The following is a 106,195-nucleotide window of genomic DNA, read 5'->3' on the forward strand; positions in this document are numbered from 1 at the left end:
TCCCAGAGCAAAGTGCAGTCTCCGTGGAGGGGACCTGAACCGGCACAACGGTGGTTTTCCCAGATGTCAAACGATGATGTGTTAAAGATTCCCCCCAGCTCATTAGTCAAGGACGAGTCCGGGAGGCATTCCAGCAGGTTCCAGAGACACCTGGAAGAACCACGGCGGGGCCTGCAGTGGGGACGGCCGCAGACACAGCTGCATCAGCGGGCCCCGCTCGGCGCTATTCTCATGCGTGTTTACGAATAAGGGTGCTTCCGTATTACCCATTTTGCAACAGTTTACAGGATTGTTAAGTAGCTCGAAGACCGGGAGGCAGGGGTGACCTGGAAGGGCCCTCTGGAAGATGCCTGGTTTCCCAGGGGAAGGCTGCTCACAGGGGTTTCTGGGCAGCAGGATCCCAACCCGTCCAGGCCCTAAAGTACGCGCCCCCCCCCCCCCCACCGTGGTATGACACCAGCTGCCCACAGATATCAGGGGAGGGGTGAATTACTGGCTTGGGGGGTGGGGAGGAGGGAGCCCTCTCTCTGGGGCCCTGAGCATCTGATATTCTCTCCCATGGCTCTCATCTATCACGGAGGAAAAGTCCAGATCCCGTGGATGGCCTGCAAAGCCTCCATGGCCCACACCTTGCCGTCTCTTACCTCTTCTCACTCGCTGGCCGCCCCCCCCCCCCCCAGTACACTGAGCACCCCCCATCCTGCCGCAGGCGCCTGCCTCAGGGCCTTTGCACTTCCCATTATGTCCGTCCTCCACACCCTTCTGCCAGGTTGCCCTCAGCGAGTTCCTCCCCGATCGACCCTAAACCAACCACCCCGCTCACGGACCCCACCCCTGCACGCATACCTCCTCCCTTACTTATCTGTCTCCTTAGTACATGTGTGCACCTGACAGGCTATGTGTTGGGCTTATGTATTTGTTTATTGCCTCTCCCCCCCCAGGCGGGATGTTCGGGTTGTTTTCCATTTTCACATCCCCGGGGCCCCAACAGGGCACAGAATAAGCCCTTGAGTGAGCAGTCACACAGCAAATGTCGCTTGTTGCTAAAATGATCGCATTGCTCCTGCTAGTACTACGAATGCTAGTGGCTGTTAGTAATAAAAACATCAGGGCTATACCGTTCACCTTCCGCGTTGCTGCTGCCAAGGGCCCTCGAAGACAGAAATCGTGGAAATCGAGGGCGCCCTGTTCTCTGAGATGGGCGTTGTCTGCCACCTGGTGGTGATCTCTGGAACCGCAGGCCGTACAACAGGTTCCAAGAGGCCTTTCAGGCAGCCGTGCCCGCATTCGTTTATAAATCTGCACTGGCGTCTGCACTGGCGTCCCCGGCGAGGGTGCGAACTGGCACAACCCCCCCCCCCCCCCCGGAGGGAAATCTGGCAATACCTAACACAACTACGTGTGCACTGCCTTTTGACCCAGCAATCCCACGTCTGGGCATCTACGCCCAGCTAACCCTCCGACAACACAAAAATGCTTCCGTGAGCCAGGTTATTCATTACACCATTATTTGTCTTTGCAAACTATTGGAAACCACTTCCATGTCCACAGGGAGTGGCTGGACAGGCTACTCTCAGCTTTGGCACGCCCACCCAATGGAGTACTCTGCGGGTGGAAAAAAAGAATGAGGAAGGTCTCTGTGAACCACCACGGAGCCATATCCAGGGCTCGCTGTTAAACAAGAAAAGCAAAGCCCTGAAGCATATTGGTAACAAGGTATCCTTCCGTGAGAAAGAGGGGCTACAAGAAAACACACGTCTCTGTTCATTTGTGCAAGAGACATGCAGGAAGGGTAAACCGGGAACCGGAGAGGCTCCCGCCACGGGGGTCTGGGGGCTGTGACGGTCCGGGGCAGACCAGCACCTTCCAGCTGCCAGAGCCTGGTCGCTGAGTGCCGGTCTCCAATCCAAGGAACGAGGGCTCTTTGGAGAGGTGGTTGATCCCCCCGCCCCTCCCCGGCTGAGGCAGGGAAGAAACAAGATGATCCTGGAACGTCTTGGGTTTCCAGACAGTAAGAAACCGCTCAAAAGAGGATGGGGCTTGTTCAAAGTAGGACGGAGCCAACCTGGGGGCACTGGCAAAGTTTGAGCAAGAAAAGAAATACAAAAACACTGGAGTTTAGCGCGATGAAATAAGTACCTATGTGTCTATCCTGCTATAAACAAATAATCAAATAAGCGGGGGAGAAAACACAGGTCTTCCTTCCAGTAGAGCTCCAGTGAGAAACAGTAGAAGGAAAGAAGGAGATGGGCATCAGGCAAATACCGATTCCACGGAAATAATTCTTGCAGGAAACACCCACTGATCGGGGCTCACACTAGTGGGTGAAAGTTTGAAGGGCAGATTGGCATAGACACCATAGTATCCGCTAAGATATTTATTTATTTTGGGTGGAGAGGGACGGAGAGAGAGAGAGAGGGAGAGAAAATCTCAAGCAGGCTCCCCACTGTCATCCCAGGGCCCAACACAGGGCTCAAACCCACGCCCGTGAGATCATGACTTGAGCCGAAATCAAGAGTCAGACACTTAATTGACTGAGCTCCCCCCTCCCCGGTGCCCCACATTTATGGTGTTGTTGCCAAAAGCGCACAATCTTACTCCTATCCTGAGAAAACCAACACCGTTCAACCCAAATGGATATCCTACAAAACAGTTGATCGCCATTCTTTAAACTTGGCAAGGTCACGATAGATGAAGCTGTTCCACCTCGGAGGAGAACGAGGCAGATGGCTTGCATGCGTGGGCCGCTGGCCGGGATCCCAGAACAGAGAGAAATGAAATGAACTTCATAGTGAACAAACAGTATTGCACCCCTGTTATCATTTTTGGTTGTCACGATTCTCCCACGGTTACTAAGAGGCCAACGTCCTGGGAAACGGGGGGGAGGAGGGAACTTTCTGTGCTACTGTTGTCTGTAAATCTGAAGTGAGTTCCAAATAGATTTTTCGAAATCTGTGTGGAGTGCCCACGATGTGCCAAGCTCCGTTCTGACGCTGAGGACACCGCAGTAACCACAGCAGACAACCGTCCTTGTCCGCATGAAGCAGGACAAACAAGAAACGGGTCCGTAAAAAGCATAATGTCACGCAGTGGTGGTATTGCAGAGAGAATAAATGAAGTGGGCGATACGGCTGGAGAGGTAGGGGAGGTCAGCCGAGCGGTCAGTGGAGGCCTCCCCGAGCAGGTGACCCTCTGGGCAAAGACCAGAAGGATGAACATAGCAGCCAGCGCTGTGACATCTGGAGGAAAAACTTACCCCAGGGAGAGAAGCCATGTGCAAAGGACCTGAGGCAGAAATGGGCTTGGTGTGGCATAGCTGGGAGGAGACAGGTCAAAGGGCTCAGAGGCCGGTTGGCTGCCTCTGTAGGTTTCAGGGGAGGGCACATGTCCAGCAGATTTACGTGTAAGAGCCCAGCCTATAGCGGGGTGGACGGTTCCAGATCCTCAGCAGGACGTGGGCGCAGAGAATCGCGTGGAGGCAACTCAGGGCGTTATGCTGAGTGAACAAGCCGACCTCAGGGGCCACAGGCTGGACGGCTCCAGTCACGTGACATCTTCAAAACAACCAAGCCCTAGAGATGGAAATAGATCGGTGGTGGCCGGGGGCGGGATGGTGGGGCAGGCCGTTCTGGTGCCCTTGCAAGGAGGCCTCCCAAGCTGGGCCAGCCCTGGGTCTTGGCTGCGGGGGGGCTTCCTGCAAGCTGCACGTGGGACAAAGTGGCACAGAACTGTCCACACACGCGGTCCCGACGTCAGGCCCCTGGTTACACCCGCCGCAACCACCGGGGAAACCGGGTGAAGGGCACGAGGAGGGTTTCTGTTCTACCTTTCCAACTTCCTGGGAATCTGTCGTTATGTCAAAGTAAAATCTTCAGAGGATGACTGTGGGCCAAGCAGACGTGACGGGCGGGCAGGGAGAGGGTCGGTCCCCGAGCCAGCAGATTGGATCCTCTGGTGTCAGGGGACGGGACATTCGCGCGCCGGATCCTCTGGTCCCAGCTCTCCGATTCTGAGGCCGAGGCCGAGGTCTGACTGCGGGCATCAGAAACGGCAGGTGGAAAGATGCAAAACTTGTGCGCGCGTGCTGCGTTAACGCTCTCTTTCTGTGTAATTAATTGCTACCAACTCAGTGACTGAAAGCTTAACGCGCATTTATTACGGCACACTTTCTGCGAGTCAAGAGCGTGAGTTCAGGCAGCAGGCTTCTCTGCTCAGGGTGTCACCAGGCTGAACTCCCAGCGCCAGCTGGGGTCTCGTCCGACGCGGGGGGCCTCTCCCAGGCCACTGGTTGCTGCTAGAATCCGTGTGGCCGCGGTGTGGCCGCGAGAGCCCGAGGAGGGCGTCTTGGCGAGGACGGAGCCTCACGGGACACGCCGCGACCGTGGGGTGACCGCCCCGTCACAGTCCTGGCTCCCGTCCACGCTCGAGGGAGAGCCTGACCACACAAGCCCCTCTGGGTTCTGCCCGCCAGCCACGCCCAGGTCCCCAAGAAAGGCCTTGCGGTGACCATGCCAAGCAGGGCACTGGCTGTCCTCTCACTTCTTGGTTAGTGTCCCCGTGAAGTCCCCATCCCCTGCGCGGGAGCGGCCTCCCTCTCTGCGGCGGGGTCTGCCGTGGGGCTCGTACCTGCTGTCATCCCCTCCCTTGCAGGGACTTGGTTCTAACCAGTAGGTTACGTGGCTGCTCATTTCCTTGTGTCACGTGAGACTGGACGCTTCCTCCTCCTCCTGCTGGCCTTGAGGGAGCAAGCCACCGTGAGTCCCACAGCCACGACCCCTGGGGGGCGAGCCCCTCTGACCAGGGTGTCAGCGACACATGACCACGGTGAGTCGCCATTTACAGCTGGCCTGTCGACTCCTCTTTGCACACCCCAGAGCGTAGCGATGCTAGGATTTTATGCCGTAACAGCAGAATTCAGGGGCGCCCGGGTGGCTCAGTCGGTTGAGCGTCCGACTTCGGCTCAGGTCATGATCTCGCAGTTCATGAGTTCGAGCCCCGCGTCGGGCTCTGTGCGGACAGCTCGGAGCCTGGAGCCTGCTTCGGATTCTGTGTCTCCCTCTCTCTCTGCCCCTTCCCTGCTCATGCTCTGTCTCTCTCTCTCTCTCTCAATAATAAATAAACATTAAAAAAAATTTTTTTTAAGAAAAAAAAAAACCCAGCAGAGTTCAGTAGCTTCCTTAAGGTCGAGTTCCTGAATCTACTCCATTTTTACATGAAAATATTGCATGGAAATGACTGGGCTAAGAAAATACTGCTGTCTAGGCAAAACCGTGGGCTGCAAAGCTCTGTATGAGACTAGGCAAAGACTCAGAGGCGCTATTTTGTAGAAATTGCTGAATCCAAATGCAGAGCAGATTTTGCTCTAATTTATATCCTCGGCCAACTTGCTATCTATAAGGAATTGCGATGTTTTGCCTTTTCTTACGGTCCCCATCTCTAATGGCTAGCGACCTGGACACAACTACAATAAATAGGATTTATAAAATTACATTTTTGGGGGTGCCTGGGTGGCTCAGTTCGTTAAGTGTCCGACTCTGGCTCAGGTCATGATCTCACAGTTCGTGAGTTCCAGCCCCACATCGGGCTCTGTGTTGACAGCTCAGAGTCTGGAGGCTGCTTCAGAGTCTGTATCTCCCTCTCTCTCTCTCTCTGCCCCTCCTCAGCTCATGCTCTCTCTTTTGTTCTCAAAAATAAATAAACATTAAAATGACATTTTTGCCTATCAGACAAATGTGGGATGTTTGTGAGGGTTACAGGTGACTATATCTACTCCTCTTGAACACTCTTCCTGGTTCTTAACATGTAAATAAGATTAGAATAAACTAGGGGTTGGCAAACTTCCTATAAAGGGCCGGTCAGTAAACATTTTCAGCTTTGTGGGTCATAGGGTTTCCGTTGCAATGATTCAACACTGCCATTGAGCACAAAACCAGCCATAGGCGATATGGAAATGAACAGGTGTTGCTGTGTGCCAATAAAAGTTACAAACGGAAATTTGAATTTCGTGTAACCTTCATGTCATGAAATATTACTCATCTTTTTTTCCATCATTTAAAAATATAAAAACCAAGAGCGCCTGGGGGGCTCAGTCGGTTGAGCGTCTGACTCTCGATTTCAGCTCACGTCATGATCCCAGGGTTGTGGGATCGAGCCCCACATCTGGATCTGCCCCGAGCGTGGAGTCTGCTTGAGGTTCTCTCCCTCTCCCTCTGCCCTTCTCCCCAGTTGAGTGCGTGCACTCTCTCTCCAAAAATTAAAAAATTAAAAAATTAAAAAAATAAAAAAATATGAAAGCCAGGGGCACCTTGGTGGCTGAGTCGTCGGTTAAGCTCAGGTCTTGATCTCAGCATTGTGAGTTCAAGCCCCACACTGGGCTCCATGCTTGTGTGAAAAAATGAAACAAAACAGAACCCCCCCAAAAAGAAAGCTGCTTAATAAATAAATAAATAGATAAATAAATGCCATTATTAGCTCATGGGTAGTATGGAAACAGGCAGCAGGCTCGATTTGGCCTGTGAGCCATGGTTCGTTGACCCCTGGCTTTTTAGATTACCTCCACAGTCTGTGCCATATTGAGATCACAGGTTAAAACCCAGATGTTTTTTGCTTATCTGAATGTCCTCAGTGTGCCACAAAAGTAACTCATATAGTCCCAGTTGCTTGAAAAACTCAGACTACTGGAGTCATCCCAGCTCCTTCCATTTCTCCCCATCCTGTTAGGTCAAGACGAGAAAAGTGTCAGGGATGACAAGACGGGAAGAGATGGGCGGGCGGCTTTTGTCTGAGGTCTGACTCCCACACACACGGGGACAGAGCCTGAAGACTTTGCCCCAACGATGGGGATTCACTGATGGAGATTCAGGACTCCTCTGTCAGGCACACATTAATTTGGACCGAACTAGGAATACGGAATCTCCATGGTCTTCCCCAGCTAGCTTCTCTCTCCTGGGCTGCACCTGCACATCTATAAAACTACGCGCTGACCTAGATTAGGGGGTCAGTAAGCTAATTGAACAGCCTCGGGTACGTGTAGTTTCCATTAGCTACCCTAACATGCGAAAATATCCCTATTTTTAATAAGTATTATAGGTTTTTTTTTTACACTTATCAAGTTTTGAGAGACAGAGTGAGACAGCAAAAGTTGGGGAGGGGCAGAGAGAGGGAGACCCAGAATCCGAAGCAGGCTCCAGGCTCCAAACTGTCAGCACAGAACCCGACGCAGGGCTCGAACTCACAAACTGTGAGATTGTGACCTGAGCCAAAGTCGGACACTTAACCCACTGAGCCACCCAGGTGCTCCTAATAAGTATTATAAACATTCATATCAACTAATTTGGGAATCTCTGCTTAGCTGGTCTGTATTCAAATGACACTGAAAATATAGATCAATTCTCTGTTTTTCTTAATCCAATTAGACATATATAACTGCTAGTTTGGTAAAAGAAAAAGTCAATACGTGTAATCCATGAGATGGAATGAATAAAAAGACTTTTCTGGTGGTAAGAAAATCAAATGATTCTAGAATTCACCATTCCCTGACATATGCATGCACATACACACCTCCCCTTAATTCAATCACGTTCTCTTCTTTTTTAATGTCTGTTTATTCATTTATTTATTTAGAGGGAGATTGCGAGGGGTGGGGGTGGGGCGCAGAGAGGGAGGGAGAAAGAATCCCAAGCAGGTTCCCCGCTGTCAGCGCAGAGCCCGACGTGGGGCTCAAACCAAGGAACCGCGAGATCATGACCGGAGCCGAAATCGAGACTTGGGCTCGCAGCCGACTGAGCCCCCCCGGGCGCCCCTCCCGCACTGTCTTTTACACCCGTAACTAAAGTTGGACTTTGTAATAAATTAGGACGACAAAGATTGGCTCCGTCTTTCGCACAAACAGCTCCTGGAAAGACAGCAGCTCTGAAAACGGTATCGGCAGGTCATTCCACATTTCCCCCAAGCCCGTCATCCCATCGGGGTCCCAGCGACGCAGCCACACACGCCGGCCTCTGCCGCCACGTCGCCATGTTCTGCCTGCTCTCGAGGAGGCGAGGAGAGCAAAAACAACACAGGAACTGCTGTGGCCCCCGGTCTCACATTTATCCCCCCCCCCCCCAGTTTAAAAAAAAGAGAGGAGGGGGGCGCCTGGGGGGCTCAGTCAGTTGAGCGTCCAACTTCAGCTCAGGTCACGATCTCGCGGTCCGTGAGTTCGAGCCCTGCATCGGGATCTGTGCTGATGGCTCGGAGCCTGGAGCCTGCTTCGGATTCTGTGTCTCCCTCCCTCTCTGCCCCTCCCCCGTTCATGCTCTGTCTCTCTCTGTCTCAAAAATAAATAAACGTTAAAAAAAATTTTTTTTTTTTTAAAGAAAGGAGGGGGAAGGTGTCACATTCAAGAATATCCTTTTTCTTCAGAATAGTTTTATTAGTTTACATAGGGTCTGTCAACACTCAGCTTTTTCTCTCCTCCTCTGACACATAAATCCATTCATTCAGAGTCTTCTTCCCCCCATATCTCATAGATGGTGATGTTATTGTGAGGGTCCGCAGGCACCTCCAGGTTCTGAAGCTTGGAGTTACCTCCAGCTGCCATGGCGACTTTCAGGTTGCGCACCTTGGACACAAATTTCACAAGGTCCACCTCGAGCTGGGTTAAGGTATTGAACGCGTAGTCTTTGCTGGGGGAAGTATTTTGAGTCTTCTTCAGCGGAGAGCGAAATGAGCAGCCTCGAAGCCCAGAAGGATTCTGCTCCTGTCAAGAAAGATACGCAGGGTGAATGATACTGTTGACTTTGCTGGCTTCCACACGGTTCCAAGAGAGTCGGGCTGGCCTAAGTAAGGGTGGTTCCAGCATGGCACGCGAGGCCAGGGATTGGCGAACTGTGGCCCGATCTGTACCTCCTGTTGTTGTTGTTGTTGTTTTTGTTTTTAAATATATGAAATTTATTGTCAAACTGGTTTCCATACAACACCCAGCGCTCATCCCAACAGGTGCCCTCCTCATTACCCATCACCCCCCTCCCCTCCCTCCCACCCCCATCAGCCCTCAGTTTGTTCTCAGTTTTTAAGAGTCTCTTATGCTTTGGCTCTCTCTCCCACTCTAACCTCTCTCTCTCTCTTTTTTTTTCCTCCCGTTGTTTTTGTAAATAAAACTTTATTGGGACACAGTCTTGCCAATTTAGTGACACATTACACAAGGCTGCTTTCAGGCCAACGCGGCAGAGTTGAGGAGTTACGACGGGGACCGTACAGGTTCCGGAGCTGAAAACATCGACCAGCTGGCCCTTTCCAGAAAAGGGTTGCCAACCGCTGCTCTATCGGTCTGGACGCAGTGCCACGGAGTGTTGGGGCTGTCTAGCAGAGAACGTGCCGTGTTTCTGTCCTTTTCCCCGACTGACAGCTAGCTGTTCAGCCACTGTAGGAAGGAGCTGTTACTTCACACCTTTACCCCTTCACGACCGGCCTTGTCCTTTACTGGGGACAATGACGTCACCTGCCCCCAGTTCAGCAACTTGTAAGAAGTCAGACGCTAGGGAAATCAAGAATCAGGGAACGAACCCAGCGGTGAAGGTGTCTCTGAGAGTAACTTTGACCTGAAACACGCCAAGCTCCTGACTCTATCCTTACTTTGAAAAGACTCACTTGACAGGATATCAGGCCAAGCTTTCATTCGCCCCCATGAGCAGGAGGCCGTCCTCAATCGGTAGCCCATCCCCCCGGGGGTCTGGGGACTGCCAGCCTCCCTAAGGACACGTCAGGACATGGATGTGCCCACGTCTCGCAGGACCGTGAGGTGGGCGCCCCGCCTCCTGCTCGGTTCCGCCTCACGACCCGGAGCGGAACCTACTGGAACGCGCGCCTCTCCGGGGCGGACGCGTGTGAGACGGCATCGGTGCGATGGCAACCCTTCCCACCCTTTTACCTTAGTCTTCTCGCGATCCCCTCGAAACTTTAGTATCACATACAGCACGACGACAAAAAAAAGCCAGAGCCATTTTCTCCCAAGCCAGCCTTGGGCGTGCTCTGGGAGATTCTGCCTGATCCGGAAGTGCCCTCCGCAAGGCACCTTGCCCTGGGGTTCCTTGGCTTTCTCTCTCAGAGACGTGAACATGAAGGCACAGCCGCAGGAGAGGCACAGAGGCAAGAACAAGACCCATGTCAGCGTCCGCATGGTGAGCAGAGGCGGGGGAGGGAATAGCTCATGGTGGGTCTGTGTGCCTGCACCTGGAGACTGGGTGCCCAGGGCTGGGCCGTTGGTGATGTCACAGAGGCGGGGGCCGCCCTGGCCATTGTGACGGCTCCAGGCTAGGCCATGAGGAGGCTCGCAGCGGTTGCCCGGGAGTGAGGCCTGAAGGAGGCGGAGAACTTTCCGAGGCGGGGTCAAGAGCGAGAAGACGGGCAGCCGGGGGACGCCAGCTCCCTGCCAGAACATTCCTTCTGAGCCCGGGGCTCCACCGGGAGAGGCCCTCACCTGTTTCTGTCTCTTGCCTCTCGGATCCAGACGCAGTGGTGAGCAGGACAGACCCAGCACGTGCCCCTGTGGCACCGAGAGGCGACCGGGGAAGGTATTGAACCAGAGGCCACAAACTGGGGGCCGCTGATGTTGTTTCGTTTGGCCTCTGCGGCGTTTCTAGCAGTAAGTATTTGCCACTATTTAAATGTTGGGAGGGGCTCTGCTTTTAGAGCCGAGATTTCTGGCTCCCTTTGAAAACAGGGACGATCTGGGAACACGGGGCCGCTTGACGCTGGAGCCAGATGGTGGCCACACTCAGTCCCCGCACCCCTTGTCTCTGCCGCCCGCCGCCACTCGTGGATCACTGCTGAGTGCGCACCGCTTGGGTTAACCAAGAATATACAGTACTTCGTTCCACAGGTGATAAGAGCAGAGTACTTTCCGAGAACAGAACGAGGGGCGGTGCTGGGTTAGGTTAAGTGGGAAGGCTCTCCCGAAAAAGGAGGGGGTGGCCGGGTAAATGGGGGAGGGGACTGAGGACGCTGAGGTGACAAGGACCCAGCCCGTGTGACAATGGAAGCCATCAGGTTTTAAAATGACACGAACCCCCAAAATCTCGTGCAACGGAACACAAGGCTGGCACCTGTTCCCCCACGTCGTCGGACTCACAGACTCATTGCCTGGGAATTAAATGTTCTGAATGTCATCAAGGGATCCCCTGGGAACCCTCCCGGTGCCTCAAGCCGGGTTGAGCTCTGGGCAGTGACCGAGAGGTTTTGTCGGGGGAACCACGGGGGGACGACGGCGCCTACCTTCGCACAGCCCGCTGGAGAGGCGGGGGCCTTCCTGCAGAAGGCGGTCGGCGCTGGGCGGGCAGAGGTGCAAATCCAAAGGGCTGATTAGAAGGCGGGCAGTGAAGGGAATCCACTCCTCACGAGGGGCTCCTTGGGGGAGCGGCTGGCCGGTGTCTGGCCGTGTGCTAGAGGGTGTGCCCCGTGGCCCTCAGGGGCTCATCCTGGGAACAGACGCTCCGTCCTGTTCTCTCTTGAGCAGCTTCATGTGGCTCTCGTGGGAGAGTCACCCCCGTTGCTCAGTTACGGCGGCCGAGTGTTTGGGGTGGCCCCGTGTCTGCATGCACCCTGTGTTCTATGTCACCCCCCCAAAAAAATCTTACGGCGTGATGTAGTGAGGGGCAGAGAGACTTGATTTACACAGACGACACCGAACAACGGGAGTGCTCAGCAAGTTTTGTCCCAGGCGGTTTCTGATTTGAAAACGTTTATGGACATTTGATGACAGGAATCACACTGTTGGGGTTTGTATCCTGGTCAGAATCTAAAGCACTTTTCAGTAAAAGACAAGTAGAAGAGCAGGCAAGGTATGGGCATCTTTTGTTTTAAATATTTACTTATTTTGAGAGACCAAGTGTGAGCAGGAGAGGGTCAGAGAGAGAGAGACACGGAATCCGAAGCGGGCTCCAGGCTCCGAGCTGTCAGCACAGAGCCCGACGCGGGGCTCAAACCCACGAACCGCGAGATCGTGACCGGGGCCGAAGTCGGACGCTCAACCGACTGAGCCCCCCAGGTGCCCCCAGATCTTTGAGCCAAAATGCTCTTTGGGTCAAAGGGCAAGAATAGGTTCATGTTGTTAAGTGGTCGTTGTCTCGGCTCATTCTGGGGAGGCCCTAACTTTAGTTCTTGGCAATAAAAGAGCTAAGCAGCCTGGAGACTTCCCCTCCCATGGCCCTCCTGGCTACAAAAGTGGCGGTGGGGGGGGGGGCGGGGGCGGGAACCCCCTCTGCTCGGCTCCCACTGACTTGACCCCTCTGAGCTGACTTAAGCGCTTGGCAAGTACTGGCGGGAGACAAAGGACCTGACAGATGAGCTGTGCCCACCCGTGCGGTGCTGCGGGAAGGCACGCTGGTCACCGGCCCCTCTCTCGGGCCACTGAGCCCCGAAGATAAAGACCGTCAGGTGCTCAGCCCTTCGGGTGAGCGCTCAGGACCACGGTAGCCCCGAGCCAGCTGGGAGCCTGCTCTCTTCTTCAGCAGATCAGGCGTCCCGCCCAGGGGGACAAGGTTACACTGTCCCCCGCCTTAACCAGGGGCAGGTGCGGCTCCCTGGGCCTCTGAGGACTCGATGCCTTGCTAGACACTCAAGGAATCTCCAAAGCAAGCTCTTCTCTGGGGGCTGCGGGGCTCTCTCGGCGGGGCAGCCTCAGGGGACCGAGACTGCAGAGTATAGCAGAGGCCAGAGGCAGGTGGGGGGAGGCTGGGGCACCCCGGGGAGGGGGGTGGGGGGAGGGTGGGGGGGAGTGACCTGCAGAGCTGGGATGTGACCTTGATCGAGGGGAAGCAGGGCGGGCTGAGACGCTCAAGTTCTGATGCTGGGGACACCGTGACCGGGTCACCGGGAAAAACCGGACAAAGTAATCGCTGCAAAATAAAATTAAGGCTAAAATCAGGGGAATCGAAGTTGGCAGAAAAAATGGCTGTTAACATAAAATGGCTCGTGATGACTGAAGCTGTAATTAGTGACACCTGACTATGAAAAGACCAATGAATCAGGTTTTCTTCGTGAGATGAGAAAACTCCTTGTGATAAAAGAAATCTTAACCAAATAAGAAAGGTGCTGATTGTTAACAACAACAAAAGGAAAAAGGAGACAGGCAATAACTAAGAAATGGATCAACTGGGCTCCGTGGAACAGGGGCAGTGGGTAGAAGATGGGTAATGCAGGTTTGTTCTGGAGAAGTCCACAACAAAACCCGATGTTGATGGAATTCTGATGAAAATCCTTCTCTATTCACAGCATGGATGCCTCCTCGGGGGCTAAACTTCCCACCACGTAGAGGCAGAGAACTTGGGGACAGGACTCTCCCTCCCGGGGCCTCCCCCAGCTCGGTTTCCTTCCTTTTAATGGAAGCCAGGCCCTGGACCAGCTGCTAACCAACCAGCCAATCACGTCCATGCTCCAACCGGGGCCAGAAGGCCAGAAGGCCGTGTTGAGACCTGGATACTCACGGCTCATCTGCTGTCTCACGGGACGTTTCAATGACTGATGTCAACACAGCACAGGTAAAGGTAAAACACACCGGTTTTACGGAGAATTCCCTTCATCATCTGGGAGAAAAAAGGAATTCGTAGGACATGGGATTGCTCTGATCACCATCAATGGAAAGGCTGCAATTCCCTTACCAGAACATTACGGAGGACAGAAGACAGAAAACACAGACCGATGGAGGAAAGGCAGATGTGTTTCATTCTGGAGCGAAACATCAGGTGTCCTAACTCTCTTCTGTCTCGAAACCGATAAAGGAAGCTGCCCTGAACCTCGAGGGCCAAGGCCCTGCTCCCCTCTGCCGGCACGGACCAGTTCCCTCAACCACACCTGCGGCACAGTGCGTTTAAAACTCGCTCTTTCTCTGTAAAGGTCAGTTTCTCTTGGCCTGTTTAACTGTTGGCAGCAAAAGCATGAGAATTTTGGTCAAAATGAGCCACGCACACACCCATGAGGAATCGGGAGTCTTTAATGGTTTTTAGCATAGAAAGTGCAGCCCATGCGTCTTTCTGGGTGCTGGGGGGACAGGCGCATCTACAGGGGGAAGCGGGTGCCGGGCCTGCGGGAGGGGGCGGGCAGGTGCCGGCACGGCCACCCGGGGAACCCGCGCCCCTCGCTAGCAAGGGCGACCACGCCGGCTCCGAGGTCTGGGAGGGCGACTTCCCCACCGCGCACGCGCCGAGGGCCGGCAGAGCACAGGGGACAGCACCGCCCCCGCGGAGACCCAGCAGGGCCTGCGGGGCGCCTGGTGCGGTACGGGCTTCAGAAGCAGTAGGACGTGTGGGTGACCCAGTGGGCCGACTCCTCCTTGGAGCGCTTGGCGGAGCTGTGGGAAGTGAAGAGGGACTTGTAAGCTTCAGATTCTTCACTGTCGGCGATGGACCTCTTTGTGGCTCCGCACAGAGGCTTCCCGACTTTTCCGGAAGCGCTCCCGTTTGCTGCTGGAAGAACGAGAAGCCAGATTCGTTAGGGTCGGGACCACGGGTCACCCCCAGCACCACACTCTTACAGGAAACACGTCGGTCCGTCTCGGGAATGTGCCGCCACCTCCCCTGGATACAGTGGAAGCCGGCGTCCCAGTGCCCGCTCCTTAAAGTTGCTGGATTCACATGGATCCCGTGAAACCACACCAGTAACCGTCTGCTGCCTTCTCAGCTCTGGCCCCCGCCCCGTGAACGATGTAAACCAGATCGTCCTCCCAAGGGGGTGCTCTCCGCCTCCTTCAACGGGGGGCAGGAACGGGAGTCCCAAGAGGCTGGGTCACCTATGGCAGGCCAGGTGGCCGCTACGTGGAAGGTGGGGACTGGATCCGTCAACCGCTGTGGCCGCTACTCACAGCACAAGACTACACGTTCTGTTACCTGATAATCAATCTGTGTTTCTTTTTTTTTTTAACATTTTGTATTTATTTTTGAGAGACAGAGTGAGACAAAGTGAGAGTGGGGGAGGGGCAGAGAGAGAGGGAGACACAGGATCGGAAGCAGGCTCCAGGCTCTGAGCCGTCGGCACAGAGCCCGACGCGGGGCTCGAACCCACAGACCGTGAGATCATGACCTGAGCCGAAGTCAGATGCTCAACTGACTGAGCCACCCAGGCGCCCCAGAATTCTTTTTTTTATTTAAACATTTTTTTAAATGTTTATTTATTTTTGAGAGAAAGACAGAGCACGAGCAGGGGAGGGGCAGAGAGAGAGAGAGAGAGGGAAACACAGAATCCGAAGCAGGCTCCAGGCTCTGAGCTGTCAGCACAGAGCCCGACGCGGGGCTCAAACCCACCGTGAGATCGTGACCTGAGCCAAAGTCGGATGCTCAACTGACTGAGCCAGCCAGGCACCCCAATCTGTGTTTCTTCTTTTGTGAAATACGTTATCTTCTCTCAAAGGCAACGAGGAGAAACGCACTGCATTCCGGACTGTGTGCTAAATAGCCCTTTGACACTTGGCCAGGAGGCAGAAGGGCTGGCTCTGAATGCCACGCGGGATGCGCATAAAACCTGAGCCTTAAGGGGATCAGGAACATTCCTGCCCAACACCCTGAGTGCCAGGCCACGACCCGACCCAGTGTCCGCAGCAGGGTCCTGCTCTCTGTGCGGCCTCGGTAGCTTGATTCCACAGGCACACCCAGCAAGAAGACAACCGGCTCGCGTGCCCAGCCTCCCTCGGGCCGACCCTGGGGTAGAGGGGCTGTGTCTTCGCCTCTCGGAGGACTCAACGAACTACTCAGAAACGTGACTTCGGACGACCCTGAGCTTTCCAACTCACTCCAATAAAGACCGTGACATAACCAGCTGGCTTACCAGCTTTCTGAACAGCAACCTGTTGTCTCCACAGGACCCACCTGCACTTTTGGGAGCTGAGCTGGCTTTCTTCTCTCTAGAATCGAGGCTGGTTTCTTCGGGCTTCCCTGTCTTAATTTTTGATGGCCCTGGGGATTCTGTTAAAAAAGAACAGTCAGGCAAACAAAAACAAAAGCATATACTTTTTAAAGGAACAGCGCCACAGCCTTATTTTTGCTCGAATAAGGACCTTTTTAAGCGTCTTACCTTCACTGACATCTGGTTTTGAGACAGACTCTACCGCCTTGGGTTTCTTTGCTTTCTGTAAAAAGAAAGAGCAGACTGGAGCTGTGCTTGGATTCACTCTACTGCGGCGCTAGTGTGGCTGTGCCCCGGGACAGGCCGCTGCCGTGTGTGGAGGGCGGGTGCACGTTCTGAAGGAGACTCGAGACCACGGTAACTGTGTGTGTTTCCAGCCAGGCACTTCTGCGTCACTCGGGAATACACCTGGAGACGCCTGCCTAGCTCTGCATTTATATTCCAGAAACCACATTCTCAAAAGTCTCAGATGCCAGATTTCAGGGCTAACACCGTTTAAGGGTGACTACAAATAATACCAAAGTACAGATGGGAACATCAAGTCCCACCAGCAGAAACATGGACTGAATCGAACCCATTCCAGTAACTTCTTCAAAGTTGTCAAACCGCTTTCATATTTGTTTATTTAACTATAAAGACTTGAGGCTGGGGGCACCTGGCCGGCTCAGATGAAGACTGAGACTCTCGGTCTTGGGGTCTTGGGGTCTTGGGGTCATGGGTTGGAGCCCATGTTGGGTGTAGAGATTACTAAAGTAAATAAACTTAAAAAAAAAAAAAAACCAGCTTGAGGCTATACTAAAAGGCATGTTAGCCAAATCTCAACTCTGGATTACCCGTTAGATTTTTAGGCACCAAAATTCCATCACTCATAATAATTATACTGGTCAGCAAAAATTTTCAAAATGAAAATCACCATTCTAAAATCACACAGCCGTGTTAGAACTGAGTCACAGGAAGCACAAACAGAACTGTGTTTATCCACAGAGAATTAACTTAACACGCCATTTTCCAGAGTATCCTAAAGGTGGCACTGAAGACACACAACCCAATTACTTCAGAAGGCTCCCCTCAGTAGAAAACGTGGAAAAAGGACCTTCCTCGGGCACTGGCCTTGAACTTTTAATATATACGTGCAGAGGGACTTGTAATGCTGTACAAAATGTAAAAACTTCCTGTTCGTTTCACACGCTCAAAGCATGCATTCAAATCCGTGAAGGTAACACCTAGTCTTTAGAAAAAGACTGACAACTGCTGATTTTGAAGCCTTTCGTTCACAGCTGAGGTTTTATATAAAAAGCAAGAGAAGTTAGGACGTGCTCTATCTTGTTTTCAGCTGTGAGCATATTTGGGAAACATTCTGGTATCCTGGTAGCAGTATCTCAGAGGCATTCCCAGAAGCTGCGGTGAGTATTTTGCAGAGAGGGGTGTGCCGGCTCCACTGGGCTTTGAACACCTTGGCAGGAAGCCTGGGACAGGAGACGACTCGCTGAAGTGACATGGTTAACGACCATACAAACGCCGGAGCTTCCTCTGAAACACATGTTCTTCCCTTTTGTGCTTTTTAAAAACTGAGCTGGGTCAATGATAGCAACGAAGAAAACGAGCAGCTCCTTTCTGGAAATCGTCTAAAATGTCTCGAGCCTTCTGTGTTCTCTTTTTGTTCTCGTGATGACGAAATCCTAGTTAATTCAGAAAGCCAGTGCAGAATGCGTGCACTTACATGCCAGAGTTCCTTTCCCTTTTATGATTAAAACAACGACAACTCCGAAAAATCTCTATTACATCACTGGTAAATGCACGCCACACAGAGGGTTTCCCCCGTGATTTTATGCACTCAGGCTACTGCAACAAATTCTCTAATACTTCAAGCATTCCTTTGACTTAGTTCTAACTACAAAATTTCTCCCACATTTACCCTGAACCTCACTTAGTTTTTTATTATTTTTAACTTTTTAAATAAAAAATTTTTTTTGTTTCTTTTTTTTTTTTTGTAATCTCTCCACCCAGTGTGGGGCTTGAACTCATGACCCCAAGATCAAGAGTCGCACGCATGACCAACTGGGCCAGCCAAGTGTCCCCAACATTTTTTTGAAAGAATGAAAAATTTGCTATTCGCGAAAAGCCACAGGGATCATCCGCAAACACTTTAAGAAATAACAAAATTTACTGCTGGAGGCAGAATGGATGGCACATCGAAAGACTTCTTAGCCTATAAACTGTTTTCAGCCCGGTCGTTATGGCAGCTCATTAAGCAATGAATCCACTGCTTGTGGAATGTGATTTTAAGCCCAGGGTCACAAAACAGAGCCTTCACGTGGCACATCCACCCAGAGCTTCGGTCGCCGTGGTTGGGCACATGACGGGCCTCCGTCCCCACGAGCGGTGGTACCACACTCCCAGCCAGTCCCCCGGCACAGGGCGCAGGGAGGCCAGGGGGGCTCTAGTTGTGAGCAGGCTGCTGAGTTCCCTGCCACCCGGAAGTGCCTCGGCAGAGGGTGGGGATCGCAGGCTTCCGGGGTCGGGCCCCCCACCCACACCTCTGGGGGACCCCGGGACCTGCAAACCTGAGCAGCACGGACTCTCCAGAGGTGCTGGGGTGACGGTAACTTTCCGCTTCTATTTTACGAGCTTTGCACACCCAGCACGGACTCTTACCATCAGTGATGGCGCAGCGACCCTGGCGGCTGCAACCCCCTCGGGCATCACCTTGTTGGCCCTCTCCCCTCCTGACGACACCTGTCCTATGCAGGAGCTACCGCCACCCCCAGGTCACCGATGAAGAAGCTGAGTGCAGGAGAGCCGAACCGCCCTGCCCGCACCGCGAGCCCCGACGGGAGTCCTTCCAGAGCCCCGGCCCCCGTAGGTTGCGAAAGCCACCTAGATTGCGGCACACCCACCAGCAGCCGCCAGCAAGGCCGCTCGGTGGTTTGCAATTGGCCCCGAAGCCGAGGCGGCTGAAGCCTCCGGAAGGTGAGGGGCAGGCGCGAGGGCCGCATTACCTTCCCCAGCTTCGCCTTCTGCCGTCTCTCCTCCATCCTTCCCTTCAGCGTCTCCACATCCTCCTTGGTGCCATTGAGCACGATGACGTCGTCTTCCTGGAAGGCAGCCCCGCACTGGAGAGGGCAGGAAACAGGACATTCCGTCACCACGCGGAGGGCAGCTACCCCTGAGACCCTCACCCTTGCCCAACCACCGCTCTGCAAACCCCCGGCAAATTCCTGGAGTGTTCTGCCTGTATCTCAGCTTAGCCAGCTTTTGAGTCAAGCTCTGCTTTGCCAAGTTCTGCGTGTGGAGCTAGCGTGGCAGGCCCAGGGGGGCCGGCTCTGAAAGGGCCTGCCTGCAGGCCAGCCTCCCTCTAGTCTCTGGCGTCTGCGAATCTGGATTTCGGGAGGGCTCCCAGCATTTTCTGTGTCGGGCCACTTGCCACACAGGTCTCCCCACCGGACCTCTACGTCCTAGAGGGACCGGACCTCCAGGTGTGCAGGAGGAGGGCCCCGTACACAGCCCCTAGCACTTGGGGGCGTTCGGGAAAAGCCCGTGTAAGGAATCATCAGCCACATTTATGCAGCACCTGCTGGCTTGTCTCACGACGACTGACTTCACGAGAGCCTGTGATGTGCCGCTCGCCGCCGAACCCGGCCTGGACGGGAAGCGGCCCGCAGAGCTCCCCTTCCAGGCGGAGCCGAGGGCTGTGAACCCGACCTTGCGTCAGAATCTCCAGGCCTCATGGGACCCCGGGCCGGTGTCCGACTCGGGGTCTAGGGTGGGGCCCAGGAACCTGCATTTCTCATGTCTTCTCAGGTGATGCGGACGCTGCCTGTGGGGAACCCTGCTTTGGGCAGCCTGCTCTGGAGTCCGGGAACAGGGCCAGTGAGGGGAGTGGGCTCAGTCCCAGCAGGAAGCGGGGGCGGGGAGACCCGTCTGGGGGCACAGGCTGCTGCCCATTGTTATTGCCACAGGGGGTCTGCCTGGGGAGCCCGCCCTGCTCAGGGAAGGATCCTGGCCAGCGTCTGTTTGGTGGCGTCTTCCTCTTCGTGTGGGTCCCAGGCAGAGACACCGGTGGCTTCTCTGGGCCTCGGTTACCTCCTCCGCTAAATGGGGAGTAAAACGGGCTCCCGGCGCGGTCCCGGCTGGGGCAAGACTTCAGGGTGACCACGCAGGGGATTCAGCACAGGGCCGGGCACCCACCGGTCGACCAGCGTCGGCCGCCGCGGCCAGTGCGCGTCTTCCCGTGGGAGAGATGCCCGCACCAGCACAGGCCCTTCTCCGGGACACATGTCCGTGTCTCCAACGAGCCTCCCCGGGAGAAACCTCGCACGTGTGTGGCCGCATCTGCTTTGCTGGGGAAGGTGCCCTTTCGCGGAGGGGAGAGCACGGGCTCCTCCCGACTCTGCCTGAGTCTCTGTCCCCTACCGCCTGGCGACACAGCCTTACCGGACCGCCGTACGCGTGAGCCGTGAGCACGACTCAGGGGCTCCTGGAAAGCCTACCCTGCCCGGAACGGGAACCGTGACGGCCCCACGGCACCCAGAATCTCCTACAGAACACATTCTCAGCACGGGACAAGACACGAAGCCCTCTTCCTGAACGCTGCCGAGCCTTTCCCAGCTCCTCCCGACACACGGGAGCCGGCCAGCCCGTGCTGAGCCCTCAGCTGCTGCCCCAGCTCGGTCTTTACTGTGCTGCTCGCCTCCAAAACCACACAGGACCACAGCAGCTCCTTCCCTAGGGGCATCTGGGAGGTGCCACGACTGAAGAGACCCTCCTTTGGCCCACAAGGCGTGCCATCGAGGCCACAGGGAAGCCACACGAACGACACAAGGAGGTGCCGCCAGGGCACCGGGCTGGGACGGCCTCAAAGAACAGGAGCTTGCTTTTCGCCGTCAGTGCAGGGAGGCCTCCAGGCTCTGCAGGACGACCCCCGGGAAGCCCCAACACCGTGGGGGATTTGGGGAGAAGGTTCTCTTGGGGGGGGTCCCCTTCTTGGGTAGGAAATAAAAAGGGATCCTCAGGACCAGAATCAGGCGGCGGATAGGGCCCAGCGGTGTTGGGGCCACAGCGTCAAGAACCCTCCCGAGCGCACACAGGAGGCGAAAGGAGTCCCCATCTGTCCCGCTAGCCTTCCCCCTCCTCCTTCCCCCCTCCAGGCTTGGTGCACCTGCTTTCCACCGTTCCTCGGCAACCCCTTTCCTGGCGTGTTGGCAGTCAACCGTCTCTTTCCTCTACGTGTGACTGGTTGGTTGTCTAGATAGGACTGTGGACCCTGTGCTACATACGTTGTGGTGGGTTGTGCCCCGAGTTGTATCTTTAAAGTTGAATCAGCCACTAACAATAAAAAGTCGGGAGCCTTTCATACGAAACATCTTGCTCTCTCCCAAATTCAAAAGATCCATTAATACCAAACCCATGCTCTCAAGGCCTCAACTGCTGGGACCTGAGCAGGACTGTCCCCTAGAGCCTGGGCACGGGACCCTCCAACTGGCTACAGGTCCTGTCACTTGCTCTTGGGGCATGCCTGACCTTGGCAGGCTTCTGCCTGGCCCCACAAACTTGGGCGATTGGTCTACCCCTTGGGGACAAGTGAACCCAGGGCAGGAAGACTTCCATCCACAGTGGATGTGGCTGTGGCCGTGGCTGTTCTCTGTGGACTGAAGGGTCGAGGGAGGGTCACTTTTGAAAGGGAGGGGAGTTGCAAAGACATAGGTGGCTCAAAGGGACTGACCCTCTCTGCTTATAAAGTAACACACAGTGTAAGTAAAAAAACACCCATATTTTCCTGCAAATGCATTTTTCTATGTGTACAGTTACTACACAGCTGACATCATGCATTTTATTTTTTTTAAGTTTATTTCGAAAGAGAGAGAGAGAGAGAGAGAGAGAGAGAGAGTGCATGCGCAGAGGAGGGCCGGGGGGTGGGGGGGCAGAATCCCAAGTAGGCCCTGCCTTGTCAGTGCAGAGCCCAATGTGGGGCTCGAACTCATGAACTGTGGGATCATGACCCGAGCTGAAATCAAGAGTCAGACGCTTAACTGACTGAGCCACCCAGGCACCCCAATCATGTATTTATCTTAAATTTGCTTCCTTTTATCACTTATAACTTAGGTGTCCAAAAAATGGGGAAAATAGATAAATCATAATGCATTCTCAGAAAGGAGGAGCAGACAATTATTTTAGAGTCTCTGACAACGTAGAAAGTGGTTTATGCTGCAAGAAAAAGACTACAAATTGTGTAACCATATGACCTCCGGATATTACATTTTTTCTAAAGCACTGGGGGAAAAAAGCCAGTAGGAAAGTGCCGCGGAACAGAGGTAGAATGTCGGGTAATGTGCCGCTCTATCTGTGTGTTCAGAAGACGAAAACGGAAGCCGTTCCTCAGTCACTGTCCTTCCAAACGGCATTTGCACTGAGCGACCGATGGCGTGCGTCTCTGGCCCCGAAACCCCACTTGTGGGCCTCGCTTTGTCTCCATCACACAAGCCTGTCTCCCGTAGCAGCACTCTGGGGAGTGTAATAAATGAACGTGTGCCTGTGTGTGCGGACTGACTTTTAAAACAGTGCTTCCCTCTGTCACGCCTGACCGAGTAAATCGAGCTCAAGTGTCTGGACACGGGCCAGGGGAGAAGTAGCTACCGTGTACGATTCCCATCTCGGCGTCCCTGTTTTTGTTTAACGTTTATTTTTCATAGAGCGCAAGCTGGGGAGGGGCAGGGGCGGGGGCAGAGGATCTGAAGCGGGTTCTGTGCTGCCAGCAGAGACGTGGACGCGGGGCTCGAACTCACGAACTTCGAGACCATGACCCGGGTCGAAGCAGACGCCTAACTGAGCCACCCGGGTGCCTTGGCTTCACTCTTGTTGAGAGACCTGCCTGTCTGTGGTGAGCCTGAAGAGACAGCAGCGAGAGAGAGGAGCTCTGAAACCAGAGAAGGGAAAGGGCTTAAGGGCACCGGCATCCAGCAGCGGAGGACGGAGGCGGCACCGACGGCGGCGCGGTGGTACGGCCCCCCCGGAGGAGCCGGAGGACAGGGACGGGGCACAGGCTCGCCTGCGTCCCTGAACTCGGGCCCTCTGGAGAGCGGGGCTGAAACACCGGGATTGTTCCCAACGCTATTCAGGAAGCACCCAAGATTTTTAAGCGACTTTCATTCATCCCTTTAATGAAAAAGGATCGGATGACCAACTTTGGCCTCCTAGTTTTAAAAGCATTTATGGAATCTGACCCACGACTGCCAGGATTCCACCCGGCTTTCAGAACCCCAGCATCACCCTGCGGCCCTTCATCCGGACCAGGTGTTTGTGGCCGTGGTCTCCTGTTTTGTGAGGCAGCGATCCAGTCCTGAAGAAACACTCAGAGAAGCAAACGTGACTCTTTTTCAAGCTACCGGTCAGAATCAACAAGAACAAAATCCTCCAGGGACGAAAGGGTAACGAAACCTGCCAAGCAACTCTGTTCATGTGATTTAAGCGGGAGCCACGGGAGGAGAAGCAACGGACGGAAGAGAAAATCCAGGCTGGGCACGGACACCGCCAGCGTTTGTAGCCCGTGAACATGAGAACGGCTTTTGGTAAACGCTTCGTTAACTACACACAGATCACAAATGGCAGACGCTGAGCAGGTACGATTACTAAAATGTTTTTCCTTGCTTCCTCTGTGGTTTTTTAAAACAGAAATATTGCAATATCAGTAACATTTTTAGGGGCACCTGGCTGGCTCAGTCAGAGCATGCGACTCTTGATCTCAGAGTCATGAGTTCAAGCCCCACGTTGGGTGTGGAACTTAGTTAAAAAAAAAGGAGTACCGGGGCGCCTGGGGGCGCTCCGTCGGTGAAGCGTCCGACTTCGGCTCAGGTCATGATGTCACGGTTTATGGGTTCGAGCCCCACATCAGGCTGTGTGCTGACAGCTCAGAGCCTGGAGCCGCTTCTGATTCTGTGTCTCCCTCGCTTTCTGCCCCTCCCCTCCTTGTGCTCGGTCTCTGTCTCTCGAAAATAAATGAATGTTAAAAAGTATTGGTAATATTTTCATTTTTATTTTTTGAGAGAGTGTGCACACGAGCGAGCGGGGGAGAGGGTCAGAGGAGAGAGAGAGAGAAACCCAAGCAGGCTCTACGCTCACAGTGAGGAGCCCGACCCAGGGCTCGATCTCACAACTGTGAGATCATGACCTGAGCCAAAATCAAGAGCTGGACGCTCAACTGACTGAGTCCCCCAGGCGCCCCCAGTCATATTTGCAAATGCAGACGTAGCAGGCATCTTTTTCTCTCAAACAGTCCTTACTCTTCGTTTCAGCCCAAGACAGCAGAAGTGGGGTCTTTTCAAGGATGCGATTAGAGTTTTAAATTTAAAATGCCACCATCTGTTCTTTCCTCACACGGGAGACAATAACTAAGTCGGCCTCAAGGCCACGTCCAAACGCTCAGGCCTCATTTTGAGCCCAAACATATTAATGTTATTTCTGTTGTAGTTTTGAGTCGGGTGCCCTGAAATGGACTTTTCCTCTTTGTATCAAAGCGGCTGGAAAATGTACGCATGTTGTGACTAGGACATCTATGTTACTGGCCAGTAGGACAGTGTTCAAATTCAAAGTTACTCTGCTATTGTAAGTTGAAATAGTTTAAGAAAACCTAATGTTCTAACTTGGGTGTTGGGCATCATTCTGAGCCCAGAGACAACAAAAATAACGGATACCAAATTTTTACTGCTGTGGCTAGAGTGACATTTTAAAGACAAACTTGCAGTAAATGGAGAGTGCTGGCAGGCGTGGTCTTGGGGGTCAACACTAAGCACCCCAGTCCTGCTCAAGCCGAGTACCTCCCCCAGCCAGGCTCAGTGGGGGCTCCATCTATCTGCTCCCGACCCCCGTCCCGGTGTTCCTATGGGACCGCATCGTGAGTCCAGCAAATGGAGATTAAATCATTTAATCTGGGTAAGCTAATGTAAGTGCTCTAAAACAGTAATATTCTAGAACATACAGCAAAATATTTTCAGTTCATCTTTAAACATGCCCATTCATTATGTTTACCCACAGAAATTATCTCTGTAAAACAAAAACAAAACTAAAAGTTCGTTTATACAGGATGTCAACTCCCCTAAAAAGTCTTTCCTATTATTTTTTTAATGTGTATTTATTTTTGAGAGAGAGAGAGAGAGGGAGAGAGAGAGAGAGACAGCGAGTGAGCAGGGGAGGGGCAGAGAGAGAGGGAGACAGAATCCAAAGCAGGCTCCAGGCTCTGAGCTGTCAGCAACAGAGTCCAATGTAGGGCTCAAACTCACGAACTGTGAGATCATGACCTGAGCTGAAGTCGACCCTCAACCGACCGAGCCACCCAGGCGCCCCCTGCTCCCCGGAAAAGTCTTTATAATAAATTAGATCCGTCCTAACAAATTCAAAATGACTGCCCTTAAAGAAAGCGTTCAGTGGAAACTCACGATACCGAACCCGTGCTGCTGACTTTTGTTTCTGGCTGTTAAGGCTCGCTGTGGGGTGGGGAAGGGGGGACTGTGGATGGATGAAGAAAAGAAGAAAAAAATGTACACACCTGGTCTAATAATTAAGGCAGTAACGTGTTCTGAAATAATTTCTCGGACGTATTCTATGCTCAGACAAAAACATAAAAAGCCACACAATTCCATTCTGAGAACTAGAAGCAAATCATCTGTCACTATGTGGAGTCTAGCATTCTATAAGGGAAAACAATTTAAACGCCATCCTTAACCACAACTTTGGTAACGATTTCTACTGGGAGAGACTCTCCACTATCCCTTGGACGTCGTGTGTCTTCAGTGAGCTCAATGCGTGACCTTCACCAACATCGTGCCTGGTGTGGAGGCTACTTCGCTCTGCTTTGCACTGAGCACGTTGGGCACACACTGCCCACCGCAGGCTCTGGCGACGGGGGCTGAAGGATTTCAGGGAACGTGAGGCCCAGGGAAGAGAATGTACGTGACCGACAGAACGTTCCGTCGCACGCACAAATTAGTAAGTTTAGCAACCATCTGTGACTTCGGTAACACGTGAGCAAACAGGATACTGGAGCACTAAAAATGGGTCTGGTCCAAGAACCTTCCTGTCTGCTCCATAACACCCAAGGATAGCTACCCCTCTTTCTTAAAGCCTTTGAAATGAATAAACATCTTAAATATAACTTTGTGTGGACGAAAAAAACGGCTCGGAAATCAGCAAGACTGCGCTTTTTATCTTTTCTTTATTTTTATTTATTTATTTAAAAAAAAATTTTTTTTTCAACGTTTATTTATTTTTGCGACAGAGAGAGACAGAGCATGAACGGGGGAGGGGCAGAGAGAGAGGGAGACACAGAACCGGAAACAGGCTCCAGGCTCTGAGCCATCAGCCCAGAGCCTGACGCGGGGCTCGAACTCCCGGACCGCGAGATCGTGACCTGGCTGAAGTCGGATGCTTAACCGACTGCGCCACCCAGGCGCCCCAAGACTGCGCTTTTTTTTTTTTTTTAATTTTTTTTTTTTTCAACGTTTATTTATTTTTGGGACAGAGAGAGACAGAGCATGAACGGGGGAGGGGCAGAGAGAGAGGGAGACACAGAATCGGAAACAGGCTCCAGGCTCTGAGCCATCAGCCCAGAGCCCGGCGCGGGGCTCAAACTCACGCGAGATCACTCGAGATCTCGCGAGATCGTGAACTCCCGGACCGCGAGATCGTGACCTGGCTGAAGTCGGACGCTTAACCGACTGCGCCACCCAGGCGCCCCAAGACTGCGCTTTTTAATGAGCTCGTGTTCCCCACGGTTGAGAACCACCACTTGCGTGTCTTGGAAATGAGTTCGGTGGGAGAAGAGTCGCGTGATAACAATTCCATTTTCATTATGGCAACAAAAGCGGACTTCACATTAGAGACAGAACCGTCACAAGTCGCCAAGAATCAAGGCCGGGACACGTCCACCACGCTGACAACGGGCACACCCCCAGTGTACAGAGGAAACGCCGGCACGCCCCAAGAGGTGACAGAGGTGACGGGGATTTCCGGGGTCCCCGCTGGATGCTGGTTAGAGCCACGGCAGGAGCCACGGCAGTGGGGGCTCCAGGGCCTTCATCTGGGAGGCCGGTCGGACTGCCTTTAAGAGCTTGTGGTGAAGCAGTGACAACGGAGCTCATCTGCCGGGGACCCTGGTCCCCGTAGCACGTGGCACCTAGGGCACAGCGGTTTCTCAATCCCAGAGGGAACGCGAGCGGGAAGGCGGATCTACCCGGGCATCCGTGAGCACGGCACTAACACCGGGAGGTAGGAAGGCGGCGGACGAACACAGCCCAGCCCGCGTCCCTGTCTCTGCAGAGGGGACATACATAAACCGCTTAGCCCAGGTATCGCCCGAAGGACAAGGGATTCCACGCGGGACCTGTCTTCATTCAATTATCATAAACGACTGGAAAACTCTAATTCCCTGTGGCAGAGCCATGGTTTACACGGGGTGTAATCTGTCAGTGGAGTGAGGCCAACAACATTTCTATGATGAAACCAGAATGTTTTACTTTAACCACAAGCCTAGAAACAAAGCCAAAGATGACAAGCCAGAAAACCTCCAAAACCTCCTCTCCATACTAAATGTAATAAACTATGGCACGTGGTTTCCCTTTAACCAAAAAAAAATTTTATTTTATTTTTTTTAGAGACAGAGTGCAAGTGGGGGAGAGGGGCAGAAGGAGAGAGAGGGAGAGAAAGAGAGACAGAGAATCTCAAGCAGGCTCTATGCTCAGTGAGGAGCCCGACATGGGGTCAATCCCATGATCCCCTTGGGATCATGACCTGAGCTGCAATCAAGAGTCGGATGCTGACCCAGGCACCCCTAACCAAAATTATTAAAAGCAGGCAAAAGCTTTGATTTTATTTCAAGAAGGTATTTCCTCCCTAGTGAATTTCTCCTTTTATGATACAGGTTTTGTTTAGAGGCCAGATATGAAATGTGTCAATTACAGTGAATAGAGTATTATATAATTTATAATATATAATTATATAATTTATAATACTGTATTATATAATTTATAAAAATGACTTCAAAATTACATCATAAGGTTTCACGTTTGGGGCAATCAACAAACATTTACCAAACTGGCACAAAAAACTTGGCATATTTGGGCAGTGGCTCCTTTTTATTTTTGAAGCAGGATGGGTGAAAAAGAAAACCACAGGGAAAATAAGTACATTCTTTAAATTCACAGTCCACAATCAGCATTTACAATTTTAGCTCAAAGTTTAAGAGAAAGATAGCTCAAAATGCTGCCTAGTCACTGCTTTATCCCAATGGCATGTGAAATAATGATGTGGAAGGGAAGGGACTAGTGTCCAATCTGAGACAAAACACTGCTCAAAAGCAAATGGGCTTTTTAAAAAACAGAAAAAACAGCAATAGGCAGAGATATGACTTTTTATGGAAATCAGGAGCCAGGATTTATAAGCAAGAAAAAAATAGTTACTGATAATGTCGACATCTTACATGATCAGTCTTCTCCCTAAATTCAAAAGGATGTTCCCTGCATGCACTATTAATTAATAAAAAAATAATTAATCAAAACGCCTTGGGTCACCTTTGTTCCTATTAAACCTATTCGTGCATTTCTACGGGACCCCAGAAAGGCAACTAGATTATTACCAAATAATTTTATCAGGTAAACACATCTTGTTTTTAATCAAGGAAGCCTTCTCTAAAAAATTCATAAACTCGTTTCAACAAATCAAATTCTGTGATGAACAAATTCTCTTGATATATTGCTTCCTTTACTGGAAAGAATTATAAAATGATACAGGATAACAGCATAAAATGAAGTCTGCATGACGTAGAACAGGACAGTATTCACGTCCAAAGTAAGTATTTGAGATTTTTTTTAACCTGCCAACGTTAAGGGCAGTAACACATGAAAACATGCTCAACATCCTGAGACATCAGGGAAATGCAAAGTGAAACCACAGTGAATCGGCACCGTATACCTGTCAGAATGGTTAAAATGAATAAATCTGACCACGCCAAGCATGGGCGAGGATACAGAGCTGCTGGAGCTCCCCCACTGCCGTGGGCAAGTGAAACAGCACAACCACTCTGGACAGCAGTCGGCAGTTCCACTCTTAGGTATCTGCCCCCAGAGAAGCAAAAACGCAGGTCCTGTTAACATCACCCCGAAAGCCTGCTGATTTAACATTCCAGAAGTTTCTACCAAGGGCTATTTTTGTAAAACTGCCATTGCTCCTAATTTAGAATTGTGTTTAAAAGGAAGAGAACATCCTTCCACTAATCACCCTAATGTGCCAAAAGAAAGCCTTAATCAAGCAACCTCGTAATTATGAGGCTGCTGAAGCAGTCATCAGGATTTTCTGTGAAGTCAGTAAATGTGAAGAGATCCACAGTAGCGTTATAAACAGCTACTCACCGAGTGCCGCGTGTGGCCTGAGTCCCTCCAGGATGGCTGTACTCAGTTCTGACATCATGTTACGTACGGGTGAATACGCGTGGCCAATAAACCCAAGAACCACAGCAGATCTTTTACTTTTGTAAACCACGTTTTGTGGCTACCTTTTCAGTTTTCCCAAAGGCTGATATATTTCAATCATCTGAACGCACTGCTGTTAATTCTGCGTCAGCAAAAGTCACCTAACCAGCAACCATTACATTTTGGTACTAAGGACTATCCCTTTTGGAAGAGTTATTGAAACACAGAAACAAAACGTCCGCACAAAGACTCGCGCACGAAAGCTTATGGCACCTCGTCATATCCCAACACTGGGAGCAATTCCGTGTCCTTCCACAGATGAACAGATAAACGGACTGTCGCCTGCCCACGGGACAGCATACTGCACAGCAATAAGGAGGAAAGAACGGTCACAAATCTAATGAGCTGCATGAAATCTCAAAATCATTACCCAAAGTGAAAAGAGGCAAAAAGTACAGTCTACAACTCTGTTTATATGGTTCCAGACCACGCAGCTGACGTACAGAGACAGAGAGGGCACAGAGACTGCCCAGAGACAGGGTGCAAGGCGGATGGAGTGGAAGGGGCACAAGAAATCTCGGGGGGGGGGGCGGGGGGGGACATGTGTCCTGGCGATAGTGGTGATGGTTTCGCGGGCACGTACGTCTACAAAGCTGAGCACACTTGGTGCTTTAAATACGTGTACTTCGGCAAAGCGGCAGGCTGGGGGAGAGTTGTGCCACCCTGAATCTATCTGTTGTTCTCCTAGGAAGCCTAGAGGGAAAGAAATTCAAGCGGTGGTGATAAGAAGGCACCTGGAGCTGAAGACATGAGCCAGCTGCGGGCCACGAAGCCCGGACTCCTCGTGTGCACAGCTGTGTGCGTGTGCGTTTTTCTTTATTTAAGGGATCCACCTCCGGAGGAACCAGAGGAGTCCACCTATCCAGCAGCGGTGGAATGTGGCTTTTATCCAGATGAACTGTGTTCAGCTTTATTTGAAGGGAAAGAGGCCGCCCCCCAAATTGCAACTTTTTGTAAAAACCCTCATGGTTCTCAAATACTTGCTCCCTTGCGCACACCAGGAAACTGCTCCAGGATTTCCCAGGAGGTGCATCTCATAACCAGACCCTTGTCTGCAGAAGAGGGCAATTTCTCTTTGGCATATATCGTAACTACTCACAAGGACCTGGCTGTGTTTGTGCAGCTGCTCAGGTCTATTTATGTGCCTCAAAACCTTTACTGTATTCATGTGGACAAAAAGGCCCCCAAGAAGTATAAGAGTGCTGTGCAAACCCTGGTGAACTGTTTTGAAAATATTTTTATTTCATCAAAGAGAGGAAGAGTGGCTCACACTGGCTTTACAAGACTGCAGGCAGACCTTACTTGTATGAGAGATCTGGTCCGTTCCAAATTTCAGTGGAACTATGTCCTTAACCTTTGTGGACACGACTTTCCAATCAAAACCAACAAAGAAATCATACGCTACATCAGGAGCAAATGGACTGATAAAAACATCACTCCTGGAGTAATGCAACCACCACACGTTGCATCCGAGACAAGTGGAAGTCGTCTTGAATTCACCCCTGAAGGAAGTACCTACGGATCTCCAAACAGGAGATTCAAAGATGAACCACCCCATAACTTAACAATTTATTTTGGAAGCGCTTACTACGTACTAACGAGGAAGTTTGTAGAATTTGTACTGACGGACATCCGCGCAAAAGACCTGCTCCAGTGGTCCAGAGACATCCAGAGCCCAGAACAGCATTACTGGGTGACTCTGAACCGACTGAAAGGTAAGAACGTCCAGCGATACAGCGTCTGTTCAGATCAGAGGCAACAACAGATGCTTATTCGTAAGTGGAAATTGTATTTCACGATTTACCATGGCTTGGTGAAGAGCTCTACGTTTTGCAAGACCTCTTCCACTTCGGGGAGTACGGGAGGGTCTTTAGGGGTCTCAGGTTTGCTGAGAGACAGCCACGCGCCCAACCAGCCCGGCTGCTTTTGTTCCCTCTCCAGAAAGAAGTATGACCAATATCTGAGCACAAATCTTCAGAAACTCCTTCATTTCTTCATTCACTTACTAAATACCGCTGGGTACCTACGAGGGCCAGACATTGTGCTAGGGGCGCTTTTAAGAATGGAAAACATTAGGGGTGCCTGGGTGGCTCAGTAGGTTGAGCATCCGACTTCAGGTCATGATCTCATGCGTGGTTCGTGAGTTCGAGTCCCATGTCGGACCCTCTGCTGTTAGCACAGAGCCCGCTTCGGATCCTCTGTCCCCCTCTCTGCCCCTCCCCGACCTGTGCTCTCTCAAAAATAAACATTAAAGAAAAAGAATGGAAAACATTAAAAGTAGTAATTTTGGGGGTGGCAAACATGATACCTCAGGTAGGTTTTCTGAGAGAGGGAGTCTGATGTCCTCCCTTAAGTGGACTTACTTTCTCTTTGTATAAAGTTGATGTGGCTTCAAGTCTGAATGGTAATAATAGGTCCAGATCACCGTGCAAACACTGAATCCAGCAGAAATCGATTAGGATCTTAGTTTAATCGCTCCTATCCACTGAAAATCCTATTTTCACCTCCCCTCAGAGGGCTGTTATGGAGAAACCCAACATCATCATGCCAAGGGCGCACTAGGTGCGCTCAGGAAGTTACCAGGGATGGAGACGGGGATGAAAACGAAAGCCAGAACACAAGACCTTGGCCACGGCCGCCGCCCGCCCCCAAAGTGTAGCCTTTCAGCAGATGACAAGCAAGCACTTGAAGCAGGGTTGGACTTCCCTCCACCTTTCTCCCACTATCACATCTGGGGTGGGGGGAGCACGGCCAGGAAGAGCTGGCACCCTAGAGCCGAGCAGCTGCCTGCCCGCTGTAATGCTCGTTCTGTTTCCCCCTAGATGCCCCGGGAGCCACACCTGACGCTGGCTGGGAAGGAGACATTCGAGCCATTAAATGGAGGAACGAGGAGGGAAGTGTTCACGACGGATGTAAAGGTAAAACTCGAACCAAAGCAAAAGCAAAAGCCTTCCAATTTTATGAAAACTATACAACTGCTGCCTGGATGACATCGGGAGACGATCATTAGCAGAAGTAGTGAAGGGATTCGTGAGTTTGAAATTACATGGGGCAATTTTTTTTTAAACTTCTTATTTATAATATCTAGAGAGAAAAGCTCACAAATCGTTAAGTACTTGGGTTGATAAATTTTCACAAAGTGAACACACAACTCGGCTGCAACTTTACAAGTTTTAAGATAAAAATACACAAGCTGGCGGGTTTCTTCCACCTGCCCCTAGAACTCAAACTTAAACATTTATTTTAAAAAAGCTCTGTGTCTCCCTGGACCTCTACCAGAGCAGACAAGTGAGAAATGCAGGCGATCGATCGATCGTTCCAGAGCTCAGAGGTTGGCAGCAAACTCTTGCTGAGGGGAAGGTCTTTCTGCTTTGCCCTCAGGAGACTCTCCCTGGGAGCTGTGACTTCTTTTGCCCCTTTGTCTGGTGTCCCGGTGGTTTTAGTTACCAGGACAATACAGAACAGACTTGGGGTGGGGACGTCAGTGTCCCTCTTTGGTGAAAAGGCTGGAAGAGCAGCAGCTGACTGCAGACTCAGGCACAGCCACTGGGAGAAAATGCCTAGGGAGTGGGAGACCCAGAACCGGCCTCTGGTCCTGCCATTCACGCCTACTCTCCCCACCGCTCCCCCCCCCCCCCGCGGCCCAGGGTGAGATGGCTGAGAGGAGCAGAGGTGACGGGAGAACAGTCACAGCACCACGCGGACAAGTCCGGTAGGGAGAGGTGTGAACGCTCTGGGAGCCCATGAGGAAAGAAAAACAAGGTGTCTGATCTTTACGGGGCCGCAAACTGTGCTGGACAGAGAAGGCAGGAAGAGCGGGGCAGACTGTGTGCAGGTGGCTGGGGCACAGCATCCTCTCTCCCAGGCTTGTGGCCTGGCCTTTCTGTCTACACACAGCTTCCCAACCACCACAGAAAATACCGCACAGACGCAACCACTGATTTTAATGGTGCGTCTCGGCGTGGCCCCTCGGGCTTGAGTCACAGAAGATCAGAAATACAAAATCAACCAGGTTCACCCAGTTTCCCAGCCGTTTAAAGGACTGATCTCAAAGAAACAGGTTGTAGACAAATTAAAAAATGTAAAACCCAATACCAGAGAATAACTCAAAGACCAGCAACTCCCGGGGCCATGTACACAGCCACTCTCCTCACAGGTACCAGGTCGGAAGGGCTGGAATAATTTTCTAGTGTTTTCAATAAATAGTTTAGCCATGATTCAATTAGGGGGCTCTTCACACAATAAGAAGGTGACAGTTACACAGGCTGAGAAGCAACCCTGGCCTTTCTTTAGAAAGCAGGGCTCACTGCCATTACACACTGGGGTCGACAAGACCGGTGAATAAATGCTCAGGAAAGGCCGGGGTTGGGGCTCAGATGCTTCCTGAAAACATGATTCACTCACAGAGTAAGAAGTCATGAAGGGTGGCTGCTATCAATAACACAGTCATGACTTAGAATTCTTATAACGACACCCTGAATATTTCAATATTCTGTAAATCTTAACAAAAATCACCGTTGCCCCAAAGCGAACACTTCAGCAAGTTCTTGCCGTTGCTCACTTCAGACTGCAAACTGTCCACTAGGAAAGCAGCGAGACAAGTGGCCGCCAAGAGTCAGCCCCCGCCTTAGGCCGAGCCCCGGCAGTGACCGGGGTAGAACCTTCCGGAGCCCTGCGCTGGGCCCGCAGTCAATCCTCACAATGACTCCCAGGCACTCACTATCGTATTCACGCCTCACAGATGAGGAACCCCAGGCTCAGAGAAGTGAGGTCACCCCCAGTGTCACAGGAAGCAGCACAGGAAGTGGCAGAGCTGGGTCTCTAAGCAGGTGCAGCTGTCTGCTGCCCCTCCAGTGGACGAGCATGCACAGAGTGACGGTCGTCCTGCTGTCACCAGCAACAAAGAGTTTTGTTTACTTGTAATCACCCAAACGGCATGAACCCAACTCTGAGGACCTTCCACAGGCCTGTGCCCCCTTCCTGGCTCACATTCACGTGCATATACAGTAGAGACCATCCAGCTACCACCGAGGTGCAGCTGATTCTTTTTTCACTACGTCCTACGCTGTTCACGCAGCTTGTCTCCACAGTCGTACTTTTCACCTGGTTCGGTGTAATTCTATTGAGAGTCTGTGACACTGTGCCAAGAACGTCTACCAGTGAGAAAGATGTCAGCCGTGACAAGAGCCGCCGCTTACAGAGTGCTTACTCTGCTTGGCCCCTTACTAGATGAATGCGTGCTCACTGGGGGAAGGTTCTTTCCACCTTGTTCCAGTCTTACAAACAGCACTGGACGGTTCTACGCGTGCAGTTCCGCCCCTTTTCTGTACTTCCCTCCGATGGGCTTTCAGGAGTAGGATCGATGGGCTGGCGTGGACAGAAAAGCAGGGCGAGCTGAGCAGAGAGCAAGGTCTCCAAAGTGGATCGACCTCTGCCTCACACGCAGACCGAGCACTCACTCCTCTGCGAACCGGAGGTGGTAACGAAGCACCTTGCAGCACTGGCCAGGGGGTTAACAGAGAAAGAAGGAAGAGCTGAGTGCAGCGTCAGGCACCTGACGTGTGCTGCCGAGTTCGTCGCGAAGGAACCCAGCACTGGAGTCGACCCATGATTCCAATTTTAATGACTTCTATCTGTATCAAACGCTCACTCTGCACGGGCAAGAGAGGGCCGAAGCAACGCCACGTTAACACCGACGCAATCCCTGCAACCTCCCCACAACCAAGGAAAACAAACGTTCGTGGGGCCCAGTTCAGAATTTAGACTTGGCCCGGCAAATGCATGCTAAGACGTCTCCCCTGTGCTCGTGACTAACGAACATTCCACAGTGTCCCCTTAAACAAAGTAGCCGTTAAACAGAAAGAATGAAAGCGTCCCTGCCGCCACAGATTCAAAACCCAACCCAGAAGCCCCAATCAGAGCAATCGCAGAGATCATGTTTAGTCTGACCTCCCGTGAAGCAGGGGCCTTCCCGATGACCTTGGAAGAGCATCACTTTTTGGTGTGAACGTAAACTGTGCTTCTTTCTACAGGGCGCTACGTCCACGAGAGCTGCGTGTATGGACCAGGAGACCTGCCGTGGATCATTCGGTCGCCTTCTCTGTTTGCCAGCAAAGTGGACTCGACAGACCCCCTGGTGGTCACGTGCCTGGAGAGGCGGCACAGGCTCCAGGCGCTGCGGCAGGCAGAGGTCCCTGCAGAGCCACACTGGCGCTTTCAACAGGAGAGTCATTTTAACACGACACGGAGCCGCTGAGCTGGACATTTGGAAGCGTCTGTGCTCTTACTGGCATCGCCATGTCCCTGACTTGTGATAAGAGAACACTAACCAAAGAAGAAAGAATGAGAACTGGTTCCTTGGTACAAGCTAGCCCTAAAGTGAACTCAGAGATACGCTATTGACAAGACTTTCCTATAAATCACAGGCCGCTCTTACGGCTTCGAGGAAGAAATCACGAGAGGAAAGGTATTGCTCAAGGTACCGCTGGGGGCTCCTGGATCAGCCAAGTGAGGTCGGACTGCCTCAGTAAATAGCTGCTGCAAATCGAAGCCTCGAGTTAGAATAAAAACAGATCTTGCTTTGAAGATATTACCGTGTATGAGATTCTAGTCAAGAGCCAACTCTCACTGAAAACAAAACTCTGCTGATCTAAAACAGTGCTCTTTGGCTGGGAACCATGTAACTTTGTTCTGGTAATCCTAGAAAAATACAGAAGAGTCCACTTCTTTTGGGTAAAACGAAACTAATCCAGAGCTGAAGCACACTTTCTTAAAAAGGATGCTATAAGCTTCTGGAGTCAAGAGGCATTAATCGTACCTTCTGCCCTGGTGGGTACGTACTACGTCTGGTCTGACACCAACCACAACCACAGGGGGCTTTGGGGCATTTGAAATGTGGAGAGTATGCTTGATTAAGTGACTTTTTGTCTTTATTTAACTTACAAAATTTTAATAAACTGAAATTTTAATAGTCACATGTGGCTGGTGGTTTCCACATTGAACAACATAGGTCAAAGGTGGGAATGATCTTAATTCTCCCTACTCAACAGACTCGGGTCTCTAAAGAGTCCATAACTTTTTCATTGTCCTGTTGAGGATTTTCTGTATATTCTCTTTCTCTAAAAGAGTTCATGGCATTGTACAAGACTGAAAACGTGCAACCATTAAGTGGCACCACATAAAACAACTAAAATAAAGAAGACACTAAAGAAATAAATGTATAATTCAAAGGCAAAGTCTAAAGCCTCGGGAAACTGAAGCTTTGCAATGAAACGAAATCAAATCTACTTAGTCAATGAAAATAGCCCTTGGAAAGCACGAAGCTAGATAGAAGGAAAAGAGCCTTCGAAAGCACAAATCAAATGTAACTAACCACAGAACATTAACATCACCATTTCAACAAACATTTCTTCCACCTCGACGCCTAATTCCAAGGAAAGCACATGCTGAAAATGTTAAGACTGTCAAAGACAAGGCCACCAAGAGCCCCACGACAGCACAGTTCTGCTTTTCTACACGTTTTTTCTACACAGGGCTCACGAGTGGTACCAACCAGCTACGTTCTGACTGCCTGTTCAGAAAGCTCAAATTCACCACGACGGTGTCCCTGTATTTTAGAACAACTCACTAACAAGTGCAAAACCCAGTTTTAGGGGCACCTGGGTGGCTCAGTCGGTTGAGCGTCTGACTTCGGCTCGGGTCATGATCTCGCGGTTCGTGGGTTCGAGTCCCGCGTCGGGCTCTGTGCTGACAGCTGGGAGCCTGGAGCCTGCTTCGGATTCTGTGTCTCCCTGTCTCTCTACCCCTCCCCCGCTCATGCTTGGTCTCTCTCTCTCTCTCTCTCTCTCTCTCAAAAATAAACATTCAAGAAAAATTAAAAAAAAAAAAACAAACCATTTTTAAAAAAGCTGGTATCTTTCCAAGTCACTTGAAACATGAGCCTACCTTGATTTCCCTTCAATGTCCGTTCACGGCATGGTCACATGACTACGAGTGGGTCCAATACAGGCGTCTACTTAAGAGATCTGCTATGAGGAGGAAGCACTTAGAATTCTAATGTCTGACATGTCTCACAGACGAGGAAACTGAGGCACGGGGCAACGATGGGACTTTCCAGGAGCACACGGCTAAGCAAGGGCAGCTGGGACTTGGACCCAAGCAGGCAGTCTGGCCCCACAGTCCAAGCCCTTACTGCACTACCTCACCTCGTACAAAGACACGACGCACTCAAACACAGAGCCGCCCTCAAAGGACCAGACGTAACAGACGCCGCTACCTCAACAACTTACTCGAGTAACAGATCAAGTAATAATAATACAAGTAACTCAAAGGCACGGGGGAACGCAGCAGCGGGAGGCTCAGGGAGGGACAGGCTGGGTCGTAGTGGCATGCTAGGGGAAGCGCTGGGAGCGAGTGGAGGCTGACAGGCAGGCAGCCACCAAGGCTGGGCCAGGCTGGCCAGGCCAACATGAAGCAGCAGCCTCCGCTAGCGTTAGAACCAACCAGAAACTGCTGTCACTTAGAGTCAGACTCTTACTGCATTCGTTTGTTAAGAACACAATCCAATCACAAGCAAAAAATGTCTGAATTATGCTGCTACAGACTGTGTCTTAAAGGTGATGCATTAATAGGGATCTTGAGATCATTTCTCTTTCCAGGAGTAGAATCTTCTTGCTAATATGTAGATTCTACCGTTCAATTTTCTATTAGATTTTTCTTATACGTGAAAAAGTTCAAGGCGGCCTGTGATATCTATCATGCGGTTCCCTGAGGCTTAATACTTCTGAAGCCCATGAAGATGGCAGAGAGCTCACCCTAAGGAGGCCAGAGCCTGAAAAAAAAAAAAAATCAACATCTGCAGACCACTTTTGAAGATACCCCTTCCCTAACATTTTCTCCCCTCTCCGTCCCACCTCTCCATGGAAGGACAGCGAAAGAAGGGCACCTGGCTGGCTCAGTCGGTGGAATACGCGACTCTTGATCCCAGGGTCTTGAGTCCAAGCCCCGTGTCAAGCGTAGAGCTTACTTAAAAATAATAATTAAAAAAAAAAAAAAGAACCAGCGTAAGTTTTTCTTCCACTTCTGGCTTCACAATATGCACAGCACCCCACTCACCTACCACAAAGGCTAAATAAATGAAGCCAGAAAATGGCCAGTCAAATGGTCCTCATCACACCTCCGACATCTAAAGTGGGGATTCTCAAACCTCACTGTGCACGCAAATCCCCAGGGCATCTAGTGGAAATGCAGATTTTGATTCCACAGGTCTGGGGAGGGATCCACCGGTCTGGGCCTGCGTCGCTTAAAAAGAGAAAAACAAAAACCTCCCAGGTGATGCCAATATGGCAGGACCACGGATCATGCTCTGAGTAACGAGCACAGAGTGTATTTTACAAACTGTAATTACTCCAATGTGTTTCTCCTTATTACAAGAAGGGAAGAACACAGTGGGGAATACAATTAGGTTTCTGGCTACTGACTTGTTTACAGTGAAAACAAACAAAACAACCTAGCAACTACCCCTCTTCGGACCCTGCTGGCGGAAATCGAGTGTGCACTCCGTGCGTTTCAGAGCACAGAAGCAGAGCTGTCTCAAACCCTCGGGTCTCCTCTAGCAGATCGAAAAACCAACCGTGAGCGAAACTACCGAGTGAAGCGTAGAGAAAACGTCAACCCTGAAGATCCCGAGGGCCTCCCTGCCATCGTTCTTATGACACCGGTTTCTCTAAATTTCAGACGTTATTTTAAAAAAGGAAAATATCTGTTTCAGCCTCGGACGCTGTCACTTTATCTCCCTTTGCTGGCGTTTCCACGACGTGCTGTGGCTGGAACCCCTCCATCATTCTTCCTGTTGGCACTCGGGCAGAAAGTGCTGGTGTTCCCTTGTCCCTGGGCATCCAGCTGGGCCACCTTCCCCGGGCTTCCCTGCCGTTGTCAGGTGTGGTCACAGGCAGCGGAGGTGATGAGTGCCACTTCCGGGCCTGGGCCGAGAAAACCTCCTACGCTGGGTGCTCCCTCCGCTGCTCCCGTCAATGGGACGCAGCACATTCCCAAACCCAGACGAGGTCTGAGCCGTAAGACAGCAGGAGCCTGAACCTTGACTCTGCCCTGGATAAGAGCTGCCGAACCAGGAACTTTTGCTGTATTAGCCACTGGAACTTGAGGGCTGTCCGTCTTAGCGGTCAGCCAATCTTGATGGACATACTTAGTATCACTGAACTTCGGAGACTTTAAATTACAAGTATGAGCTCGATTCCTGGAAACAGTACACAAATGTGTCATTCAATTTAATATTTTATTTTTAATTTTTTTTTAATGTTTGATTTTGAGAGAAAGAGAGAGATGAGTGGGGGAGGGGCAGAGAGAGAGAGAGAGGGAGACAGAATCTGAAACAGGCTCCAGGCTCTGAGCTGAGTGGTCAGCACAGAGCCTGACGCGGGGCTCCAACCCACAAACCGTGAGATCATGACCTGAGCCGAAGTCGGACGCTTAACCGACTGAACCACCCCGGCGCCCCTCAATTTTTAAAAATGTTGTTGTTTGAAATCTCCATCTAAGAGGAGAGCATCTACGAACTCACTATAATCCTTCCTCTCACGTGTTAGAACCCGAAGCCCAGAGTATTCCTGAGCCAGCAGCGGTGTGTGACCTAAAGCTGATGGGCACCGGGCTCTCGCTGTTCGCCGTGTGGGTGAACAGCTCCCACTCACGTGTGCCCCCGAATGTCCACGCTGTTTGCTTTTCTAAATGGCAAATACCAAATAGTGGTATATGCTGAATGTGTCCCCCACAAAGAGTTGAAGTCCTTGCCCTCAGTACATCAGAATATGACCTCCTTTGGAAATCAGGTCACTGTGGATATAATTAGTTAACATGCAGTGACTAGGGTGGGCCCTAAGCCAGTATGACTGGCGTCCTGATAAAAAGGAGAAATCTGGACACAGAGAGGACTCCGTGGAGACCGCACCGTATGAAGACTCACAGGGAGTAGGTAGCCATCTCACAGTCCTTAGAAGAAAGCAGCCCTGCCCATACTGTGATTTCGGACTTTGGGGCCTCAAGAACAGTACATTTCTGTTGAGTTGCCCAGTGTGTGGTGCCTTGTTAAGGGAGCCCTAGGGAACTGATAACATCGAGTATTCAACCTAGCTATGCAGGGGCAGTTTTTACATGGGTCCGAGAAGCTTAAAAGTGCTCACTATCTTGCTTTTCTGGCAACAGATTACTTTTTAAGAAAATTCTCGGGGCCCCTGGGTGGCTCAGTCGGTTAAGTGTCCGACTTCAGCTCAGGTCATGATCTCACAGTCTGTGGGTTCCAGCCCCGCATCGGGCTCTGTGCTGACGGCTCAGAGCCTGGAGCCTGCTTCTGATGCTGTGTCTTTCTGTCTCTCTGCCCCTCCCCTGCTCATGCTCTTGCTCTGTCTCTGTCCCTTTCTTTGTGTGTCAAAATAAATAAAGATTTTTAAAAAATTAGAGGAAAAAAAGAAAATTCTCTCCCTGAGGTATTCCTGAATGATAGCCAGTGTCCTGCCTTGACTGCCGGAGGTTTGGACAGCGGTGGGGGCCGCCCTTACGAGACAGGAAGAGCCAGCACTCCTGGTTCTGACCTGCCCTCTGCTCCCCTCGTCAGCCCTGCTGCCCTCAGTTCCCCTTTCCTCCTGCTTCCTTCCTTTCCCTTGAAGTGCTCAAGGTACTGACGTTTACAAGTTCACTAGCATCCAAGGGCACCTGGGTGGCTCAGTCGGTTAAGCATCTGGCTCTTGATTTCGGCTGAACTCATGATCTCCTGGTCTGTGAGTCTGAGCCCGTGCTGGGCTCTGTGCTGACAGCAGGGAGCCTGCTAGGGATTCTGTCTCTCCCTCTCCCTCCCTGCCCCTCCCCAGCTTGTGTTTTCTCTCTCAAAATAAATGAACTTAAAACAAAATTAGAAGTTCACTCGCATCCAGTCACTCTCCAAGCACCAAAACAAGGTCTCAGGTTCCCTTGCAACGTTCTAGTTCCTTGACGTAAAACCAGCTTCTCTGTAACGCTCTGTGCAGGCAGCCCTGTTGTGCTACAAATGTGTCAACGTGGTCACCGACGTGGACCGCGAGGGGGCCTATGCAAAGGACAGCTTCACGCCGTCCCAGGGATGGTTCCCATTCCGGGCAGAAGAAGACAAAGGCTGGCTGCTGTGGACCACTTAGTCCCCCAAACCCGGTCGCCCACTGGAATCATTCTGGAAACTCCTGAATAAGAGCAGAAACCCATGGGGCGCTACCCCAACGGTGAAGATTCTGACTCAGTGGGCCTGACGTGGGCCACGGGAGCTTACACCGCCGTGGTGACTCTACCACGCAGCCTGGTCTGGGAAGCACGGATTCAGGGCGTTTGGCTCCTGTAATAAATTTCAGCTTCGTTTCCCACCTTCTCACATTTCTATGCTTTTCAGCAGACTTCCTGAGTGTTCTCGCGAACGCTCGAACACACAAAAAACACCTTCCACACTCTGGGGGAAAACACACATACACCTGAACAGAAAGTCTACGTAGTCCCCCTCCTGCCCGAAGGGGGCCCAGGCCAGTGGAGCGCTGGGTCCCGTGGTGTTTCGCCCATGGGCGTCACCTGCGCCTGACGCCACAGTCGGACTCCTGTTCCACTGTCGCTCTCCATGCATCCCGCACAGGTCTACGCGTTCGTGCTCCCACGGGCGTCAGTGGCTCTGCGCTGTAGGCCCACCTGCCCCTGCCCCTTGGCCTTGCCCTTGAACTTCCCGACACCTCGGGGGACTCACTCCCCTGGCCTCTCCCCTTGCTCCCACACCCTGCCCCACCCAGGCGGGACGACACCTCGCACCTCTGTCTCCACAGGCTGCCTGGTCAGTCTCCTCCCTCTGATGCGGCAGCTGCCCCCCCTCCCCCTCCTCCCTCCGATGCGGCAGCTGCCCCTCTCCCTCCTCCCTCCGATGTGGCAGATGCTCCTCTCCCTCCTCCCTCCGATGTGGCAGCTGCTCCTCTCCCTCCTCCCTCCGACGCGGCAGCGTCCAGCTCTTCCGCCACCCACACCCACACGCTATGCCACCTACATCCTGTTGCGTAGCTTCAGGCCTCCCCGCCAACGTGCCGTCAGTGTCTCGATGTACTTCTGTGAACGTGCCCGTTTCTAATTTTACTTAGATTTACTTTAAACGTTAACGGGGCATTCTTGCCATAAGCATAAAAACGGCACCCCTGCCGCACACGTAAAGCAGCCATAACCACGCAGGACACAAAACAAGTCTCTCTTGACCCGCCAGCCGGAGCTCCGCATGCAGCATCCTCCCCCCGCAGCAGCCCTGCACGGGTCAGAGAGCCAACGAAAACCTACTCGGAGCCTTGCCCCTCGAGGCACGCAAGAAGTCTGAAGGAGCCCGAAATGGGAGTCCCCGGGGCGCTCTCCGGTGTCTCGCAGACACGTGTGGGGTCCCGTCTGCGCACTGCCCCCCACCGACACTCGGCACCACTGGTGGTCACGTCCCGACCTCTGTGAAAGTCTGACTGATAAGAACCACGCTCTGCCTTCGAGGCTTAGAATGCACGTCTCCTCCTTCATAAAGCCACTGCTCACCGGCACAGTCAAAAGGAAGTTCTCTGGCCCCTGAGCTCCAACGACATCTTTACCATCCACTTGGAAGCTGGCCTCAAAAAAAAAAAAAAAAAGTAGGGGCGCCTGGGTGGCTAGTAAGTTAAGTATCCAACTTCGGCTCAAGTCATGATTTCATGATTCATGGGTTTGAGCCCCATGTCAGGCTCTCTGCTGTCCGTGCAGAGGCCGCTTCGGATCCTCTGTCCCTGCCTCTCTCTGCCCCTCCCTCACGTGCGTGCACACACTCTCTCTCTCTCTAAAATACACACTTAAAAAAGAATACGATCCTTCGTCTGACTTATGATTCCTGCAGGACTGCACTCCCTTGAGCACAGACTGGGCCATCTCTTTCCTAGGAGCGCCTGTCACCTCACCTTCCACACAAGATGTCATAAGCACAGGTGAATAAATGACATCAATCAATTTCTGAATGCATTCTGTGAATTTCTTCTCTTTTGTAAAAGCTTAACGAGGCAGATTCCAAATTCTGGGATGGCTTTATTCATAGTCACCCTAAACTGGAAACAACTCCATGCCCCTCGGTGACTTCTTCACCAGCAACCAACTACCTTTGGCCTGCATGCAGTCACCCAGGGTGTCCTCCACATCTGGCTTCTTTCACAGAGGGATCGTTTTGAAAGTGCAGGACACCTGGTCCAGTTTAAGCTGCTCTCTGGCTTCCTACCGCACCTCGAACAAGATCCACAAGCCCCAACGTGGGCGGCTGGGCGCGGTATGAAGTAACCCCTACCTGTAAGTTTCTCCTACTTCTCCTCTCCTGCACCACCACCCCCCACCCCCGCTCGCCCCCCAGCCTTCTGTTCTCACACTAGCCACATCCTGTCACTTCCCAGCTTTGGCTCCAACTCTGCTTGGCTGGCTCCTCTGTGCCCTTCAGGTCAGCTCAAGCCTCCAGGGGCGCCTCTGTCACCACTGCGCCAGCCTCTCTCCCTCTGGGACGTCACCCCCTGTTTCTTTCCTGGCATCTGTCACAGTCGCTACTGCCTTGAGCCTCCTTCCCTGTTGTCTGAGTGCCTCTCCAACTGGGATGTGGGGTCCGTGAAGGCAGGGACTGTGACGATCTCACCCACTAGGCTCTCCCCCCATATAGTGCTCAGGACACAGGCTGGCCCCTGACAGGTGTTCAGTGAAAGCTGTTCAATAAAAGGATAATTCACAACAGGGAGAACCAGAACGAGGGGCTTGAAATCCAAGCTGAGTTAACATGGGTGAAAGTACAATCGGGAGCTGTTGGCATCCAGATGTTAAACTAAATGGTAAGTTTTCTGCAGGCGAACAGCACGCCAGAGACACAAGTGTCTGGGGGCTGCCGCAGCAACACTGTGAAAGTGGGGCCATCGCTATTTCTGTCATGTGACCCAAACAGGTGAGCTCCTACATCATGTATCTGCTCTCTCGTGTGAGCGCTTACTGAGGACACAGCAGGTGCCCTGCAGAGAATAAGCTCTGGAGGGTGGTGAGACGGACAAGCCTCGCCCCCACTCCCAAACACTCACAGGAGGAGCACAGGGGAATTTTAGGGCAGCGGAAATACTGTGTGTGATGCTACAATGGTAGGTACACATCGTCCCACATCTGTCCACACCCACGGGATGTGCAAGTGAAACTTCACGTAAACTGGAGATTCTGGGAGACGGTGTGTGAAGGCAAGGTCGTCAGCTATAACAAATGCACCCCCTGGTGGGGATGTTGACCGGGGGGGGGGAGCAGAAGGAATAGGGGAAATTCTTTACTTTCCTCTTAATTTGCTGAGAACCTAAAACTACTTAAAAAAAAATAAATAAATAAAGTCTTATGGGGGGGGGGGGAGGGAAAAAACAAAGTAACCGCCCCAGTCCTGTGGGAAAACCACCATGGAAATACCAATTACATTCTGATGAGGAGAGTGAGCTAACAAGGTGCCGGGGGAACAGGGAAGGAGGCTCAGCAGCAAAGGTTCACAGGGAGCATGACCTCCCCAGGCTGGTAGGTCACGGAAGACGGAACAAAGGCACAGCAGAGAGGTCAGGGAGCAGCCCAAGCTTGGCCTGAGCCGGACAGGCCTGCAGGGACTGGTCACCAAAGGCTGTCTGGGTCTGTTTCCAACAAAGACGAGCCATGGAAGGGCTTTGAGCAGAGAAACAACGAATCAAGTCTATTTCAGAAAGAACTGAAGCATGTTGAAATGACACATGGAAGGAGGAACCCTAAACCGTGTGACTTCCTCAGCTACCAAGAAGGAACAAATGACATGTGTCAACAACTCACCGTGTGACAAACTTCTGCTTTTATCTCTTTTAAGGCTCGTTCAGAAAACACACAACCACAGCACCGCAGGAAGCAAAACCTGGAGAAGGAATCCAAAATGGAAGATGACTTAAGTAATAATTTTTAAATTACAGCCAGATTATCAGCTAACATTTGTTCAGTTTAGACAAAGGCCAAGGACTAAAACAGAAAAATGGTCACATTTGATTCCATTACAGGAAAAAAACTAGTACGTCCTATATACCTATTTGTATGTAGAAAAAGAAACAGAAATAGAGAAAAATACAGGCCACGGTCCCATTCCTGCTGCCTTGCAAAAATCCTTTAGAATCAAGTCTCTCCTACAAATAAGATAAATACATTAAAAATAAAACCACAAACATAAAAAGTCAAAAGACAGAATAGGAACTCAAAGAGAGAATATTTTATATATACATATGAGATTGAAAATGAGTATTCAAAATGCTCTTAAAAAGCAAAAATAAACAGTGTGCTAGAAAAATGGGCAAAAGACATTCACATGTGATTCACAAAAGAACTATAATTGGCCAAAACATAAAAAATGTTTAACCTCAACTGTTACAGAAATTCACTGCAAAACGTCATATAGTGTTTTACGTATCCGACAGTGACAAAAGAGACTGAAGGTGTCCAGCAGGAAACTGAGGAAACAGGCATGTCTGTTGGGAGACGGGGGGTGGTGCAGCACGGTGCATCTTAGAAGGACAATTTGGCAGAGTCCCGCACAAGAATCACCTTTCGGAATGTCTCCTACAAAACCTGCCCACGAAGGTACAGATGCGTAAATATGTATTTATGAAGTTGTGTAGGACAGCGCTGCTTGGAACAAGGAAAAAGAAAGCACCTAAATGTTTGTGAGCAGAGGAATGGGTACATAAGTTTGGAACACTCACACAGCTATAAAAAGAGTAAGGTAAATCTATATGCAAGGCTATAAAAACATACTCAAATTAGAGAAGAAGGACAAAAAAGAGATTACGACATGTATACTGTGTTGAACACGTTTACATTTCTATTGGCAGAGGCGTAGGGAAGTGTGGTGTATGTGCATTGGTGCTGGGCGGGTCTGCAGGGGGCATTAAACTCCAAACAACCAGGAATGCTGCCGCTGGAGGCGAGGACTGGGGGAAAGGGGCAAAAATCATCAGGTGTACATTTTACTTAACTGTTCCTCTAAAAATGCCACAATAGAAGGTCTCTCCAATTCCCTAGGGATTATAGTGGCTGCAGCTTGCCTCAACAAAAACCCAATTAACAACAACCATACTAAATTCACTTACTGTTGTTTATGACAAAAAAAAAAAAAAATTCTATTTTATGGATGCTTACTAACTACTAGTAATTTAGTAATTTAAATTTGTTTATTTTTCTTTAAACAAAGGCTCAATGGGGCGCCTGGGTGGCGCAGTCGGTTAAGCGTCCGGCTTCAGCCAGGTCACGATCTCACAGGTCCGTGAGTTCGAGCCCCGCGTCGGGCTCTGGGCTGATGGCTCAGAGCCTGGAGTCTGTTTCCGATTCTGTGTCTCCCTCTCTCTCTGCCCCTTGCCCGTTCATGCTCTGTCTCTCTCTGTCCCAAAAATAAATAAACGTTGAAAAAAAAAAAAAAAATTTTAAACAAAGGCTCAATGTTTTCATTACACCAGTCACTTATTTCTATTTTTCTCTATATTTGAATCTTTATTATGTAACATTCAATAAATGTACAAAGTAACCCCCAAAGCAATTTTCCAGTGTGGAGGCCCTATTAATAGCAAGAGGGCAAAGCCAAACACACAAATTCACTGGGAAGAGAAAAGACAGATTAGCCAGGGATGAAAGGGAAAAACTAGGGAAACCACAATTGAAGCAAAAGCTATAGGTAACCCCTGCTCAAGACCCCAGAGTTGAGTCTGTTTCTGCTAAGTTCCTCTTTTGGGGTGAACCATGGTTTTCTTTAAACAAAAAAAAGTGGGAAGCCAGACACAAAAGGTCAAACACTGAATGATTCTATGTATTGGCAGTATCCAGAAGAGGCAAATCCATGCAGACAGACAGCAGACTGGCGGTGGCCAGGGGCTGGGGAATGGGAGGGACTGCTCCACGGTCAGGGGGTTTTCCTTGGGGGTGAGGGAGACCAAGAAAGGAACTAGGCAGAGGTGCTGACCTTTATGTTATGACTTTCACTTTGAGATAATGTGTATGTACCCACGTGCAGAAACACACACAAAAGTAGGACAAGCTTAGGTAGGTGAGTCGGCTTCCCCAGAATATTGCCTGCTTGACCCTAACAGTGAACTTTAGCTTTTAACTAATTGATTAATTCTTCTTTCAGCTCTATTTAGGTATAACTGACAAACACAAATTATATACATTCAGGGTGCACAACTTGATGATTTGATACGTACACACACTGTGAAATGATCACCATCAAGCCAATTAACACACCCACCACCTCAGTTACCACTACATGGTAAACTCTGAGGGGCTTAAAGGATTTAAATTCACACTGTCTGAAGAGTAGCATCTTTAAAAGCTCCCTGGGCCGAAAATTTTACTTCTCTCCAAATCCATAGAGCCACAGGTTATTCCAATTCGGAGCACGGTGCTTCCTCCCTCAGGCACAGTTTGCCCCGCACGGCGCACACACGTCTGTTAAGCAGAAGTGTATAAAGGTGCCAGAATGCTCCAGGTTCAATGTGGTTGTTTACAGACCAACGGAAGTTTTTACTTAGGTGAGCTACGTCTCCCCTCCGCCCCCAGCCTAACCCCATTTCCTGAATGAAAATGGTCAAAAATTACTACCTTCCACATGTAATGTGTTTGGCAGAAGATTCCAGATGACAACTGGGACTACCAGCTTTTAAAGATATTTCTAAATGGCGGGAAAAGAGGTTAAACCTTCGGCTCACACTGAGGCATCCTATAAAAAGGCACCTACTAAGCCATTCAACACTCATATTTTTTAAGGCAGAAGTACACAGGTCACTTACGTTCACTACACAAATGTCAACCTTAAGATTTCTGGTGCTCTGGTCAGAGGATTTGTTCGCTCCAAATTTGAAGCAAGTTACCATCACCAGCTGGGTCTTCAGCTGACTGACTGACCACACATTCGGTAAAACGATTTTCCGCTGCCTGTTTTTCGGCAGTTATGAGGAAATGGAAGTCGTCTGGTGGGCAACATTTGTCCTTTGCTTTCTCTCCCAGAGGAAAAGACCAAACAATGCACCTCCCGTGTCGCATGAGGAATTTTAAAAATCCCTCCCTACTTTCGGCTCTCCTCCCCTCAGGAACAGAAGGCACAGGCTCCGAAGCTGAGCGCACTTGGACGCCACGTCACAAACGGCCGCCAGGGAGTTAACACGGCCTTGTGCCAGCTCTGTTGCCTCCGAGGCACCCCCAAACCAAAGGACGCTTTAAGCAGTCTGTGCGATCATAAAGCTACACGCAAACCCTAACAGTGCCCGTCCGTCTGACCGGACTCTCCATCAGCTGCCCCACGTCCATTACTGACCTGTGCCGGCCATTCATCTCCAAGCCCACAACGGGGCAGATGAAACGCGCCCGCTGGAGGTCATCGTGTTTGTCACCCTTCGTGTTTCCTTTATCCCCTTCCCAGGCGGGATTATCAGAAAGCCTTAGTTCTGTCACATTCTGTGAAAAAACATCAATATTTTAAGAATTCATCTGATAAGTGGATCCTCCTTAGCCTCAACGACCGCCGAAGTCAGCAGAGAAATTGTTATTACAGTCCTTTCTCGTCCAAACCTCTTCTTCCTACTTTCCTTTGGCCGTCACTTATAATATGAAGAAAAACTGAAACCACAAATTGTGATAGAAAACGAGTTTTCCAATTCGCTGACTGGCAAGTGAATTAGTTAATTTCTACTTTACAATTATTTTGACATTTAGGGGAAAGTAACTTTGGACATGAAAAACTACACCCCTAAGAGAAAGCTCTGTATCAGTTTCATCCAGAAAGGAACATTTTCCTTCTCTGCAGATGAATCCTCACTGAGGTGTTCCATATTACTGGCCGCCCATGTTTATTTAATAACTGAACAGACAGTAAAATCTATGAGACCACGGTCTAATATCCAAAGCAGAATATTAGCCAGAGAATACTATTAGATCCCAAGATCTGGCCATTCAGGTTTTCAAAAATTCACCTTCACAAGGAGTGATCTAATGGCTCCACTTGAGCATCTGACATTTAACCCACCATTTTGATTTCAGCACTCCGGACAGCAGCCGAGAGCCTTGAAAGGAAAGCCACTGTGCCTTGGGTGGGCTTCCTGGTTGATGCGGCCATGTGTCTCCTCAAGCTCTCTAGGTATGTGTGGACTAGTATATGACAGTAATGATAATCTGGCATATTTGCATCATTTTATCTGGATCCTTCTGCTTTTACAGTTCTGATTTCTTGGAATTTTTTTCTTTTTTGCATTAAAATTAAAAGTTCAACCATGTACCTTGAATATTATTTTAAATATAGAACTGTATAAATTAATCTCAATGATCATCATATTCAAATAAGATCACTACGCTACCATGGGTCTTTTAAGGAATGAATTCTCTTCCCAAGATAAAAGGTGACAGAACTCAACATGGTTATTTCTAAAGCATGACTTTAGCTACATCTCAGAATTACTAATTTGCCTGAAATGAACTTTTCTTGTATCCTGTAATCATTGCAAGAATTCAAACAAAAAACCTAATATCATAATAAAAATTTTTAAAAGAAAAAGAAAAGAAAAACCTGAAGCCTTATATGGGGAGTCAGGGATTCTGGTTCTGGGTTAAATGCGTCATTCATTGTGTGGCCTCAAAAAGTCATGGATAGTGAGAATTCCCACCTGTGGGATGAAGTGTTTGACAAGCTTGATGGTCCCCAAGTTCTCTGCCACTTTTCTGATTTTTCTCCCATCGACCAGATTTGAAAGATTTTGTCCTCTCAACCAACTTCCTTTACTAAAAAACTTGTTTTTCCATTTAAAAAAAACCTTTTTTTAATGTTTATTTTTGAGACAGAGAGAGACAGAGCGCGAGTGGGGGAGGGGCACAGAGAGAGGGAGACACATAATCTGAAATAGGCTCCAGGCCCTGAGCTGTCAGCACAGAGCCCGATGCGGGGCTCGAACCCATGAACCATGAGATCATGACCTGAGCTGAAGTCGGATGCTTAACTGGCTGAGACACCCAGGTACCTCCTTGTTTTCCCATTTTTATGAAAGAACTTTAACTGCCAATCAGAATGTCTAAGTAGCAAGAAATACTACACTGATTTCATAGTGATCTACCTAGAAGTCTCTAGTTCTATAAGAATTATAGAATTGAATAAAAAATTCAAGTAGCCAAGCTTTAAATACAAAAATGATGTCCCCAAACATTTATTCATCACATTAACAATTTTCAAAGTTCTTTTGCACGTATTACATCATAACAGATTTATAATGCAGGAAGGCCAGGTGTGGGAATTTCTGGCTTGAGCTTTAAGTGACCTACCCCAAATCACATTCTTATTAGATGGCTGGGTGGGACTGGAATTCCAAATCTCAGCCTTCAGTCTATAATGTGCACGAATTCTACAAAATAAATCTTAACCACTGACACCCTTGGAGCGCTTCAGAATCACCTGTCTTACCTTGATGCTTTTAATGTGAGATGTTGCCTTTCCAAGAGCTTTTTCGGAAGATTTGTCCAAAAGGAATTCAATGACGGCATCTTTGTTATAAAGTCTGCAACAATAAGAGTCAGTCCAAACACTGTGGCAACAATCAACCGCCACACAAGGGAGGAAGAACTAAACTGAGCTCAATCCAAAGTCATCTACACTGGATAACAGAAATGGCTTGCATCGCTAAAAAAGTAAATTAAATCCTGTTTCAACTATCTCCACAGCATACAAAGAAAGAAAGTAGTTTAAACCAAGGGTTGCAACCTGGCAACCTGAGGACTGATTGGGATCTGAACAGTATGGAAATTTAATATAAAAGTACACGTTTTCAACTTTCCCTGGGAAAAAAAAAATCAGAGGTTCTGGAATGACTGGGCCCACTTTCTGGAACAGCAACAGCTGACTGGAAAAGAGTAGCAGCTGTCCTTTCAGACAGGACATGGACTCTCCAGTTTTCTCCAGTCCCCACCATTCCCTACAGCCCCACAAGGCTCCTTCATGCGTTTATGTTTATAACGGAGCTCCTCCTGGCCCCTGAATTTTCAGATCATGAATTAAATAAAATCAAACTGAATAGGAAAATGCAGAAACATGGTCAGAGACACGGAATGATAACCCAGGCTTCACACATTTGTTTGAGATGATTCACATTTCATGAATCAAGAACTGTACTTACACACTGAAATTCTTTTAAAAATTACTGAATAAAAACTCATCTCAATTAAGTAAAGGAACCATACCTGCCAAGTTCACAGGCAACTATGGGTCGCCTTAGTATTTCCTGACTTAAAGTACAATAGTTCCACTGGGCCACTAGTTCAGCATCTTTGTCAACCTAAGGGAAACAAAAAATCCTTTCAATTAACTTTCACCTCCGAAAGACATATGGTCCGCAGTTCTACATATAAAGGCTAATTCAGTTTTACCACATGTGATGATTTTTGTCTTTGAAATCAAAGATAGCACACACGAAGCTGGGACTTAAAAAGTCAGAGTAATCAACACCATGTCAAATAAGTTCCCTCTAAATGTGATACCTAAAACAAAACATTCACATCAAATAATTAAATTGCCTATGCAAGCTGCATATAAATAGTAGCATTTGCATCTTTTTGAGTTATTTATTTTTTGTAGTAATCTCTACACTCAATGTGGGGCTCGAACTCACAACCCCAAGATCAAGAGTCACACACTCTTTCAACTGAGCCAGCCAGGCAGCCCTGGCTAGTATTAGCCCAAATACTAATTTGTATCTTAACAGTAAGTTAGAGAAGCCATACAGAAAACAATAAGCAGTACTGCTTAATTTCTATCAGTGGGAAAGGCTTCAAAGCTTTAGCAGAATATAAGGACTCAGGACTCAGAAAACGGGTTTGTTGTTTTTTAAAGTTCAGCACAAAGACTACAGAATTCTTTTAATGTAGTTAAAAAAATTTTTTTAATGTTTACTTTTGAGAGAGAGAGAGAGAGAGAGAGAGAGAGAGAGAGAGAGAGAGAGAGAAAGCGAGAGAGGGGTAGGGGTAGAGAGAGAGGGAGAGACAGAATCCGAAGCAGGCCCCAGGCCCTGAGCTGTCAGCACAGAGCCCGATGCGGGGCTCGAACTCATAGACTGCGAGATCATGACCTGAGGTGAAGTTGGACACTTAACCAACTGAGCCACCCAGGTGCCCAAAGGCTACAGAATTCTTAATAAAAATCACCAATTCAACACTGTTCATTAGGGAGCATATCAAATCCTTACCCACATTATGAAAACCCAAACATAAGACCTTCCATTGCCCTCAAATGCTATTTCACCTACATAATATTCCATGTCCCACTATTTTCCCCTCCTAAAATGCCAAACCTGAATAATATGATAGGATGGCATAAGTGGGACAAAATAGGAAAAGACAAAAATGAGGAAAAATTCCCTTCAATTTAATTTCTACAGTAACAACTGCTTACGTGTTTACTGTGTGCCAAGCGCTATGTTAAGCAGTTTCTGTGACTTAATCTTTTAGCCCTCATAAAAACCCTGTAGCTTAGTACTTTTTTACTTTGTTATTGAGGAATTGGGAGTACCAAGAGGTTAGGTTACATGTCCAAGGTCACTCAACAAGCAGATGAAGGAGCTAAGAACCCAAGCAGGCCGGCTCCAGAGACCATGCTTCTAATCGCTACTTTCTATTGCCTAGTATTTCAAACAGAACAAAATAAAAACAAAACCCGCATTATGGCAACTGTTATTCTATCTATACCCCAGGTCCAAGAGCCACACCTTGACAGCTTAAACAGCTTTTATCAAAATTCACACTGTAGCTGAGCCCTGAGAAAACCTGCCACCAGTGAGGTCAATTTACTACATTGTCTGCAGATGCAAAAAAGCCATTCAAGTCCAGGATCTACTTTCTGGACCCTTACCTTCTTTACCCATAGTCCTCAGCTGATTCAAAAAATATCGGGAGAGGTGGGGGCAGGGAGAAAAGCCATAAACTAATCTTTACCCAGGAATCTAAAAATTGGTAACCCCCCAAAACTTCTGAAAACATTTTTTTCCAAGGTCTGTCTTCTTTTCAGGGCAAGGTCTTAAATTCCAGACCAAACACACCATATGAGTAATCAAAAATATTAAATTACTATATATCTGGGGCACCTGGGTGGCTCGGTCGGTTCGTAGGTTCAGGCCCCACATCGAGCTCTGTGCTGACCGCTCAGAGCCTGGAGCCTGCTTCGGATTCTGTGTCTCCCTCTCTCTCTGCCCTCCCCGCCCCCCAAAATAAATAAACATTAAAAAAAAATTTTTTTTTAATTACTATATATCTATCCGAAATGTAAGCAATGCAAAGGCTGGACTCTGTTCCCTGCTGTGTCCCCAGGGCCTAGAATGGTGCCCATGGCAAGCATTTAATAAAGTATTTGTTGAACAAATAAGAATAACACAAATCTATCCTGCCTGAGCGCTCCGGCTGTCTCCGATCACCCTTTCTTCTTTTCTATCCCCTTCTGACACCCTGCCGAGCTTTTCATTAAGGTGCTCCTCTTCAGCCCTGGCCATGAGTTAACAAAACCGGCTGCATGCTTTTCTGGCAAAGCTCTTATGAGTGGTGACTATCCAGCATGAGCCTATGCACATGTAGGTGTGATCAGAGGGCGCCTCCAATCTCTTGAGTGCTCATTCATTCTTGCATCCAACACTTATTTACCAGGTGCTGACGGTGTGGCAGAGGTAAGACACACAAGGTCTCTGTTCAGGCAAGAGAAGGACAGACAATAAACAAATAAAAACTGTGATTAAACACCATAGAGAAAAACAAAGCAGCAGGAGAGAATAGAGAGGGAATGTATTTTGCAACAGTGGACTGAAATGACATTTGAGGAAAGAACTGAACAAAGTAACAGAGATGAATGGTATCTCAGCGAACGAACGAACGATGTATCAGGTTGTGGACATTCTACTCCAGGCTGAAGAACAAAGGCCTGTGTCGCTGAAACAGAACCAAAGACCTGGAGGGGGGCAGAAGATGAGGGGTGAGAGAGACAAGGCATCTGATCACACAAGACCCGGTGGGATTTTCTTCTGAATATGACAAAAAGCTGCCGGGCGGTTTTAAATACAGTGGTGATATATGAGATTTACCTTTCCAAAAGCTTTCTCCAGCTGCCGAATGGAGAATACATGGAGCACCCACGTGTGCCGGGCGCTAAACTGGGTGCTTTACGTGCCTTCTGTTATTAAAAAGTAATTACTAACACTTCGGGGCGCCTTCTGTTATTAAAAAGCAATTACTAATGCTTCGGGGCGCCTGGCTTAGTCGGTAGAGCATGTGACTCTCGATCTTGATGTCATGGGTTGGTGCCCCATGACGGGCGTAAATTATTAAAAAATAAATAAATAAAGCATTAAAAAAAAAGTAATTACTAATGCTACCTTTGAATTCCTGCATAAATGGTTGGAAATCCCGGCTTCATTAGCTATCAGTTGTGTGATCTTGGTCATGTTACGGACTCAATTTTCCTGTTAGTAGCATGGAAATTATATACAATGTTCTCAGTTACCTATGGGAATTAACAACTACCCGCTCATTCATTGGGTACTCACCATATTTACTGTGCCAGGAACTGTGCTAGTTGTAGAGGGGGAAAAGGCACAGCCTCTGCCACAGGGAGCTTACCTTTCTCTGTGACGGACCTTAATCAACCACGAAGGCAGTGCACAGAGTGGTAAGATAGTTTTTTAGGAGCAGGGCCTGCTCTCGTGTGGATAAGGGAACCTTTGGGAAGAATTCCCGGGGAAAAGGAAGTTGGTGTGTACAAAACTCAATCAACAGCAGCCACCCGTATCCTTGTTACTAACTAACGGCAGACGGGCTTTAAATCCTGGCCCTGGCACTAACTTTGTCCTCTCGGCCCTCAATTTCTAGGTCCGAAGAGCGAGGATAATGACAGTAAGAACTGCACGAGCTACCCCATATAAAGCGTACCCCCAGGTGGACGGCAAAAGCAAGCACTCAATAAAGGTCTGATATTAATACTGTCGGTAATTCTGAGTTCTCCAAATGAGCACGGCAGCGTCAGGAGCCCCGCTGGTTCATACCACCCCCACCTCCCCCTCGCCCCTGGGGACCCCACACCCCCGGCCCCCACCGGGCCCACGTCGCTGACCTTCTCAACCTTCTTCGGCCCCTTCACCAGCTCGTGTCTCTTGGGGATGGTTCCTCCGTCGCAACCCATCGCAAACCGGGAGTCGGAATCCCCAGCAGCGACCACTTCCGGGAGTTCCCGGCGACCGCCGCAGTCACTTCCGGCGCGCCTGGATGACGCATACGCTCGACGCAACGCAGTGGGGGCGGATCCGTTGCCAACCCCGGTTGCCATGGAGAGCGTCGCTAGGCGGTGGGCGAGGCCCCGCGGCCCCGCCTGCCGGAGCGCGCGCGAAGCCTTGCGCGCCGAGGGGCTGGCGGGGCGTCCCTCCCTCCTCCCGGTGGGCGCTGGATTTCTGCCGCCCTGGGGCGGTCGCTCGCCGCGGTTCGGGAGCGGGGGTGACTCAGGAGCACCCCCGGTTCTCGGGCCCCGTCCCACCCCAGCACGTCTGACTGTGGGTCTGGCACATCCCCGGAATGGGAGCGCCTGGAGGGAAAGGGGTGCATTTTATTAATGCAATTAATGATGCATGTGAATGACATCTGTTGTGTCAGAGAACCATCACGTGTGCAAGGGAGAACTTGTAACTGAGCACCACCGTGACTTTAACACTCTCAACAAATCCCGTGAAGTGGTGTTCTAGTAGGTTCTGGGGGAGTAAGATTCTCTAGGCCTGCAACTTTCATACTGCCGTGTGGACCGTCTGTAGATGAAATGTTGCAGAGTTGGTCCAGGAATGTATCTGATCCACAGCCCCCTTTATTTATTTATTAAAAAGCAGGTGTAGTGAACAGAGGCAGCTTTATCAAGGCTACACTGATGTTTGCTTGCCTTTTCCAAGAGATAGGTTGTATTAGGTCCATAATGAGAGGCCAAATCCCTTGCAAAACCCTGGCTAAAATCCATGACTGTCTGCTTTCAGGCTCTTGACTCTCTTTCTAGTTTTTCCTTTAATTGTGGTAAATATTAGGGGAAAGTCTCACCACAGCGAGTAAGGTGGACCTATACGATTGGATGTTACCTTGCTGACCACAGTGAGACATAAACAAACAAACAAACAAACAACCCTGAAAATATTCCCCAGCTGGGAACAGAAAACATGTGGATATGAAAACTTCAAGGACTGTAACATTGGATTCTCTGTGACTGCAATTGATGGGAATTTAAAGAAAATAAACCTTTTAATCCGTTGGTCTCTCATTGCCTTATGATTTATTTTTATGCCAATCACAGGAATTGTAAACTGTGAGCGTGGGGACTTTGTTTTAGTCCCCATCGTAGCCTCGGTGCCTGGAAGAACCTTTGGCTCGATCAGTATGTATTTCCACAATAAGCCCAAAGGAAATACAGACAAGTGCAGCGAGGGTGATAAGTCCAGTTTGGGCAGGACCTAAAACTGCTACGTACTAGGGGAATCCATTTACAAGTACAGAAATAGAGGCCTGGAAAGATCAAAGGACTCGCCCAAGGTCCCACAGCTGGTAGGAGGGAGAGCTGGGACTGTGTTCCAACATTACTTTTCTCCCCCAAAGGACGGAAAATCAGGGACGGAATAGCATAAACCCAAAGATCTTTAGACAGACTCTCAAACCAGTGCTCTTTTCTGGTAACAGAGTCTGCCCCTCCCCTAGTTCATTTGGAGAAGTGAAAATAGAAATACCTGCTCTGCATTTAACCATGGCGGTGGACCGGGAGATCGGGAGGCACGGTTTCCTCTGTCTTTGTAACTTAGGAGGCAGGGGGTACAACGCCTTCCATTTTCCGAATGACAAACCTGAGACTGAGCTGTGCAAGGTGTCTTGGCTCAGGGGCACACGGCAGGTAACAGGAGTTCAAGATGAGAGGCCTTCTCAAGTGAGGCCCATGGAACTACAAATGCCATGTTCCTTAACCTCTCCCCCAAAGCTACCGTGACAGCCAGCAAAGCAGTGACCACTGGGTGGGCTGTTGAAACTCAGGCAGCTGGATTCTTTTTTCTCTTCCTCCTTGGTTTCCTCATTTAGAGTATTGGCTATTAGGCTACGCTGTGCTACCGAAAATACACAGCTTAAGCTTTTATATAGTTAATATCAGCGGTAGCAACTCATTTGTGTTGAGAGCTGGCTAAGTATCAGGTACCTCACTCGGTGTTTCACGTGCTTTGTGCCATTTTGCTTGAGCCACATTAGACACGCTGGAGTCATCAGCTGCTGTTACCTTCCACTGCCTTTGCTGAACGAACTGATACAGGATATTCCCTTGTGAGGATCTTTGACGACAGCTTTGCCCCAGCCAGGCTGTGGATGTGAAGGGCGGGAGATGAATGAAACCAACAGAAAGAAACCCATGAGCCCCTAGCAAAATCAGTATTTCTTAATCCCAAAAGGGTGTTGGGACCCACTGGAGAATTTGAGAAAAAGTTTGGACTCACTCCCCGTGGAAAAATATCCGGTCGTACATAGAAAATATTGCTGCAGTTAATACGAATATGTATCCCATTCACCAGCTCCTGAGGCCTCGGCCAAGATCAAGTAGTTTAAATGTTCCTACTGCCTGTTGCAATTGTTTCCAAATGTTTTAGTCTTCTGAACTGTTGAGGGTTTGATTTCCTGTGAGCTCTCCCCCTGCGCTGTAGTTTGAAATTCTGTCTGGGGGCACCTGGGTGGCTTAGTCTGAATGTCTGACTCTCGATTTCGGCTCAGGTCATGATCCTAGGGTTGTGGGAGCGAGCCCCACGTCGGGTTTTGTGCTGAGCATAGAACCTGCTTAAGATTCTCTCCCTCTCTCTCCCTCTCCCTCCCTCTCTCTCTCTCAATAAAAAAAAAAAACAAATACAAATAAATAAAATTCTGTCTGGACAAGGCTGACAGGCAAAGTGACTCATTTTGAGAGTTGGCATGAAAAACCAACAAATATGTGTTACGGTTCTTTAAGACTTTTACAGCCACATCATTCAAGGTTACACTTAAGAGGATGTCTGAAGGAGGGTTAAAGTAAAATAAAGTGGGAAATGGAAGTAATTACTGAGATAATTCAGGACAAAAAAATTACTCTTAGTTTGCAGTCTTAGGGAAATATTAAACATATTCCAGGAATATATAGGCCTTATGTCTACCCATCCCAGCTCATGTCTCCCCCTTCCCCCCAGCACCCCCACCTCTCTTGGCCCCAGTCACACTGGCCCCTTCTCTCCTCTGAGGGCTCCAGGTATGTTTCTACCTCTGGGCACCTGCCTTGCTGTCCCCTCTCCAGGAACACTCTTTTCCCCTGTGTGCCAGGCTGGGTCCCTTGTGTGACTCAATGTCTGCTCTAGGACCCCTCCTCCGAGCTTCTCCCCTGACCACTACCCCCACCTTGATTTAATTTCATCATGGCACCTACCATCCCTGGCATCATATTATAAATTTAAATTTTGACATCTTGTGCGCCGTGGATTTTTTTTTTGCATTGATTATGATTGTTTAAATATTGCATCAAAATAAAATGTATCTTGGTTGCTAGGTTTTCGGGTGCCCCTTTACATTTTGCGTTCAAGGAGAATGCCTCACTCACCTCACCTCTTCTCGCCCTGGTTTCCTGCCGCCCCCCCCCCCCTGCTTTCAGCTGGAAGGAAGGCTGCACGATGCAGAACCTTTGTTTTGTCCCCTGCAGCACTTCTGGTGCTCAGCAGAGGCCTGATAAAGGGGAGATACTCCGTAAATATTTGTCCCACGAATGAATGAAAGGAAAAAGGCATTGGCAAATCAGCCTACCCTAAACGGGAGACTTTTGCACAGGGGAAGCTTTGGGAGAGCTGGATGCATATTGGGGGAGAATATAAAATTTTTAAAAGCTGTTTTGTGTGTATATATAAAAAAGATAGTTGCCTCCAAACCAGAAACACAGCTCCCCAGCACTTGTCACACTGGCAGATCTCTTAACTGGGTTCCTCGTCACTTCCATCCTCCTGATGAAATTTAACTTAATTGAGGTCAAGTTGCTATCACCACGGGCACCACCACACCAGCCACTATTTCCTCTTCCTACCTTGAAAGGAAGCAGTACAGAGTTCTGGGCATTAAAGAAAACTACTTAGCAAAACGTTGCCGAAGGTAAAAACACACACACACACACACACACAAAACAACAACAACTGATACTATTCTACTTTTAAATGTTTTTCAGAAGTAATTGTGCTATTGAATTAGTGGAAACTCATCCCATAACTGCTCTCTTTCAAAAAAAAAAAAAAAAGGAAGGAAACACATTTAGCTAACAGCAGCAGTTTTCAACTGTTTTAAAGCCAATGGTTTTGTACTTTGTCAACAAAGTTGAATTTGGTTTGAACTCATCTCAAATATACATATATACACACATAAATATGTACAAAAATAGAGAGAAAGACAAATATGTCTCCAGATATATTTAAATTTAAATATTTAAATATTTATTTATTTATTTATTTATTTATTTATTTATTATTTGAGAGAGAGACACAGAGAGAGAGTGAATCCCAAGCAGACTCCATGCTCAGCCCTGAGCCCAACGTGGGGCTCGATCCCATGACCCTGGGATCATGACCTGAGCTGAAATCAAGAGTCAGATTCTCAACCGACTGAGCCCCCCGGGCGCCCCAACCACATATGTTTCTCTACCTGTCTGGCTACCTACTTCTGTAGTGTTCCCAAAGCAATGGAGGTCTGTTGATTACCTGTTAGAGTCTCTCACTTATGAAGGACCGAATGAGTTAAAACGTCTAAAGCGTTAGAACAGGGTCTGGAAGGTAGCAATCACTTATTCAATATGTACTGCTGTCATTACTATTGTGCGAAAATAATCTTGCCCGCTGGCGTGAACACCCACGGGCGCCTCCCCGCGGCCACCCCTCCTTCTTGCGACAACATTCCTGACTTGGGTCGGGGCCCCCGTTGGGACCCAGCTCTCCAGGGTCTCTCGCATTTCTCTATGTCCTCTGGGCAGAGGCGCTGACGGCATTTTGTTCTGGATTACCTCTTCTAGGTTGTTTTCAGCAAACACCCTTGGAAGAGAGAGGTGATGTCTCCCTCCGGAGCAGAAAGAGAGCTCTGTTTGTTGCCCAGTAAAGGTCATGTTTCCCTCTGAGGCAAAACTTGGTCAGGTCTGCACAGAGGCCATTGTAAAAGACCGGGGTCGCCTACGCTCAGGGTTCTTTGGCTTTGACACAAGCCCCCAGTGCGCACAGCATCACCTGTGCCCTCCTTTGCTTTGCCCTGGGACTTGGGGTCAGGTGGAAAGAAGGAAAGGTGAAGCACAAGCTGCTTGCGATGCTGTGAGGAAACTCCTTCGTCTCTGTGACATAGCCCGCCTGAATAGTGTCCTTAGAAGGCTGGCTCATGAGGTTGGCCTTTGGTTGCTTATAAAAGCTGGCATTTGGGGAGGGTTCCCAGCATCCCCAGGGTTGGTAAGAACGGGTCAGTCTGCCTAAACTGTTCATACAACGAGTGTCACTCGTGCTGGCTACGTGCTCTCCTTCTGGGAGCCTGGAGTTCGGGAAAAGGCTGCCGACCATAGGAACCCCGGGCGTGAGGCCCTCGCGAGCTTCCCTGGCTGGGAACATCGCACGTGTGCTGTCACAACTTGTTGCTGGGGGAGTTAGAAGTGTCCCGTGTGACCACGGGGACAGGACTGTTGGCCACTTGAGCCTGGTGTCCTTTGTACCTCACTCTCTGAGTCTTTCCCTCTGCTGGCCCCTTTCACTGCAATGAATCATAGCCACGACCGCAAACATAATGCTGTCTTGGGATTCCTCCTAGCAAATCATTGGACCTAGGGGTGATCTTGGGGACCCCAGACATACCCTCTGATGCCAGCATCTGTGTCTTCTCTCAGCATCCATGAAACTGGCAGGCTCACTTGTTGATTTAAAGCAGGGGGATCTCAGACACGTGATAGTTGTTGGGAGGGCCATTCTTCTCCCTCTCTCCAGACACATGGGACTGTGTGTGTGTGTGTGTGTGTGTGTGTGTGTGCATGTGGGTGAATCCCGTCTAGGTCAACCTGGGTATTAACATGCCCTGCTTGTCGTGGGCTTTCAGGGGCAGGCACTTGCTCTAAGCCAGCCCAAGCAGAATCAAACCATTTTCTTCTCCTTTGGCTACAAACCAAGGATATAACCTGGGGCAGCCGCCTTGCAATCACGAGTGTTAACACAGAGCAAGTGGGACTGAGAAACTGGGCACCCACACCAGCCGGCCTTAACGCCAGGCTGCCCCTGGGCTATTTTAAGATACTTGAGTCAATGAATTTCCTCTATTGCTTAAGAAAGATTGGATATGGTTTTTGATCGCTTCCAACAGAAGGAGTTCTAACTGATACAGATCACGGCTGTTCAAAGAACGGGGCCTCCCTGTTCTGGCGGAGAGAACCAAGCCAGCCCCACAAAAGACGCGGTCCTCCTTTAGGGACCCTAAGAGTAACTCGGTGAAAATAACCAGCCTTCTAGCAGTCAACAGTCTAGAAGTGCCGACCGGGCGAAGAGCCTGGATCTGGTGACATTTCGGGTCACTTCCAGCCCGAAATGCAGAAGGCGTTTAGTGGCTGAGGTGTGTGGAGGGGATGCTGTAACCATAGCAACATGAGCTGAAGTCCCAGCTGCAAGGAGCGGAAAAGGAGGTGGTTTGATTCGAGAGGCGATTCCTGCACCACCCTCAGACCCGTGCCCGGCAGTCGGTGTCCTGTCCACACCATACCTCCTGCCTGCACCACCACGAGGGACGGCTTTGCCTTTTCCGCGCTAGCCTTGCGCATGAGCACTTGGCCTCTACTGCGTCTCCTTGCACACGTCCGGGAGAAGCATTTGAATAAGACGAGTCAATATTGGAGGCTTTGCTTCGGCCCCAGAACCCGGGTGATACAGATCAACGACTCTTCCAAGGAAAGGATTGCTACGAAGGATGTTTTGAGTCACGATTATATTTACGTAACGTTATAAACGGTAACAGATTTGAGACTGTTGAAGCATCAGCCTTTTCTGACTGGGCATGCTGAATTTACCGACACAGAATCTGTGATACACAAAATAAATTAACAAGGAACCCAACAGAACGTGTTATGTTGGAAATAGAACATGCGTCTTTAACTTGGTTAAGATGAAATAGCAAATATGTACAGAGTGTAAGAGGCAGATACATAATTTGTACCAAATCTCACAGAATTAAGTCAGTCCAAAATGAAAAACAGAACATTTGCTGACGGTCGCAATAGGGATTGATCATCTGAAAATAAGTCTCTCCTCCTTGACTTTCACCCTAGCACCTGATACGCTGTATATGTATCTCTCCATCATTTGTCCCTCTCCCCACTGGATTGTAAACTCCCTGAGGTCAAGGGCTCTGATTCACTGCTATACGCCCAGCACCTAGAATCTGACATATAGTGCATGCCCAATAAATAAGTGTTGAATGAGTGAATTTAAGACAGGCGTGCATTCAACCAACATAAAATTGGTTTCTACCACATCACTTGGTACGCCGACCCCACATGCTGTGCTAAAACCTTAGCGAGGTCCTTACTTAATACCTGGCTCTCTATGGGATAAGTCAATGTCCTGGGGTAGCTTGGCCCCTTGGCAATACCGGCTTTGGCCACCGTGGCTGTTTCTGCCCGTGGCTGTGGCCCCGGGCTGGCTTTTCGCATAGGACACAGTTGCACGGCTGGGGACTGGCAAGTTGAAGCTAAGAGGTGAACAGGGAGAAGGCGGGGGAAGGAGGCTCATTCCAGCGCCCCCCGGAATTGCCGAGTGTGTTGTTCCAGCTTCTGGGCCTCGGCCTGGAGGTGCCCCAGGGCTGCCGGGCTGGGGTACTTGAGCACGGCGTGCTTGGTGGCCAGCGCGAGGTTCTTGAGCAGGCTGCAAAGGTGGCTGCTGCCACAGAGAATCTCATTGCGCATGTCCCTCTCCTGGGTCTCCTGGCACAGCGTGTCCACCAGCTTCTGTCCCACCATGATGACCAGCTTGCTCTGTGCGATGAAGATCTCGGGGGGCTGGCTGTTGCTCAGGCTGCTGTTAAATACGCCGATGGCTTTGAACAGTGCCCCGAAATAGAGCCGGCAGTGTTGAGAAAGGTGGAATCTCTTCTCAGGGTTCTGCTGACTCAGAGGCCGGGGGGTGGGGGAACAAGGATGCTGGAGGAGGGAGGAAAGTAATCGATCAGAGGCAGATTTGATCGCCAGGCTGTGGGTGTCTCCCTTTTCCTGTTTTGCTCAACGTTCTAGACTTTATATCAGAAAAAGTACGGTTTTGTGTGGGGAGCCCCACCGTGCACCATTTGCCTAACAAATTAATGTTAATGTTTTCAAAGCACGGTTACATATAAAGTATGGTATTTACATATACAATATTATATATTGCATTGTATATATCATCTTACGTGTTAAATACATAAAATCTCATTCAGTATTCTCAACAAACCATTAGAAGCCCGTTCTAAGAAGCAAATGGACAGAGGTGCCTGGGTGGCTCCGTTGGTTAAGTGTCCGACTTCAGCTCAGGTCACGATCTCACTCAGGCCTTGATCCCACGGTTCGTGGGTCTGAGCCCCGCATCGGGCTCTGTGCTGACAGTGTGGAGCCTGCTTGGGATTCTCCCTCTCTCTCTGCCCCTCCCCCTGCTGGCACCGTCTCTGTCTCTCTCAAGAGAAATAAAGAAACTTAAAAAAAGAGAGAAACACATTGACAATGAATAAATCTATAACCTTAAAGAATGCAAGAAAACTCGATGAGATTTAAAAATTTACTCAAAGAACGGAATTTTCAAAAAATCCTTTCTAATTTCAGCATCGCCAATAAACCCGATCCCCCCAAATTTCCGGAAGAAATCCAAATACGCTGACCTATCTGTCCTAATATGACAATATTTCTCTAACTTGCTAATAAAGTTTCATTTAGAGTTTTCCTTTCATGAGTTTTAGTTTCTGAAATATGGAACTGATGTCTTCCCAAAGCCTAGGCACTATCGAAAGATGCTCAGCAAAGGGCGCCTGGGTGGCTCAGTTGGTTAAGAGTCTGACTTCAGCTCGGGTCATGATCTCACGGTTTGTGCGTTCAAGTCCTGCATCAGGCTCTGTGCTGACAGCTCGGAGCCCGGAGCTGCTTCGGATTCTGTGTCTTGCTCTCTCTGTCCCTCCCCTCCTCTCTCTCTCTGTGTCTCTCTCTCAAGAATAAATAAACATTAAAAAAAAAATTTAGTGGCAACCACTCCAGGGGATAATCAAAAGCCTCTTTGTTAGGTTACAGGTGGGGAGATTGATGCTCCCTGAAGCAAAGGGCTGCCTATGGTCATTCGTTTTGTAAAATAAAGATCTGGAGTTCTAGGCGGAGTCAGCTAAGTCTCAATGTCTTAGTCTTTTCATGAAACTGCATGTTCTCTCATCCACCTGTGATCTCAAAGCTCACACCCTAGAAGAACTCAGTGTTAGGGTCTGACTTCGTATGTTGAAACTCCACCCGCTAAGGTGAAGGTGGTAGGAGATGGGCCTTTGGGAGGTAACCAGGATTAGATGAGGTCATTTGGGTGGGGCCCTGTGATGGGATTAGTGCCCTTGTTGGAGCCCTTGTCTCTGCTCTCTGCCACCTGAGGACACAATGAGAAGACAGAGGAGAGCCCTCACCAGGATCTGCCCAAGCTGGCACCCTGATCTCAGACTTTCAGACGAGGGTTCTTGTCCCAATTTGCCCCCGAGATGTCCACGTGATCAGACATCTCTGTCCTTCTCTCTTCCACTCACACCCACCCCCCAGCCAGGGAGCTGATCTGGTTCCCTGTTCTCCAGGCTCTAGGTACTCAGACAACCTTCACCAGGGATGCCCTGTCTGCTTCCTTCTTCACCTTGACTTGTTTCATCTTTGTCTTTAAAGGAACCCACTGGGTTTACTTCTATTACCTTAAAGGAAACTTTTCAAATTGGTGACTGGAAAACCACTGTCATTTGTCACCGGTAAGAAGGAACCAACAAAACTAAGCACCATGATAACATCTTTGAATGTTTTTGAAAAAGAACATCAAGTGTCACAGAGGCGTTGGTGACACATAAGCCCCAAACCAAAATGGTTTTCCTGTTGTAACCAGAAGCATTCAAAAGAGAATGTCAAAGGGAATGTGCATCCCTGGTATCGAACACCATGTCAGTCCCACCCACGCTAAACCTGCGACGCCCAGAACTGTCACTCATGGTTCAAGGATCATGCTCCACATTCTGGGGCTCGTTGGACCTGTTCATCTCCGGGGCTCCTTCTACTGCAAATGGGAAGAACCATCACAAACACCACATCTATTCCCAAGGCGTCGTGGATCACGGCTATCATGCTGACTCGTTCATAGCAGGAGGCATCTCTAGGGATAAAGCACGCGAGTCAGAAATACGGGCGAGCCGGCCCTGTCACTTACCTGTGCTGCGAGGTTTTTGTTTTCATCCAACCTTTGTTCCAAGATGGGTTTTCCTGTCTCTTCTAGATTAGGCAACTTCTGAAAAATAAAATCCCTTCCGATTACCAACTCGAGTGGTTTCGACACGGTTCAGGGGTGTTTAAGTCTACTTTAAAAGGTGAGCATTTTGGGGGGCCTGGGTGGCTCAGTCGGTAGAGCGTCCGACTTCAGCTCGGGTCGTGATCTCCCTTTGTGGGCTCGAGCCCCGCGTCGGGCTCTGTGCTGACAGCTCCGAGCCAGGAGCCTGCTTCGGATTCTGTCTCCCTCTCTCTCTGCTATCTCCTCCCATCTCCTCTTGTGCTCTCTCTCTCTCTCAAAAAGAAATAAATATTAAAAAAAGAAAACTTGAGCATTTATGTTTTTATTTTTGTGAATAGTTTTGCCCCCTGGTGCCTTTTTTTTTCAACAAAGGAAACTTTGCCAGACCCAGGGCTAAATTCTGCCTACCCACATGGCCTGATATAAGGACACATAGTTTAAAAATTATATATGTTTATATTTATGTATTTTATACCTCTTTATGTCTATATCTATATTTTTAAAATAGGGAATGAAAAACACCCAGGTTTCTGCCTTCTCTAGAATGTGTTAAAGCTGTTACACCAACCACCAGGCATTTTGACAGAATACCACACAAGATTGGGGCTAAAAGGGATCAAGTCGTGTTGACACAGCCCCCAGGCTACCTGCTGTACCCCTTGACACTCGCAATCCTTGAACCAAAGGCTCTTTTCCTATCGTGTCTGAATTCACGCAGCCAAGTATTTCTAACAGTAAATGAAGGCTGGAGGCTGCTAAGAACACACACGATTTGGAAGAGTGTTTACACTTCCTGTTCTGTTTCTAAGAAACACAGAGACAATGACTAAATCTACAACTTTCAAAAATGCAAGGAAACTCGGTGGTGAGATTGAAAAATGTGCTCAAAGAACAGATTTCAAAAGGGTTTCAAAGTCCTTTCTAACCCTGGTGTTAGAGATAAGCCCCAAGACACCACGTTTCCAGAAGACGTCCAATCTGCCTGAATGTTCAAATGCCTATCTTACTTCTTAATAAGATTTCATCTAGAACAGCACTTCCATGAATTTTATTTTCTGGAAAATGGAACCAACGTCTCTCAGAAATTATCGAAAGATTATCATCATGCGATATTCAGTTATTGAACTGTTTCTAACAATTACGGAAGGATTCTCAGCATCTAACTGATGGGCGACGTCTCCAGATAAAATTTGAAGGGCTCCTTGTGTTCTACCACTCGGAACTCACCTGTTCACAGATACTCGTCCCGTTTTTCTTTAGTATTTCAGGGGAGTGCTCCCTCTCCTTCTGTTTATCAAAAGGAGCACTTCTTTGGTATAATTCCGTTTCTCTTCGGGGAAGCTGGATGCATTCGGCAAACTTAAATTGTGCGTCTGGGGTCACTTGCAAGGTGTCTCCCTTTTCACAGTTCTGCTTGAAAAGGAGCTTCCCGTTGGCAATGACCATGGAGGCAAACCTCTTGACGTCTTCCGGAACCATCCGCGCCACCGTGACAAATCTCTCGAGGTCGTCCGGGCTGTTTTGGGCTTCGTCCGTCACGAGGACTTCCAGGGACCAATCGCAGCTATCCAGGCTCTCCTTTGTTCCGAGCAGGATCTGGTAGGAGTTGGAAATCGTCTGTAGCTGGTCCCTAATTCTGGCCTGAAGGTGAGTGTCACTGAGGTTGCAGGCGGTCCCACGGACCGTGCGGGCAAAATCCAGGAAAGCCCTCAAAGACTCCTCCACGTGGTCGGCGGCCCTGCGGATGGCACTGACGTTGGCCTCCAGATAGTCTCTGAACCTCCACCTCCTGCTGACAAAGAGCATCAGGCTTGCGACAGAGCCGGCCACCTTGTGCTGCAGAGACGCTGCTGTCTCTCGGGCCCAGTCCGGGTCCAAGCAGAGCTCCTTCCCTGCCTCCTCCGAGCAGGAGCTGGACGAAGAGTCCGTGGCCGTGGAGGAGCAGGAGACAATGCTGGCTCGGCTGTCGGAGCTGGAAACGGACAGACTGTCCGCTTCCGGAGACAGCGATGGTGGCCGTCCCGAGAGCCACGAGGAGCCACGGTCCGTGACGTTCTCTGAAGCCCCGTCGGCACTCCCCAGCTCGTGCTGGGCCTGAGGGCCTCTCGGCGTTGCTTTAGGGATGTCGTAAATGTTTGGCTTGGTGTTCTGCTGTTCCGCTCGGGGAATCAGAAAGCTGGAAGGAACCTTGTAGCCGACACCTTCGTCCAAGGGGAACGTGTCCCTCGAGGCCAGAAATTTATACGTAGGAATTTCTGGAAGGCTGAGTTTTTTCTGCATGGGCACATTTTTGTGCAGGTATGGATCGAGGGACCTTGCTCTGCTATTTGGAGGACAGTGGAGGCTGGACATATACTGGGGGGAGCAGCATATACTGGGGGGAGTGTGGGGCCCCGATCCTTCTGCAAAGCTGCTTAGAGATGCGTTTCTCGTTCCAGCTTTTTCCGGAGATACTGGCGTGTCATAGATCCACTCAGATTTCTGAGGGCTCGGTAACGTGTTGTAGCCGCCTTGCCTCAAGGCGATCGCTGACGTCAGGGGAGCGCTCTGCCTCTGTGAAGAACCAAACAAAACTGCCCGGGTTAGTAGCGATAAAGAGAGGGTGTGAGCCACTCCTTTGACGAACGTGTGTTGTTAGGCTGAGGGCCTCCTAAATGCCAGGTACTGTGCTTCTTAAAAATCTGATTGTCACTCCCCTACTCCAGCTTCTTCAGCGGCTCCCCATTGCTGGTTTTGCTCGAGGCCCTTCACAATCTGGTTGCACCCACCTTCAGGCCTCCACACCACTCCTGCCACCACCTTCCTCGTGGGCCCAGTCGCCCAGGCTGTTTACTGTCCCCTGAACTCAGAGTACTCACTGAGCCCACTGTATTTCATTTGGCCCCAACCAGCCCTTCTGTTCTAAAAGCCCTCCCCACCCTTTCCTTTCTACCTAACAAACTCCTATGCAACCCTCACGACCCTGTGGAGATGTCCCCTCTTTTGTAAGGCCTTCCCTGATAACCTTGGGTATAGGCGTACGCATCGTATCCATGGGACAGAATTCAACGATGAACACGGGCTCCAGATTTTCAAATTAAGGCGTCTCTCCAATAAATAAAAACCTACCTTAACACATCTGTGAGGTATAGAATAATAAGCATTTAACTGAGATCCGCTGGGCTTTTGCTCCGCGCCAAGCACCGTAGTAGGTCCTCTGCAGGAATTTCTCAATTCTCACAATTAGTCCGCCATAAGAAACTGAGGCACGGAGAAGCTAGAGGACTCACCCAAACCACATCGCCCACCCTGTTCCTGAACATCACTGCCATCAGGTTTCCAAATGAAGTAAGTTCTGCTGTGAGGCATCTGTATCCCTACTTTGGACCACGCTGATAGAACGTCCCGGAGGAGGCTCACATTTTCCTAGCAGCAAATCTCCGCGTCTCATCATACTCACACTTGGTTGGCTGGCCAAGGGACCAAGTCCTGCCTTTTGGGGGCTGGCGGGTACGTCATATAACTGCTGCTTCTCTGGCTCCTGGGGAGAGACCGAAAAGGATAGCTTGGATTTTTCCCTCCCGATGGACGCACATCACAGACTCTGCCCACGCCAGTGTTTTTTCCAAAGGAAAATGCAAACCACTGAAAACTTTGGGGCTTCCGGTCATGACGCTTGCAAGGCGGAAGCTTACATGGTTATGTTTTCAACAACGGACCCTGTGCTTTAAAAAGCTCGCCTTCTCGACCGAAGATGGGGGCAAACTAGAGAGAGAACGAAACGCAGTGGGCCTGAGTTAAAAACAGTGGCTCATTTAGTTTTGTAAGTTAGCCTTAGGGTTGACTTTAAAAGGAATCAAGGAAATTGGGACTTCGTGGGGCACCTGGGTGGCTCAGTCAGTTGCTGAGGCATCCGACTTCGGCTCAGGTCATGATCTCACGGTTCTTGGGTTTGAGCCCCGTGTCGGGCTCTGTGCTGACAGCTCGGAGCCTGGAGCTGCTTCGGATTCTGTGTCTCCCTCTCTCTCTGTCCCTCCCCTGATCATGCTCTGTCTCTCTCAAAAATAAATGAACATTAAACAAACAAACAGGGTGGAGAGGGCCGGGGTGAGGGTGAGGTGAGGGAGGTGAGTCCTGTATGTGTCTTTATTTAAGACTTCTGTGCCCAAGGCCAGCACCTCCTTGTCCCACGTGGCCCTGCCTGTGCTCCTGGCACCTGTCACGGCAAAGGGATCAAGTGTATTCATCCAAGGGCCAGATGTGGGTCACACCTGAACCTGAGCAAGAGCCAGACCAGAAGTGGGGGAGTGGGGGGGGGAGCATCTCAGGAGGCTGAGGCTGGAGGCGACCGGCCTGTCCCAGAGCCCAGGGAGGAGACTTTGTCCCCGAGCCAGTGATCAATGGCCCACCTCGGAACCTGCAGGTGGGAGGTGTTCAAAACCAGGTGTGGGAGAGGCGGGCGGTGCCTGCAGGGATGCGGGGGAGCCATCTGGGTGGCGCGGAGAGCCTCATGTGTGGGGCAGGGCCACGGCTGAGACTCACCTTCAGCACCGGGGGGCCCCGGCTCTGGGTTGGCACGTCATACACCTGGGAAGGCCGAGCAGGCAGCGAGGCCCGAGCGGGTCTGGGAATCGTGAAGAGGGCCTTGGGGAGAAAAAGAAGAACCGTGGGAAAGAAACGTCACCGTGGTGTCCACAGCTCAGGCTCCGTGTTACCCTCACACGGCGAAGGCACCCCCGCAGCGTGGAGGTGTTCTCCCTGCACCCATAACGCGCAGCCCTTTGCTCAGACGCGGGGGTGGGGGAGCCCAGGACATGAGAGGGGCGGGTCCTGTGGTGGAGGGCAGTCTTCTGCCTGCCTCAGCCTCAGCAGGGAGCAGCTTAGAATGCAGAGTCCTGGGCCCTGAATCTGGGTCTCCGAGTGCTCCCGGGGAGTCCTGGGCCCTGAATCTGGGTCTCTGAGTGCCCCCGGGGAGTCTTGGGCCCTGAATCTGGGTCTCCGAGTGCCCCCGGGGAGTCTTGGGCCCTGAATCTGGGTCTCTGAGTGCTCCCGGGGAGTCTTGGGCCCTGAATCTGGGTCTCCGAGTGCCCCCGGGGAGTCTTGGGCCCTGAATCTGGGTCTCTGAGTGCTCCCGGGGAGTCTTGGGCCCTGAATCTGGGTCTCCGAGTGCCCCCGGGGAGTGTGGGGATATGCAGCACCAGCCAGCCTCCAGACTATTCTGAGTTCGCTCGGGATCTGAGGCTGTGATTCGAACCTGAGGTTACTAATGTGTTCACCCGATGATGCTGAGGATGTAGCCGTGAGCCAGGCAGGCAGAGAGGCTCTAAGGGTATAAAGTGAAGGGACTATCGGGGGTGTGGAAGGGGCAGGGGCGGGTCGCGGGACTTGTCGCTCCAGCTGAGGGCTGATGGGGCCGCGGGAGGTGACCAGACCAATGGTGGCCTCAGCCTTGGAGTCACTGGATTGTAGTGAATGTCCACTCTAGACCGGGCACCCGGCTAGCTGCTCCTGGGCGACAGCTTCCAAACCCGGCCAGAGAACCAATCACCTGACGAACTTTAAAATAAAACAGTTGCGGGGGGCCCCACGTCAGCCCTTTCAAACAAGAGTGTCTCCAGGAGGGGCGCGGGAAGGGGTGATTTTCCAGGGGGGTGGGTGCCGTCTGCCAGGGTCAAGGTCTAAAGGAGGAAATAAAGTATGGACGGAGCCCGGACACAGGCTGGAAAGCGAGACAGGGCCTTGAGGAGAGCAAAAGGTCAAGTCCAGAGCGTCTGTCAGAGGCCGACTGCATTTCCCATCTGGCAGCCAGGAACCTGTCACTGCAGGGGGCTTTCCGAACTGGATCGCGTGGATGGTTAGGACCTGAATGTGCGGAGACCGGGAGGGCAATTCAGGCTGGGAAGGACTAGATCGGGGTCCCTTTGTTCAGGGGGGTGACCCAGCTCTGTGCCCGGCATGAAGTGAGTGCTCGTATTTCCTAATCGATCTGCTCGTTTTGGGCGAAAGAATGTGTACAGCTTGAGACAGTAGGTAGAAGACAGTGGGCCCCCCACTCATCAGGCCGGAATAACAGACTCAGATAAAGCAACTGCGAAGCAGGCAGGACAAACCTGTCTTCCCCCGGACGCACTCAGCTGCCCAGTGTCAAAATAACGTCCTTCTGAGGGACGACTATTTCTTACAGAGAAACCTGGTTCTCTAAAATCCTGGGCTCCCAAGAGCATTATGGCCTGAAGCTCTATCAGCGAGAAGGAAACATCCTACTCCCGTCCGCGAGGCAGGCTGGCTTTTCATCCCCAACACAGAGCTTCAGACGGCGGGTAGCAGGTGCTGCGTCCCACATCTACCTCAACCTGGCGGTCCCCAAGGAAGGAGCAGCCTGCATCAGCTTTGCAGTCTGGGCTGATGCCGACCCTTCAGACACTGCCCTGTTTTGCTTAGAGCCTATCAAGACAGTCTTTGTTTACGCTAAACCCCACCTTTCCCCAACCTCATCACGATGTATGCTACCTTCTTCTCTTTGTGAGATGCCCCGAGGTCCCTATGCGACGTGACCCCTCTCTCTCCGGTGGGCAATAAACCTGACTTTGTCCCTGTCAGTCTCAGGCTGATTGGTTTAGGACGGTGGTTCTCCACCGTAGAGGAACCTGGTTCACAAACGCCCGTGTTTCTTGGAAAACATGGGTTCAAGATGGGAATCAATTAAAGAACATGTTTGAGAAATATGGTTTCGAAAGGTTCGGGGGGACAGACGGAAACTCCAGTTTGGGAACTAGTGGGTCTGAGAGTGATTCCACCAGGAAGTTGGACGCTTTTCACTTGAAATGTGAAAGATTCCCCTTTCTGAATTCAAACCAACATCAGATGTGTTCTTTGTATGGTGATTAAAAAAAAAAGTCGGGCTAGTATATTATATTAAGGAAGTTGGAATAAAAAGTAAAACAAAGCTCGAGATAGTGGTTACCCTGGAGGAAGTGACTCAGAGAAGGTGGGAGGGGGGCTCATGAGGTGCTAGTTTTGTTCTATTTCTTGATATGGATACTAGTGACTAAGAGGTGCCCTGAGGATCTGTAGATTAATCTCAATAAAAAGCTAATTGCGGGGGCACCTGGGTGGTTCAGTCGGTTAAGCGTCTGACTTTCGCTCAGGTCACGGTCTCACGGTTTGTGAGTTTGAGCTCCCCATCTGGCTTTTTGCTGTCTGCACGGACCCTGCTTCGGATCCTCTGTTCCCCTGTGTCTCTGCCCTTCCCCCAATCATTCTTTTCCCTCGCACGCACGCGCGCGCTCTCTCTCGCTCTCTCTCTCAAAAATAAATAAATAAACTAAAAAAATAAAATACAACCTAACTGCAAAGAGCAGTGTCAGCCACAGAGTCAGGAAAACGGAGAGCAAGGGCGTTCAGAGTCTAGGGGCAGAGTCAGCCCCACACGGGCACGAGGAAGCTTCAGTCTCTGGTATTCGACACCCTGGGACCCTGGCTGGGCCATTTCACCTCCCTGGAAACTAACGTTCTCATCTGTAAAATGAAGCGTTGTTCCCCAGATCCGCAGAGGTCTCTCCCAGCCATAGAGATGTCTGATTCTGACATGGAGGGTCCTGGATCAGCCGACTTGAGAAAGGTGACCTATTTTCACCTTCTTGGTTTTTGACTTTTGGCCAAGCTTAACCTAGGGACAGTTGGCACAGGGATGAGGGGAGTCTGGGAGGTGGGCCACCTGCCAGTTCCAAGCCCGTGGGAAAACAGCTCTGAGCTAGCCGGCTGGACCTGCCTAGTCCTATAAACCAGTGCTCCACCCAGAATGCATTTCCCCGGCCGCCGCAGAGTCAGGCTAACTCCCAGGTTATTACATGAGCGGCGCAGAGAGGTCTGCCTTTTCCATGGATCAGATGATTCCCCACTGGTTTTCATCCATTTCTTCTAGCTCCTTCCTTCTCGTAGTAGAAGAAACAGTGGAATTACTTAGAATCACCAGAAGGCACAACTCGAGGAGAACTTAGACACGGCAGGGCCAGACAGGAAAACAGAGGGTGTTGGGACATGTCCACTCTCCCAGCACAGCCCCAGAAGCCCAGTGACCCAGCCAGGCAACTCGGGACTGCTGATTCTCCAACTTAAGCAGGAGAAAAAGGCAGGAAAGTTCCCCAGGTGCTTTACTGGGGCCACCTCAAGAAAGCCTGCTCGAGCGGCCAAGGGCCCCGGGTTTCTGAATTCCCCTTTGGTGGCTGTGGTTTCTGTCAACGGCCACAGCCTCACACGAGCGAGGGCTCCAATCACGGACACGCTTCATGGTAAGGACAAGTCTCTGACCCTTTTCTGTTTATCACAGCGCCAGTCTAGAAGTTACATCCATGGTCATGAGGTGCCATGTTGTCCCCGGTCTCTTCATTCGTGTAACAAACGTTGAAGTTGGAGGAGCCTGGACTGGCTCGGGCACTCGGGGTACCTGGTCAACAACAGTCATCACACCTGTTTGTCTTTTGCGGGGGGAGAGGGGGGGACTCAAATCAAACTTTGCCTTCGGCAAAGGCCACTCGTTCTCGGAGGAACAACACCGTGGCCCTGCTCTGAGTCAGCTGCTCAGACAGCAGCGGAACGTGCCAGGCTTCGACGTGGACCAGCTGTTCCGGAGAAAGGGGCTGTCACACTAGGTTCGAGCAGCGTCCTTCTGGGGTTTGGAGCCAGCGCCCCTGGGTGGCAGCTGTTCCATGTAAAGGCTGTCTGGTCCTCTGCCTGGCAGCCCGGGGGGTTAGAACATCTGAGCTATTCAAAATATTTTAAGAAACCAATACCTTTCCGTTTGAAGAGGTCATTGGAAGTGGTGTGGAGGAGGCCTGGGTGGTTAGTGGAAACTTCCCAGGGCCCCCAGCACGCACACCAGGGGGAGAGTCCTTCCTGGACACACACTAAGCCAGGACCCCTGCCCAGAGCTCTGGCCAGGTGGGAAGTGTCCTTTGAGCCGAGAGCAAAGCGAACAATGCAGGAAACGCCCACAGTGGCTGAAGACCGTGCAGATGTGTTCTGCACGCCTAGCCCCTCATCAAGGCCTGGGCCTGGGGGAAAACGATATGCTGTTTTTCTCCTTTCTTCTCTAAATTGCTTTCATTCCGGGGCACCTGGGTGGCTCAGTCGCTTAAGCGTCCGACCTGGGCTCAGGTCATGATCTCACAGTTCGTGGGTTCGAGCCCCGCATCGGGCTCTGTGCTGATGGCTCAGAGCCTGGAGCCTAAGATTCTGTCTTCCCCCCTCTCTCTGCCACTCCGACCCCCACTCACACTCTGTCTCTCCCTCTCTCAAAAATAAACATTAAAAAGATTTTTAAATTGCTTTCCTTCTTAAAAAAAGTTTTTATTCTGCGTTTACCTAATGCTTCTTTTCCTCTGTTTTTTTAAGTGCTATTTTTTAAAATCGCAGTTATCATACAGGCCATATATAACACACAAACCCATTTTCTGATCTCTCTGCTCATTGTATATTTACTGAGTACCAACCTATGGGAGTCACAGTCCCAGGTGCTGGGGACACAGGAGTGAATGAAATAAAGGTCCCTGCTGGACGCCTTCTTTCACTTTCTCCTTAACCAATTCCACTTCCAAAGAGGAACCACTGTTGGTGTGTGTTTTCTTTCTTTCTTTCTTTCTTTCTTTCTTTCTTTCTTTCTTTTTAAAAATATTTTAAATTTATTTTTGAAGGAGAGAGAGACACAGCGTGAGCAGGGGAGGGGCAGAGAGAAAGGGAGACACAGAGTCCAAAGCAGGCCTCAGGCTCTGAGGTGTCAGCACAGAGCCCAATGCGGGGCTCGAACTCACAAACCATGAGATCATGACCTGAGCCGAAGTGGGATGCTTAACCACTGAGCCACCCAGGGGCCCCGGTGGGTGGTCTTTCCACGTGTGAGCATGCACACATATATACACACGGGTCATTTTGGTTTTTGGTTGTTTTTTGTTTAAATGGCTCTTTTTTGCCTCCAAGAACGATTCCATCTTTTTTTCGCACATGCCTAGTATGTGGCAGAGGTATGCCAAAACTTCTGTCACCAATCTCCCCATCCAATCTCCCCATCGACAAACGTTTAGGCATCTTTGATTCTTCCCTACAACAAAAAAATGCTACAATGGTCATGGCCTCCTCATCCAGATATAGCTTTGCCTTCTTGTGTAGTTCTGTAGCAATTCTGGGAGTCAAGTTTCTTGGTTGAAGGGAGTGTAGATGTTAAGTCTGTCGAGTAATTTCTCGCCCCTGAACCCATCCTAGTGCCGGGAAAATCCATAATACTTCTGTGAGCAGGTGCACTCAACATTTGATTTCCTGTAAAGCATGGATGTCTTGGAGAGCGAGGGAATCACCGGGGTGCCGAGAATATCAGTGCTAACTGAAGTGGGGGCCAAATACAAGTTCACCGGATCACGCCTGGTTTAGGTCCCCACTTTGCACATTTAATCTCCTGAAGGACACCAAGAACTCAAGGCAGAGGGAAGCCCCTGCCTGAGTTTACACACCCTTTGCCCCACCTGTTTGACTTGGAAACACGCATACCTGTTGCGGAACGCTTAGGGTCTTTTCACCGATGATTCCGGTTCTGGAGGGCGGGGCAGGGAGTTCGTAGACTTGGGCGGTGGTAGGTGGGGGCCCCTCCACCCAGCTCTTCATGTGCTCGTAGACGGGGCCTGGAGTCGGGGGCTTGAGCAGGGTGGGCGCCTGGTAGGTCTCCTTGGAGCTGGTGAGGGCTTCCCCCGGACCTCTCAGGGAGGGGGGGCAGGGCCTGTCTGCGGGGACCTCAGGGAGCAGTTGGAGGCGGTTGGCAGGGGCCAGACCTTGCCGCCCGTGGAGCAGACACTTCCACCAGCCCTCGCTTTCTGGCACGTTTTGTTCTAGAATGGTCAAGATGTCTCCTCTGCAGAAAGCCAGCTCGTAGAAAGAGTCTGGGTGGTTGTCATAGAGTGCTCTGGCCAGGAGGGTCTGGGGGCGGGAGGAGAAAGAATTCATCGTCATTTCTGTGGCCGAAAACCATTCTACCCACACCGCTGGCTGAGAGACACTAGAGCGCATTCGTGGGTTTCCACCACCCCACAGGCTCTCGGCCCTGCTCTCTGCCTGATTTAGTCCCGCCTCTCCTTTGGGGGTCGGGTGAAAGGTCATATCCTCGGGGGAGTCTAACTTGTGGAGTGTCCCAAACGTACTCTCACCGCACTGTTTTAATTCGGGTTTTTGTTGTTTTTTTTAATATATGAAATTTATGGTCAAATTGGTTTCCATACAACACCCAGTGCTCATCCCAACAGGTGCCCTTCTCAATGCCCATCACCCATCCTCCCCTCCCTCCCACCCCCCATCAACCCTCAGTTTGTTCTCAGTTTTTAAGAGTCTTATGCTTTGGCTGTCTCCCACTCTAACCTCTTTTTCCCCCCCCTCCCCTCCCCCATGGGTTTCTGTTAAGTTTCTCAGGATCCACATAAGAGTGAAAACATATGGTATCTGTCTTTCTCTGTATGGCTTATTTCACTTAGCATAACACTCTCCAGTTCCATCCACATTGCTGCAAAAGGCCAGATTTCATTCTTTCTCGTTGCCACGTAGTATTCCATTGTGTATATAAACCACAACTTCTTTATCCATTCATCAGTTGATGGACATTTAGGCTCCTTCCATAATTCGGCTATTGTTGAGAGTGCTGCTATAAACATTGGGGTCCAAGTGCCCCTGTGCGTCAGCACTCCTGTATCCCTTGGGTAAATTCCTAGCAGTGCTATTGCTGGGCCATAGGGTAGATCTAGTTTTAATTTTTTGAGGAACGTCCACACTGTTTTCCAGAGCGGCTGCACCAGTTTGCATCCCCACCAACAGCCACTGTTTTAATTCGTGACGGCCGTGACCTGTGTGCGTGAGTGCGGCCAACACATAGTTGACTGGAAATCCTGACCCTGCCACTTCTTAGCTGTGTGCCTTGGAGCAAATTGGCTACTCTCTCTGGGCCTCAGTTTCCTGGTCTGTAAAATAGGACTAATGTTAATATCTCCCCGGGAAGGGGTAAGAATTCAATGGGTTGTTATGTACGCAAAGCTCACTGAACAGTGCCTGGCAGTCAGTAGGCACTCTGTAGAGGTTGGCGGTTACTGTCCTAGCGATAACAGCGCCCTCTGTCTGGTCCTTATTATCTTTCTCCTGGATTGGGCTGGAAGTTTTGTGACTCACCTATTTGTGCTCACCTATTTGCTGCTCTGTCCCCAGCATCGAACACGCACTCAGGTGCATAGGAGATGCTCGGTAAATGTTCACTAATTGGTGAGTGAGGAAGCAGAGACACAACGGTTAAGGACCGGTCTATCTGTGGTCATGCAGCCAGGATCAAAACCCAGTCTCCCTCATTCTCAGAACTCACGCTCTTTCTGTTCGCCCCCTGACCCTCGAAGGAAAATCACCTCGTAGCAATGGCAGCAATGGGTAAGCAAACCTCCTTCTTATTTGAACTTTCTGCCGAATTAAATGAAGGCGACTTGTTTCTGTGGGGCTTAATGGAGTCACCTGTTGCCATATTAGTGCACACTTGACACAGAGAAATTGGGAAATACAGAGAAGAAAAAAAGAAATCTGTGAAAATTACCCATAATCCCGCCACTCAGAGGTAACTTTTCATACCATTTTAAGTATTTATCCTTCCAGGTGCTTTTTTCTTTCTTCAATTAAATTTAGTTAATTATACTTTTGATGCTTATTAGCTCCTAGTACATGCAATTTACAAACAAAACAAAGCAAAAATGACCAACGATCCCATTATGCTTGTGAAGAAGTGTGGCCTTTTTTTTTTTTTTTTTTTGCATAAAGTGTTTTCTGTTACAAAAATGGAATTGGATGGCCAACTGCTAAAAAGCATCACCTTAAGCACACAGTCAGGTCAGTATGGATTTAGAGAAACACTGTGACATGTGTATGTATCTGAGAAGCAGTAAGTAGAATGCAGACAAATAGGCACTGAGAAGTCCCACGTGAAACCTCCTGCAATTGAGATCCTAGGGGATGACGAACAATTTTTGTGCATGGAACTTTCTTCTTACTGCAAAGAAATAAAAATTCATTACAGAGGGGGTATAAAATAGTGATAAGCGAATAGAAGGGAACGGAAATGGCTGCCACAGGTAACCACTGTCACTTCTTTGGTTCATGACCTGACATCTTGTGCACATTTGTTCATATATATGCACCTAGAGTCAGTCGTATTTCCTTTAATTAATTAATTTAGAAAGCACATGACAGGGGGGCAGAGAGAGAAGGGGGGAGAGGGAGAGAGAGAGAGAGAGAGAGAGAGAATCTCAGGTAGGCTCCATATCCAGCCTGGAGTCCAATGTGGGGGGCTTGATCCCACAATTGTGAGATCATAACCTGAGCCAGAATCAAGAGTCGGATGCTCAATTGACTGAGTTCTCCAGGCATCGCATGTCAGTTGAATTAAAAAAAATTTTTTAGGGGTGCCTGGGTGGCTCAGTTGGTTGAGGGTCCGACTTCGGCTCGGGTCATGATCTCACGGTCTGTGAGTTCGAGCCCCGTGTTGAGCCTCTCTCTCTGCCCCTCCCCTGCTCATGCTCTGTCTCTCTCTCTCTTTCTCTCTCTCTGTCAAAAATAAACATTAAAAAAAAATTTTTTTTAAATTTTTTTAATGTTTATTTTTGACAGATAGAGACAGAACAGGGGAAGGTCAGAGAGAGAGGGAGACACAGAATCTGAAGCAGGCTCCAGGCTCTGAGCTGTCGGCACAGAGCCTGATGTGGGGCTCGAACCCACAAACTGTGAAATCATGACCTGAGCCAAAGTCGGATGCTTAGCCAACTGAGCCGCCCAGGCCCCCCAAGTCAGTTATATTTTTAAAACTTAATGGGATCGTATGCTACAATCTTTTTTCCCCACTAATAATAGATTATGAACATCTTTGTGTTAATAAATTGCTTTCTTCAGTATCTTTATATATATATATTTATTTAATGTTTATTTATATGAGAGAGAGAGAGAAAGAGGGCACAAGCAGGGGAGGGGGACCCAGAATCCGAAGCAGGCTCCAGGCTCCGAGCTGTCAGCACGGAGCCCGACGCAGGGCTCGAACCCACATACTGTGAGATCATGACCTGAGCTGAAGCTGGACGCTCAACTGACTGAGCTACCCAGGCGCCCCTGTTCAGTATCCTTCTAAATAGCAGTCCTGTTTTCCCTTGTAAGGACGAATCATGCCTTCCCCTCAGGTTCTGGGACATTTTAGCTAATTCCAGTTTTTAGCTATGACAACGCTAAGATGATCATCTTCGTAGCTAAATATCTGCAACCCTCCTTATTTATTTCCCCAGAGAAATTTCTAGGTGGGAAGTTGGCAGGGCGGTCATTGGGGCTCCTCCTTCCCTCACTGCCCTCAGGCATGGCTGACCCATTTATACTCCCCCCACCCCCCCCACCCACCCCCGGGTGTGAGACTGCCCATTTCCTCACACCCCATGACCTGCGCATGAGCTCTTTGTTGGATGCTGCGTTTGTTTTAAAATCTTTGTCATGGAAACTTGAAATGTTTTTGTAACACATTCTTGGAAATGCCCAGACTACTGAAAACTAGAGAACTGGCTACAGCCTTCCTGCCCCTGTGAGTGGATAACTTGGGAAGGGGTCACCTCCCTGCTACACTCCACCATTAACTCGTTTCATTTAAAATTTATTTTTCAAAGATTTATTGTCTTTGAGAGAGAGAGAGAGAGAGAGAGCACAAGCAGGGAAGGGGTAGAAAGAGAGGGGGACAGAAGATCTGAAGCGGGTTCTACACTGACAGCAGAGAGCCCGACGAGGGGCTCGAACTCAGGAACTGTGAGATCATGACCTGCGCAGAGGCGGGACGCTCAACCAACTGAGCCTACCCAGGTGCTCCAACTTATTTTTTTTAATTAAAAAAATCTTGTAAATGTTTATTTATTTTTGAGAGAGAGACAGAGTGCGAGCGGGGGAGGGGCAGAGAGAGAGGGAGACACAGAATCCGAAGCGGGCTCCAGGCTCCGAGCCATCAGCCCAGAGCCTGACGCGGGGCTCGAACTCACGGACCGCGAGATCGTGCCCTGAGCCGAAGTCAGATGCTTAACAGACTGAGCCACCCAGGCGCCCCTCCAACTCATTTTTAAAAGAGGGAATACGGTTCCGCAGCGTTACGGGCATGTGTGTTGTGAAGGGCATCCCTGCCCGTGGGCGTCTCCTCTCCCATCCATGTGAACCGAAACGCTCACCTGAGAGGGATGGTGCAAATCCCATCGGTTGGAGGCGGAGTGAGTTTACGGGGTGACACTGAAAAGCAGAGAGCCCAGTTAGGGCTAATAAACACCGCTTGCCTTCTGGGGGTGAGACCCACGCAGTGTCCCCTTAGCCGGTCACTTATTCCTTCCCAAGCGCAGCCAACCTTGGCTCAATGTTCACGAGGTACAGCACCGTTCCCCGTGCTTGAGTTCGGGGATACCAGTTTTGGTCATGGGATGGTCCGCTCTGTGAGCCTCCTGGGGCTCCCCTGTAGCCCCAACTCTGCCCAAACCCTCAGGGCCCTACGCAATTCCACTCTCGCCTACATTTCCAAGGCTCGGGGTATCAGTTCCTCATCGTCCCACACACTCCGCCCTTCGTGGGGCCTGAGTCCTTCACACAGGCTACACCCTCCACCCCAAATAGTCAGCAGCTTTGTGCCCAGTGAGACCCGCTCATCTTTCTAGACGCATCTTAGATGTCTCTTCCTCGCCGAAGGATTTCTTCACGCTCAGACTCTCCCAGACCCACCTGGTTCTCTCCATTTTTTTTTTGCTCAATGCATTTCCAGGTCCGTACTGACGACCTTCACATGTAATTCATTAAGTCGGTGATCATCTGTTTGGCGTCTGTGTCCGGGCACAGGCTCCAAGAGAGCGCCCCTCCCTGGCTCTCACCGCATCCCCGGCTTCTGGCCCATGGTAGGTGCTCATCGTCTGCTTGTTGAGTTAGTGGGTAGATAAGGACGAGTAGTGTAATGTGCCTGTGTTCAAGTCTTCGGGAGATAGAGAGACAGCACCAAGATGAGAGTCCCCGTTTCTGTCTAGAGTAGGGTCAAAAAGGATGCTCTCTGTGACTCTCTGCCCAGCCCCTCAGGCGGCTCTCGGTGAAAATGACCGCTGAGATGTCCAGAAAATGGGCTGCAGGACCTGGCTAATTGAGTGCAGATTAGCACACTCAATTCCTGTCCCGCCAATGTGTTCTAAGCGCATTTCCAGTGAATGTGGGTGCTCAGCTCGGAGAAGCTGGCAGAGATGAAGCATTTAGAGGGAACACAGTTTTAGAGCCTCATAAAGAGGATGGATTAAAGGCCAGGACTGAGTGAAGCTCCGTGCTGCTTTGTAGATTTTTTCCCTAAAGAGGCGAATCATCTCTGTATGGTAAGAAGAGAACTTGAAAGTTGGCGGTGTAACACTTTGTCAGACTTTCACCGGATTTAGAAGGAGTCCTGCAATCCCTTCTTAGTATTCCTTTATTTTTTAAAAAGTGTTTGTTTTTGAAAGAGAGAGAGAGAGAGAGAGAGCGCGTGCCGGGGAGGGGCAAAGAGAGAGGGCGACAGAGGACCCGGAGCGGGCTCCGCAGGGACAGCAGAGAGCCTGACGCGGGGCTCGAACTCACGAACCGTGAGATCACGACCGGAGCCGAGATTGGACTCTCAACCGAGCCACCCAGTCACCCCTTGATATTCCTTTATTAAATTGCCTACAAATACCTAGATTCTCAAATGCTCTTTGACCTCGTTTTCACATTCTAGTGGTTCTCTCATTCATTAATCCGTTTAATGAAACCTTTGGCAGGAGTTCGTTTTATGTTTTCATGAGGGTCATGATTTTACCTTTCTGAAAATTATACTTCAACTGTCCACACTGGCAAGAAAAACAACAACAACAACAACCCAGTCTCTAACCCATCATCACAATCTCATGAAACCCGCTTGATGCGTCCGGAAAAGAGAAAGCTGGTCGTCTGAGATGTGCTCGCGTCTGTCTGGAAAGAAGATGGTGTGTATGTCCAGACGGAGCAGTTGCTGCGTTTGGGCAGCTGCTGGGGAGTGTCCCGACTGGCATCAGCGTGGCTGATGCACTTGCCTATTGTGAAAGGCAGTGGATTATCTTCCAGAGCACAGGGGGCTTGTATGATCACCCACCCACGGGCACCCACGGCGGTCCACGATGGACAGCCCCGGTCTAATTCCGGAGACAAGGTTTACTTCACGCTTCCAGCCTGCTGTCTGCAAACGCGCATACCTTACAGGATGTAACCTCCCAGCAAAGGAAAATCCTACGTGTGCTGCTGTCACAGGGTGCCCTTCTGCGTGAGATTTCGTTACAATTGGCAGGGATGTCTCTGGACACCTCATGCAATCCACTGATGTCTCAGAGTTTGAAGAACAAAGCGTATCAAAGTTTCTGTTCCAAAGGAAAAATTAAACACCAGAGAGGAACCTTGGGGGGGGTTCTTTCTTCACCTGGAAAACAGTAGACTATATCCGGGCGCCTGGGAGGCTCAGTCGGTTAAGTGTCTGACTTTAGCTCAGATCATGACCTCAAGGTTCCCAAGTTCAAGCTCCGCATCGGGCTCTGTGCTGACGGTGGGGAGCTGGCTTTGGATCCTCCGCTCCCCTCTCTTTCTGCAACCCACCCCCCCGCTTGTGGGTTCTCTCTCTCTCTCTCAAAAATAAATGTTTTTTAAAAAGAAAACCGTGGACTATATTGAATGGGGCCTTAAATCTTAGAAGCCTCAGAGGTGGCTTTTCTTGTCCTCACTCTACAGAGGAGGAAACCGGGGCTCAGGGGGGTGAAATGACCTGTCTAAGGCCGCTTCGCCTCTCACTGCTGTCTTCACATCTATTATTGCGCATTCCCCTTACAATCCATTCTCCAGACATTTATGCGCATAAATATTTACATACACCAATCAGATCATGTTGGTTTCTGGTTTAAAAACCTCCAATTGCTTAGACATACACTTGGAACAAAACCTACACTCTCTGCCTGATCGCCCCCCCAGCCCCCCTCTCCATCCATTAATTTTCCTTCGGCCACGTTGGTTTCTTACTTCTCCCAGATGCGCTAAGCTTACGTTGCCCTTGCTATGCCTCCTGCCCAGAACACTCTTCTGCCAGATCGTTGCACGACTGGCTCCTCCTTCAGGCCTCCGCTCAAAAGTCACCTCCTGCCGTGGCATCCCTGACCACCCATGGAAGGCTAGCCTCCCTCTCTGCACCCACGCACGACTGAGACGCTGATGTTGCAGGCACTCTGAAGAAGGAATCCAGACAGGGCAAGCCGGACTTTGTTCGGGCAGGCTGGCAGTGGGGGGAGAGGAAGAAATAGCAACAAACACTTGTCCCACAACCTGTGTTCCTGGTGCCGCGCCAAGCTCTTTACGGACAAGGCATGGAAACAACCGTCAGCTCAGCGAAGGCAACCTAACAACCAACGCGATCATCTCTGGGGCCACTCACAGGGTGTTTTTTAAATAGGGTGTGAATTTGGAAACGTTTGCGTAGATATTTAAGACACGAAGGAGGACATATGTTTATATTTTTGTTCCCCGTGGGCACGCTGGGAGTCGGATCCTGCGAGCCGTGGAAGAAACGGTGCTAACTAGTCTCCAAAAGGGGCATTTCCCTCAAATGCCCTTCTTCGTGCGGCAGCTGGAAGACGGACAAGGAAAATGAATGTGCACTTGGAAGAAAGAAACAAAAAGGCAGAGAATACGATTCCCTTTCTGGGAGACCTTCCCACAGCTGCCAGATGCAATGTGTTCATCTATGTTGAATCGGCAATGAGCTGGGAGAGTAGTTAGCTACAACTGGAGAAATCTGGGATGTTGTTCGTTCAGGCATTCGTGCATTGTGCGAAGATTGTGTTAAGCATTTACTATACGCCCAGGGCTCTGCTGGAGACAGAGCAGAGCCTGATCTTACGCCAACGCATGTTGCAGCAGAGGAGATCAACTCCCAACAGATTTTCACAGAAATCAATACAGGGTTTCTACTTCTCTTAAGGGCAATGATGGAAAATACAGGAAGTGGTGAGAAATATTATTGGGGTAGGGAGAAAGGGGGGCGTGCTCTGGGGGTGGGTAGGAGTTAGTCAGATCTCGACGGGGGGGACGATCATCGAGGCAGGGGAAGAGAAATGTGTGAGGGCTGGAGTGACGGAGTGTGTGTGTGTGTGTGTGTGTGTGTGTGTGTGGTGGGCCGGAGGAACTGAAAGATGAACCGGCTGGAGAGAAGTAAACAAGGGATGTGGGGCTTGATTCCCTATTGGCTGCTGCCTATATATCTGCTAGCTGGGAGCAAGGGATTGGCGGGGGGCTACGGGGAGGCCAAAGAGCCTCATGGAAGCCAGTCACCCAGTCCGGGTGGGAGATGGGGGGCAGGCTGGATTTAGGGTAGCTGTAGGGAGGAGGTAGTGAAGGATGGCAGGCGGTCTTTGAGGCGAGTCTTGAAAACAGGGCAGGATCACAAGTGCCGGAGAAGGGAGGAGGGACGCAGAATGGGCCGGGGAAAATAAGAAGCAGATGGAGACAGCTGGTGCTTGTACTTTCTGTCTTGTGCAGCGGCATAGAGAGGCAGCAGCAGCAGCAAGCAGTCTAAGCGGAACCGGTTGAGACGAGCCTACAGAGAGGCCACCTGCTGAAGCTTCATTTCTACCGCTTCTTCACCGCTCATCACTCTCTGGACCAGGAAGGCGGACACAGCTTGAGACCCTGCAAGAGCCCGGCTTGCCTTTCTGCTCTGCTCTCCATTTTTATTTTCTTTAGTTCGCTTGGAAGAGCGAAGCGGCAGAAACTCGGAGCGCTAGGGCAGGACGGGGGACCCTGGGAGATGCTGTCTTCGGGTTTACCTCATTTCAGAGCGGCGTGTGCCTGAGACCGGGAGAGATCACATGACCTGCCTCAGGTCACCCAGCAGCCCGCGGTGGCAGAGGGGAGTCAAACTCAAGTGTGCCTGACTCCTGAGCCCGAATGGCCTCTCCAAATCCAAAGCAAAGTAGACTTTGCTCTGATTCGCTAAAGTCTACATGCATGTACTTTCAGAAGAAGCTGCTTGAAAGACATCCCTGGGCTGCAGCAGGCTCGCATGATCGCAGGAGTGGGTGTGAGGGAGGCAGGCCGAGTGCTGGAGACTGGCACGCTCACACAGATTTTAGAATATAACTTCTTGGGCCACATGACACGCTCTGGGGCTGAGTCCAGCCCGCTGCTGGGGTCTTAGAGGCCCCACACTGTTTTCCTTTGCGAAGCCAAAGTTAATGGGCAGGAGGCTAGAGCATTTTGACTCAGCGCAGGGCTCCTCTTAACAGGTGATCTGCCCTGAATCACCCCTGCCCCCCACCCTGCCCGGTTATGTTATAGCCAAGACTAATAGCCACCTGCTCGCAACATGAGACTCTGTCTCTCTGCCCTTTCCTGCTTGCCTCCTCCTCCCCACCCCCCTCACGAGGGTCAGATCAGCATCACAGCTGATACAAGCGCTATCCCCACCCTCTGGACTCCTGTATTCCTAAAATTAAAAAGTTCGCAGCCGGGGATACAAGAGACCCCGAGATGGTTTCTTTCAAAGTAGCCGGCATATCATCATTCCCTTGGGAACATAAATCGTACCACAAGGTCACCAGCTCACAGCAGGAAGCAATAAATGAGTGCCCCCACACAACGATAGAGACGGTACATGAGGCAGGAACCCTGAGCAGCGAGTGACGTTGGACCCCTGCTCTTACAATGTCATAGAACCTCATTGCTCGTAAGATGGGCACCTGTCTTCTACTAAAATCCTTCTTTGAAAAATGTCCACATTTAGCATTTTAGCTTCTGTCTCATAGGTTCTATGACTTGTTTCCAAGAATTCTTTAGGAGAAGGTGGCAGAATTGTTCCTACTTCCCCTCTGAGGATCCGGAGAGCATAGTAACACATAAACCACAATCTCTTTAAAAAAGCATACAGTGTATGTATTTCAAAGCTTTTGACATATGGAAAGTATGAATCCCTGAAGCTCGCAAGGGCTTTCCCTGGATGTGGGAGCTTTGACTTTCACATCAGTGAAAGTTTCTCTTGTATATCTTTACAGCGCAGCTGAGCCCAGACTCGGAAACTCAGACGTAGACCCAGAGCAGAGCAAAGTGCTTTGATCCTTGTTAGAGACAACCCTCTCTCCTTGATTGAATCGGAAGTGTTTCACACTATGTAACTACACAGACAGGCTTGGAGAGATCAAAGCAGAGAGAACCGGGGCTGTGGGTTGGTTTGTGCCTGTTTATTTTCCATCATTTTTAAAAGCACTTATGTTAAAAAAAAAAGTTTCCAAGAGCGTAAGCAAAATCCCCTTACCACCTCCATTTTCCCACCCACACCCTCTGAAAAGGGAAGAAGGACAGAGGAAGAAGGACAATCCTGAGGAAGAAACAAAGTATCTTCATGATACTCCTGTGAGAGGTGTTGATGGGCGACAGCATTCTGTGAGGTAACCTCTGGAAAGAGGAGAGAGGGTAGACAGGCTCGTAAGAAGTTACAGCAGAGATGGTCTGGAAAGGATTCCCAGTTTGCAAACCCTACACAACAATGCAGCCTTCTTCTCACACATGGCGTGTCAGCTAATAGTAATTTCCTGTAATTGATCAAAGAAAAAAATCCCCTTCAATCTTCTTCTTCTTTTTTTTTTTTTTAATTTTTTTTTCAATGTTTATTTATTTTTGGGACAGAGAGAGACAGAGCATGAACGGGGGAGGGGCAGAGAGAGAGGGAGACACAGAATCGGAAGCAGGCTCCAGGCTCTGAGCCATCAGCCCAGAGCCCGACGCGGGGCTCGAACTCCCGGACCGCGAGATCGTGACCTGGCTGAAGTCGGACGCTCAACCGACTGCGCCACCCAGGCGCCCCTTCTTCTTCTTTTTTAATGTTTATTTATTTGCGAAGGAGACAGAGTGCGAGCAGGGGAGAGGCAGAGAGAGAGGAAGACACAGAATCCGAAACAGACTCCAGGTTCTGGGCTGTCAGCACACAGCCCGACCCGGGGCCTGAACTTGAGGACCACGAGATCATGACCTGGGTCCAAGTCGGATGCTTAACTGCTAAACCGACCAAGCCACCCAGACGCCCCCTCCCCTTTAATCTTCTGGATGCATATTGAGTCAGGCATCTTGTTACTGTCATAGTTTACGACTTAGCCAATGGCTCATAGATGGGGTAGCCGACACTTTTTCAACATCTGCACCAGGCGCTGCGATGAGTAATTAGCCTTGATGATCTCCCTTGATATTCACCGTCCCATGAAGCAGCTACCGCGATTAGTGTTGGAGAGATGGGAAAACTAAGGCACAGAGAGGGTGATTGAGTGGCGTAAGGTTGCTCAGAGGGCAAGGAACAGAACCAAGAATGGAACACAGGCAGTTTTGACCCTGGAGTCTGCCTTTTTGGCCCACAAATCGCAGAGCTTGGTACCGACTCCACCAGTGGGCATGTGCATTTTCACGGAGCGGCGAATGACAGAGTGTGCCCCGGGGAGAGGAATGGGAAGCTGATAACTACATTTTAACTCAGTTGTGTAAGTTGTGTGGCCATTTATCAGAATTAGATCCTGCCCGAAGAATTCAGAAAATAGCTTAGGGGCACCTGAGTGGCTCAGTCGGTTAAGCGTCCGACTCTTGATTTCCGCTCAGGTCATGATCTCACGGTTCGTGGGATCGAGCCCCACGTCAGGCTCCATGCTGACAGCATGGAGCCTGCTTGGGATTCTCTTTCTTCCTTTCTCTCTCTCTCTGCCCGTCCCCTGCTCACCCTCCGTTTCTCAAGATAAATAAATAAACTTAAAAAAAATTTAGGAAATAGCTTGACTGTCATTACTGGTACATAATGATACACTTTTAAAATGGAATACTCTACAGCTATTAAAAATAATGAGGTAGAGTGTATGTGAGTTGAAATGGAACAATCTCCAAAATGCAGTATTAATTTAATCAGGATGACCAACTGCGCATACAGTATGTCCCCATTTATGCTGTTGTGAGGATAGCATCTTTCTGGAAGATGACATAAGTTGTTGGTTGGGGCTTTCCCTCTGGCCAGAGGAACCAGAGCCCAGGAAATTATAGAGGTTTGGGATTAAAGGAAAACACGCTTGCAACCCACGCCCCTCGGTACAGTTAGAATTTTGTAAACCAAGAGCCTGCTTGGGATTCTCTCTCCCCCCTGCCCTCTCTCTCTGCCCCTCCCCTGCTTGTGCTCTCTCTCTCCCCCTCTCAAAATAAATAAATGAACTTAAAAAAAAAAAAAGTATCCCTCTTTGAAACAATTGTCCGAGAAAGAGGCTGTTGCCTTAACTTTTGTCTTCCCTCGTGGATTTCAATAGCTTTCCACAGCAACGTTTACGTTTCCAAGTACAGTTCTGCCAGGTTTAGGGAAGTAAGAGTCACAGAAGATAGCAAAATGGTGCATTTTGTAATCAGAACTTGCCCTGAGATTTGCAACGGCGCCCAGTTAATAATATCCTTCCACTTGTCATGCCTAATGTAGTGAGAGAATTCATTTGTGGTATCGTAGAGCCCGAGACAGCTCTGGTTCAGTCATCTGCATTCCGGTCTCGGAAATATTCGGGCTTTTTTTGTTTGCTTGTTTTTTTAATGAAGTGACAGCTGAGTGATTTCTTGCATCATCCTGCGACATAAGGAAGGGCTGATTCTCTTGGAGCTGGTTTTTAAAGACTTAGCCAAGTGGGTAAAGGAGAGAAGGCTGAGGAGAAGCTGCTGTTGTCTGCCGGGGAGGCCAGGGAAATCAGCGAGCTTCGGCCCCAGCAACCCCTCTGTACAAGTGGACAAGTTCTCGAATGAAGAGGTTCCAGGATGTGGAGAAAGGGATCCGAGGTCATTTAACTGAACGCGAGATACCGAAACGCGCTTCTCCCCTCCCCTCCCCAATTACCTTTATATTTAGAGGAACACGGAAGCTTAAAAAAATTAACCGAGCAGAATACAGCTTTTTAGACAAAATGTAAATTCTCTCTTTTTGGTTTCAAAACACGGGACACAGAGCACCTTTCAGTTACTCCCACCGGTGCGACAGCTATCGGAGGACCGTCCTTCCGGGCTTCCCTAACTTGGGGGGAACATTTGAAATAACACGTCACGGCCCCCTTCGCATGGTTAGAGTTGCAAAGAAATGGAGGCCAGCAGAGAGAAACTCAGATACTCACATTCACTCTCATCTTGATCCTTTAAGGAGATTGTGTTTAAAGGTGACCATTCCGTGTCCTGGAAGACACCGGCAGAAGCCGCTTGGGAAGGGAAGGTCTTCTGTAGCAGTCTGTGCCGGAGGGCCGACAGGTGTGGGTCTAAAACACTTGGGCGTGAATAGTGCTCTTTTCACAGCTGTTCCTGCGAGCAGATCTGGGCTGGACCCGACAGCCCTGGGTGCGGATGGGGCCGGCCACCCAACGCATTCCCTTGATCTGCTCCCTGGTTCCCTCCCATCCTTCTGGGTGCAAATAGCCACTAGGGTGGGTGTATCTATAGGCACCGGGGACAAAGAAGGGAATAACCCTGGTGAACTTGGACATGAGAAGATATACGAGCGAAAAAGAAAAAGTTAAAGAATGATTCCTTGTCTTCCTAACGCCCATGAAAATGGCCCGGCGGCCGGGGATGACGGCGGTGTCTGTGAACAAGCACAAAGGTATAAGCGATTTCTCTGTAGACGCATCGAACTCTGACCCCTCCAGCTTCGAATTCTTCCTGATGGTTCAGATGAAGAAGCCACTCATCACAGGACTTCCGTACATCGCCCAATAATGAGACGTTGAGGAAGCGATTGTGGCCAGAAAAAAATTCCAAAGCCACTCGGTGGAAGTGAAATGTTTTCTTCCCTGATGTCTGAATACCGTGGTTTTCCAATAGGTTTGGGTCTTGGCCAGATTAACATGTTTGAGTCAACTTCCCCTATTCATGGGAACCTTATTAGAACTCACTGTTAGTGCTTTATTAATTTGACAATTATCATTATTTTTTAAGGTATATTTTACTTTATTTTAGAGAGAGAGAGAGGCATGCGAGCTGAAGAAAGGGGCAGAGGGAGAGAGAGACAGAAAGAGAATCTCAAGCAGGCTCCACACTCAGCTCAGATCCTGATGTGGGGCTCTATCTCATGACCATGAGATCATGACCTGAGTCAAAATCAAGAGTTGGAGGGTGCCTGGGTGGCTTGGTCAGTTAAGCATCTGGATTTTGATTTTAGCTCGGGTCATGGTCTTGCAGTTTGTGAGATCGAGCCCTGCATCGAAGCCTGCTTGGGATTCTTTTTTTTGTTTTGTTTTTAATGTTTATTTTTGAGAGAGAGAGAGAGAGAGAGATACAGAGTGTGAGCAGGGGAGGAGCAGAGAGAAAGAGGGAGAGACAGAATCCGGAGCAGACTCCAGGCTCTGAGCTGGCAGCACAGAGCCGATGCGGGGCTCGAACTCATGGACTGTGAGATCGTGACCTGAGATGAAGTCGGACGCTCAACTTAATTCTCTCCCTATGGATTCTTAATCTCTCCCTATGTCTCTGCCCCTCCTCGGCTCACGCTCTCTCCCCCCCTCTCTCAAAATAAATAAATAAACTTTAAAAAAAAAAGAGTTGGACACTCAACCGACTGAACCACCCAGGTGCCCAGATGATTCTTTATTAAGCACCTACTGTATGTTTGATAACGTGTGCTGGGGAGAGGGGTGCGCGAGCTTCCCTTGATCCAAGCTCAGGATTGAAATGCTGCAACATTTGATCAACCAAGCCTTGTAGCAATTGAGATCTGGCCCAAGACAGGTGCATGTTGTACCAAACTGCATTCTACAGGTGGTTGTGCCCTGGAGATCCGGCATCTGTATTCCTGGCCGTGTCCCCTCCACCACCTCCAAGCTCGCTCCTGACCAGCCACGTCCCTGACTTACCGTTTACAATACCTAGTTTGGAAAAGGGAGAAGTTGGAAGCAGCTTCTGGGAGTGGTTGAGGCTCAGTCCCAGCTTGTGAGAAGCTCATCGATGGAGGAGAGTGAGAAACTAGGAACTTCTCGGGGCCTCCCTAACCTCCCTAACCTCACCTGAAAGCGGGGTGGCCGTGCAGCGTTCCCGAGTGGCTGCAACACCTCGCCCCCTGCATGATTTCTTTCCTTATACTTCTCTCTTGCCCCAGGAAGGAGAGCGGGGGCAAGGACATCACAGGTCCTTTCCTTCTTAGCTTCCTTTCCTCTCCTCCTCCTTTCTCTCTTTGTTTGGAGGGAAACGAAGAGGGAAGGCAGGGGAGATACAAAAGGTGTTTTGTGCTGTTCGATTGGTCCCCAGCGACTGTACGACCTCGGATGAGGAGGAAGCTTCGTCTAAGGCTGCACTCCTTTGGCCTCGCGCCTGTTCACAGCACGTCATATCCATGGGCCACCAGTACAGATTTTTACTCAAGTCACGTGTTAAATTAAGCCGATTAAAAACAACTCTCCCGGGGCGCCTGGGTGGCGCAGTCGGTTAAGCGTCCGACTTCAGCCAGGTCACGATCTCGCGATCCGTGAGTTCGAGCCCCGCGTCGGGCTCTGGGCTGATGGCTCGGAGCCTGGAGCCTGTTTCCGATTCTGTGTCTCCCTCTCTCTCTGCCCCTCCCCCGTTCATGCTCTGTCTCTCTCTGTCCCAAAAAATAAATAAAAACGTTGAAAAAAAACAACTCTCCCTAAGCAATATTACCTATAGAATTACATTCAATGAACTAGTCTTAGTTTTTCTTTTTTAATTTTTGAAAATGTTTCTTTATTTTTGAGTCAGAGAGAGACAGAGCATGAGCAGGGCAGGGGCAGAGGGAGAGAGGGGGAGACAGAATCTGAAGCAGGTTCCAGGCTCTGAGCTGTCAGCACAGAGCCTGATGCGGAGCTTGAACCCACGAACCGTGAGATCCAGACCTGAGCCAAAGTCAGGTGCTTAACCGACTGAGCCACCCAGGTGCCCCTCTTAGTTTTTTCTGATGCACATTAAAATGCATTATCTAGGGGCACCTGGGTGGCTCAGTGGGTTAAGTGTCCCACTCTTGGTTTCAGCTCAGGGCATAATCTCACAGTTCATGAGTTTGAGCCTCGGGCAGAGCTCTGTGCTGACAGCTCAGAGCCTGGAGCCTGCTTTGGATTCTGTGCCTCCCCTTCTCTCTGCCTCTCCACCACTCCTGCTCTCTCTTTCTCTCTCTCTCTCTCTCTCTCTCTCTCTCGAAAATAAACATTTAAAAAATTAAAAAAAGTTTTTTAATTAAAAAAAAGTCTTGGGGCGCCTGGGTGGCGCAGTCGGTTAAGCGTCCGACTTCAGCCAGGTCACAATCTCGCGGTCCGTGAGTTCGAGCCCCGCGTCGGGCTCTGGGCTGATGGCTCAGAGCCTGGAGCCTGTTTCCGATTCTGTGTCTCCCTCTCTCTCTGCCCCTCCCCCGTTCATGCTCTGTCTCTCTCTGTCCCAAAAATAAATAAACGTTGAAAAAAAAATTAAAAAAAAAAAAGTCTTAGGAGACTACGCAGAACGTTAGAGACAGGTGTGTGTAACTGGCCCTTGATCTCACAGTGCTTGTTGATCTCCTCACTCTGGGCAACATTCGCGTAGGAAAAAAGCAACTCCAAGTACTCGCCATCTGTAACTGACTCTCGCGTTCTTTCAACCTCGGAGCGAGTTGAAATTCTGAAGCGGAGGGAACATCCCACAAAGCCCTTTGGACTTTTCGTTAACCAGAGGGCAAACATCTCCGAGGGAGGAAGGCCCCTACTGCTTTCTCATCTCATTCCTTGTTTGCTCTTCTCCCCAAATGACAGACTGCCTGTGATAGGTGCGTCACACAAGCTGCTCTTGATTCTCAGGAGAAGCAACACTTGAAAGGAAAAAAAGAACAATTCTGTGTGTTCAGTAACCCATAAGCCGAGCTGCTGTTGCAGGTGCGGGACATATGGCCTTCTTGCCACTGGCTCTGTCCCCATGGTGTGGACACAGGGTCCTCCAATCGAATACACAGATGGCTTATGAGCATACATGTGGAAATGGTTCCTAAACTATTTATTTCCCCTTTTTCACAGCTCATGCTGGGGCAGTCGAATATCACTTGTACGGCATATTTTCTACCAGCCCCCCACCTTCCTCCTTTGAAGTTATTTCCTCTCCAAGAACTTGTCATTTCCTCCCTTAGTCATTCTATTTCCAAAATGACCACGTTCTGTTTCTATGGCTGCTTCCCCATTCGATTACCATGTAGGCCACTTTCCTTCGAATAGTCTGGTAAATTCTGGGATCGTGATGGTATTCTGTTTAGTTCTTATTTTTTTTTTTTAGTAGTGAGCTCTATAGCACATAAAACATTAAGAGAATAAAAGTTTTTAAACAGGAGTGATAATATAGTGTTACTCTATTCTATTCTATTTTTATATTACATGTTATATTATATATTCTATTTTCTATTACATTTTTACTAACTAAAATGACAGTTTATTTTATTGAGAAAGGGACCTAGACATTTGTGTTCTTTGTGGCATTTAGAATGGTGCCTGGCGCAAAGCGGGCACTCGATATTTGTTGGATGAATGAAAGGTATATTATCTCAACAGAAAATGGAAATAGGGTTGGTAGAAAACAAACGTCAGTTTCCCAAAAAAGAAAAAGGGGTATGTATAGCACATGTGGTTCAATAAAACCATTTACACCTTTATTTGCTATTCTTTCTGTTTACATCTCCTGCCAGTTTCAAAGGTCAAAAGTTTCTCTCTCTCTTTTTTTTTTTTTTTTTCTGAAAGGCAGGGCAAGTGATTCTCGTCCGTGTCCACTGAGAACACCAAGGTGGCATCTAAAATGTTAAGAGTTAAATAAGTGTTAAAAAAATAAATTAAAAAATAAAAGGGGGGGGGGGCGCCTGGGTGGCTCGGTCGGTTGAGCGTCCGACTTCGGCTCAGGTCATGATCTCGCGGTTTGTGAGTTCGAGCCCCGCGTCGGGCTCTGGGCTGACGGCTCGGAGCCTGGAGCCGGCTTCGGATTCTGTGTCTCCCTCTCTCTCTGCCCCTCCCCTGCTCATGTCTCTGTCTCAAAAATAAATAAAAACATTAAAAATTTTTTTTAAAAATATGGGCTCCTAGATGGCTCAGTTGATTAAGCATCCGACTCTTGGTTTCAGCTCAGATCACAATCTTATGGTTTGTGAGTTCGAGCCCCACGTCGGGATCTGTGCTGACAGCTCAGAGCCTGGAGCCGGCTTCGGATTCTCTCTCTCTCTCTCTCCCCCTCCCCTGCTCATGCTCTGCCTCTCTCTGTCTCTCAAAGGTAAATAAATGTTAAAAAATTTTTTTAATAAATACATAAAATGGATAGAGAGGCCACCACCCTGGCCCCCCGATTTGTCCTCCTTCTGCTCTTCCCTGCCAACACTCCCTTTGTTGCGTAGCAGCCAGAGTGATCTCTTAAAACATAAACCGGACCATGTCATCTCCTGCTTTAAATAGGCCAGCGGCTTCCTCTGCAGTTCGAATGCAGTTCGAACTTCTTACAGGACTGACAAGGTCCTATGTGAACGGGATCCTGCTTACCCCGTTGATCTCATTTCTGCCCACTCTTTCCCTTGGTCCTTCTGCTCCAACAACACTGGCCTTTCTGTGGATACTCCACAATGCTGAGTTCATTCCTGCCACAGGGCCTTTGCATTTGCTGTTTCTTCTGCCCTGAATGCTTCTGTCATCATTCAGGACTCCAGAGAGGCCCCTTCTGTCCATCACCTCTATCAGATCACCTTGTTTTATTTTTCTTCATGGCAGTCGTCACCATCTGAAATCATGGTGTCCATTTACTCATTTACTAACTTTCTGACTCCCCTAAAATATCAGCAATGTGTTGATCATCTGAACCCCAGGGCCCAATAACTGCACGCCGGATGGATGGCTAAACAATGGGCAGTGAATTGGGTTTTCAAGCTGGCTGTGGTGTCTGGGGCCTTTTGTGGTGGGGCAGGTGAAGCAATGCAATTGCTGCACACGGTCAGAGGGAGGCCACGGGTCCTTGTGACCTTGACCTCAGCTGCAAAGGTTTAGATCTAAGGCAACATCTGACCATGGGAGCTGGAAGGGGGCCAGTTCCCGAGAATCTAGGCTGAGTGGCTCGGGTCGGGGCCAGGTAGGGGTTAGGGAGCTTAGAGCCGGGCAGCCTCGGTTCCCAGGGGTGTGACGACTAGGAAGTGCCGTGTCTGACCTTGTGGCAGGGCAGGGCGATGTCACAAGAGCTCCATCTGCACTCTCCGTGACCTCCCATTCATTCACACACACTCCAGGTGTTTATTGGGCACCTACTAAGCGCAGGCACTGCCGTAGCACTGGAGACGCAGCCCTGAATACGAAAGCCCAGCTCTGTCCCTGGAGGAGCTGACTCTCCAGAGGGCAAGACACATGATGATAAAAGGGACAAACGATTGAGAAAGATGATGTCAGATGTCGATAAATGAAGACGAGGCGGAGAATGAGAAAGACCAGGGAAGGTGTGGGAGGCGATTGGATGGGCGGTCCAGAAAGGCCTTGAGCAAGCGTGTGAGTGAGCGAGCATGGGAGATGCTGGTGGGGAGGACCCACGGGACCCAACCCCCCTACATGAATGTTCCCAGGCAGGGGAAGGGGCGGGCAGTGTGGTGGGGGGCTGTGGGGAGGGGGTCAGGCACGCCTCGTGGCCACGGTAAGTTCTCCACCTACACTCCCATTTGCCCTTCTTCCACAAAGACTGAGTTAAAATGTCTTACTTCCCATTCAGAGGTGCTAAAGGCACAAGGAGAACCTGTGATTGCTCCCCGCCCACGAACAGGGTCCCGAGGTCCTGAGCGCTCTTGCCCAGAAGCCCGGAAGTAAGTGCGGCCCGCGCCCCTGGGAGACACATCGCCGTTGGGTCTGTCAGAGTCTAGGAATTTTGGCGCCTTTACCTCTAAGTCTTTACCACGACCCTCCTTGAGGGGCTCTACGACCACTACCCCCAGGACTGGGATGTAAGACAGCCAGAGGGTGTTTGCTCTTTAATCGAGGCTGAATCTGAACTGTTAAGAATATCTGAGAGTATTTAAATGTGCTTAAAACACAAATATTGTTTTGATCAATTCTCTGGACATCCACCCTTTAGTAACGAGGGGACAGACACTTGTTTGAAAACTCCCTTCAGAAAAGCAAGGGAGCACGCCGTCACGTGTACGAAAGAGAGAAAGTGCAGCTTGTAGAGAAAATACTTTCAGAAAGTAGGTTTAAAATAGAATTTCAGGGTGGCTCAGTTGGTTAAGCATCTGACTTCAGCTCAGGTCATGATCTTGAGGTCGGTGAGTTTGAGCCCTGCATCAGGCTCTCTGTCATCAGTGCCGAGACCACCCGGGATCCTCTGTCTCCCTCTCTCTGCCCCTCCCCCACTTGCGCTCGGTCTCTCTCTCTTTCCAAAATTAACATTAAAAAAACAATAAAATAGAATACCATTTCAGAAATTCTCAGAAAGCGAAGGAAAACAAATACCACGCTTATCTGACTCTGTGATTCTCCTTCAGTTCCTGGACACGTACCCCAGTGAGACAAAGGTGCTAATTTCAACGTCACTTCTAATGGCGTGTATTCATCTGCACACGTGTGCACACACACATGCATATTCAGAAGTCAACACAATTTGTAACAAATGGGACTGCATCGCTAAAGTACATGCAGGCTCCATTTTCATAAATAAGGCACTTTTTGAAACTGCCCAGAATCCCAAACAAAGATTGACATGTAATAAAATCACTCATGCACCCTGTCTTTTAGACTTGACTTTCTTGAATGGAGGTGAACAGGGAATCAATCAGCTACAGTCCAGTAAGTCAACAGATGAGGTGTTAGACGGACCACTTTGCCACACATGAGGACTTCTACGTCTGTTGCAACCGTACTGTGTGAGCCCAGCGTTTCTTATCACTAGTATCAGCAGCGTGTTTAGTTTTCAGTTTTCTCTTGGTTTTATAAGACATTAAGGAAAACCTCGTGAAAAGCAGACGACTACACAAAGGTGAATGCTCTACCGACATGAAACCATCGGGTGACAAAAAGCAGCAGCACCACGGGACGGCGTGACAGGGCAATCGCTGGTCACCACCCACTGTCCCCAGGCCACCTTCAAGGTACGAGAGGTGCTCTGGGTCCCCTTGGCTGAACATGAAGGTGCTTCAAAGCAAAATGCACCAAAGCAGAGAACCGCTTACGTGCTATGACCCCTGACAGCATTGTGTGACCCTTTGATCAAAGAGAATTAATGAACAGTAATCAAGGAGATCAACTGTGCTAAAACAAATGGAACTCTAATACGTATCGTTAATTGTGAAAGGCAAGAAGCTCGACAATGGATCAGTGACTGCTCCCATTTGTATAAAGCCTTTTAAACAGTGTGTTATCTCACATGGGCGTCGACCGTTCTGTAGGGGTACCCAAGAGTACCAAGGGGTACTCTGCTGAGGTTGCCTGTGGACTAGGACTTGAAGACGTGAGTTCTTGCCCAAGTACTTACTGCCTTTATGTGGACTGATTGTTAGAAGGCCATTATTAACTCAACATTAAATTTTCTTGTGTGTGATCATATTGGAGTTGTGTAGAAGAGCATCCTTGTTTTTAGGAGACACATGTTGATGTTTTGGGACGGGGGGTGAAGGGTCATTATGCCTACAATTTGTTTTCAAATGGCTTAGCAACAGCAACAACAAAGTGTGTGTGTGTGTGTGTGTGTGTGTGGGTGTGTGTGTGTGTGTAAATATACACAAATAGATGCAGACAAATGTGACAAAGTGCCAGGAATCAGTGAATCTTGGTGAAGGATATACAGGGGTTTACTGAATTACTCCCCCCCCCCCTGCCAGTTTTCCAATGGTTTAAACATTTTTCAAAGAAAAAAAAAGTGGGCACAAAATTCTAGGGTAGCTTCGATATTTACACACGATCCATACAAGAGAGGCGGTCATGGGTTACTCAGCCATAAATCCCACTAGTGACATACATTAGTATTACTTTAATAATCAATAGCATACATTTAATTCATATAAACAAGCTTCCCATTTAGTAATTGTTTCATTTTCTTGCCTGCACGACTGAAGGTTTAAAAAAGGTCTAGCAAGATAATCCCTGAGCTTTATTTTCTTTGTGTCTGAGCCATTTTTCTTTTTAAGCAGCCATTACAACGTTCTAGACAGCGAATCTTTTTTGATTCATGCCACAGACCTGAGCCCCACCCACACGTACCAGTACAAGAATTACTGGGAAATGGCATGCAGAATGCCCCCTGTGGACTCAGCAGGGGAGGCTGAAGCCAGATCTGGACTCTGCTCTTGGGAAGGAGCACAGAATCAACCTGGGAGTGACACTAAGTGTTTGCAGGGTCCAGAGAGAGGAGAGGTCAGGGTGAGCTGAGGCCAAGACCCGCATCTTGCTGGGAAAGCTGTTTGGAAGCTGAGCGGACACAAAGGGATGGATTGTGTTCTCAACCCCATGAACTGGTTTCTGCGAGAAGTAACTTTCATCCGTCTCTGAATCCAACTGGTCAGGGGCTTGGGAGCACCCCTCTTTTCCACGCTTCGACTTCTAGTAAACTTTTCCATCTCCAACCTACATGTTACTAGTATTCACCCTTCGACTTCATCAGAAACTTGGAACTAAAGTCAGTCATTGTCCTTAACCATAACTGGTTGTTTGGTGAACTGCCCATCCGAACGGCCCCCCGTCACTCACCCTGGGCGTGCCATCCATGATCTCTGCTCCCTTCATGCTGGTGTGAAACAGCTCCCGTGAGCTCTCCGGCTGATATCTCTGGCTTCAGAGGAGGGATTATGCAATGTCACTGCATGCCTTGGGCTGGTTCTCAGAAACTGAATTCTATGGAGCTATCTGACAACACGGGAAATTGTCACAACGATTCTCCCAGCAGGCAAACTTTCTGCAAAGCGCGATAAGATTAAAACGAAAGGGCTGACGGAGAGCGGACAGAAATCCAGGCCACACTCACTCTTCGATGCCTGGCATCTCATTTGGTCTATAAGTAGAGAGTGTCACACATTTGCTATGTGAAACCACAAACGAAGAAAAAAAATACTCTTCTGCTTTGCAGGGTGAAGTTCCTACTTTCAAAGCTCGGTGTAGGAACGCTCTGCCTTCTCGTCCCACAAACACTGTGAACAACTCCCACCCGACACACCAAGCTCGTTTTCCTGATGAGTGGCCACTAGGACGAATTTGTGACCATGGTGGCTGTTTCTTTCTTCCTGCTTTCTAAACTTGTCCTGCGAACGAACAGCCGGGAGAAAACAAGTCAAGGGGAATGCCTTAAAGGACCTGGTCCCAGCACATCTCTCCTCGGAGGCACAGTCCTCCGTGCTCTCACCCCATACCCACCCCACCTCCTGGTCTTTGCTCACAAAGCTTCACCGTGAACATCTCCTGGGTGCTGACTCTGTACCAGGGCCGTGCTGAGCACCTCTCAGTACAATTCTATTATCTCTGAAATCTCATCCACCCACCGTCTGAACTTGAAGCCACACCGCTAATTCGTGCAGCTCAACACTGCTTGCTCGGTCTTTCTACTTTCCCTGAATTCCTCCTCAACGTTGAGGGAAGACATACACAGGGAGGCAGACTCCTTGCGGGGCACATTCACGTTGTTACTTCATTTAAACAGACTGGCACCCGTTCTTCCGAGCCTGCCTCAGGTAGCACCTCCGACGGGTGGTGTCTCCCATTGCTACCTTCCTGCAAGTGCTGCGCTCACTGACTGGTCTGCGTGGCACCCACTGCTGAGCAGTCAGTCCTCACGAGTCTGAGCACCAGGAAGGGTTTACTTGTGGACATGGCCGACTGATTTCTGGCTGAGACAATCCATGTTTTAAATGGGCATCGTTGTTGGAAGTTAACTTCCGGGGCCGCGTAACTGACGTGTTGCAGATGGGAGCAGATCACAGGGAGGGAACAGTGACCCCGCAGAGTGAGGACGAACTGACTTAGCGACAAGTTCAAGGCGGAGATCCCAGGAGGAGAAGGCAGAGATGGGAGGATGGGGAGTAATTTAGGGAAGTCTTCATGGGGAAGGCAAGATGTGAAAGGCGGGGGCAGATCAGGGTAGAGTGTTCCTAGCTGTAACACCATGAATATGCAAAAAAAAAAAAAAAAAAAAAGAGAGAGAGAGAGATGGAATTAGCAAGTTCCATTTAAGGAAAGCAAGCAGATTCAGAGGAAAGAGTAACGAGTCATAAGGGCTGAAGTTATGAATGACAGACAGCCTGGACTAGCAGAAGGACTTTATCTTATTATTTGTAGGTAAGACAAAGAAATCGTTAACACAGTACTCTCGCAATGCATATAGCTAGTCGTATTTGTAAGGCAAAGGCTCTACAAAATGGCAGATGATTTCCGTGTGGTTGAATGTGAATCTGGGCATTTTTCTTGGGCGTGCCTCTTCGCCCCTGCTTTCTTCTGGCCCTACCTGCGCCTCTGTGCTGGTGGGCACGGGCCGGGCAGCATCTCGAGTAAGGAACATGGAGGCACTACTGAGCTAAGGCTGAGGTTCGTGTCTCCAGGGTGGGAATCTGTTAACCTAAACTTGGTGCTTCCATGTATATTTAGATGTTGTTATGTTATGATTCTGTTTCAAAAAGTCCCAGGGGCGCCTGGGTGGCTCAGTCGGTTGAGCGTCCGACTTTGGCTCAGATCGTGATCTCGCGGTTTGTGGGTTCGAGCCCCGCGTTGGGCTCTGTGCTGACAGCTCGGAGCCTGGAGCCTGCTTCTGATTCTGTGTCTCCCTCTCTCTCTGCCCCTCCCCCGCTCGTGCTCTCTCTCTCTCTCTCTCTCTCAAAAATAAATAAATGTTTAAAAAAAATTTTTTTAAGTCCTTATCCTTAAATATATACGGAGATATTTATGGATAAAAATCCAAGATTTGCTTCAAAATAACTCAAGAGAGGGGAAAGTGGATAGAGGTATAGATAAAATAAGATTGGCTATGAGTAGCAAATTGGGGAATCTGGGTGATGGCTACGTGCAAATTCATTGTACTGTGCTGCTGACATTGAATTAAAAAATTAAAGCTTTATTAAGATATAATTCACATACCACAAAATTCGTCCTTCTGAAGAGTACAATTCAGCGTCTTTTAGTATATTCAGCTTGTGCAATCATCACCATTCTCTAATTTGAGAATATTTCATTGCCCTAGAAAGAAAACCCATACCCATTGGTGGTCACTCCTCAGTCCCCTGTACCCTGGGGACCTGGCAACCATTGTTTTACTGGATGATTGATTCTTGCATATATTTGAAAGAAAGCAAAAAAGGATGGACAAACTTGTTTGAAGTCATGCAGTGATGTGACTGAGGCAGAATCCAGACTCAAGTCTCTTAGAGAAAAGGTAGACTTCACACCTGGTCCAGTTTGAACTGTTCCCACCACCTTGGCAAACTTCTGACGGTGGTTCTTCTCAATACTGAAGGGCTGACCCGGAGTTCCCAATGCAGATTGGAATGCTGTGATTTGCATTTCTTCCTCCTCCTCCTCCTCCTCTTCTTTTCAGAAAAACCTAAATTAAAAAAACAGAATGTAGGGGCATCCAGGTGGCTCAGTCGGTTGAGTGTCCCACTCTTGGTTTTGGCTCAGGTCATGATCTCACGGCCATAAGACTGAGCCTGTGTTGGGCACCACACTGGGTGTGGAGCTTGCTTAAAATTCTCTGTCTCTCTGGGGCGTCTGGATGGCTCAGTCAGTCAAGCATCCGCCTTTGGATCAGGTCATGATCTCAGGGTTCGTGAGTTTGAGCCCCGCATCGGGCTCTGTGCTGACAGCTCAGAGCCTGGAGCCTGTTTCAGATTCTGTGTCTCCCCCTCTCTCTGCCCCTCCCCTGCTTGCTCTCTGTCTCTCGAAAATAAATAAATGCTAAAAAAAAAAAAAAAAATTCTCTTTCTCCCTCCCCACTGCTCTAACAAAACAAACAAACAAACAAAAAGGAAGACACAAAAGCCATAGATTTGATCCTGAAATGAAACAGACTCACTCCTACCTGGATACCTAGTGTAGTATTTTGTGAATGAGGGCCTGGCTTCTCAGTTTGGTGTTTTGTCCTGTCATTTTTCTGAATGAAAGCCCTTAGACGTTCGTATTTACTTAAGGCAAATGCATCCTTCTGTGCACAAACGTCGCAAGATTTCACTATTCTGGGAAATTGGGTGGCTTTCGTAATATCCCACTGACTGAAGGTTGAAACAACTAGAGAGTTCAAGGGAACCAAGTAGGAGAGACTCTAATGAGGTAATTTTTCCCCCTTAACAAATGCTACTGAGAACAGTATTTTGGATGAATTTTCTCCTCAAAACGTAGGGCGTCTGATCACTTCACTCCTAGAGCTCCTAATAAATGTGCAGGAAGGAAGACTGCTTTTGTACATGGACTGTTGTTTGGTATGCCTTATACTGTTTTCACATGAACCTGTAGCTATCAAGCTCCTTGACGGTAGTCTTTGAATGCTAGGCACTCAGTACCTGACTTTTTTTTTTTTTTTTTAATGTTTATCTATTTTGAGGGTGGGGGAGGGACAGAGAGAGATGGAGAGGGAGAATCCCAAGCAGGCTCTGCACTGTCAGCGTGGAGCCCGACACGGAGCTTGATCCCATGAACTGCAAGATCATGACCTGAACCCCAATCAAGAGTCTGATGCTTAACCGAGCCACCCAGGCACCCCAATACCTTACTTTTTAAAGTGCAGCTGGACACCAGGTGAAGAATATCCAGATCATTAAAGGCTTGGCAGGAAATGTCAGACTGCACGGCTTTAAAATCATCTGATAATCCAGTAAGTTGTAACCTCATGAAGATACCTCTAATACAGCTCTTTTCGTCAAAGTAGAATTTCATCAATTGTCACCAAATTCAGCTAAATTCCCTAACGTACAGATAAAACAGGGAAGGCTGGGATTCTGCAGCTCCAGTAATTGTCAGTGCTGACTCAGTTTAATAACCTAAATTTTGAGGGGCATCTGGGTGGCTCAGTCGGTTGGGCATCCGACTTCGGCTCAGGTCATGGTCTCGCGGTTCGTGAGTTTGAGCCCCACATCGGGTTCTGTGCTGACAGCTCAGAGCCTGGAGCCTGCTTCGGATTCTGTGTCTCTTCCTCTCTCTGCACCTCCCATGTTCATGCTCTCTCTCTCTCAATAATAAACAAACATTAAAAAAAATTAAAAAAAAAACCCCAAAAAACCTAAATTTTGACCCCTAGGTTGAGAGGGAAAAGGAACCAGAGCAAGACTTGAGAAACAGGATGCAAAGGAAACGTTGCAGGTGTCGAGGTGCCGCTGGGGGGAAGGCCGGGTGCTAACAGGGAGCACCGGAAAACCCAGAGCGGAAAATGGTGCCCCAGGATAAGGCCTCATGGTGGGGTGAGTAGCCAGAATGCGAAGAGTAAATTCACCAAAGGGTGAATGGGAAAGAGGCTTCACAGATTAGAATGCCCGCCAAGTGAGTTGGAAGGCAGAGAAAAGCGCCCAAAAAAGGCCAAAGGCATGAAGAATGAACGCTATAGAAATGACCATTTTCCCAAAGGTTTTGTTGTTGTTTCAATCCACCGGGTCACTTCCTAGTCTCTGTCCTCGGTCCTGTTTGAGATCTTCATATCGGACACACTCAGGTATCGTGCGTCTGCGAATTCCAAGTCTCCAAGTGCGACTCTAGTTTCTACTGCTTCTCATCATGGCGGCTGTTTCCTCACATACTGGATCATGAACCCCTGATTCTTAGATCTGTATCTGAGAGAACGGAGGCCTGGGGGAAAAAGGTGTTCTTCCTTAATTTGTGCTGGCTTCTTTCTGTCAGGTGTCTTTGGCCACCATCAATGGGAGTTGCTTTAAATTCTCAGCTTGCTTTTCTCCAAGCCACATAGGCAGTGTGAGTCGTTCTCACCTTACTTGTACAAATAGTTTATAGATGGGATTCTCGTTAAGACCTGCCCCACAAACCTGAGCCAGCATCCAGGCAGGCAGGTGTCCTGTTTCCTGGAGGCAGGGCTTTTGGCAAGTTCACCCTTTGGAGGGTAGGGGGTACCTTTTGGGTTCTGGGTACCTTTCTTTCTAGGTCTTGATCAAAGCTCCCACCTTGTGGTCAGAGCTCAGAAATCATTAGGCTCCACGGGAGTGACAAATGCCCTTGGTTCAGCTGGATGCCCTATCGGTCCTGATGGTCTAGATTTGTGGTTTTTGGTTGTTTCTGCCTCTCAGGAACTGCCTGAGAATTTCTTGCTAGCTCAGCCATCTATTTAGAGATTAAAAATAAATTCTAAACAGGTGTGTATTGAAAGGGCTCTCTAGAGTATCTGGTCCACTGTATTTTCAGAAATAGAAGTCTTCCCCCAAATTTGTTTATATCTTGCTGTGTTAAAAAAAAAAAAAAATCACTTCATTGATTGAGTGCATGTTGGGGATGATTTTGATTAAGCACTTTAATCACAGAAAAGGAAGCTGTGACATTGAAATGACTTGCCTTACTACCTAACATGTCGCTAATACAGCTGAGGCTGTTCCCCCCATCACTGCCCTTCCGAAGGGAAACCAAAGTTTAAGGTAAAAGATTGGTTTCTTTGAATCATCATAAGAAATGGAATTATAAAGTTTTTAGATTTTAAATTTGTAGAGTAAAAGAGATACATAGCTAAAGGAGATCTGCTATAAAAATCGTACTTCTAGAATCAAACACTAAAAGAAGAGCATGAAAGTTTCCAGTCCAAAGTCATGACTGCTGTTGGAGAACACATGTTCAAATATGTAAACATTCAAAGCAAGGTCCAAAAAAAAAAAAAAAAAAAAAAAAAAAAAAAGGACTAGCTTTAAATTACCATTATATACAAAAAGTTTATTTTAGAAATCACATATCTTTAAAAATAACATAGAAGTTCTAAGTTCCTATCATTCACCGTTTTTGAAAACCAGGTGTCACGTGGGACAGTTAATGACATGCTGATGCCGAGTCCATGTAATATTCCCGGCATTCTTACCGGTTCAAAATATTGATGTGATTTTTAGAAGAAAAAATGTGTCTATTTTGGAAGCACAGAAAAGTATCTTGATCTTGTAGACAGAAGTCCTGAAACCAGATCCATGGCTGACACTATTCCAGAAACTGGAAAAAGTAGGCATCATTATTCAAA

General features: G+C 49.5%; 4 protein-coding genes and 1 non-coding gene across 10 annotated transcripts; 2 read left to right on the forward strand and 3 right to left on the reverse strand.

The window, feature by feature from the left end:
* Positions 1-8,389: 8,389 nt before the first annotated feature.
* Positions 8,390-10,246, reverse strand: LOC125162083 (protein FAM209-like). Its single transcript, XM_047852640.1, has 2 exons — positions 9,911-10,246; positions 8,390-8,740 (listed from the first exon to the last, which is right to left on the reverse strand). The coding sequence occupies exons 1-2, from the start codon at positions 10,157-10,159 to the stop codon at positions 8,477-8,479; spliced, it is 513 nt and encodes a 170-aa protein (XP_047708596.1). The 5' UTR covers positions 10,160-10,246; the 3' UTR covers positions 8,390-8,476.
* Positions 10,247-13,951: 3,705 nt separating this feature from the next.
* On the reverse strand, positions 13,952-55,713 carry RTF2 (replication termination factor 2). Of its 2 annotated transcripts, none has more exons than XM_047852639.1 (9): positions 55,579-55,713; positions 51,675-51,769; positions 50,902-50,995; positions 48,772-48,911; positions 45,258-45,336; positions 18,873-18,986; positions 16,042-16,096; positions 15,837-15,932; positions 13,952-14,438 (listed from the first exon to the last, which is right to left on the reverse strand). In XM_047852639.1, exons 1-9 carry the CDS (start codon positions 55,645-55,647, stop codon positions 14,263-14,265), a joined length of 918 nt encoding a protein of 305 aa, XP_047708595.1. In that variant the 5' UTR covers positions 55,648-55,713; the 3' UTR covers positions 13,952-14,262. The 2 variants fall into 2 exon arrangements, with proteins under 2 accessions (XP_047708595.1, XP_047708594.1); XM_047852638.1 differs by having other exon boundaries at positions 13,952-14,441.
* On the forward strand, positions 30,136-36,041 carry LOC125162081 (beta-1,3-galactosyl-O-glycosyl-glycoprotein beta-1,6-N-acetylglucosaminyltransferase 7-like). The gene is made up of 3 exons (XM_047852636.1): positions 30,136-31,102; positions 32,210-32,305; positions 35,420-36,041. Exons 1-3 carry the CDS (start codon positions 30,136-30,138, stop codon positions 35,641-35,643), a joined length of 1,287 nt encoding a protein of 428 aa, XP_047708592.1. The 3' UTR covers positions 35,644-36,041.
* A 1,990-nt stretch (positions 55,714-57,703) lies between the features above and the next one.
* CASS4 (Cas scaffold protein family member 4) lies at positions 57,704-102,769 on the reverse strand. 5 transcript variants are annotated; one of them, XM_047854590.1, is made up of 9 exons: positions 102,432-102,448; positions 102,124-102,222; positions 99,754-100,301; positions 76,532-76,954; positions 70,535-70,636; positions 69,453-69,533; positions 67,241-68,566; positions 65,936-66,013; positions 62,481-63,675 (listed from the first exon to the last, which is right to left on the reverse strand). In XM_047854590.1, the coding sequence occupies exons 3-9, from the start codon at positions 99,787-99,789 to the stop codon at positions 63,265-63,267; spliced, it is 2,457 nt and encodes an 818-aa protein (XP_047710546.1). In that variant the 5' UTR covers positions 99,790-100,301; positions 102,124-102,222; positions 102,432-102,448; the 3' UTR covers positions 62,481-63,264. The 5 variants fall into 5 exon arrangements, with proteins under 5 accessions (XP_047710549.1, XP_047710546.1, XP_047710548.1 ...); XM_047854593.1 differs by lacking the exon at positions 62,481-63,675 and adding an exon at positions 57,704-57,833 and having other exon boundaries at positions 102,124-102,769; XM_047854592.1 differs by having other exon boundaries at positions 65,936-66,010; positions 102,124-102,769.
* TRNAQ-UUG (transfer RNA glutamine (anticodon UUG)) lies at positions 101,680-101,764 on the forward strand. Its single transcript has one exon. It is a non-coding gene; the product is annotated as a tRNA-Gln (tRNA).
* Positions 102,770-106,195: the final 3,426 nt, after the last annotated feature.

The sequence above is a fragment of the Prionailurus viverrinus genome, chromosome A3, assembly GCF_022837055.1.
Source record: "Prionailurus viverrinus isolate Anna chromosome A3, UM_Priviv_1.0, whole genome shotgun sequence".
In the NCBI taxonomy this organism is placed as follows: Eukaryota; Metazoa; Chordata; class Mammalia; order Carnivora; family Felidae; genus Prionailurus; species Prionailurus viverrinus.

Bases quoted from the DNA above. Each gene is read 5' to 3' on its own strand.
- LOC125162083 (XM_047852640.1), bottom strand. From the start codon at position 10,159: ATGCGGACGCTGACATGGGTCTTGTTCTTGCCTCTGTGCCTCTCCTGC. The intron at 8,741-9,910 runs GTAAAAGGGTGG...CTTTCTTGACAG, and splicing joins GGGATCGCGAGAAGACTAAG to GAGCAGAATCCTTCTGGGCT.
- LOC125162081 (XM_047852636.1), top strand. From the start codon at position 30,136: ATGAGCCAGCTGCGGGCCACGAAGCCCGGACTCCTCGTGTGCACAGCT. The intron at 31,103-32,209 runs GTAAGAACGTCC...GTTTCCCCCTAG, and splicing joins GACTCTGAACCGACTGAAAG to ATGCCCCGGGAGCCACACCT. The intron at 32,306-35,419 runs GTAAAACTCGAA...TTCTTTCTACAG, and splicing joins TGTTCACGACGGATGTAAAG to GGCGCTACGTCCACGAGAGC.
- RTF2 (XM_047852638.1), bottom strand. From the start codon at position 55,647: ATGGGTTGCGACGGAGGAACCATCCCCAAGAGACACGAGCTGGTGAAG. The intron at 48,912-50,901 runs GTAAGACAGGTG...GTTTTTTCACAG, and splicing joins CTCACATTAAAAGCATCAAG to AATGTGACAGAACTAAGGCT. The intron at 14,442-15,836 runs GTGGGTCCTGTG...TCGTTCTTCCAG, and splicing joins CTCAGCTCCCAAAAGTGCAG to CAGCAAACGGGAGCGCTTCC.
- CASS4 (XM_047854590.1), bottom strand. From the start codon at position 99,789: ATGAAGGGAGCAGAGATCATGGATGGCACGCCCAGG. The intron at 69,534-70,534 runs GTGAGTCTCAGC...GTCTCTCCCCAG, and splicing joins GGGGCCCCCCGGTGCTGAAG to GAGCCAGAGAAGCAGCAGTT. The intron at 68,567-69,452 runs GTGAGTATGATG...GGTTCTTCACAG, and splicing joins CCTTGGCCAGCCAACCAAGT to AGGCAGAGCGCTCCCCTGAC.